The following is a 118,452-nucleotide window of genomic DNA, read 5'->3' as shown; positions in this document are numbered from 1 at the left end:
AGATCACAGTGAATATTTAATCTTGGGTAACACAACATTTAACGATTCTTGAACTATTACTATGTCAAGGCCGTCGCCGGCTTCCAAAAAGTGGTCCGGCTACGGGACACCGAAGGCAAGGGAGGGGGAAAGCACGAGGGAGAAGGGGATCTGCCCCTCTCTTAAGGGGATTTGGAGGTTTCCCCCGAGAAAATTTTCAGATTTTGAATGCCAGTAAGTGTGTTTTCCTTGCATCTTGAAAGCATTTTCGGTTAAGATTTTCGGTCAATTTTCATTACATTTTTCAAGGATAACTATCTGGAAAGATTGCCCATTTTTAGCAGATTAATTGCTATAAATGTTGATGTATTTTAGTATATATATTTACTCCATTTCAGATAGTATATCTCTGCAACAAGACCTGATTAGCTTAGAAACCTGGGAGAAGACATGGTCCATGGAGTTCAACCCGGACAAGTGTGAAGTCCTTAGAATTCTTAGAAAGAAAAATCCTGTAGTCTACCCCTACAAACTTCACAACATAGAGTTAAAAACTTGTGAGGCAGCTAAATACTTAGGCATAACCATTTCCAAAGATCTAAACTGGTCCAAACACATTGACAGTATCACTTCCAAAGCAACTTCCACTCTTCGCTTCATACAACGAAATGTCAAAACTGATAATAAAAAGGTCAAAATTGCTGCCTATAACACCTATGTCCGCCCTCAACTTGAGTACTGTTCAAGCGTCTGGCATCCTTGGCAAAAAACCCTCACTAGCAAAGTCGAAAATGTCCAAAGGTCAGCTGCTAGGTACGTCATGTATGACTACAGTTACACCAGTAGTGTTACACAAATGCTGAAAACCTTAGAATGGAATACACTCCAATATAGAAGGTTACACAATTCATTAGTAATGTTTTATAAAATAAGGACCCAGACAGTTGCAGTCGACCAATCTCATCTTATTCCAACTAGAAACCTAAATTACTTAATCCCCATGTCTCACACTCAGTACTTTTCTAACTCCTACTTCCCTAGGACCATCCGACTCTGGAACTCCCTACCAACTCATGTTAAATCTAGCCCCAGTCTCAGTATCTTTAGAGAGAGGCTGGCGGTGGTCAGTATGTAATTCTGTTGCCTCTGTCCCATTTTAACTGTAGCATACTGTCTTTTTTAGCTTTTATTCTTTTAACATTGTAACATATCAGTTCTTTAACAACTGTTTCTCTGACAGCGCCGCCCAGTGATAGTCGGAAATCGACGGTTGGGTGAAAGATGTAGATGTAGATGAAAGATGTAGATGTATCTGAGTGTCAACCAAGACATAGAAAAACAACTATTTTGACCCCTCTGTGAGTCTCCACAGACGGTGACATCAAACGTATTGCAACAATTAAGTCTGATTCAGATATCATTTTTTTTTCATTTCATCTTTTCATCATCTGAGCTACGTTACTATATATCTCATACTTACAACTAGTTATGATGTATGATGATGTCGGGTTTATGTATGATGCATTAAACACTATGTCTTTATTTGTATTTTTTATTTAAAAAAAAGAAGAAAAAAAACGAAGAAAGGAAAGAAGGGAAATAAAAGAAAGAAACAAAAAATGAAATAAGAAACAACAACAACAAAAGATTAACAACTAAAGCAAGGATATCGAGATCTGTACTAGTTGTAAGTATGAGATATATAGCGACGTAGCTCAGAGCTGCTGAATCTTACATTGCCGGAGGTCGTAGTCACTATTTAAAACTTGAAGCAATAAGTTAAGATTAAAAATTCATCAGATAATAATAATAATTACGATTAATCCAATCAAGCTTGACACGGAATGTGCTGGTTGTTTTCACACCCGCGGAAATAATTACATTAACAAAGCAATATTTCGGCACATTTTATCAAAAGATGAGATTTCATGTGAAAACACTGGTATGGCTGATTATGGCCGATATTATACTAGGCCAAAAAAGTAGTCCGGCCATAACCGGACCGGCCGGACCGTCCGCGACGGCCTTGTATGTTAAGTTTTATAATGGGTCATTAATTGGCGTTCGTGCTAGATCATATTAGTATGTTAATACCATTGTTCGTACTAGGTAAGATAAGATAAGATAAATTGTATTTTGAGTAGGCAAGACAAGTAACAATAGGTCTTTAAACTGTGGGGCATTCATATTAGATCTTGAATCCGTGGAGCATTCGTACTAGATCTTGAATCTGTGGGCATATAACGGTTAATTAATACCAACGCCTAACAATCTTAATATTTCATAATGTAATCCTTGGACCTCGTCTTTCTTACTGAGTCTTAGTTCTTTGCATTCCTCAGACCGAATATCGGCTTCAAGCTTCTAGCACGTGACTTATAGGCCTACCGGCCACTATAGCTGCTCATAGTTGACCTTTGTTGAGACTTTTTTTTCTGAAGATAAATGTATAATGATTACAATTGTAAAACATTCTCTCCTGCTCATATATTATATATTCATCATTAGAGATCTTAATATCTCTCTGAACTATACCGCGCCTAAAGTGAGTTTGAATAGCTGTATACTATTTTAAAATAACAAAAGGTGGCAAATCAAATCCCAGATATTCTTTACTTTCCAAAAATCTAACCATTATATTCGGTTTATATCAATTTAATTATTCTTATACGTTCATTTACAGAAAAGCACAACGGACGGTCAGTTTTCCACAAATCGTTATTATTCTGCAAAATCTTTTTTTTTTAAATACGGAATGGCTATTTCAAAACAAAAATACGTTAGATGCATAACTAACTAACCACTTTTCATGTGGAATGATGATCTATGTTAAGTAAATTCCACGTTTGTCAGCCTTTCTTGGTGGAGGAAGGCTCAGGTGTCCCTCCTGGCATTATTTTAAGCAAAGAAGGGCACCTAGCTGGATAGAACCACCAACTTTCCGTATGCCAACTGGATGGCCTCTTTTCGAACTCACAGAATTCAGGGACAAGTGATTTATTATCTAGCAGCTTTAACCACCCGGGGACGCACTAGTATTGAAAACAGGGAGAAAAGACAGGAAACAAAGCTAACAGTAATGATGGCAAAATGGCAAATTCAACTAGCAAAGGAAATATGATAACATAAACACATAAATACGTTTGTTATGATAATTCATATGTGAATTCAAGTAGTTATCAGTAAACGATCATAGCTTCATAGTTGGATAATACATACATTTGTATCTTAATATCACACTTGGATTAAATTACTGATTTTGTTCTACATTTTATAACTATTGATATATACTTTCCATTCACGCACTTGTAATTTCCTAATTGATTTCATGAACACGTCAATATATATTTCTCTGCTCGTATACCGATGTTTAGATCGATTATATTCTTGCTGACGTTCCATTTTGCGCACATACATAAAATGTAAGTAATTTAAGCTGCGTTGTGGAAGAGGACTTTCAGAAATAGAAAGCCACAAAAGCATGTCTGTTCTAGGTTGCATCAACTTAAATGGAAATATAATCATTCTTCATGACTAACAAAGGATTGACCTTTTATTGACATTTCTAGTAAATTACGTGTTTTTGTTGTCGGTCCCAGTTGATTCAAGCGTAGTTGTATGATAGGCTATGTTTGACGCAGTTATATTTCAGTAAAACTGAAGTAATAAATGAAAGTGCTATCTTGATAGAAATAATGTTTCGCTACCAAACACTGCCTCTCCAAACATACATTGATATGCACTTTTATCCATTAATACCAGGCTATACGTAATATCAAAAGTTGTCCGAATATGATCTCGTAATTCATTACTTAATGAACTAAGATACGGCCAACGACCTGACACAGGCTGTCGGAATAAGCTACAATTTTCTATCTATTATATTTATTAAGATACTGATTTAGGCATGTGGAAATATAGACAAATAATGACATTCATACAATGACTGGCCAAGCTACATCATCTTTAAGGGAAGAGTATGTGTATAAGAATAAAAGTATATAATCGGATATACATCCGCAGACTTTTAAAGATGCAGGACCAATCCATTTAAATGTATTCATTCAAACATTACCGTAATCACCTATCAAATAAATATATCAGTTTTTACAATACATTCTAAGTAAATAAGAAACTGGTAAATGTTGCATACGGATATTGAAAGATATGCCACACGCACCCGGAAAAATAGAGAAAAAAAAGGTAAAGGGATAATGAAAGCTATATGGCTATAAATTAAATTTATTCCTTAACGCCTCTTGAACTCTTACTACGTAAAGTTTTATAATGGGTCCTTGGCGTTCCTGCGAGATCTTGAGTCTGTGGGGTGTATAAAATTAATACCGATGTTCATACAAGATCTTGAAACTGTGGGGCATTCGTACTAGATCTTGAGTCTGTGGGCATATAATTACCATATAAATACCAATGCCTAACGATCTTAATGTTTTATAGTGTAGTCCTTGCACTCCGTCTTTCTTATTGAGTCTTGAGTTTTGCATTTCTCAGACCGTATATCGGCTTCAAGCTCCCAGCACGTAGGCCTTACCACCAGCTGCTCATAATTGACCTTTGACGAGACTCCACAGCTTTTCCTGAAAATAAACGTATAAGAATAACAATTGTTAAACATTATCTACTGCCTATATTCGTCACTAAAGATCTTAACCTCTCTCTGAAATATATCGCGCCTCAAGTGAGATTTACACTGAATAACTGTAAAATAACTTAGTAAAAGGTGGCAAACTACTGAAGTCTCAGATATTCTTTTCTTACCCTAAATCCAACCATTCTATTCAGTTTATACCAATTTAACACATATTCAGTAACGTTAAATATTCTTGTACGTTTATTTTCAGAGAAACAACGCGTAGTTTATAGTTTTTTCAACGTTACACAAAAAACTTCGTTGAACTTCCCTAGTGAAGTTCCGGTCTAGATTACAAACACTTTCTGATCGGCTGATGTGAAAATTTTTTTCAGTCGTGGTTTAACTACAAGTGTTCGCTAATATGTGTACATGCATCATAAATGTGCAATATGAATTAAATAAACAGTACAGATGTGTACCAATGTATGACTTCAAATTCAAAATCATATATAAGATGAATTTCATTCATCATTTCAAGTTTTATTGTTTAACTGTGAATATTTTGCATAATGTTTTTGTTTGTTTACATTTCGCCTAACATGTGCACACTGATGTGACCTCTAGACCGGATGTTCATTAGGGGAGTTCACGCAAGTTTTTTCTGTAACGTTAACGAAAGCATAAAATATGTGGAGTACCTCTGCAATATGAAATATTGATACAATGTGACTGGTGCACGATGGAAGATAAATTACCGCTTGTTCAATATGCTGGGTACCCATTCACCGAACTTAGCGTTTTAGGTGAGAAATTTACGATTGAAATGGGTTAGTGCACTTTCCCGTTCATGACCATGTTCTTATAGAATACCTAAGAGTAGGGTATGACATGTACAGAGGCATTTTCTTTCTGGTCTGGTGCCAGTGCAGGGGGGCATCTGGATAAAACCACCAACTTTCCCAAGCCATTTGGACGGCTTCTTTACATGAAAGAATTCTACACCTGAGGTTTCGAACAAACAGTGTTGAGGCAAGTGATTCATAGCGAGCGGCAATAATCGCTCGGCCACGGACTATTACTGGAAATGTTAAGATGGCAAAATGGAAAATTCAACTATCAAAAGAAATATGACAGCATAAACATGACAGAATTATATTTATTCATATGTGATTTCAAGTAATTATCAGGTCCATTTAGTATAAGGTTTTACTTAAAAGTTTGTTTCAGATCCTTTACATTATTTGGATTGTAAAATTTTGTGGTATGTATGTGATTTATGTACAAGTCCGTTAGCGATCATTGCTTCCTTTTTTTGTTCATACATTTGCATCTTAAGGACGTATGCTAGAATTTGGGGCGAAATTTTTCCCAATAATAGAATTTCTTCAAACTTTGGATATTGAAGGACAATCATTTAAGAAACAAAAATATGCAATAAAAATCATAGGTCACCGGCATTGAAAAAAAGTTATCTGCCCTTGAAAACGGCATTTCCCCTAAAAATGGTGTTTTCAAGTGCAGATAACTCTTTTTCAATACCGGTGACCTATGATTTTTATTGCGTATTTTTGTTTCTTAGATGATTGTCCTTCAATATCCAAAGTTTGAAGAAATTCTGTTATTGGGAAAAATTTCGCCCATCTCATATACAGGGAATTCTAGCGTACGCCTTTAATAATCACACTTGGATTGAATTACTGATTTTGTTCTACATTTTATAAATATTGATATATACTTTCCATTCACGCACTTGTAATTATGTCTCCCCCGGGAGACATATTGTTTTTGCCCTGTCCGTCCGTCCGTCCTTCCGTCCGTCCGTCCGTACGTCACACTTTATTTCCGAGCAATAACTGGAGAACCATTTGACCTAGAACCTTCAAACTTCATAGGGTTGTAGGGCTGCTGGAGTAGACGACCCCTATTGTTTTTGGGGTCGCTCTGTCAAAGGTCAAGGTCACAGGGACCTAATCATTGAAAACCATTTCCGAACCAGAGAACCACTTGACCCAGAATGTTGAAACTTCATAGGATGATTGGCCATGAAGAGTAAATGACTCCTATTTATTTTGGGGTTACTCCGTCAAAGGTCAAGGTCACAGGGGCCTGAACATTGAAAACCATTTGCAATCAATAGCTAGAGAACCACTTGACCCAGTATGTTGAAACTTCATAGGATGATTGGTCATAAAGAGTAAATGACTCCTATTTATTTTGGGGTCACTCCATCAAAGGTCAAGGTCACAGGGGCCTGAACATGGAAAACCATTTCTGATCAATAACTAGAGAACCACTTGACTCAGAATGTTGAAACTTCATAGGATGTTTGTACATGCAAAGTAGATGACCCCTATCGATTTTGGGGTCACTCCATTAAAGGTCAAGGTCACAGGGGCCTGACCATTGAAAACCATTTCCGGTCAGTAACTTGAGAACCACTTGACCCAGAATGTTGAAACTTAATAGGATGATTGGTCATGCAGAGTAGATGATCCCTAACGATTTTGGGGTCACTCTGTGAAAGGTCAAGGTCACAGGGGCCTGAACATTGAAAACCAGTTCCTATCAATAACTTGAGAACCACTTGACCCAGAATGTTGAAACTTCATAGGATGATTGAACATGCAGAGTAGATGACTCCTATTGATTTTGGGGTCGCTCTGTTAAAGGTCAAGGCCACAGAGGCCTGAACATGGAAAACCATTTTCAATCAGTAACTTGAAAACCTCTCGACCCAGAATGTTGAAACTTCATAGGATGATTGTTCATGCAGAGTAAATGACCCCTGTTGTTTTTGGGGTCACTCCGTTAAAGGTCAAGGTCACAGGGGCCTGAACATTGACAACCAGTTCCGATCAATAACTTGAGAACCACTTGACCCAGAATGTTGAAACTTCATAGGATGATTGAACATGCAGAGTAGATGACCCCTTTTGATTTTGGGGTCAGTCTATTAAAGGTCAAGGTCACAGTGGCCTGTTCATGTAAAATCATTTTTTGGAAATAACTTGAGAACCACTTGACCTACAATCTTGAAACTTGATAGGATGATTGGACATGCAGAGTAGATGACCCCTATATATTTTGAGGTCACTTGATCAAAGGTCAAGGTCACAGGAGCCTGAACAGTGACTTGAGAACCACTAGGCCAAGAGTATTGAAATTTAGCGGGATGACTGGACATGCCAAGTAGATAATCCCTATTGCAGTCAACCATCAGTGTCTCTTTGACTTTCGCTCCTGACCCCTATTGACTTCTTGCCTATAGGACTTTGCATTGGGGGAGGCATGCGCTTTTTTACAAAAGCATTTTCTAGTTTCCTAATTGATTTCATGAACACGTCAATATATATTTCTCTGCTCGTATACCGATGTTTAGATCGATTATATTCTTGCTGACGTTCCATTTTGCGCACACATAAAATGTAAATAATTAAAACTGCGTTGTGGAAGAGTACTTTCAGGCTGCAAAAACATGTACTAGGTTTTGTCGTGACATTATATGCATCAAGTTAAATGGAAATATAATCATTCTTAATGACTAAGGATTTACATTTTATTGACATTTCTAGTACATTACGTGTTTTGTTGCCGATCCCAATTGATACAAGCGTAAGTGCATGTCAGAATGGTTGTGCTTGACGCAGATACATTTCAATACAACTGAAGTAATTAATGAATGAAAGTGCTATCTTGATAGAAATAATGTTTCGCTATAAAACACTGCCTCTCCAAACATACATTGATATGCACTTTTGTCCATTAATACCAGGTTATACGTAATATCGAAAGTTATCCGAATATGATTTCATAATTCATTACTTAATGAACTAAGATATGGCCAACGACCTGACACAGACTATCGGAATAAGCTACAATTTTCTATCTATCATGTTTATTAAAAGACTGATTAAAGCATACGGCAATATAGACAGATAATGACATTCATACAATGTCTGGCCAAGCTACATCACGTAGAAGAGTATGTGTATATAGGAATAAAAGTACACAACCACAGGCTTTTAACGATGTAGCAGCAATTTATTTCCATTTCGAGTGGGGGGAGAGGGGTGGGGGTGGATGCAGAACAAGACAACAGAAAAAGAAATGTCGATCAATTGTCCCCGCCAAAACGACATTCTGTGTAGTTCTTACGTTCGTTCGCCCCCTGCTCCCCCCCCCCCCCCCACACACACCACCACCACCACCACCGCTGGACGATAATTACCAAATTAACAAAATATAAATTATTGTCCTTTCGTCGGTATAAGACACACTCCTGGAAAATATGATCTAAAATAATGCTATGGTAATATTCAACATGGACGTGTGTGGCAACGTTAAATGTCGCAACGCCGCTAAATGTCGCAACCACCGTTAAATGTCGCAAGGTTGACGTTAATTGTCTCAACCACCGCTAAATGTCGCAAAATCGTCTGCCGCTAAATGTCGCACCTTTAACGTTAAATGTCGCAAAAATTGGCCCACCGTTATATGTCGCAACACCAACGCTAAATGTCGCACTTCCTATTTGACCCTATGACTAACAATTCCATGTGTATATTTACTTTTTAGAGGGAAAAAATGACAGGTTTATGTAATACAAATAATTATATTAATGATAAGTGCTGTTGAGTATGGCAACAAGAGGGCCTTGTTGGCCCTAGATCGCTCACCTAAGTGCCACACCTTGCTTGAACAGTCACGCAAAAAAAAATATTTGTGAAATTATTTTGTAATAGGGCTAGTGTTTTAGGACAGAAATATTCTGAAGTTTCTTCTAACTTGATACGATTTGGTAATGGTGTTGTATATTTGTGTGGGTTGGGTATGGGTGGAGAACGAGGTGAATAACGACACAGAAATCTAAGACACAAACACACAGCACCAAGACAATTAATAGAAAATATAACTATTTACACTTTTGAAAGGGGAGAGAGGGTGGGGTTATGTGTAGTTAGGCGGAAAAGGAGTACAATGAGGACAGGGGGAATGAGACTAAACCAAACAATTTTAAGAGACTAAAAGTAAAATAATATCAAAATTCCCGCTTTACCTGAAAGAATGTACAGAGGGCCACATAGGATCTTTCTCCGCCGTTGAAGCCGGATAGTCGCCTTATGACTTTAAACGTCCCCAACAAAGAAATGAACCCATGGCTGATTAATAGAAAATCTTCGTTTTCTACAGCTGGTACAAAACACAGTTACACTGTTTAGGTTAACTGGGTACGGGTATATAATAAGTTACACGGACAGGTTCAAGTCTTATAAGACCGGTGCGGTTCGCATGTGTATCAAATTGCGATTGAATGTGTTTTAACATATCGGGGTTCGATCCTTTGGTGGCAAGTCATTTTAATGTCGTATATATCTTAAATTTTTCCATTACAAAACTATATTTTTAGCAGCTTTTACTGAAATGAAACAGAATGGGCTGGGCTGGGCTGGGCTGGGCTGGTTTAGCCTATATATTTGATAGAAGCTATTCGCTTTATATACGCCCGAAGGGACTTATGTTGTTATGAACCCGAAGTACGTCTGTCTTTCCGTCCGTCCGCAAGCAATTTCGTATCCGCTCTTTAACTCTTGAACCCCTTGAAGGATTTCAATGAAACTTGGCATAAATGTTCACCGCACCGAGACGACGCACAGAACGCATGTGTTTAGTTTAAACATATTTATTCCCAAGAGTATATTACAGATTTGTACAATTACAACAACAATTTAACATTATATAAGGAAAGGATATGAATGAATATATAGAATTCTTCATTCGCATGTGTTTGGACGACTTGCTTAAAGGCCAAGTTCACAGTTAGGGGTTTAAGGTCATATGACCGTTTGTCTTGTATCCGCTCTGTAACTCTGAACTGCTCGAAATGTTTTTAGAAACTTGGTACAAATGTTCAATATATCAAGAATGCGTGTAGAGCGCCTGTTTAGGATGGCTCGCTTCAAGGTTAATGTCACACTTAGGAGTCAAAGGTCATGCCTTCGTGCGTATATCGTTCCGCATTGCGGTGCTCTTGTTATATTTGGTATCGTGAAGGTAAGTTGTTGGCAACTATCTAATAACAAATGTTATATTTTAGTAAAGTAGTAAAATGGTGGTATGTATAGGACGCACGCTCACGTTGTTTATTCACTTATGACGAGCAATCGGAATAAGATAACGTGCGATCGAGATAAGAAGTCGTGAACTCAAGACAAGAAGTCGTGCTATCGAAAATAGTCGCGTGCAAGCAAGATTTGATGTCGTGAACTCGTGATGTCATGCTCTCGAAACAAAATGTCGCGTGTTCGAAATAAGATATCGTGTGCTCGAGATAAGATACAGAGCGCCAGAGATAATAATACTATGGAGGTAAGATGCCGTGTGCTCTAGGAAATATGTCAAGCGCTCATGATAGTTTTTTTTTTGAACACGCGAGTTATGATGGCACGTCAATGTATCCCGTGTACTCAATATCTTATCTCGAGCGCATGACATTTATGTCGAGCATTCGAGATGATTCAATCTAAAACAAAAACAAATATGTGTCCTAAACATACCGCCATATAGAAGACATGTAACTGATTTTTGTCTTGTAGAATTGTTCAGGAGCAAAGTTTATCTACATGTGAAATTCAAAACTTAAGAATTAAACTAAATATTGTTAAAAGTCGTATTTGTTGATTTTAGCAATACTTCAGATTTTAATGAAATTTAATTGAACACATGATTCGCTACGTCAGGCAACCGTGACATTTTTTTTGGAAAGGATGTTTATATTAAAGTATATTTCATTATTCATGACTACAGACACTTGCTCAAAGAAATGGCTTTCCTAACATAAATGGTTAAGGTTGTTGGTTCCAAGGACTAGAAGGGAGACAAATATAAGTTTCTTGATGATTAAATTACGTCATAATTTTGGGCCGTTATATTCATCTTTATATGGGCAGGTTGGCAGGTATATCTATAGGAACAGTACATACAGTACGCTTTGATCAAAACGCACGACACGCGACATGGCCACTCACGGTATTTCCACACGACACGCGACATAACGTTCGTGTCGTAATGTAACTTGCGAGTCGTGTTGCATGTCGACCGTCTACTCTCCTAGGTCGACGCACGAAATGCGATATGACGCACGACAATAAGAAACAAAGCACCCCATTACAAGCGCACCAGATCTGTTTTAGTCACAGTATTTTCGTGTCGCGTAGTTGAACATCCTGTTGTGTAACAGGCCCGGATCGTGGCCCGAGTCGATCCCTCCACCTCAACCCTACCCTTGTTGGCTTAGTAGTGACTTAGACTCATCAAAGTTGCACCCAAGTATTTTGGAAATAATATTTTCTAACAAGAGCTGTCTCCATAGGATGACACATGCCCCCGATGGCACTTTGAATGAATAGTTATGGTCGATGTTAGAGTTTAGGACCTTTGACCTACGGACCTGGGTCTTGCGCGCGACACGTTGTCTTACTGTGCCACACATTCATGCGTAGTTATTTTAAAATCCATGCATGAATGACAAAGTTATGGACCGGACACGCCAATCATTGCACTATCATGAAATATGACATTTAACGTCTAAGTGTGACCTTGACTTTTTAGCTACGGACCTGGGTCTTGCGCGCGACACTTCGCCTTACTGTGGTACACATTCATGCCCAATAATTTTAAAATTCATGCATGAATGACAAAGATATGGACCGGACACGCCCATCAATGCACTATCATGAAATATGACCTTTAACGTCTAAGTGTGACCTTGACCTTTGAGCTACAGACCTAGGTCTTGCGCGCGACACGTCGTCTTACTGTGCCACACATTTATGCGTAGTTACTTGAAAATCCATCCATGGATGACAAAGATATGGACCGGACACGCCCATCAATGCACTATCATGAAAAAATGACCTTTAACGTCTAAGTGTGACCTTGACCTTTGAGCTACGGACCTGGATCTTGCGCGCGACACGTCGTCTTACTGTGGTACACATTCATGCCAAGTTATTTGAAAATCCATCCACGGATGACAAAGATATGGACCGGACACGAAAATTGCGGACAGACCGACAGACGGTTCAAAAACTATATGCCTCCCTTCGGGGACATAAAAAATAACACCCAAAACGCCCCAGATGTGACCATTTTATACCTATATTTCAATATTCTCCAGGGGGAAGAATCCATGACCCCTTAAAATAAGGGGAGTACCTCTCCAGTACCTTGAGATTAAGACAAAAAAATGCACAAGAGGCAACCATTTTATACCTGTTTTTCAAACTTTCCCGGGGAGAGGAGCCCCTGAGCCCTCGAAAATGACAGGAGTAACCCTTCCCATACACCGAAATTTAGAACAAAAAAAAAAAACAATAAAAGTCCAGCATTCCATACCTGTATTTCAAAATTGTCAAGAGGAAAAGCCCTCTAACCACCTAAATTAAGGGGAGTACGTACCTAAATATTAGATAAATTATGCATCACAGGCCAACATTTCATACCTGTACATAAAAAGCTTTCCAACAAATACGGATAGAGGCACCCCGTACCTACCGCACGTCGCCGGTGACGCTTTTGTTTTAAACTGGTGTCCTCCCTCCCCCACTCCATCAACAATTTCTGGCTCCCGGCCTGTTGTGTAACGAAATTAAAGTCGACTCAAGACATGCGATACAACGCACGACAATACGAAGCGCAAGCTTAATGTCTCATGAGCTAAACAGGACTCCACAGAATTACATAGTTCAGACCTAAAATAAATTTAGTACTGTGGCGAGTGCCACGTTAGTGCTCAAACCTTTAGATATAAAATATATAACGTATGAATGTTGCGAGACCACTGAAAAGCAAACGTGCAGATTAGAGTGGAAGGTCATTTCAGCCTTTCCCAAATCAACACATTGCATACTCATGCATGCAAGCATGCATTACCCAATCTTATCTCTAAGTTGTAAAGAATGTTTAACTAACCTTATTTTGCTGTGCGACATTTAGCGTTGGTGTTGCGACATATAACGGTGGGCAAATTTTTGCGACATTTAACGTTAAAGATGCGACATTTAGCGGCAGACGATTTTGCGACATTTACCGGTGGTTGCGACATTTAACGTCAACCTTGCGACATCTAAAGGTGGTTGCGACATTTAGCGGCGTTGCGACATTTAACGTTGCCACAACGTGAAACATTGCATGTGCTTATCAATTTATTTCAGCAACTGACAATTAAGTGCTTAAATGACAAAATGCCAAAATTCAACTAGCAAAGGAAATTTGTCGTTGAGATTTAGCTGTTTTTACGAAAATTCTTGGCATTTATGTCATGGCTAAACGATGTGCTTTGGAAATATGGTACTATAACAAAACGGTGTTCATTCGTGATGAGTACTTTGTGTCGTTAGTACATAAGCGAGACACATATCATAACCTAAGATAGGACATAAACCAACAGTCTGGGGCATACTAATCCCAATAGACTGAAGGTAAGATAATTTTAGTCAGGATGTTTATGTATTATGTTGTCTTTTTGGAAATGACGGACTCATTGTATTGTGTAAATGTTTCGTTGGATTTCTGTTCATTTTCTTTGTAAATGTTTTGTCAACAACCTATGTGCATTTTTTTCCTACCGCACTTTATATAATCAAATTATGATGAAATGGGTCCCTTCATAGCAGTTCGACTTAATTCGCAAATATCTATTTGCTGTACATAAAAAGTACTTTCGTAATGACTCACATGCACATTTTCTTATTTTATAACTGTCGACCAGCGTGAAGATAGCAGCGGAGCCTTAACAACAGTAACTATACTGCTATTACTGCTGGACATTATAGCAGTAACAGCACCATTACTGCTGTTGCTGTTGACAGTTAAAGCAGTAACAACACTATTACTGCGGTTACTGTTGGAAAGTTATAGCAGTAACAACGGCAGTCGGGGATTTTATGAAATATATTATGAAATAATTGAATAACAGAAGATCGAAATTCGTAACTGAATTTCGGCACACTCAAAGATCAAAATTCCAATTAGAAGAAAAAAAAAAACACCCGAAGTTTTCTTTTAATTTGTTTAATCATCCTGCCTTCTATTTTGTCTTTTGACAATGTTTATGATATGCAGGCTCCTTAACCTCGGAACACTCTAGTTCTGCCCATTGTGTAGTTCATTATTTTAGATGCCAACCATATTCCGCTTTTCACAGCATTGCACTTTAGTACATAACTGTTGGTTCTATGCACCTCGCCGGATGAACATATCTGCTGATGTCTCTAAATAGTATTTTTGTACGACTAACATAATGCTAATATTGAATCTGCTCAACCCGAGGCCAGAGGGCGTGAACTGCAGCATGCACTTTCACTTCCATCCACAAACTGGCTCAAGTATACCGAATCCGTAATATTTCATTTTCTTTTTTTTTCTGTTTAGGATATCTAAATTTTGAGTTAATAAATCAAATGTACCTGCCACTAATGCTTTTCCATAATAAGGAGAGTATTAGTTATGTAAAATTTTGAGGCCAGGTTAGTCATTTACTTTTATATGGGCAAGAATGGGTCAGAGTATTTGGTTTCTTTGTCTCCCAGTTTCCTGGGACTTTAAAGGTTGTCAGTCACGTTTGCGCCACATTTTATGACATTTTTCCGTTTTCATATAATATTATTTTGTAAGAGATTTATCTAAGGAACAAAACGACCTATTATATAATTATATAGAGTTAGATACTTGTTGGAAATGTATGTTTTATTAGTTTTTATAAAATTTCGTGATTATTTGCCCTTAATATGAAATAATTTAAAAGTGGTCTATTTCTTTTGATTTCAATATTTCTAGTTTTATATTTGCATTTGATAAATATTATGTAAGGATATTTCAACTACCTGAAAAGATCGAAAGGCAAGTTGTAAATCAGCGTGTAGTTTTGGAATTCATCTGTTTTCGCGCAACCGAGATAGACCAAGGGAGTTGATAAAAATTTAATAAGCTTGCATTTCCAGTTAATTTGGGCAAAACATGTACTTATCAATGCAAACTTTAATACAGCAGTGCTTATATTCACATTATTCCTTTAACAAAATATGTTTATTTAATTTATATTTAAGCTAAAATAACGTTCGGCAACCAGGATAGGAAAATCAATTCTAAAAGTATTTCCAGTGATAATCGGACGTGTATGAACACAAATAAGTGTAAATTTATTTTCAGCAGATATTGTAAACTAAATAAACATAAAAATGACAGTATATCAGTATACTCTGATTAATATTGGAAGAGTGGTACACTCTCAAACTGGGTAAAAGTGGGTGGGGTAAATAAATATACGAAGCAACACTATAAAAATTGTGCAGTTGTTACGAAATGGCCTCAGATTGTCTATTTCTATCTTAATTGTGCCCCCCCCCCCCACACCCCATGAGTGGTGGGGGCATATAGATTTGCTCTTGTCCGTGCGTCCGTCCGTCCGTGCATCCGTCCGAAGTTCGTGACGCGCCTTGCTCAAAAAGTATTTGATATAAATTGATGAAACCTTGCAAGAGTCTTTATCATGATATGGACTTGCGCACCTTCTATTTTTCGTCTGACTCCGCCCCCTAATTTTAGAGTTACTGCCCCTGAAATAGTAAAAATGCACATTTTCACCTTGTGACACGTCTAGCTCAAAAAGTATTTGATATAAATTGATGAAATCTTGCATGAATCTTTATAATGATATAAACATGCGCATCTCCTATTTTTAATCTGGGTCCGCGCCCTATTTCTAGAGTTATGGCCTCTGAAATAGTCAAAAATGCACATTTCCACCTTGTGACACGCCTAGCTCAAGACGTATTTGATATAAATTGATGAGTGTTTATCATGATATGAACTTGCGCACCTACGATTTTTTTTCTTGGTCTGCCCCCTATTTTCAGAGTTATGGCCCCTGAAATAGTATAAAATGCACTTTTTTACCTAATTATGTGCCTTACTCAGAAGTATTTGAATGTAAATTCATGAAACCGTGCTTGAGTCTTTATCATAATGTGACCTTTGCACACATGGAATTCTTCTTGTGAATTTTAGCATTCTTTACAGAGTTATGGCCCTTGAAATAGCCAAAATAGTAGATTTTTTGTTTGTGATGCTCATAGCTCAAAAAGTATATGGTATAGAATAATGAATCCTTTTCATACTTTTTTGAGGCTATACCCCATTAACACTGCAAACATTTGAATTATTTCCCCTTATTTGTGACAAATGAACCAGTCGAGGGGGCGGGGGGGGGGGGGGGGGGGCGGGCCACACCCTGTGTCCTACAGACACATTCTAGTTTTATTAAATACAGACTTGATTGATAAATTTTAACAAAAAAAATCTCTTTAATAAGACTTTATGCATGTGTGCCATGGAAAAATCAATGCAGAAAATTTAATGTTCATTTGAACAATAGCTTTCCTCAAAATACACTGCATCAGGCAAAACCTTTTGTTAAATACTTTTAGCTTTCAGGGTGAATTTGGTTTGTCTACATGTCATGTTCAAGGTCCATGCTTTTTCCATGACACACATGTATAAAGTTGGAAAGTTTTTGTTAAAATTTATCAATCAGTGCTGTATTTACATGCCGAGTTTGCCATATTACCTCTTGTTGGAAATGACATTGTGCCTACTTTTAATGTATACAAATTGTATTACAAATATTTAATAAAACTATTACATCTGCATATTTCTCTGGAAAAGATTCCAAATCAGAATGAATACGAAAGGCTGCATCATCAAAGATCAGTTCTTTCCACAGAAATCTTTAATCTTAAGTGCCATGTGTTCAGACATTGACCGTGTTTGTGGTGATTACACTCTGGCCAATGTGACGTTCACTAAATAAAAAGAAGTCCATTTTTCAAGTTTGAATTTAATAATTTCGTATATGACACTTAACATAAAAATTAACCCTATTTTATAAGTCAAAGGCAGAGCATCAAAATTCATACTGCGTCTTTAATTTTGGGCGACATGATGCATGATGTTCTAACAAGTTGTAGATATAGCACTAGAGATCAATCACTGACAAAAATAATAATCTTACTTTGCATTTATTTGACATAAGCTAAAAGGAACAATGAAGTAACTGTATGCTCAAAAACTTATTGATAAGTCATTTCATTGTAATGTCAATATCCATGGTAAATACTGGAGTTTTTTTCTCGTATTATATATTTGTGTAATATGGTACAAACAATAGTATATCTAAATGTCAGCTTAAAAAGTGGATTTGAATTTATGTTATAAGATTAAAAAAAATAATCTTATGTCATACAGTATGCATGTATTAACTTTTTCTCGCAATAACCCAGTTACTATTGGGAATTAAATATTCATCAGCGACTTCAAAGGCAGGACTATCTGCAAGAGCGGCTACATTAAAATGAAATAAGAAGTTCCAGAAAATCTTAAACAACATGAAATAAAAACTGAAATATAATACTAGGGCTTATGTGTTAAATTTTGAATTGTTTTTCATAATTTAGAATTTAAGGTACTATCTCTGTAACTATGCCTTGAACTTGTGGACAAAGTTAACAAAACTTTAAGTTGTCTACGATTTTATATTAGAACCTCAAAAAAAAAAAAAACACGAAACGTTGGAAGTTAATAATTATCTATGAACAAACGCTACACGTGTTGTTGTTGATTTTTCTTGTTTAATATTAGAACCTCGACATTCTTACTGGCTTTGGATGCTGTACATACATAGGTCTGTTGTTGCCTTCGAGCTTCCAGCACGAGCACACCCGCAAGAGGTGCTCTCAATGAACATTTGGTCAGCATCCGTAGTTAACGTATAAAAATACATTAATATATTCAATCACAAAACATTAAACGAATAACAAATTTTAAATTAAAAACAAATCTTAGCGTACCAAAACTTCTAGACACTTGAGTTGTAAATTGAAGTGTAAAATAACAATAGGAAACAGTATAACAATATAAAGTTGTGAACTTTTCGTTCTTTATATACTTTCCATAATTCAATACTTTCAATAATTCTATGATCCTCTATATACATAGAATAGAATATAGTTTATTAAAGTGACATTGTGTTTAGCATAATCAAAATACATTAATATCATAATACATATTCTAACACCCGGCCCAATGGGCCTATAAAACACCTATTGTGAGCAATTGTGATCATCACGTGATTTAATATGCTGGTGATATCCGATAAGACTAAATCGTTGAGGTTGATTGATTCGCATGGCCTAGGTACAGATCAAAACACGAATGGAGGAGATACAATTGTGTGTGCTCACTGATCGAAGAGTGTCCACAGAGAACCCCAAATGACCAAGACCAAAGAACACTGCCTGGGCGTCATCCTTTTGGTACCCAACAATGTCATACATGTATATTACAATAGTGGTGTTGTTTCAAGTTCAAGTATGGGCACACTTAACGGGAAAATGCGTGCATAAATATATACTGTCATGAAGCGCGGGAAGTTCGACATAATAAGATAAATGTATACTGTTTTATAGTTGGAAATCGAACATGTACGCACACGTAATGAGCACAACAAAGAAACAACAACAAACTGTTAAATTATATTACCAAGGGAATTAGAACACCTTTAGCTACTACATTATTAACCTAGGCGATCACATGATGTACTTTACATCAAATCCGCTCGAATATGAATGTGCAATACGAGACAGATCACCTCGATGGTGGTATAAAAAAATTAAAGTGACAAACAGCAATAAGCAAAGAACAACATTGACGATTCCTTCCTTCACAAACATAATTCCATTGCAATAATTAGAAACAGTTCTTCTGTTGGAACGTTATACCTACATCGTTCGTCGATATATTTGTTAGTAAACAATTTTGGATTAAATTAAACGTTTCTACTCTAAGCACATGACTTTGAAATTTTCTAATGGGTATCTTGAACTTTCCAACATTTATTTCTATGTATTGGTTCCTTCCTGTATATTGTTTAATTGATTATATTCCTGCTGGAATATATTTTACGCACATACAGTTTATTGTTAATGATTAAACCATAAGTGCCATCAGAACATTACTTCAAGCGCAGGTGGGTACTGGGTAAAATCAACGACCTCCCGTAAGCCAGTTGGCTTCCTCATAGGAAAGAATCCTACACTAACAGAGGTTTCGAACCAACAGAGGCGAGGAGAACCAAGTGATTCGAAAGATGTTCTATAACCTAGTATGCATCTGTTTATTGTTAATTACCTGTTTTGTGATGATTTTCTTTTTCAGACTTGGTTGTATAAAATGTTTGAAGCAGTTTTTTTCCCCGCACTTGTATTGTCATAATCATTTAACTTGATTAATTATATGAAATTGGTGTGATAGAAATAATCTTTCGCTTTCAAACGCTGTCTGTCCAATAGTACATTTATATGCAATGTTTTCAACAACGCCGGGCAATCTGTCACCTTGAAATGTATTTGAAAATGATTTGTATACACTGTACTGTAAGGCCAATGAACCGAAATAGCCTATTTAAATAAACAAAGATTATCTATTTAGCTACAGACTGATTAAGCATAGGACAAATTGACGGGTAATGACAGTCATACAAAAGAATATTGCCAAGTCTTGTCAAATTTGCAACAGCTTTCATGGAACAGAAGGTATACAGGAATATAGGCAGAATTCAAGATTGCAACACAATAGCAGGTTTTGAAAGATTTAGCATTTTGCACTGAACAGTAGGTGTGTAGGGATATAAAAGTACAGTTATCCAAAAGTCCCTCAGAGCTTATTATAATGCACACAAATTTACGTAGCAGGAGTATCAATAGACAAAATTGCAAAATTGAATGAAATAACACCATTGTTTCAAAGCTATCTTGCATAGGAAAGCAGGTGCATTGAAAAATAGGCAGATAATTCGACAATAAATTCATTCAATCTGGCACTGAACATTCGTATGTTTCAAAACTACCGGACATCTTTGAGCTATATACTGTTTCTAGATCTGTACATATAACGTCCCTTTGAATATATTGATGAATGGAAAAGAGATATTGCTACTAACAATACATTATAACTGGAATACTGGTATTGTATTATTTAACGTTTTATTTGTCAAAAGATAAATACCTAAATAGTTTAGGCAAGTTGTATTATTTATAGATAGGTGATGGATAGTGAGCTATTACTATTAATGTTGTATGATAGCTGTTATATTGTATTGTCAAGAGACTGGTATCTAACTACTTCAGACAAGTTGTATTCGTTTATAGACAATTTGGACGGTACACACTATCAAAAAGTAGTTAGTAACTAAAGGTAAGCATTTGTATGCGCTCTGAATTTGAAAATGATGTTGAAAATGTAGTTAAGCTGGCATAGTGTTATTAATACCTAAGCATCAGCACGACGTTAGTGTGTTTTTGAGTATCAAAACAAATGCACATATCACCAAAGATAAATATAACATATGAAATTACAAAAGCTGTAAATGCAAATTTAATGATATACATAATGAAAATCCGACTTGTGCTTAAGATATGTAAATATTTACAAATACATAAAAAGTGGAATTGAAATGCCTTCCAGTATTTAAAAGAATAACGAAATGTTTACAATATATAATATAATATGCATTGTCTAAACAGAATGACAAGACTGTGAAAAAAAAGCTACAAATCTGATTATTTAACAATTTCATGCAGATTTTTCCTTTATTTTTGCTAATATCTTAATCCCTCCAGCGGCGTTTCCACTCTGTATAGGATGCAATATTGTAATTGAACACAACAAATCGATTTTCGTGAGAGAAACGCTGTATAGAACATAATCGTACAGCTGAAGTCAGTAACAGAGCGAAAGCGAGGTTGTTCGTGTTTCTGGATCAGACATAGATTCTTTGTGAGATTTTTCTTCAAAAAATCTAAATGGTACATAGCATACATGTATATAATCGTTATTATTTCCAACCCTCCTTATTCTTTGTCCGTTTTGTTTTGATTTAACCATGATCCTAAAGGGTAAATGCTGTCCTGTGTTGCAAACTCTATACATTAAGTTTTTTTCAAAATGGAAAATAAAAGGTATGGGTAGACTTCCCGGAAGCACAGAGCTCCTCAAACACAGCCATAGAGCCATGCATCGCAAAGTAAGCTAAGAACAAAACGTTACTGCAAAACATAGACGGGTTGCTTCAAAACTCCAAGAAGTACATTTTAATTATATTCAAAATGGATAGAGCACCTGCCCCGCAATCGTGAGGTCGCAGAGGCGGGTCTTGTTACTGAAGAGATACCGGTTGTTGATCCGCCAGCTAGTTAAATAATGGTTACCGATTGCCTACTTGCCTGGTGCCTGGCATTAAAAGATAGGTTTTAATGTATGTAGGTGTCTCATAGTCCAATATGGCCGGCCCTTTCAGTAGGAGTGACACTATAATAAACATACACCTTAACTTACCTCACCTCACCTCACCTCACTTCACTTCACTTCACTTTACGACTTTACTTTTATATTCAAAATATAAAAATGGGTAAGGGGTAGATAAACGGGTTTGACTATTGGGGAAAGTGGGAAAAAACGCAAGGATGAATACTCAACAGAGAAAAAACTATAATGGTTTGCTTCAGTCTAGACAGTTTTAGATGACAGTTTTAAAACTACATGTGGTGCGTAACATACACGAGTTAAATTACAGACTTAAGATTTTAAGGTATGACTCGTTAGCGTAAACGTGCTTCACAACACCAAACTTTGTATAAATATTATTGATAGTAACTACAAATTATTGTGCTCTTCATAGGGCACTTCTGTTTGTGAATTGTTTTTGTTTACATCTTTGTTCTCTTTGCCGCCAGTGTTTTTCTGTTCTGTTCTGTGCAATGGCACCTAAAGAAAAAATCTGCCTAAACGTAGTAATAAGTCATCGGATTTGTTTGTTTGTTGTAGCTGGTCTCAACATCTACTCAACAGATTTTTTATTTTAAAGGTATTTCTCGGATGCTTGGTCATTAGTTGTATTGTCATCGTCAAGTTCTTCTCGATCTTTAAGGGACGGAATATGAACTGGTAAATCAGACCAGTTATGAAAACACATGTACCTACTCAAGAAATTTTGTTAGTAGATCATTAATTCTTACATCAATTTTAAAGGGACGGAATATGAGCTGGTCAGTCGCACCGGGTATGAAAATACCTTCTCATAAAGTTTTGTCAGTAGATCACAAGACGTCGTAACATACTAGAAACACGTGTACATACACCTTCCTAACACAGCCTATTGCCAAGCGTGGTACCTCTGAGAACGTAACCATGTATCCGACGGGGTCAAGATTAAGTACAACAAAACGAACCCTGTTTCCATGACCGTTACTGCCACACTTGCCGTTGAAGTCAGACTGGATTTGACAGTTTCCCCACAACCCCTGTTTAAGGACCATTGGCATTGGATATTATCATGGAAATTATGATATAGACTAAGCTTTGCGAATATTTAAATCAGACATATTAGACGGGAAGCATAGTATTTCCTTCGGAAATAATATTATATCTAAACTTATTGCCATATTCCTTTGGAAAGTCGTGATGACCTTGGCATTTCTTTATCACGATATATAATCATTAACTGTAGGGAACCGTCGTCACTAGACACATTCGTGAGTAATGAGATAAATAAAAGGCTTTGGACGGACAGGAGATAAAACATGTATTTATCAATTATAGCTTTACCTGGAAAGTCATAATGGATTTGGCATTTATATTATGGATGACTTTCGGTAAATTAATCAGGGGTAAAATGACATACTTTAGTAATATGGTACTGTAATAAAATAGTCTTCATTCGTGATCAGATGCAAGCCATGCTGTTACCTGATCAGTACATAAACAAGACACATCATTGAGCGTATTCAATAGGCTGGGGCGTATTTATCTAGCAATAGCAAACTGCATTAATAGACAGCATTCTAAACAAAAAACATCTGCAGTCTTGCATGGACATAGGGTAAGATCATTTTAACCAGAATGATTATGTGCTGTGCTGTCACCTATAAAGTTATTACTATACGTTTGAAAATACCCACTAGAAGTGGCCCATGTTCTGGTTATTGGCGTTTCGCATGATTGATTCAGCCTTTAATTACCAAACTATTAATTTTGGTATTGTTACGATCAAAAAGAACAATATGAGCAATTATAGCATTGATCCTGACACTATTCTTTTACCAGTAAAGTACAATCGCGTAATTTATGACTACATTCATTGAGAATCAAGCGTATTCCGCTAATTGGGATTTTATATGATTTTGTTAATTGAAACACTTGACAATGTGTTGTAAATATCGTTATTAGAACTATGGCTAAACTTTTATGGAAAAAAATAATTCTAAATTCCAAGTTTAATTCATTATTAGCAAAAAGCATGGCATTGAAAACGCATCAAGTGAAATAGACTGACAGTAAAGCATCCGTATGAACCATAAGGTGCCGCGGCTTAAATATGGGTATGGTGGGCTGGGGGAGGTGGATTAATAACGACAAGTCACGTGCAATATACATTTTTTCTCCTGAAAAGAATAAATAAATGCACCAATAAAGTAAAGATTTATTTCAAATAAATTTTCAATTTGTATTTGAAAAACAGTGTAATAAAAATAACAGTGCAATGTTTTAGAGTGTAGGACATAGTAACGGGGATTCAAAGGAAAGACAGTGTTTTTATTTGATTTATACAATTATATGATAATTATGCTCTTTTTACATCGTGCGAATAAATTACTTTTCATATTAAGCGGACATGATAATGCAAAATGTTAATATGTGATTATGATGCCTCTCAAGGCGAAATGAAATTGAATGTCAAGGAATAATGATTTGCGAAACAATTTGAGCCATGCCATGGGAAAACCAACATAGTGGGTATGCGACCAGCATGGATCCGCGCAGTCTGGTCAGGATCCATGCTGTTCGCTAATAGTTTCTCCAATTCCAATAGGCTTTAAAAGCGAACAGCATGGAGCCTGACCAGACTGCGCGGATGCGCAGGCTGGTCTGGATCCATGCTGGTCGCATACCCACTATGTTGGTTTTCTCATGGCATGGCTCATTTATTGTGTAATAAGGCAAAGTATACATCAAACGACTTACACTAATCTGTTGCTCGGAGTGTTACCGTAAAAACTTAATGAAAACTAATGAAATATTAATGTAAGTTAATTGTTGTTCGTTTGACAAACATATATTCAAAACGTAGTCTATTTTATATATTCAAAGCATATCCAAGTATATTATGTCATATTTGAATAGACACTTTATAGACATGTTTTCTTTTTATGGAAGTTTACGTCCGGGTGTCTAGATTTTATACATTATTTTATTGAAACCTCAAGAAGTGTTTGGTCAAATAGCGACCAGTTATACGTTTCCTTTGAAACCATTTCAAGCCATGACAACTATCTACCATTACGTCAAATTACACTTCTTATGATATGAAATCGCAGGAAATACGGCCAATGAAGAAAGAAAACTGAACAACTGCTATAATTATTATCAAAAAGTGTAGTGTAAAACACAGGTAAAAAACTATCATGTGAAAAAAGAAACCTCGTGTTCTGAGTTTAGTTTATCTGTTCAAATGACACCAAATGGCTCTTATTCTACATATTATCACATTTTGATTCTATAAAACGGATAAACCAGTTATATATATTATAAGTAGCCGGAAGGACTACAGCAAATGGAAATTAATAGTGATTAATACATTTGAACACAAATACAGTCTCACTCATGACATAAAACAAAACAATATTTGCTTGTGAATTTTAAGGTATTAGTTGTGCTACATAGTAGGATAAAGTTAATTCTTTAAACATACAGACATGATTCGCATTATCAAAAATTTACAAAATAAGTATTTTCTCAACTTATATGCCCTTCTAACACTTCCATACAAATTGTCCAAAATGAACAAATCAATTTCTAGAGTTTAACTTTAGTTTTTACTTGATTTGAAAACAAAAAGAAACATGTTAATCATTTTGACAGCTTACAAAATTACAGAATTCCTACGTATTATAAATGCCTTGATAAAATATTAACATCTGTTACAGGAAACGTAATTATCGAATAGAATAGATGTCATATATCTGGTAAAATGATATTTCACTGTTTTTGTATTTGTAAATACAACTGAGCATACTTTCAGAACACTAGAAATTGATTTGAAATCAATAAAATTATAACAAGAGGCCCCAATGGTCCAACGTCGCTTATCTGAGGATGAATGAGACATATAGACCTTCCTCTTGACTAAGTTTGGTGAACATTCATGAAGCAGTTCACTAAAAGTTATCTAAATATTTTGGTCTATTTTGGTCTGCGACAGTCTCTTAAAGATGCCAAGAGGAACCATTTGAAGAAAAAGTAAGACAGGTCGGTTCATAGACGAATGCTACAGACCGAGTTTGGTGAAGATCCATAAAAAAATCATTTAAATATTTTTCTACTTTCCAATCTGGTGGCCCCGAGAATGGGTCAAACACAACCGTTTAAACAAATGTGTTAAAAGCTTATACAAGGCTGCTACAGACCAAGTTTGGTAAAGATCTATCAAGTTGAGAAGAATTTGTTTCAAAGCTTTTTTTAGCTATTGCCGACCTTGAAAGAGGGCTAGACAAACCATTTGAATAAATCTAAGTGAGGACTATGACTATACAATGATGCTACAGACCAAGTCTGGTGAAGAGCCATCAACTGGTTCTTGTGAAGAAATAATTTAAATTGTTTTCTTCTTTTAGATTTGGGACCCTTAAAGGGACCATGCGGAAGCATTTGAACGAATGTGACTATATCTGGTAAAGTGGTTCATGAGAGGAAGTTGACTACAAGCTAAACCATTTGAAACTTCAGAGAAGACCATTATAGGATATGACAGACCAAGTTTAATGAAGATCCACAAACGAGTAGAAGATCCACAAATGAGTAGAAGTTGTCTGTTTATAATGTTTTTAGCTCATGCGAGTCTTACAATGGGTCAAGCGGAAAAATTTGAACAAAGTGGAGAGGATCTTACAAGAATATTAAACATCGTCCAAGTTAAATAAATGATCGTCCAATATGTGGATAATTGAGTATATGTCGTTCAAATGTTTTTTCTTCTGTTTTTAGCTCTGGTGGCTATTTAAGGGGGCCAAGAGGGACAATTTAAACAAATTTGAATGAGGTCTATATCAGGATGCTTCAGAAATGCTTTGTTTCATTCTGACCAGTAGTTTCTGAAATGAAATTATTTTAGTAAAATGTTGATGCAGAAAGATGGACGAAGGACGCCGGACTAAGCACCTACACCAATAGCAAAACCCTGAACAAAGTTCCGGCACGCTAAAAAGTGCGTCAATTAGATGTGTCAATAGTAGAAGTATTAAAAGGAAAAACACACAAATACAAATATAAACATATCAAATCACAGGTTGCTAACCTTATAAGGTGTTTATAATAGATTCGAGATACTAGAAGATAACTCTTGTCACATAGGTTTTACTTAGAAACACACATACAGTGAGAAATACCCCTCAAATGCCACTGCTTAGCATACAACCATTACAAAAAAACTTAAGGCTTTAGCTCGTTTGAAATTGTGAGTGACAGAGTATTTTGCTGTTCACAAAAAAAAATCAAAGTATTTCGCATACAATGCTTAAACTAAAAGAAACAGCGAAATATTCAGTATGTATACTATTACATGTATAACAATAAGTACTACTGTAATATGTAGAAAAAGCATGTGGCTTGAAAAAGGATTCAGGCCAAAGAAAACTTTATGCTGGGTGAAAACAAAATGTTTATAAGCAAGAATTACCATTACTGGATATTGTGCACACGTACATGTAGTTGTATTTACTTTGCACAAAATAAAAAATAGAATATGACGTATATACAAACAAGGTCTCAACAAAAAATATAAAATCCACTGCCCACAGATGTATATAATATTTGCTGTTTTTGATTTAACATTATTACTTTATCATATAAAATATTTATACTGGTCAACAAAAGATACTAATTGAACAGTACAAATTTGCAGCAAAAGTATTGTAAAAATCTTGATAAAAATGTAACAAGTCATTAAATATATGATTTATTAAACACATGCTGTTGTTTGAAAAAAAAAACAAGGATGAATATCTAATTGGGAAAGCAACGATGCGTTGGATCATTACCTTAATAAAAACAAACATTTGTAACTAGGAACATTATCATTGTGGCTAAATAGTACTGTTCTCAACATCTCATTTGCTACATACGTTGTAATGAGAATAAGAAAATCAGCGTATTTTAAAGGTATCTTATAATCATGACGACAGGAATACCACATGTTATACGAAACCTCTACTATTTCTCCCCTAGATTTTGTGGACGTACTACAACATAACGCTACATACTGTAACGCCGTATGTCATGGTTGAAATATTGTGTTAAAACTTTTCTATGCACCAATTTGAAGACTGTGCTACCTGATACAACCAATCAAACGCTTACAATTTAAGACTAAGTTTCTAAGCTCATACTGACAAAACCGAGGCAAGCACTCCCTGGATGTTGAACTCATGAAATCTTATATCTCATAATGTCAAGCTGGAGTCCTGAACGTGTTAAAAAACAATTTGAAATCCTGCACATCATGTATTTTGTGTTGGAATGCAAGTTGCAAATGTTGCTTGGATTTCTGTACGTTGTACAGACAAGTCAAATATCATGTATATTGAGTAACGAGTAAAAGCAAATCTCTTCTTTTAACTCAAATCCATCAAAGAACACAATTCTATCTTTTTGTTTTTGTACATACTATTTTGATGTTTTCAATTTATTAACAAATCTACATTATCCAATCGCCGTCATACATTTTGCGAATTGTCTCTATCGTTTGACCTTGACCTCCAACATAAATATCTACAGCACTTATTTTGTGCGGACTCACGCACGAGTTCATCAAGGCTCATACAAAAGGATGCGGCGAAGAAAAAGGCGGTGCCACCCCATCCTAAACCATAACCACTGCCGTAGGTGTGAGAATGAATACTTTCGTCCGTAGATATTGCTACTGCGTATATGATTAAGGCAACAGTTGTAGACAATGCTGAAACAGAAAATTATAACTTGTTTTAACAAAAGTATACGTTTGATATTGAATTAAAATCCCACTTATTACTTTGCATTTGAGCAACTATTTGGTGTTACAATATATGAAGTTATGACCAAGAGATTCTGACTTGGTAAGATTTCAACTAAATGCATTTTTGAATATCTAGTTATTTCTGTTTATAGATGGGCTTAATTACCGAACTGACTATGTTAGCGTCTCCATAAAAATGACAAGGCTGCTGTTTAAAGGGGGGCTCATTTCTGTACAAACTGTCCTTGATTCTGTATCAATACCAACTTGTCCTCTGTAGGTAAGGACAAATTCTCTACTTTGATTGAATACGAGATGGTGGAGACATGATTTCAGACTTGTTGTAAGCCGCTAAAATGTTACAAAGAATATACGCCTCGCTCACATTGCATTGAGTTGCAATACCCACACTTCTTAGTTGGGCGGACAGATCGAAATAAAAGCAACGGAGTTTTATACATAATACATAAAAGGAACTTTCGTAATGTCTCTGGGAGTATTGAAATGCGCCGCTGATATTGTTTAAAATAAAAGACGTAGTGAAAAACAAATAAACTATCCTGAACATGACAAACGCCCACATAAATTATTTGCACAGTGATGTGAGATACTGGCAGGTCATTATGCAAAGTATAATTCCTGGGAGCGCTTGTATCTAAACGATGGTAATTGTTTATGTAAATGTTCAAGTTGTATCTTCGCAATTTTTATACCAGCCAATAGTAACTAAACGTAGTTTCTTAAATGTTGACTGTTTAATGTACAAATATACAAATAAGGTAAGCAAAAAATCTAAATTCCAACTGAAAAGTAGAAAATCGGAGATCAGGAGTGGCAGTTTTAGCTCAGGCTCAATTATATTTTCGCTTATTAGACGCACTCGCTTATAAGACGTCGGACAGGTAATCTGGGGTTTCTTTTTCTTTTAAATTCCTTGTAGTAAACGCTTATAAGATGCTCCCCTCTCTGAATTGGAAATATGACTCCTAATAATGCGTCTTATAAGCGATAATATACGGTAACCGAGTCTGATTATTTACTTAGTACCTGTGGCCAGAATAAAATTTTACTAGTAGGTATGTGGGCCGGTGGTCTAGTGGTAACACGCTTGGCTGTCAATCCAGAGGTCCGGGGTTCGAATCCCGGTCCAGGCAATGAAAATTTCTGAGATGCTCTTGAGTGTCTCCCACCTAACTAGAGGCCTGTACTGGTACTTCCCAGAAAAGACGGCTTCGCGTGTATCGGTGCCATACACCGGGCACGTTAAAGAACCAGACTGTCTATTCGAAAAGAGCTAGGCTAAATTAGCCGGACATGTCTGTATCTGAAAATTTCTCTCTGTCTGTTCTGGGGGCTTTATCTCACTCTGTCCCTCTGGTCAGATCGCTCTGTGTCTGTACTATTAGAGGATGATTTCGCGCCCTGTGTGGCTGCAGTTGCTGTAAAGCGCCTTTGAACGTGTTTATCATGAAAATGGCGCTATATAAATCTAGTATAATAATAATAATAATAATAACAATAATTATAATACTGGTGGATATCATTTTTCAGTCTTAACTTTGTTGAACAGTATATGTATACAAATAAAATATACAAGAAATAAAGGGTAAGAGTGGTCTACCCTGGAATTATTGAACGAAACTCGCATAGCCAGGACCACAAATCGCAGAGTATGTCAAAACAGACTGAGGTATGCGTATGTGAAACATAACTATGCACATCACCTTTAAGTACGGAAAATATCCTAAAATTGGTACTATATACTTGTAGACTGCTTGACAAACATTTAGAAATATAACCTAGTATTCTAAAGACAAAAAGCGTCAGCTTGTTTAAATGACCCAGAATTTATAGCATATTAAAAGACAAGGAAAATATATTTTTAAAGTATATCTTTGATTGAAAGGAAGCCACATTATAACAGAAATGTCTTTGAAATAGAAACTGATTAGGGGTGTGTAAGCTAAATAAAATAAAACGAATTTCTTTGAACGTTCCTGGATATACCTGCTGGAATTTGGACAAGATCATGTAATAACTTTGAATCTGAGTCCCATAATATAGGCCAAAATAAGCCGCACCGTGAGAAAACCAACATAGTGCATTTGCGACGAGCATGGATCCAGACCAGCATCCATGCTGTACGCTTTCAAACCCTATTGCAATGAGAGAAACCGTTAGCGAACAGCATGGATCCTGACCAGATTGCGTGGATGCGCAGGCTGGTCTGGATCCATGGTTGTCGCAAATGCACTATGTTGGTTTTCTCATTATGCGGCTCAAATATTGATTCACTTTAGTCTGCCGTTGAATATCTAATGGTCGTCCCCTAACTGAATGTAACGGGAGGTTTATAAATATATAAAGGAAATCAGATGAAATCAGATATTTTGCGGTCTTTTATGCATAACTGGCTTTGCACCGACTTTATCAGACGTGTTATTTATTTTACCAATACTTCTCTGTAATATATTCCGCCCACATACAAATAACAGGGCGCAAGTTTTGCAACAACAATATCGTGTTTTATTTCCTAGAAAACCATGCATAATTCATGAAAATATTCTAAAAACACTCATTCGAAAGGTCTATAAAACTAATATATTTCTAAACTGACATATACTGCCGTCTTATCGATGCTCATATATATTTTCATCGTATTGTTCAGTTTTAAGTTTCTTAGTGTTTTTTTTTTTTTTTTTTTTTTTTTTTTTGAAATTCGACTTAAATTTAAAGTACATTTGTCGTATATAAAGCCGTTACTACCAAGTTCAGTTGTGAATACCAGCTTCTTGGAGTCAGGTAAATTTCAAATTTACCCCAGTGTACTATACCTGACACTCGTGCCCTGAAATCAACAGCAATTTGTGGGAAATTTTCCAGCTAATAATCACAATTTTCAATGATTGGGTTTTAAAAACAATTTGCACAATCTTATCCAATGTATGCAGCCTCAGAATGATAAATTATCTTACCACAAACGAAAAATATCTCCCCAGCAGAGTGAAAATAGTATATCTTCTTTGGTAATGGTGACGTGCATACACCACAGATAGCTAGAATGGCTGCCACAAATCCGAAGGCTGCAGAAAATATCATAAGCCCTATAACTGCATTTTGCCAATCTGAAAGACAATGATATACACCAATGTTTATAAAGAGAAGCAGAGTTTAACACTCAAATTGTCTTTGATTTGAAAGTGTTCTTGCCTTGAATATATTCAAAGTTGATAAGATAACCACATTTACACACGTCCCAGAAAATGAGAGCCAAGAAACAGCAGATCTCTCCACAGATAGTATTTATCTGAGGTATTATGTGTTAAGTAACTGAGTGTGTATTAATCCTTTTTTGTCATTTTATCAGCAATAACAGCAATATCTTTGTCGCTTTTCTTTCATGCAAGCATGACTTAACCAATATTAAACTTTTGACTTAAAATATAGATATAAAAGACACTTATTCAAATATCAAGTGAATTTTACAGTATAATGAAAAAATAAATAAATTGATAATAAGAATGATGACACTGATTACGACTGATGATGTGAAAACAATGACACAAATGATAATAATGACACGTATAATGATGATGGTGATAAAAAGAATGGTATTAATAAATTGGAAATAACAGATATAATGATACTGATGACAATGATGCTGTCATTGTTTATGATGATGATGATGCTGAAAATGATGACATTCAGGACAATCCAAGAGATAATGAGAGCTTTTATGATCATGTTCTAAACGGCTGAACAATTTTCCTCAAAAACATTATGTATTCATTACACTTGATAAAATATTCATAGGTTTTTGCTATGGAGGATGATGGCATTTGTTCATTTACGTGCGTTTATCATTACAGCGTAATGCTAAATTCGATTTGTATACACATGAGATGCAATATCTTTACAAACCGATAATATCAAACGTCGGGAAAATTTCGAATTCGGGATGCGAAAGTGCATAGTTACCAAAACCAAATCAATTTATGGATTGCAAAATATACGAATCCGTCTTCGAGTGGTTTGCATACCAAATGCACGACACTGTTTGCTAATCCATTTCAAATTAATATGTTTATTTTTTGGATAATAGAGGATCTGGTTTTCAGTTTTAACAGCATACGTAAAGTTACAGATGCTTCACCCTCTTGTATATCATTTTAGTACATAATGTTAATGGGTACATCCACATCAGGTCTTACTAAACTAAAGTCAGTTTACATCGATCAAAGTAAAAATGGATAATCTGACCACCAAAACTTAGAAAGGTTTTATTTTATTTTGCAGCTGTATACTGGGACCTCGGCGTTCTTACTGGGTCTAGATTCTTTACATAAATCCGACCGCATGGTGGCTGGAAGCTTGAAGCACGCACTCTCCCACAAGCTGCTCTCTATGGACCTTTGGTGACCGTCCGTAGTTTTCCCTGAAAATAAGCGTAAACATACAAAAGGATTATGATAAAGGAAAGAAAATAATATTAACATGTAGCATGAACCTAAATGTCCCAGTTCCATACTATAAAAAGGAGGAGTTTGACATACAACCCTTAATCGTATGGATTATTCATAAAACTGCTGAAGGGATGGTCGTTTGCAAAAGTTATTTGCCTCAAATACTCAATATACCTAATATAACCCAATCCTGGTTTCTACTCTGCAAAGTTAAAAATCTTCTAAACACTCAATGGTTAATTCAAAACACACAGACGGGAGGTACACAACATACGAACCGAACAGCCATAGACTTTATAAGTCAGTATTGCATTCATTAGCTTTGAAAATATCTTTAACTCGAAATCTGTGACAAGTTGAGCCAATTCGCAAAGTAATAAATGTGGAGACCGAGGTACAATTTCTCACTACAAATGTACACTAATGTACACTATACTAAAATAATAAACTGCAACAGAAAAACGTCAGTATAAACAAGTCCTTTGTTCACAAACATTAACATGACCATTATATACTGTACAAGTATTGAAGGGCTTGGTGGTTAATAGTCAATACCATTTGCCCTGAGTTCCAAAGAACGGAGGGCTAACAGTTTTGATAATTGACCGACAAGTCATTGAATACGTGTTTTAAGACATCAGAAATAAATTCCCAAGTACATTTTTTTAAAGAAATTTATCTAGCTCTGCAAACCAGTGTTGAACTGTAGACCTGTCAACAGAACAAATTATACACCAACGATTTATACAAAGAGTCAGATAAAAGTCATGATAGAGTCTGCAGTCAGTCTGCCTACTCAACACTACAATGTGGGATTATATTTTCTGTTTTGTTATTTCACATTAAGTAATGATTAATCTACGTTCTGTAAATTCACATGTTATTTGCTACTTTTATACTAATATTAAAATTGATTATATTCCAGCTGAGGTTTTGCTTTGCCCAAATATAGACAGTATGCATGATTCCATTGTTTGGTAGAAGAGCGCTTCTAGAAAAATACATTTCAATAACATGTCACAATGGGCTATACTCGTTGCATATATACCCCAAGGTAAATGAAATTATAACCAGTCTTCATAAATGTCAAAGTAAAATTCAAACACGAATCAATACCATGTAACAAACCATTGTCAGACAGTATACCACGTTTACCTCTATACTAGACGTTGGCCATGTTTAAGGCAGTTGTAAGCTTTCATTCTATGACGATATTATCATATGAATTCAACTCGTCCAACTTTACAAATAAAATAGAAACTACAATAATAAATAAAAGGCCTATGTTGGAGATAATCATGCCATTTCAAGCACATTCCTCTTCTAATATATTTTCTGCCATCATTGCATAAATAACTTTATGATACAGTAATTGAGATATCAGTGACGTGTAAGTATTAATGAAGTAAGTCCTAATTAGCTTACTGTATGTGATAATTTAGCTACAGACTGGTCAAGTATGTGGAAATATAGAATAATATGCCATTCGTGTATTTGAATAATGCCAAATCCTGTCCAAACTGTACAATCTGTCGCGAAATAGTGCATGCGTAGGTGTGTAGGACAACTGCACATGGGAATGTAAGCACTTGCTTTCAAAACTGTAGCATCTTATACCGAATAGCTGATGTGCCGAGGATCAGACAAAACAACAATGCCAAAGTCTAGCAATGTTCGAGCGTCTTGCACTCCAAATTTACTTCGTAGCAATGCAAACTAATAAATGGATCGTGGTAATGAAAACAGATATCTGGATAATGAAATGAAACAACATGTTTGAAAGCTATGCAGCACCGAACATTAGATACAGATAAAGGTATCATACTTCCTGGTTCGAAGACAACTTTGAAAATTTTACTATTTCAAAAGCATACTTTGAAAGTATTTAGTTATCATTATGAATATTGTATGGGAACTGATAAGTAAATTTGAATTGTTTTGCACGTTATTCGTTAACAGTAAAATACCAAAATTGTTTTAGTTTTAAGACATGTTCGAAAATGAAAATGAAACTTAATTATAATCAAAAAGTAACTTTAGCCATTGCTATCTAGTAATAAGTCAGCACACATCAACCATGTGAAATTGGAAAAAAAAAAACAACATGTTCGCGTATTGTTGAAATACATAGTAAAGCTTGCATATAGAGTCAGAAATAAATGCTCACATGATGTTGAAGACAAAGAAAAGCTTGCAATTGAAATTTGAAATAAATATTAATATGTACTAGGTCTTTGAAATTAGAAATAAAAGTTGTTGAGCATAAAAGTATCGTTGCAGGTAAAGTTGGAACAAGCAAATTCGATGAATTGGTATCCCTGCCGAAAGGGTTTGTGGTGAGGAACGGCAAAACAGTATATCCAGCAAAAAGTTAAGGATGTTAATAAGAGGCAAATAATTTCATTAGTCAAAATCAATTAAACAGAAAATGAATGCTATATTTTGGTGGTGGTGGTGGGGGGGGGGGGGGGCAAGGGTGACTGGGTGAGGGTACAAAACATCATATGTTGATTATAAATATTGATGGAAAATTAAAAATAAAAAAAGAAATAGGGGGGGGGGGGCGGGAGAATGCATGCCTGGGGGGGGGCATGACTGGGTGGATATGTGAGACGGAGGAATGGTACAACTTTGCATGTTGTTAAATATTCATGGAAGGTTTGAAAAAAAAGGAATGAAAAATAATCTTTTTTTTTTTTGGGGGGGGGGGGGGGAGATGGGGAGGGGGTGTGACCAAGGCAAGGTGGTGACCAAGTGTGGGTACACAACTTCACATGTTTATAATAAATGTTCATGGAAAAGAATGAAAGACGTTTAATAAAATTCTACCAATTGGTTGGTTTGTTATGTACAAATCTGTACATTTTTAAACAATTAAAGGGCAATAACTCTAAGGAAAATTGACCAATTAAAAAAAATGACAGGCATCATCGAAGTATGTTGGTTCATATTTATTTCAAGTTTCATGAAATTCTACCAGCTTGTTACTAAGAAATTGCTGGAGACGTGGATTTTTCATTAAATCAAGGGCAATAACTCTAAGGGAAATTGACCAATCAAAAACAAACAAAAAAAAAACTTGACGGGCATCATCGCAGTATGTTGGTGCATGTTGATTTCAAGTTTTATGAAATTCTACATGATAGTTACTGAGAAATGGCTGCGGACGGACATTTTTGGGCATTTTTCATTAAATCAAGGGCAATAACTCTAAGGAAAATTGACCAATAAAAAAAAAACTTGACGGGCATCATCGCAGTAAGTTTCATAAAATTCTACCAGCTAGTTACTCAGATATGGCTGCGGACGGACGCACGCACGGACGTGACGGGCGGACAACGCCATTTCAATACCCCGCTCCCGATTTCATCGGATTAAAATATGCTGATATGTTGTTCAAAATGAAATAAAAACTTGCATATGAAATTGGAAAAAAATGTGCTGATATGTTGTTCAAAATGAAATAAAAACTTGCATATGAAATTGAAACTACCCAAACGAAACAATGATACCAGTTCTAAGTTTACAAAAGTTAATGAGAAACCCGGAGAAAACTGGAAAAATAGACATTGGGAATAATGAAAAAGAAATTAAAAACATTCTAAAACAGAGAACTGTTATGGGATATCGAAAGCTACTGTAAAATCATTTAATTTCGTGGACATGAATTTTCGAAGTTTCAACCAAACCGACCGTTTTGCGGGGATATAAATTCGTGCATTCAAACTTTTGAACGAACAGAAAATGAATGAGAATTTTACTTGTTAATTGAGATTTAATTAGGTGGTTTGACTTAGAGCAACGAAATCCATGACAAATAGTACCCCCAAAATATTAAAGATTTCAAAGAGTATGGCTATAAACATTATCATTTATCACTGTCATTCTCTGTGACAACTTTCTATATTACGATAAATGAAATCATGGATGTTGTTACGGTATCATATTATCTAGGGAGTCCGTTAAATTTAAATGATTTTCGTGATACATGTAGAATTTCGCCGAAGCTGGTGTTAAGGGCGTGCCATCGTTGCATATTTCAAAACCTTTCAGGATCAGACTCAGTTGAACTCTGTCTATCATTATTTCGCATCGTTGCGTTCTAGGCTTTCAGTGAACTTTCTACAAACTGTTTTAACTAACACAACGACGGTCTTCAAGTGTCGTGTGGGGGCTATAAAGTTGTCTCCCTGTACTTGAACGCTGTGTTATATTTTCTGGCCCGTTTTGATCATGGTTTCTGTGCAACGTTTCTCGTACAGTTGGTGCTATGGGGCGTGAGTGTTTTTGAATGTAGCATTAACACCCATGAACATACTATGAAACCTAGACGGCTATCACTTAATCTTTAGCCTGCTGGCGGCAAGTGATACAGTCTTTGCAACCCGTGCAGACCAAGATCAGCCTGCACGTCCATGCAGGCTTATCATGATCTGCACTGTTTGGTATTCAGTCAATAAATTTTCATTGAACATGCCTTCGAATAATAAGTGGTACTGCCCAAACTGAATGACGGATAAGTTCATTTTAGAAGTTTAGCAGGGTAAGGGTTAAACTGGTTGCGTTTTATGCTTCAAATGGATCATCTTACACATTTATTAGTATCAATAAAATTTAATTCTTTTTTTTTTTTGTATTTTGGAATAAATATTCTAAATATTAATCGAGCCAAGATGAAATACAACAAAACAGTTTCCAAGGTACTTACTGAAAACATTTCAAATTCAAAAGCCACGATGAATTCGATATTTGTTTAAAGTGGAATTTTGCACATATGTCAAGTAAAAATCCACCTGAAATAGATGTGTGTGTAAAAAGGGTGAAGGAAATTATAGCTTTTAACCCAATAAACCAAAATCTTCCTGTTACTAGTAAGAAATTATAACTTTCCAAATATGACTTTTCTTATTTTGACTGGGGCAGTCTTTTTAAGAAAAGTCAAACTGCACGCAGGAGTTGCTTCCCTTCAACTTCAGAAACCGCTACCTGTAGGCAAGGGAGATCACTGCGTAGAAGCCTGAAGAAAAAGACCATTAATTTACCAGTCCAATTTCTTTATTTCTAAAGCATCAACTTCAAATACTTATGCGGCATTATCGTTAATTTAACACATTTAAATGCACAGCCACGGAAAATTGTTTTTATAAAACATTCACCAAAAACACACTATGTGCAGTAAGATGCGCATAATGCCACTTTAAAATGACCTACTGCCATTATTTCTGCTGAAAACTCGCCGTTATGAAAATGCACATATAAATATCCTATTGTGGGAAAACTGAATTCAGACAAAATTGACTAGACGGGAGAGAGCGTCAAATGTAATCAAATTTGTTACACTTATGCCTAGAAAGTCATGCTGAATTTGGTATTTGTTTTTCATGACACATTGTCATTACTTCTGTAAGGAACCGCCAACATTGGGCGCATTTGTCGGTAATATGATGAATTTGGTATTTGTTTATCATGGCACATTGTCATTACTTCTGTAAGGAACCGCCAACATTGGGCGCATTTGTAGGTAATGTGATGAGGTAATACACTTTGGGAATATTGTGTTCAGACAAAAAGGATATGAGATATTGTCTGTTAATTGAATAAAGCTAAAAGAAGACATTTATTTTTATTCCATGTTAGCCTCGAAAGTCATGATGCATTTGTCATTTGTTTATCATGATCTTATGCATTTACATACATATGGAGCCATCAATTTTACGTACATTTATAAGCAAAACGATATAAGATTCTCTTAGTGAATATTGTACACGAACAAAATGGCGTTAACGTATTATCAAATTGTGAGTATGTTGTGTTCTTATCGGGACAAAAATGATGACAAAATAATATTGTAAAATGAATTAAGATAATGGACCCGTAAAAGTGTACCTCCTTTTGAAGAGTATTCAATTCCTACAATAAACCTACTTTGTCTATTTTTTTTTCAGGAGGGCGTAGGTTCAAGCCGCACCAAATTAAGTTAAACAGTTTTTCAAGACTTATTATTGATTTATTGTACAAAAGCGGAAATTTTTCATTTGATAAGCTGTTACCTCTGATACAGAAGGGTGCAGGGTTAGATATATTTGTAAATTTTGAGCTACATGGGGTAAAAGTTCTTTATTTTGCCCTTACTCTTTAGTGTAAATATTGTGGAAGAAATGTAGGTAAGTTTTACTTCTGCCCCATAGTTATTTTAAAATGTAGAGAGCAATATTTAAAACAGTCTCACAGTGGTAGAGCTAAATTTCTTTCCGATTTTACTCGAGGCTCCCTAAAAATTGTTATCAACAATTTTATTTTGTGTTTTATAATTGTTTACTAATGCTTTGGGGTTTCTTGTATCAAAATTATTGCTATAATGAATTCTCCAAGAACGTTTTGTACACTGGTTATTACTTTGAAATTTGTCTCTATTTCAGCTTGAAGAAATATCATGAATTATACAAAATTAAAAAAAAAAACGGCTCGGTAAAAGTTGTTTAAAAATTGAAACACCGTGCGAAACAATGTTAACTTTAAGACTGTATCAAGTTAATGCAATTTTTAAACACATAACTATTACGTGTACATTACCTTAATGTTTAGTTATTAAATTTTCAAAATGCAATGCGTTCTTAAAGTCCTTGTGTGTATTCATGTAAATCACGGGCGATTAATAAATAATTACATATGATACTATCACTTTTCATTAGCATTCAGGCGGCGTTCCTGCTTTAAGAAGACAACAGGTTATCCTCGAGGTATTGTTTCAGGCATGAGTGGGCACCTGGGTAGAACCACCGATCACCTTTTGTAAACCAACAGGATGGCTTTCCAATACAAGTCTCTTGCAATAAGATTGAAGAACGTTTTACTTCACTTTGTTACAAAATGCATTCATATCAACAGCAGCATAATTAATAATATTATGACGAACACACGTGTGAATATTACAGATGTTTCAAATGCGTCACTAGCGGCAGTATATCTAACTTATTTTACGGTAAACGAATGGTGAATCTAGCGTTCATGTACTCTCCCAGAGCACATGTATGTTCTGAAAGAATTTTTGCGATACAAGCAATTTCTTATTGTGTGATCATCGTTATCGAGCACCTAAATTTCACCCTGTATCGTCTCCTGTTATAATGCGTTATTGTAAGTGAGGCACAGAAAACAACAAATCGATCTTCATCAAAGAAACTATTTATAGAAAACCTAGTCTGCAATTTCCGGCGCAAACATTGCGTACGTGAGGCTGTTCTTGCTAATACGACTAGCAAGCACGCATTTACATATGGAAACGCATAAAAGGATAAAGTATAATTATACCGGTATGTTAAAATCCGCCTTACTTACCTCTATCATTAGATTAGAAACTGAAATATGTTGTTTCTAACTGTAGATTTTTTAATTCATAAATACTGTGATGCATACGGTGCTGGATTTCTAAAACCAAAAGCGCCTGTAAGTATTTTCTTGAATACTGAAGCTAAATATTTCTCTTTCCGGCTCCATGTCAATACTGAAACGCCTACCATTGACAAACAATCCTTAAAAAGATCCTCGCGACTCAGTTTGTTAGCACAGAATTATTTCATAAGCACAGGTTGCATTTAAACCCTTTTAGCAGTTCAACTGAATGACGACGTTTGAAAACACGACAAGGTTTAGATAACCACCTCTTCTCATATATCTATATCGTTCAACCCAGTAATATACAATGTGTATGACCAGCCTATTTGTCTGTTCAGCAGGATCTTTGCACCTAAAATAATGTTTGGTATAATCTTATAATGTAATTTGAACGAGTCTGTCTAGTTTTGAGTGTCAAAGTTTTGGTATTTAACGCTTAGGTGGTATACGGTTTTGTAAGTTATGTTGTTTAGATTGACACACTTTAGGTAATAAAGCGATTTTTACAGCTTTTAATAGCATAGGCTGCACTTTGATAGAACCATCCACATTCCGAAAGTCCCATGGATGGATTCCTCACATGAAGATTTTGAACACCCATCGGTGAGGAGCAAGTAGTTAAAAGTCAGCGGTTTTTACTATTCAGTCACGGAGGCCCCTATAACTAATAGTGCCATCTGAAACATTTTATCACACTTACATTCATGGAAAACATTGGACAATGACTAAATATACCTCAGAGTACAGAAATGTTGAGAAATCTATACTGAATATTAACGTTCAGAATACGTATGACTTGAACCTTGGCCAGGAGTATAGAAGTGGAATTATTGACAGGTAAAGTATATATTGATTTCAAATAAACAAGAATGAAATATGAACTGGTTAGCAGTAGTTACGTCGTAATCAAACGCTTTTCATAATTACCAACAATTCTAAGCAGCTTTGTTGTGTGAATAACGAGGTATACTGCATTTTACATTGCAAGCATTAGGCACAAGATTATGGATTATTATAAGAGAACATACAATTCAATAACGTGCACATGTACATGGTTAGACTGTAGATTATAACGATATTGCTCTACGTAAGTAGAGCTCCAATTAGAAACCATAAGGTAAGCAGTTTGAAACGGCATTTCATTATCAGACACTACCGTATGAATAATTAACATCACAGCCTAAACATATTTTGAAAAGCTTGAACAAGAGCCCAGAAGAAATTGTAATGATTTTGTTTCTAATGACCGGAAATTATAATACCGAACAACTGAGTTAATAACTGAATATTTTGCGTTCTGCTGGGACTCATATAACCTATTATTACATGCTCATTTAAAAAATCCGTTAAGTTTTTCATATTGACGTTCAAATTTCATATCGGGTTTGTGACGTCATTTGTAACGTCAGTTTCATGTATGTCGTCGCGTTTAAAAATTCTTTAACGACAAAATTTCCATTTTCACTCAGGCTTAGTAGCAATTTTGCATTATTTATATGATAATTTTAAGTGTAGACGCGTATGTAATAAAAAGATTATTAGATTTGCATCAAGAAATATGCACTCGTTCTTTCACGGAATAATATTGCGCTCCTAAAGTCGCGCAATATTACCCCTGCAGAACTTTTCGATACAAATCTAATAACCTATAATTATTTGCTAACCCTTTATTTCAAATAGCAAATTATCAAACTGTAACAGACAGAAAGGAAGATGGAAAACAAGACAAAAACTGATTAATAACTTGAAACTCATCAGCATAATTATACGATTCAAATAGTGAAACATACTGTATATGTAGCGTTCAGCCCACTACAGCTTCCGCATTCGTTGCGCGATGTGGGACAGTTCAAGGAATTCATTACAATTAAGTCAACACGCCCACAAGGGACGGAATGCTTTTTTAACTGTCCCATGACCTGTTTCGTTATAGCCTTAACATTATTGATCTTGGTGCTCTGGCTTCTGCAAAGCCGTTGACTATATAAGTTGACGGTTCCGAAGGTTTCGACTGATATATATTTTTACATGAGCATGTCTGCTTTTTACAATATTATCCTATAGTATAGGCTATGAAAGCATTCTTCCAGGCAGTCAATAATTTTACTTTCATCGTCTTCTTATATATAAGAAACATATGTATGGGTTTAAGCGCCGGTAAACCAATTTAAACTACCATGTTATGGCTTTCCCACTAACCGCCCCATGGCAGTGCCTACTGTTTTCTGTCTTCATTACATGCTTGTATCTGTTTTCTTTATTTTTTAATTCATCTTTTATTTATGTATATTTATGTACAGTCCGTGTGAACGTACGTCCTGTGGCTATTGCTTTTCCTGTTGAACTTTCTTTATTTTCAGTTTGTAAGGATATAGACAACTTATCGAGTATCCATAAAATATTCGATAAAAGTTTCAAAGTCCGCCTTGTGTTCCGTTGTTACGCCGGTCTCCTGTAAATGCTTACATTTATGCAAACTGTGTTTTATGTTAACACTCTTTATTTAAATTTTCAAGCCTGCATTTTTTTAAAGAAACATTTGGGATTAATATAACCATAAGTTACACAACTGATTGAATCACGTCCTGCAAAAGTATCGTGGTTTATTCCTATCCTGTATCAGTCATGCCTGGATGTTTTAGTGTGATATTTATCTGGAAAAATAGACACCGAGTCCGTAGACTAAAATGAAAAATGTTTTATTCATAAACACTTATGATATATATGTACTTCACTCCTGAAATCTGGATTTAAATAATTATGTTCTTTCCTACTATATCTAGTTATTATTTATTATTCCGTGTACAGGGCATTCAAACCCATTTTGATTTGCATGTTCTCTTGTGATCAAGGGGAAATCTTTATCCTGTTCTGATAGTTAACCGTCTAATAAAATAAATAAAATAATTGGAATCAGAACGCTGCCAAGCAATATTACTGCAGACTCGAACTGATTTAATATGTTCCTACGAGGTAATGAAGAAATAAAACACACCAAAAAACAAAACAAACAAACAAATCCTCTCACGTTTCCTAGTTCCGGCTAAAGTGGACCTCTATATAAAATTGAATGGAGTCAAAACAATTCTTCAACAATATTACATGTGCTGGTCTTATGAACAGCGTCACAAATAGGCAAAAAGTTGTTCATAGTCGCTTAAAATCATTAAAATGTGTGCCTATTCTGAAGAAAACGATATTGAAAGAAAGATAAAATCTTTGTTTGAAAGTTCATTGCCATAAAAGCAAACTGTTCGCGCATTGTATGCCAAGAGGACTTTGACTTTACGTTTTCCCAAGCGATATTTCTGTGATAATTAATTATTTATAAACATCAATGGCAGTAGATTCATTTAATGAATAATTAATTATTAGAGGTTCGTATTACTGTTTCCAGTCTGGTCTCTTATTAAAACGGAAAATTCCGAAAATGTTTAAAAGGACGTTGTTGTGTGCTACATTACATTTTGTCAAAAATGTCACGAACAGCGGGAAATAATTACTTTCTAAGAGCGAATTCCATTAAAACGAAATCCTACAGCAGTTTATTGATTTCTGCAAAAAACACCCCAAACTTTATCAAAGTTATAAACAAGGACAGCGAGGACGAAACAAACCAGAGGAGGACAGCAACGCTCGACTATTCAACAGCCTTGTCAACTGAATAAATACAAAATGTATGAATAAAAAAGGGGCATAGTAAACATGCAAAACAGATTTATGGATCCTGACGATAACAGTGGGCTAGTGTAAGAAATTTCAATCCATTCCCATTAGTGGATACTGAGGTACCAGGTTACATACGAAGACTTACCCTAACCAAAAAGGTCCAAAAGGGGCATAACTTTGTAAAAAAGTAAAACGGAGAAATGGATTTTTGACCTCGACAGTAGAAACCGTAACACAAGTAACGGTAACAGAAACACATCAAGGCTGATAAAAACCTTTAATGACATGTGTCCTTTAAAATTAAAGACATGCATGTACCAAATCTTACTTTGGAATAACCTTGTCTGGTTTATTTGAGGGGAAATGCAATCGAGTAATATTGCGAACGATGAAAAATATTTATAACGAGTTAAAAAATTTAAAGATCATATATGATGCTGATTTGTCTTTAAGATGTTTATACCATGTGAAACCAACACTATATAGCTTTTTGGAACAAATTTATGTAGTTGCAATCTTGTAATTGAAGCAATGTAAACAACAAATCGATTTTCATTACGGAACTATTTACGGAAACCCCTTGATGAAAATCTAACAGCGATTCTAGTCACGAACACAGTGGACGTGATTAATCTCTTGTTTCAGAATTAAAACGAACGGATCTTTTAAATGTTTGTGAAGTTTTACTTTCAATATATTCACGAAGTACAGTACATGGACGTTTTGCGATATATCTTTGTACTTGTATCATAAACAATTAATTCTATCACCTCTCCTTATATATGTGCTTAGAAGGTAGTACCTTTTAAGCTCATTCAATGTTTTGTACTACCTTCTAAGCACATACATCATACGTTGCTGCTGTCCGTACGTCCGTCCGTACGTCCCAAATGTTGTGTGTCCAAATCCTCCCACACTATTAGCCAGATTTGCTTTACAGATGAACAAGCTTGACGTGCAGATGACCATAAAGAAAGGAACTTTTGCTGAGACTATTTTTTACAGCTGTTATGCCCCTTTGATAGTTTTGCTATATAGAATATAGAGAAAAATCTTGTGTGTCCAACTTCTCAAACACTATTGAAAGGATATGCTTCAAAGATTGACACATGAAGGACCTAGATGTGACGATGACAAAAAATGATGGACTTTTTTTCTGTGGCTATCTATTCTAGAATCATGGCTCTTAATTAATTTCACAAAATAGGCAATAGTGAAGAACTTTGGTGTGTTCAGATCCTCGTACACTTTTTGACGGAATGGATTTAAAGTTTCTCACAATCTTATCTAAATACAATTTGCTGCAAACTTTTAGTATGAAGATGGTCTGTACTAAACTCTTTGCTATTTAGAGGATGGCGCGGTATGTTGAGGCATACGTCTCCTATCATGGTCACAATTCTAGTTTTTATTCTACATTAGATTAGGAACGGTCCCTGTAAAAGTACAAATGATTTCCTTTGTAGAGGTATCTTATTACAACCTAATGAATGATAATCATGTTTATTTTGTGTTTGTTTTAAATATGCCAATAAACAAGCACACACCATCAATAAAAATTTGAATGTGGATCTTATTACCCTTTAAGTAGGAATGCACTTAATAACATAAAATGATGAAATATGAAATATTAAATGTCCATTAGCTAGTAGTTCCATATACCTTTCTTTCCTCACAGCATTTTCTAATGGAAGAGTTTGTCCCACTTTAATAACACCACCGATTGTGCTGTTTCAGTTTTCAATCTCCTTATCTTTTATTATAACATTACTGTGAAATGTTTTCTCAATCAACATTCTGTGTCAAAACAATTAATTATAAGAAAACATATTACAACAGTGTGGCTACAAGTAAATTCTCATACTCACACAAGCAGTTGATGATGATAATTAAAGTTATATAATGTTCTGAGACCATTTGAAGCCTATCGTGTGAAATGCGTGAAGTAAAATGAGTGCAATAAATCTATTATGAATGTGAACGGATCAATATAGAGCAAGACTTTGTTACGATTTAATTATTTTACTTATAGATTATTTAATCCACAAATGTCTTCGTTATTGGCAGAAAGGTATTGATCAATCAATAACGAATGCTGTTGTTGCATGGTCATATATAGGTACAGCCGTATATTTATCTTAAATTCAGGGTAAGTAGACAGAACGTTTTATTATCATATGAATCATATAAAGGGCTTCTGCGATTGCAGAAAATATAGCTTTGTGACTGCAAAAATTGCAGCTTCTACGATTGCAAAAAACACAGCTTTGTGACTGCAAAAAATGCTGCTTCTGCGATTGCAAAAAATACAGCTTTGTGACTGCAAAAATTGCAGCTCCTGCGATTGCAAAAAATACAGCTTTGTGACTCAAAAATAATTTATTGCAGCTTCTGTGACTGCAAAAAATACAGCTTTGTACAAAAAATGCAGCTTCTGCGATTGCAAAAATATACAGCTTTGTGACTGCAAAAACTGCAGCTTCTGCGATTGCAAAAAATACAGCTTTGTGACTGCAAAAATTGCAGCTTCTGCGATTGCAAAACATGCAGAAGACAACGTAGCTCTGATTAATGCTACACAAACAAGAGATAAAAATAAATTTAAAGGGACAGGTGATTACAAAATATCACACAAGAGAAATTCGTATTTCATAGCAAGACGTTCCAAATGACAAAAGAGTCAAAGGCACAACACGAGTCAGAGCTAGAAATAAATACGACAAAGTTGAATGCACAACACGAGTCAGAGCTAGAAATAAATACGAAAAAGTTGAATAGACTCCAAAGACCAATGTGAATATTTGTGTCGTCTGCTGCACGAACTCTTATCTAAACACTTCTGGGAATCACTGACATTTAGTCAACTGAAGGCTAACGCGCAATAGGATATTTCCGTAGTATTGTTTGGTACAATAAGATATCATCCACAGGCTGTCTGTACGTGACTAACACTAAGTCGTTGTTTGTTGCTTTTTTGTTTTTGTTGGGTTTAACATCGCACCGACACAATAACAGGTCATATATGGCGACTTTCCATCTTGGATGCTAGAGGAAGATCTCAGGTGCCCCTCCGTGCGTTACATCTGTATTTTATCATGGGCGGGCACCTAGGTAGAACCACCGGCTTTCCGTACGTCAGCTGGATGACTTCCTCACATAAAGAATTCAACGCCCCGAGTACGGCTCGAACCTACATCGTTGAGGAGCAAGCGATTCCAAGTAGTTAACCACCCGGCCACGGAGGCCCCTACTAAGTCATTGTAAGTGTATAACGTTATAATGGTGGACAAGGTACTTCAACAAAATGAGCCGACTTCGTAGCCACACAAAATAACCACAAGTAATTTTGATTTTAACTGTTATATGAAGACACTTCTGCGACAAGGTAAAGCACTATCCGACTTTTATTTGAATGTAAGGCACTAACTCCGTAATGTTCTGGGTCATGGTAATTTGTGTTTATATAAAACAAGGTCAAGGTCATCTGCAACGCCATTCATACACTGTTGTAGGGTTTCCCGCTATTTATTTAGGATCTCTGTCGTTGTACTAAGTAAGCATATCATAGAATTTCCTGGCTTAACCACCAAAGGTAGGTCAACGATCGGAGAAATAATTATTTTATATTTTTGCTAGTACACCATTAGTAATTAAACCACAAAAGTTTGTGATGGACATGGTAGTCATGATAGTCACTACTGAATTGTCAGGAAACCTTGCCTAGTAATATGGAATGTAGTCATGGCGTAAATTCTGATTCTAGCCTTTTGACTAGAATATCTACAATAAATGAAAAAGTCATGGCGTTATTTCTGATTCTAGCCTTTAGACTAGAATATCTACAACAAAAGAAGAAGTCGTGGCGTTAATTCTTACGCTAGCTTTTAGACTAGAACATCTACTAGAAATGAAGTAGTCATGAAGTGTTTGCAAAACAAAGTCTAGGATAAGACTTTGTCTGGTAATGTAATCGAAGTGAAGAATGTTGTAAGTTCGGGTCAGTTAATTAGGTACATGGGGACAATCAAGCAACGTACCAAAGTACTCACTGCAAATAATTGATCGAACATGGAATAGCTCAAGATAATACGTACATGGAAGGAGAGTATATGAAGTACATGTATATGACATTGATAACGTATTGCATATGGTCCAAATGTATTTGGTTTGATTCTTACATATCACTGCTGAAATATCATCAAGTTAAAATTCCAAATGAACTCTAAGGAAGATATGAGAGGCGTCATGGCGTTTTTATTTTACGATCAACACATACCAGACAATAATAAATACATAAATGACGTGAGACAGAACTTAAGACAAAAAAATGTCAGACAGGGTCAGCGAACGACAGAACATTGGAGACTTTGTAATATTTTATGGATATGTAAGCAAACTCAAAACAAATTTATGCGACTATATTACAACAGGGGAATAATAAATCTAGAATAAAATTAGTCCCAACATTCTACTAGCCAGAGTATAAGAAAAAATGCTTGTAAATTTCTTATAAATCGATACTAGTTGAAATTCAGTTTAGACCGACGGAGCGGCATTTCAATTGGCATTTAAATGCTGCCTTGGACTATGGGCAGCAGAAAGTCATTGGTAACATTCATGTACGCAATACTTACGCAGACTTATCTTTCGAACAAGCAAGTCCTGGTTAAAACTACTGATGATTAATAATATCTGTATCGGATAAAAATATCCGTCCTGAGGGCACCTGCGCATTGGGCGGTAACGAGGCTTGCCGAGTTACCGCCCATGCGCATGTGGCCGAGGGATGGATATTTCTATCCGATTCGTAAACACATGACTGTAATTTTTTTATTGCATATCGTATACATAAAACTTTTCATTCTGACAGATTATTTTTCTTGCATACCATATTTTAAATAAAGCAAATAGAAGTACTTTCTTTGTAGCACTCTTTCTTATAATAGAGTATGTATAAAAAGCGCAGGAAATTAACGTCCGTAAATAGAAGTGATGTCATGACGTTTTAGTGACTCACAATAACAAAGTTCTACTTTAATTTTACCGTTTGTAACGGTATGTTCTTACCGTAAAATAACGTAATTTAAATCGAGAAATATACTGTACTATAAGGAATGGAGAGAAACTATCAAGGTACACCTTGTTTTTTCTTTTTTTACATAAACAATATATGATCAACGCATGAATCACTAGTTGTCATTAACAGCACGAGAGTCATCTGGCATGGGGCGGAGGGGGGGGGGGGGGGGGGCAGATGGGTTTTGCCGGTATGGGTAAAATCACCGGAAACGCCAGTCCGGTGTGTAAAAAAAAGAGTGGTTTAAAATCAACAACTTTCTTTAGGTATACTTAACAGTGATTATAAGAAAATAGAAAATAGAAATCTAGATAAAACGAATTTGCGTTACATACGTCAAGTCAAGTCAAGTCAAGATAAACTTTTTGAAAAGTCTTTTTTACGTAAAAACACAACCGTCGTATACTATACCAGTGCATGTAATGAGGGTTGTACTATTTTCTGGACGCTGGGACTTGGTCATCAAATCAAAATCAAATATTTGTTACCTAATCTCACTCACGTGTCTTCTATCTGTAGTTGGACAGTTTAGAGTAATTATTACTATACTGAATATAATGTTAATTTGAAAAATTAAAAATAAAAAGATCGAAAATCTATACATCTATCATATACGATAGAATGTCTTTAAAGTTACACAAAGTGTGTAGTTTTAAAGTAATATTACTGAAATAATACTCACATGTTATATGGAGCCAGTACTGGTTAAAGATGGAAGCCGCAGTAAGCACCAGGGCGAGTATTGTAGACAGCATACCTGCCCACCGGAAGGGTCGCCATATTCTTGCCTCGCGCAGATAGAATTCCTCTCCAAACTTCCGTGCATCATGCTGTGTCTCCCCAGTTTTGAACTTGAGGAAGTTCTTCATTTTTGTCACCATTTATCTGGTGATTTTCTGTACGGTTTTATAAGCTACGTTACGTAATCCTCACACAACCTGTTTGTTCACAATTCACGCATACTCTATTATCACAAATGATCACCAAGTTTCCCACTTGCTTGTGTTATCAGTTTTGTAATGGAACTTTGACATTCACTGTTCCAGAAAGACAAAGTCGGACGGAATCACTTGTCACGCTGTATCAAATCTAACAAGTAATGCATATTTATTCAGAATATTTTATTTCACATGTTTGTTATACCGTTGCTGAAACAGACACTATTCTATATCTATAAAATACACTTGTAACCTTGATTTATTTTATATCTATAAAATACACTTGTAACCTTGATTTATTTTATAATCTATAGAATACACTTGTAACCTTGATTTATTTTATATCTATAAAATACACTTGTAACCTTGATTTATTTTATATCCAGTCGTAATATTTCCTCCAAGACAAGAAAAAAAAATCAAATTCCGTCGATTTCAGGTTTATTCAGCTGGGAATGACTTGTTTATACGGAAGGAATTCTGTTAATATTGAACAATGTCTATCCAATACAACACAAACATACTACTCTTAATTTCCTCCCTAACGCTATTGTGAATGAATAAGATCGCAAACTAATAACCAGCGCCAGCCATTGTTGAAATTATATCCTCAATACAAACTTTACTACTTTTTCAACTAAAAAGCTTTCCGTTTAAAAATGTATAAACTAGCGAATGTATAGAGTGTACTATCATACGAGATCTAACACTAAATTCAATGTCATCAAGCCTAGCGTATTTTCTATCCATTTCCGATATCTATATTGTCACTACTCATTCCATATCGATCCTATGATAAAAGGTTGTATTTTAAAACCAGATGTAATATTAACTTTTTTTTCGAGTTTTAATTCACACCAAGTGAAACAATAAATAGAGGTGAAGATTAGAACTTACAGATAAAATTATTGTTATTCTTTAGAGCCTTTCATAAATGTACTATTAGATGATAAAAGGAGACTTATAGTGTCTTCGCTTCACCGATCATTTAAAACGCGAAATTTATAAACATATCGCGTAAATTAAAAAATCTAAATGATTTAAAACGGCCGGCAAAAATAATATTTCGTGCTAAAACCTGATTTATATCACGAAAGGCGTATAATACGAAAATCAATCATCACATTTTCGCCTCTTAAGTCATTTAGATTTTAAAACACAAAAAGTTAATGGCGAAAACGCTGTTCCATACGACACTGCTGTTACTATAAACCATCTGCAATTTTACTTTACCCCGTCGATTCTTATTTCCATTAACATGTAACCATATATGTCGTCGGCGATAGTACGACAATTCAATCAGTATAAAGTATCCAAAGCAGATTTTATTGACAACCAAATTGGTCACGTGAGTACATTCATTATTCCTGGAAACGACAATAGTACATTAACATGATACTATAGCGACTGAAATGCAATCACATGATTACTCAATGATTACTTATTTTTTTGCCTTGCCTACTACTTCCAAAACGCCTTCGCCAATTATAATTGCATGTAAAGTTAGTGTGTCCCGAAGGCGTTAATCTCGTACGATGATGGAAATATATTGAATCACACGACAATCAGGCAATCTTAATGTCTAGAATTTCATGTTATAAATATGTGATTCTTTGGAAGATCTGGCACCATTTGAAATTTCCTTGTCTTTCAAACAGCGTTTATGTCTAGTACGTGTATTTCCAATTTTGTACACCTCTGGTATCACTACAAACAAATCTTACACAGCATTGTTTATTCATATATATTCCTTTTCACAAATGCATTAGTTTTCGAGGTGTAGTTTTCCGTTAAACCTTTTCCATTTAAGCGCCCCTTGTCTCGATTTGTCTCAATTCATGTACTTTCTGCAATATGTTATATGTCAACTGTCTAGATTCTACGACACCATTGACTTCGTGTTTGTCAATAACTCAATGTTATTTTCAGTAACGCAGTGCTCTTGCAAGACATTTGTTTGTTTTCTCCCAAGAGTGACGTTCTTAACGATAATTTGTAATTAACGTTTTGCAAAACTGTTAATTGACGGGCGTAAAATCCATATAAAGCACATATTTCAATGCACAATAATATGCTCCGTTTGTGTCGTCAACGCCTTCATGTACCACATTATCATTCTACGTTGCTAAACTTCCGTCTTCAGATGTTAATATTAATAAGTCGTCGGTTAAATTCACAATAACAATAAAATGGCTTAATACTGAAAATGAAAACATCAGTGGAGTAAAATAACGCCATAACCTTCCACCGTAAAACGTTAGTTTTATCAGGTTTGGGCTGATGATTATCTTTGTTTTGAACTCATTTTACGGTATGAGCCGTAGATTTGTCTACATGCTAGTTCTTCAATATCAACAAATGCCTTTTGGTACATTACAATCATGAGTTAGAAGTTTACACCGTAGCAATCCTTTTATTCAAGATAGTAATTCTGTCAATTATATAGTGCATTTTCATCTAACTGAATCCGTTCTCTTGTGGTATATTATTGTTCAATATAGACAGTCCAGTCTCGTTCGATTCCAACGTGATTTAGAAGATATTAACTTTAGCACGCAAACAAAACAATTTACCATTTTTGTTGCATGTATGTTTCTAGCTTTTTTTCTCTACACCGTTGCGAATACTTGATTGTCACAAAACAATTCTGCAGTTTCTCATTTACTGTAACGTTAGAAATCAATTAGCAGATTTAGTTCTATCGGACAGTTATGGCGGTTTTTCGTCATCAATCCTGCCCTCCGTTTCTTGTAAGAGACGCCAATGTGATATCTCAGCCAATAATTCGACACAGAGAAAGCTAAACTTCTAGACCCAGTCTATAATGTATCACATATGTTCCAGTCATTATACAGTCTTCTGAAGGATCCTGATTCTGACACCATTGAATGCATTATGCCGAACTCTGTCACTTGTTGCTAAGCAACGTATCAATGCTTAGCAGCCACATTAAATGAAATCACCGCGCGACAAGACACAGCCGTATTTGTAAGCTAGATCTGTTGCGACGTTGACACTGTGATCGCTAGCCGATTTTATCAATACTAATATAAGTTATAAGACATGAATAACGGCGCAAACTTCAAAGCAAATATATTCTTCTAGTAACGAGCCAGCCAACAGTTACAATTAACGCCTGAGTTTACGATACGATCAGTGTTAAACTTTTACTTTTTCAAACCTGATACAAAACTCAATCATTATTTAATTAAGAGTAATTTCTTCACTGGCTGCCATTCACTTGATCCGAGAATTCTAGTAATCACTCATGTTTTGTCTCAGTTAAATTGTTTCTGCTCACATAATATATTCACATAAAATCCATTTTGAAAAAGCATCCTCCGCAACTTTGGATATCTGTTTTTCTCAGTCAAATGTTTTGCAATAAGGTTCCGTATCACTTTAATAAGCTAGATTCAATTGTGTTCGGAAAGGTTTCTGCCGTCTCAGACAGCAGTTAAATCACCAATAATCAATGGCTCTCAACACTATATAAACAAGTGAATGAAGTATTGCCATGCAATACAAAGTCCCCTACTGGAAGGTACCTAATTTTCTCTACTGCAGTATAACATAATGAACTGATATCTGTCAATGATGTATAAACAATATTGTACTACATATACAATATGTTATAACAACACACTTGGATTAAAATGTGCATATATAAAAACCCACAGTTGTTTTATTATTGAATTTTTTTGGCTGATTATAAAAATGTTATCATGTAAGTTATTTATAGTAACAACAAAGGGAAATTAATCTTTAAAAAAAATCTATATAATATAAGTCCACAAGAAACTCTTTACCAGGTAGAGATAGGTCAAAATACACCTAAAAATTGGATGTAACATGCATGCTATACCACAGAAAAGTGGTCTCGATTTTTCTCTTCCGCCAGTAATAAAAAAGTTACAATAAAATCTATTTATAGTAACAACAAAGGGACGTAATTCTAAAAACAAGGGTGCCTCATGGTGGTGAACATTTGGTCCAAGTTACATCAAATCCCTCCATGCATGAAGAAGAAATGTTCCGTACAAAGTCATTCTTGAATTTGACCTTTGACCTCTAAATATGACCTTGACCTTAGACCTAGGGACCTGGTTCTTGCGCATGACATGTTGTCTCATCCAGGGGAATATTTGTGCCAACTGATATCTAAAACCTGCTTTGCATGACAAAGTTACAGACCGGACAGGAAAAAAATCCTCTTGACCTTTGATCTCAAAGTGTGACCTTGACCTTTAAGCCAGGGTACTGGGTGTTGCGCATGACATGTCGTCTCATCATGGGAAACATTTATGCCAAGTAATATTGTAATCCCTTGATGGATGACAGAGTTCTGGATCGGACAGGGATAAAACCTTATTGACATTTAACCTCCAATTGTGACCTTGAACTTTGAGCTAAGGGTCTGGGCTTTGCACACGACATGTTGTCTCATCATGGGAAACATTTGTGCCAAGTAAAATTAAAATCCCTTCATGGATGGCAGAGTTATGGACGGGACAGGAAAAAAACTCTGTTGACATTTGACCCCCAATTGTGACCTTGACCTTTGAGCTAGGGGTCCGGGATTTGCGCATGACACATCATGGGGAACACTTGTGCTAAGTGATATTAAAATCCCTTAATGAATGTCAGAGTTATGGACCGGGCATGAAACAGACCCTGTTCATGCTATGTTAACATCTGACTGCTATGTGTGACCTTGACCTTTGAGCTAGGGGTCTAAAAGTTGTGCATGACACATCGTCTTATTATGAGGTACATTTGTGCCAAGTAATATTAAAATCCCTTCATAGATGGGAGAGTTATGGACCGGACAGGAAAAAAGCCCTGTTGACATTTGACCTCCAATTGTGACCTTGACCTTTGAGCTAGGGGTCCGGGTTTTGCGCATGACACGTCGTCTCATCATGGGGAACATTTGTGCCAAATAATATTAAAATCCCTTCATGGATGACAGAGTTATGGACCGGGCACGAAATTGCGGACGGACGGACGGACAGACGGACGGAATGACGGAAAAGTGCATTCCTATAGTCCCCGAAACTGGTTTTCAACCAGTAGGGGACTAATAATTCAATAGACAGGTTTACAATTCATGCTAAAAAGCAAAGCCCGAATTTGGAACGCTCTAGTATTTTGATTGTAATTAGAAGAATGCACTTTTCTTCGATTAATCACAAAATTTTATGAACTGATTTTTTTATTTTCATATATTTAATATGCAAATTCAATAGTGTATTACAGACATTCCGATCTGAATAAAAAAAGATTTTGCTACAATATGAGGTTCACGGCGTCCATATGGACATTTTTATGTAATTTTTGCCGTTTGCTTGATAACTTGTACACTATATGACCTCATAAATATGGAGAAGGATGTCATGTATTTCAACCAGTTCTTGTTATATTTGTTGCAAGAATCAAATTTCTATAACGGTAAGTTTGATAGTTTTATACGTGTATATAGGACATTATTTTGAACAACTCAGTCCGGGTTGAAAAGAAAGTAAAACATTAAAAACCAACACAGGCAGGAACCATCGATTTCACACAAAAGACCGATTAAAAGCTTGCTTTATTTTTCTTTCATTATAACAGATGTGATTAGCGTGCGAAATAAAATGATGTGCAGAAGTATTGAGCTTCTCTTGACTTAGTGACTGCTGCGGCATATATTTCATTGATAATTTCTGCAGTTGTATTTGCTATGTAATAACTGAATTTATTGTCAATACATTCTCGAAAAGAAAAGTCTGTGCAAACACGACATGGAAATTGCATCAATATCAGAATCGATTTAGGGTCGGTTGCTATGCAAATCTGATATGTACGCTGATAAGAAATGGTTGGAAAGGTAGGATGGAAAGCTCAAATAACATGATCCTAGGAACGGTTTTATAAATCTAACATCAAGTTCTAAATATGGAGTATAGCATAAATAAATTTTGAGAATCCATGAGAAAAACCCTTATTTCATAAAACAATCCAGAAGAAAATGTTTTGATAAAATGCTGATAAAATGCATTTTACGTTGAAAAGTCGCATTTAGTGTAGTGTGTATCACGCGATAAATTTAGACAAACAGTATTATTGCCCTCATTGGAAATTTCTTTTTTATTTTAAGACTTACAACACATGAAAGGAACTTTGGCATAAAAGCTCATGTCCAAATCCATCATGTTAATCTGGAAAATCACGGAATCAACTTATCCGCATTTCTACGATGAAACGGATTTCTTCTGGAAAGGCAAGTCGTCAGACGACAGAAGTATCTGCATATACAGGGTGACCAACCCACGTGACTTTTGAATACCGTACACACGCAGAAAACGTCTCGATTCAGGTAACACTGTCCATATACTTTCCTTAATATTTGAAATGTTTTCGTAAAATGAAGTACGTCGAAGACAGCAGAGTGAGTACTTTTCTCTGTACAAAGCGTATGCCGTCAGTGCGCAGTACTTTTCTCAAACATTTCGCCCGTTGACTAACTGTGTAGACAACGTATACACTTTCTAAGTTGGGCGGAGTGTTTGGGAAAAATACTGAGAACTGATTGGAGAAGTGTTGTGCGGGGGAAAACACTCATTTTGCCGTCTTCGACGCACTTTATCCTACGAAAATCCGTCAAGTAATAAAGAAAATATAGGCAAAAATGTCACCTGAAGCGAGATATTTTCTCCTTGTGTGCGGTATCAAAAAGTCACGTGGGGTGGCCACCCTGATATATGCTTGCAAAGAAGCGCAAGAAGCGAGTCACAACACTTGTTCCGAAAAGTCGACAAGAAAATGGTGTAAAGAAAGTTCGTTCCGGTTAACCAAATGGTCATATCATTTTACTGAGATGTAAAAGAAAACAATAGCAGTTCTCACCATTCCCTGGCCATGTTTTGGATTTTACTAATGGGTTAGTTGGGATGAATGTATGATATCCGGTGAAAGTTTTCTCTCACTTATAACAGGTTTTGTAGAAAATGGCTTTTTTTTCACTAAAATGTATGGGGTAGACCACTTTCTCACTTAACAGTACATATATGTTGCAATATGTTTAGATATTTTTTTTGTTTTACATTATAGTAATTGATTTTGCACTGTACACATAATAATTCAGACCTTGACATAAAATGTATGTGTTAGAATCAATGAAAGAAGAAATGCAATGTTTATTTTCAAAAGTTGAAAAATTCTGAATTTAGCACATACTATTAGTACAAAACGTTTTTTTCTTCCAATAAGAAATTAACCAAATTGTATGTCAACATATTAGCATTTAATATGACGGAAAACTATATATGTCTTACTTTCCGTGTTTAGATACGCTGATTTACTTTTCCATTTGGAACGAACTTAAAAAAGGTAAAGTTTCTTGTTTAACGTGGGTAGTCGACGAAAGTCCCCACCTGGAATGGACGGAACAACTTATTTTCAGCCGAGCCCACGGCAGGCGTCATATTTACCTCCCCAGAATCCAGTCTAGGCCGATACTGCTGGAAACAGTACCAATTTCAGTAAATCACCCAGCACTGAACACTAGACGGAATATCAGCTTACACCCTTTATTTACAGAAACAAGATATAATTGCATTCCATTTCACTTGAAAGTCAAGTCACAAACCGAATAAGATACACATCAAGGCACATTTATCAATAAGCATCTACTTAATTGTTCTAACAGCAAGCCGCTCGGTGTATAAAGACATACCTGTTTCACTGTTCCAAAGGCAAGTCACTTTGTGTATGAAGACACATTTACATGCCTGTTTTTCAAGGTCACATGATGGTTAAACGGCACATCGGCATGCCTGTTTCCAAGGAATGTTATGTTGTATTTTAAGACACATCAACTTGCTTGCAAGTAACGTGGTGAATGGAGACTTTTTAGCTTCTTCTTCTTGTGACAGTCAGTCGTCCCCTAAGCAAGTCCTGTCGTTTTTACACATTTTTCTGTCATATACCACTTAAGTGGTGTGGTACACATTTACATGCATGCTTCCAATGAATACTAAAACACATCTGCGTTCGTTTTTTTCCAAGGCAAGCCGCATATGTATGAAGATACAAACATCTCTATGCCTGTTCTCTTGGTAAGTCATGTGATGTGATACGTCAAATATGCATGCCTGTTTTCAAGGCAAATCACGTTGTGTATGAAGACACAAAAGCATGCCTGTTTTCAAAGCAAATCACGTTGTGTATGAAGACACAACAGCATGCCTGTTTTCAAGGCAAATCACGTTGTGTATGAAGACACAAAAGCATGCCTGTTTTCAAGGCAAATCACGTTGTGTATGAAGACACAACAGCATGCCTCTTTCCAAGGCAATCTATGAAGACACAAAAGCATGCCTGTTTTCAAGGCAAATCACGTTGTGTATGAAGACACAAAAGCATGCCTGTTTTCAAGGCAAATCACGTTGTGTATGAAGACACATCAGCATGCCTCTTTCTAAGGCAATCTATCCAAGACAAGTCACGTTGTGTATGAAGACACAACAGCATGCCTCTTTCCAAGGCAAGTCACGTTGTCCATGAAAACACAACAACATGCCTCTTTCCAAGGCAAATCACGTTGTGTATGAAGCCACAACAGCATGCTTCTTTCCAAGGCAAGTCACGTGGTCTATAAAGACACATCTGCATGTCTGTTTTCAGGGTAATTAATATGATGTTTGAAGACACATCTATATGCATTTCTACGTAGCAAATCACGTGTATATGTCTGTATGCATGTTCCCAAAGCAAGGTAGGTGGTTTATTACACATCTGCACACCTGTGTCCAAAGCAAGTCAAATAATGAACGTAGACACAGTTACGTGCCTGTTCCGAGGGCAGGTCACAATTTATATAAAACAAACACTTAGTCTAAGGTAATGCATACTTCTTCATAGGTAAGTCCAATGATTTAAACATTTTGATATTTCGACATTTAAGTAAACACGTTAACTAAATTCTTCGTCGACGAAACTTGAAACGCCGTTTTACTTGATGTAAGAAGAACCGCTTCTGTCGGATAATAATCATCATTATACATATCGTATGTGGTAAATAGACCTTTCATTAACAAGGAGATAAAAGCTGTCACATACCTCTTATCAAGTGACCAGTTAATCAGAGGTTAGATCTAAGTCCGTAGCGACGGTCAAATACATTTTATTAAAGCATTGCTTTCCATAACTAACTGCTGTCGTGATTTTAACAAAACTGAATGTTTGTATTTGAAGTTGCAATTAACTAATTAACTGTTCAGTCGCTGAAAACAAAATCGAATATTTCGCCTGTCCTTGCAACTCGTATTTTGAATGTATAATATAACAATGACTTACTATTTCACTGTACGTCCGATCAACACTCAGAACAAATAGAGTAGTACAAAAACGATAGTAAATTCCAACTGATTTGACTTGAAAAAAGTGAAAACATTATGAATGTTAAATGGATAAAAACACAAACTTGCAGTTTCCGTAACAAAAGTTAATGAATGAATGAATGAGTTGAATGAATGAATGAATGAATGAAGTGTGTGAGCAAATGTGAAAGAATTGATAGAAAACAAATGAACAGAAAAATGAATGAATGAATGATGCATGAAAGTTACTGAATGAATGAATGAATGAATGAATGAACGAATGACTGAATATACCATTGACTCTCTAGAATATGAACACGAGAATAAATTTGTAGGTATTGTAGTACTCACTCCTCCCGGTCGGATCCTCACATGACTCTGTGTAACGATTGTTTCTCTGAATAGGATGGCACTTGAACCATAGACCTTCATGAGCGTAGTGGTCCATAACTGAAAACACGAGAAAACCGTTCTTACATGTAATTTAGCTTTAACAATTCATTTTTTATACTTGAATTGAACGTCTAAAATAGACTGGTCCATCCTTCAATTTGGGCAGTGTCACTTATTTTTCAAAGGGGTGTTCACTGAAAGGTTACGTACTGAATAGCGAACAGTGCAAACCATGATCAGTCTGCACGGACTTGCCTGCATTGGTCGCAAAGGCAAAATCACTTGCCACCAGCAGGTTAAAACGTTTAAAGAGACAGCGGTACAACGATAGCTAAATTCTGTCAGAAGCTATGTGTATTTCAAAACAAATGAACTAGTTTTTGAACTTTTCATATTGTTTATATTCACGGAAGAAAGACACAGGAGACGTTTTGCACATGAGTACGACACGCTTTACTGCCCATAGTAAAAAGATTTTCGTTGACATGTTATGTTTCTCAAAAAAGCATTTGTATTGCTTTCCGGATCAATAAGTTCTTAATTGTTTTGCTTGCTACATTCTGAAAGGTGATTATATAAAAATATTACAAAGATATATACAGTGTACAAATATATTAACGCAGAGGGTGTCTATAAAATGGCCGGCGAAACTAATGGATAAAGAATGGAGGGGACAAGTAAGGACTAGTAAGTAAATTACAGAAAATCCAAGGCCATGGATTTACCTTGAAGACTGTTAAAAGGAAGCAAACGACAAATAAAAAGTAAATTTACATTATCACATGGGATGTACTACGTGACATCAGTAATTGCTGGGCTTGATGTCGATAAATGTCTCGGTTTTGTTTTTTAACGGTTGCGACGGCTTTGGATCAATCTGACTAAAGTACATATCCTATTACGCTACGCTTAGGATCTTAACACTAGCTATTGCTAGCCTCGTTCTGACGACCCTTCCGCTAGCCAATCAAAAGCTAACTTACAACATTCTGCAAGCTTAAAAAAGCCTTGGTTTTTGATATCGACAATTCTTATGTCGTAAGAGGTCAGATAGCCGGTTAGCTCAGTCGGTAGGGCACTTGCTCTGTTAGCGACGGGTTCCGGGTTCGAACCTTGGACTGTCTGCAAATTTGTCTTACTCTTTGACATTCGAACAAGTCGTCTGATTGGTTCAAATAAAAAAAGATTTGCGAAAATAAAAATAGTAATATTGGAAATCCAAAATATACAGAAGACGAATGTGAATGGGTCGTTCTCAGTTTTTCGTTTAGAAGATCAAGTACTTTAGTCAGATTGGATTAATTTATCATTTCGGCTGATTGTATGTATTATTTAGAAGAGACAAAAAATACGATGATCAACATCAGATCATATCTTGATGTAATTCCCATAAACAGTTCTGTATAACTGTCTTTGAATAAGAAAACTGATTTTATTTAATTAACTTATACGTGTTTAGATACATACAAGTATATTCGTAAATAATTCAAAATAACTTCGGCACGAGAACTTTGAAGTCTTAGATACAGCATTTATGGACGAGTTTGTAGACACAACGAATAAATACAGCGTTCAATGGCTCATTCACTCACAATATAGATCGAAACAAGAATACGTTTTATCTTAATGATTCAAGTGAATTAGTCTTTGGCAAGCAGTAACTAGTAAACAGGGAGAATAAGTAAGGTGTTTGCCATACTTCAGTAGGATTACGTCTTGCAGCCTTGTTTGTGCCGTAAATTCTGTGAGATTTGTTTCATTGATTGAATCGTTGAAATGGTCCATAGTTGCTTACCAGATATTCAAGCGATATAATGGCATTTGAGGATTTAGAACATGCTGTCATGCTTTTCCATTCCACAAGTTTTCCTGATGACATAGAACCGAGTCATATTAAAGAAAAAAACTCGTCATCAAACTGTGTTACTGCAACATTAGACATTGACCGGCATCAGACTAGTACTTTAAGCGACACCCAACCTTCAATATCCCTAGTGAAAATACCCCTACTGAAAATGTAGATAATTTGAAAACTACCCCATCCCATCCTAGAGTAAACCGGTATTTGCTTTGTATCTGCGTAGCTACGCCAGTACATAATTAAAGCTGGTTAATCAGAGTTTAGTCAAGTAATAAATTTGTTAAAAGAGTTCGCATTTGATAACATACACTTATTTACTTTATATACATGTTAGATTTTCACTGGAGGTATCAAGAGTATTATGACTCGAACCACTGCACGCTATCCAAATACCAGTTTTTGGAAATTTAGTTGGCGTTTCAAGTTAAACCCTTAATTGGGCATAAAAACAGCAGCTGGGTGGCGTCGGCCTGTTGGCTCATCCCCAGATATCCTCCTTCGTAAAAACAAAATCCCAGCGGCAACATTTTGATAGGTAAAAAACAAGGGATATAAAGCCGTTAACGATTCATAAATACTATAGCCTCAGTTATCTACCGTTCCACTTCAGCTATGTTGATACGAAATATTTATCTGTTTATATTTACATATCAAACAACTTCTATTTTTAAGTATATTTCGACATTTAAGAGATCCGTATGTATGCGAAACCTGATTTTATTACTCTTGTCTGTATATCTAACACTTTTAAATGTTCTCATTTTTGTTTCAATGACTGCGTCTATTAATAATACCCGAACGGGGAGTTAAACGGTATTCCAAGGCAGAGAGTGTAAAGCTTCTATTCTTCAGTGTAGTTGGACATTATATATAGATTCTTATGTATGCGTATAAATACACGGAAACCTAGCAGACAGGCGAAAAAAGGATGACGAGAAAGTTGGTTACCTATTCCTTATTCCTTTTTCGAATAAGGAATAAGTAACTAAGTACTTTTTGTTACTTATTCCTTATTCAAATGCGAATAAGTAACAGACACATTAACACCAGATAAAGTCTCATCTCCTACAAAAACGTGTTCTGAACACATCTCATATCTATTTCGCCAAGCAATGATAAAAGTCGAATAAGAAATAGTAACTGGATTCATTTTTGTTACTTATTCCTTATTCAAACGCGAATAAGAAACACACAAATTAATAACATATAAAGTCTCATCTCGTTCACCAATTCTTCAATATGATTTAATCATTCACTATAAGACCTACAAAACGTGTTGTGAACACATACCATATCGTTTTCGCCGAGAACTAAAATACGTCGAATAAGGAATAAGTAACTGGATTCATTTTGTTACTTATTCCTTATTCAAACGCGAATAAGTAACAGACAAATTAACAACAAAAAAAGTCTCATCGCGTTCACTATTTCTTTGACATGATTTAATTACTCACTATAAGACCTACAAAATGTGTTGTGAACATATGCCATGTCTTTTTTCACTTAGAAGTATTATAACTCGAATAAGGAATAAGTAACTAGTTTCATTTTGTTATTTATTCCTTATTCCTTATTCAAACGCGAATAAGTAACAGAGAAATAAACACCAGATTAAGTCTCATCACGTTCACCATTTTTTTCAATATGTTTTAGTAACACACTTTTCAACCTACCAAACGTGTTCTGAACACATGAGAAAATTTCAGAAGTCGAATAATTAGAACTGGAAAAAGTAAAAAATGAATGAACCTAAGATAACACCTCATCTCGTTCATCATTTCTTCCTCTTGATTTTATTACTCACTATAACACCTACAAAACGTGTTCTGACCACATGTCATATCGTTTTCGCCGAGAACTGATATACTTCGATAAGGAATAAGTAACTGGATTCATTTGATACGGTATGTGTTCACAACACGTTTTGTAGTTCTTATAGTGAATAATTAAATCATATTGAAGAATTGGTGAATGAGATGATACTTTATATGGTATTAATTTTTGTGTTACTTATTCGCGTTTGAATAAGGAATAAGTAACAAAAATGAATCCAGATGAGACTTTATCTGGTATTAATGTGTCTGTTACTTAAAAGGGCTATCGTACCTAAATTGGAATTAACATTTAAAGACGCAACGATTTGTGCAATATGTTCAGACATGAACATTTTCCTTCAAAAACTAAAAAAACAAATTCATGAAATTTTGCCAGAGCCATTAAGTATTATATACAGTGCAACTTTTGCTATGAATTCAAATGAGGATTTGATAAATATAATCTTTATTCCTCTAAAAAGTTAAAATGACAAATATGAATATTAAATCGTTCTTTTTTCTCTAAAAAATGAGATGTTCGAATTTACTTTCAAACTTGAAAGGCGAGTAAACAGGCCAGGTTACGAAAAAAAAAATACAGTAAATAAAGTCAATAGTACATATACAAAGTATCCAGTGAAGCCCGTCAGGGCTAATTATTTCTTTTGGAAATTAATCGGATTATTCAGGGTTTTTTTTTCTGTCTCAAACATATGGCCCAATGTTCACAAAACAATTTCAGTCTCAGCCGAGCTTGAAAATGGAACTTTATTTGTCATTTATATCTAAATTGCATATTTAGATTTAAATATAATGTTAACGACTTTTAGTGGCTGTTCATAGCTGATGGTCAGTCTCAGTTGGAATTTCGTCTTAAAAGAAGTTCTAGTAAAATTTGCTTTCCACATTTCTATCTCAAACGCATGTTTTGTGAACATGGGGACATGGGCAATTTAAGTGTGTGAGACTAATGAACTTTCGTATACGTCCCTGTAAAAATTCTCCACTATATATAATTGTATATAGTAAAATGCATTCGGTATTTTTTTACATTACGTGGACGTATTTTAGACGAGATGAACATTAATGTCTACATTAAATAGAAGGCTGTCAATCAATATGTTTTATGAAAGACTAAAATATAAAACATTCAAAAAACACAAATTAATCGTGTGGAAAAAAACGTCAATTGTGCCGGAGTCTGTGTTACGCCAGTATACTGATATGCAGATTCTGTTCCGGATGATATTTGAAATATCTTAGTTTTTTTATTTATATTCGTAACCAGGTTCCTCCGGAGGTTTAGGAGGTTGGCGACACTCCTACGTGCAGGGTGTAAAACCTCAGTTATAAGTCACACTAGAAAGATTATGAGTATTTTGTAATGAAAGATCCAGTTTCCCGAGGGGTAAGAGCACATATACTTTCTCTTGCGAAGTCAGTACATTAGCAACTGAGCTACAGAGGGCTATTGACTTTATTATATGTGTAATAGGCTTTTTTTCTTGTTTTACAGTTGTACGGCTCCAAGGTATAGATATGTCGAAATACACCTAAAAATTGGAGGTACCATCCATGTTGTACCACAGAAAAGTGGTCTTGGTTTTTCCCTACGGCCAATAATAAAAAAGTTACTAAAAACAAGCTATTTATAGTAACATAAAAGAGAAGTAATTAAAAAAAATGACTGTAAGTTAACAACAGAAGGATCTGCCAAATAAATCTGTTGACATAAATGAAATTTCAGATCAGTATCTTCATTAGTTACGGAGATATACCCATTTTAATTTGAAATAAAGGGAGGTAATTTGACATAAAATCAGTCCATAGTTATCTACCCTCATTGGCTCAGTCCAACTAATGACAATAATGAAATTTCAAATAAGTCCTATAAGTACTTACTGATATAAATCCATTTTGATTACAATCAGGGGAGGTAATCAGATATAAAATAACTCTGGAACCTACGAATGGATCTGATTTGTCATGGAATCCAAGATTTATTGTTGTTGAAGATATTTGGAAGTTTGTATCAAATAAAACCATAAATGAAGTCTCTATATGGCTGCAAAAGCCAAAATAGCCAATTTTGTACCTTTAAGGGGCCATAACTCTGGAACCTATGAAGGAATCTGGCCAGTTCAAGAAAGGAACCAAGATCTTGTGGTGATACAAGTTTTATGCCAGTTTGGTTAAAATCAAATCATAAATGAAGCTGCTATTGTGCAGACAAGGTCAAAATAGCTAATTCTGGCCCTTTCAGGGGCCATAACTCTGGAATCCATTAAGGGATCTGGCCGGTTCAAGAAAGGAACCGAGATCTTATGGTGACACAAGTTTTGTGCAAGTTTGATTAAATTCAAATTATAAATGAAGCTGCTACTGTGCAGACAAAGTCAAAATAGCTAATTCTGGCCCTTTCAGGGGCCATCACTCTGGAACCCATAATGAAATCTGGCCAGTTCTAGAAAGGAACCAAGATCATATTGTGATACAAGTTGTGTGCAAGTTTGGTTAAAATAAAGTCATAAATGAAGCTGCTATTGTGCAGACAAGTTCAAAATAGCTAATTCTGGCCCTTTCAGGGGACATAACTCTGGAACCCATGAAGGAATCTGGCCAGTTCAAGAAAGGAACCAAGATCTTATGGTGATACAAGTTGTGTGCAAGTTTGGTTAAAATCAAATTATAAATAAAGCTGCTATTGTGCAGACAATGTCAAAATAGCTAATTTTAGCCCTTTCAGGGGCCATAACTCTGGAACCTGTAATGGGATCTGGCCAGTTCAAGAAAGGAATCGAGATCTTATGGTGATACAAGTTGTGTGCAAGTTTGGTTAAAATAAAATCATAAATGAAACCACTATCGTGCAGACAAGAAATTGTTGACGCACGGACGCACGAGACGGACGGACGGACGGACGGACTGACGACGGACGACGGACGAAGGGTGATCATAAAAGCCCACCTTGTCACTATGTGACAGGTGAGCTAAAAATACAGTGTTTTGTCGTGTTCTAACATCTGCAGAATCCCGAGGGTTTGACCGAGCAAGGGTTCCAACGTTTCCCGAGAGATTCTGAAGACGTTACAACACAAAATGAACATGCTTTAATGCTATTCTAGCATAAAACGCGTAAAAACGCGTAAAAACTAATAAACAAATAAATTATCCCTTAACTCATTAAATTTTCATGAAACGCGCAGGAACGTCTTCTGTTTTTTTCACGTTGACGTCATTTTCTTTTGAATTATCCGTTTTGGGGCCGTATTGCGTTTACGCTTTGTCACGGGACGCGCATAATATAAAAAGGTGTTTTAACAGCTCGTGAGCGCGAGAATCTCTCTGTTAACACACGTTTTTCCTCCTGTTTAAATACCCCGGAAAAGTGACAAGAACTCCAATTTCATGCTAGAAAATATGTAGAAAACTCCCAAAAAGCGCTAATCAAGTTATAAAAATTTGATGCAAAATAGAAAAAAATAACGGTATTATACATTATATAATGATGTGTCATTACGTCCGCGATCAAATGTATCTTCATAACCTAGCACATTTCAATAATTTTAGCGCGAATTTGTATATCATACATTTTGTTTAGTAACGTTTAAACTGAAAAAAAAAAATAACAACAAACAACAAAGACACATAAATAAAGATAAAACGAATGAAAAAAGTGCAACAACTAGGCTTGTACATTAATTTGCATGTATATACCTGCGGTTTTGTATAAATTATTTTTCTTATACAAAAGTAACTGCCATACTAAAATGATTTGAAAATACAACAAAGAAAACACGACCGCTGTTAGTCACAAATGTCATTCAATGACAAGTAAATGTATATTAAAACCATACTGACGGAAACAAAATTTAGCTGTATTACAAATGCTTGTTTATTGTTTATATGAATTTATCGAGAACAAGAAATACATAATCCAGGATTTTGAAATCAAATTAAGAATTAAATGCTAGCGTGATTCATTGATTTGTAAGATGCCCCATTGTGGTTCATACCCGTATAAACGCACAAAAACAGGATCCGAAGATCAAAAATATGTAAGAAAATCGATCTTTTAACATCTACTTAGAACAAAACGACACGCTCACGTTCAACTGTAATTTGCCGTCCGATGAAAATATATAGTTCCTGGTTTTTATAAAAAAATATCGTTAAATCCAGTGAAAAATCATACAATCGTGTCCATTCAATTTTGATCTTTACCATCAGAAAAAATAAATTTAAGCTATCTGTTGAAATTTTGGCGTCAAATTTGAAAGAAATTTTCGAACAACTGTTTTTTGTGTGTAAATGACGTCAGGTTGCGCGTGCAGCCGTCTTTGATAATATTACACCAATGTTGTTAATACGAAAATGAACGTTTTTTTTTCCAGTTCATAAAAATGCATGATGAATGTAAATATTATGCTGTGATCTTCAATTTTCACGCCAACATAAGAATTCTGATAGAGAACAAAGGATTGAAGGGTCGAGTACGCGCTACGCGAAAAAAAAAAAAAAAAAAGAAAAGAAAAAAAAAAAACAGAAATAAACCCAACTCTGATAAAGAGTATATAAGAAGGGCAATGTGTACTTTTTAAAGGTGTGGCTCTAAAACTTCAAAAAACATGTATGCAGAAGAAGAATGAAAAGGCACGTGTGGGGTTGCGTCATTAATATGATCGTTTGATTGGCTGAAACAAATACATTAACCGCAGTCCCTGCACAAACAAGTGCAATTGTCTAGACTCAAACACTGTTCTTTTCATTTCGATCGTTTATTTATTAAAGCAGTTTCAATAAAAAATCGGGTAAAAGTTAAATTCACATATGAAACGCATTAAAAGAACTGGATTTCGTTAATAAAGACCGGAGAATAAAGACCGGAGTATAAAATTAATTATACGACTATACAAATTCTGATGCACGTTTATCTGTTATTTAACATAGTTCAAATTTGTAAAACGCCAGAAATGTAGCAACGCGTTTGAAATATCATCAAAGCAAATTTTAAAGCGTTTATATGGACTCTTTAAATATTACATAATTTTATTCAATACCTGATAAAATTGCCCATTTTATATTTAAATGTCTAATATGTTTGTCTCTGTTAAAACACGCTTACGCTAGAATGACGTCACGTTAACGTACGTTGACGTCAAAGTTTTTGTTGCGACCAAGAAAGAGCGCTTCTATATTTTATCTACTGTTTTAGATTAAGGGCATATTAGAATCGAAATAATTTATAGCAAAACCGAGTTTTAACACTATTTATACACTCGGGCGGTAATACGTCGCACAAATAAATTCACTCGGGCTGCGCCCTCGTGAAATTATTACGCCCGACGTATAACCGCCCATCGTGCATAAATAGTGTTAAAGCACTCTTTTGCTATGAATTATTTCTTAAGAAATTACTGATGAGAGCCAAAGTAAATAACTGTATTTTACTTAATCTGTGAACGGGCTGCTTTAGCATGTTTTTTTTCCTTTATAATTACATAATGTCAACAAACAAACAAAACACCTTTTTTCAAAACAAACAAGCAACATAAACGATTACATCTTGTTATCTTACTCAGTTTGATTAATTAATATGCGATCCAGTTCACCGTTACACTATCTTCTGTAGCAAAAATGAAATGTAATTAAAATAGTATAAAACGCCAGAAGATGAAGTAGTATAAAAGAAACGCTGAACTGACGTGGTGCAAAATAGTGTAGACGGAAAATAGCGCGGAGTTAGATAGGCTTGTAAAGCTGAATTAAGCAACATAGATGAAGACTGCAGCTTTACTTGTTTCAATATGTGCTGCCGTTTTGGCATATACAGTAACGCAGGCACGAACTTATCGTGCAGCTGTCTACGAACATAAGGTGATATTTCCGTGGCCCTGGGCCACTAACAGACCGATGGCGCTATCCCAAATGATGGTGAATATGAAGGCGTTCCAAGAAAAGGCGCATATAGCTGGCAAACAGGTAAGGGCTTATTTCTCTCTACAATGTAAGACAGTTTTCGGAATTTTATTTTAGATTTTCAGGAAACCTCTAAGACGCGTAAACTTGAACTCTTTCAGCTAAGTGTGTCAGAAAGATTTTGCGACATCTCAGTGCCCAATTCGAGTACTGATATGAGCGGAACGAGACAACGGTCTCCACCATCCCTGGCTTAGTATTTGTCTAGGAAGCAATCACTTAACACAATTAAGTTGTGTTTAAGCTGCACTGTAATGATGTAATTTCAGTTAATACGGTAGTTAAGTTAAAGGTGTTTTCAAAATTATTTCTAACGGGTAGATTACGCTGTAACTTTTTACAGGTGTACGAAGGTTGGTGTACCAAAATTTACTTCATATATTAGAATCGTTTGCTCTAAATAATCATAGTTGAGTAACATCGTCGAAGTCTCGCGGTATTGCAGACAATGTCAAAGATAAAATGCAATATTTACATTCGCCCTATTCTTTTCCATTGAAAATTATGACGTTCATTTCGTATGAACAGCAAAAGGAAAGGCGCGAAAGTTACGTCACCGCTGCTTAGTGATAACCGACCACTGTTTTGACGACGTCCGCGTATAGTCAGGGAGAACGTTCCTTAGATGACGTCGCAGTTGTTCCGTCTGGTGAACAGAATGGCCGAGAAACTGATTTTAATGTTAAATGCCAAAAAATATGTGCAATTTATAATATTATCTTGTTTAAAGATGGAAAGGAAATATAATGTAAATATAAGAAATGAAACCATTTTTTTCGGTGTTCATACGAAATGAACGACGGTATAGGATCGGCAAATTAAACATGAATCGATAGCGCGATTCATGGATTTGCCGATCCTTTTCCGTCGTTCGTTTCGCATGAACACCTAAAAAAAACATAAACAATACGTAGAGGTTATACAACTGTGGAATAATTTCACGAGGGCGTGGCCCAGGTGAATTATATACACCTCATTTAACTGATTCGTATTGCTGAGATATGATGAAATATGGTCCTGCTAAATTAATTTTGATTCTAATATGTCTTTCATGTAAACAAGAATATGAAACAGAACTAATTCATGGCGCATGCATAGCTTCGAATATTGTAGGCCGACGTGGTAACGCCAATTCTAATATGTTTGTTTCTTACGCTAAAATGACGTCACGTTAACCTGCGATGACGTCAATGTTTTTGTTGCGACCAAGAAAGGGCGCTACTATATCTTATCTACTGTTTTAGATTAAGGGCATATTAGAATGGAAATAATATATAGCAAAATCGTGCTTTACCTAAATTAATACACTCAATATCGGTTATACGTTGCCAGAATAATTCACTCGGGCTTCGCCCTCGTAAAATTATTCCGTGGACGTATAACCTCTTTCCGCGCATTGATAACGTTAAAACACGTTTTTTCTATACACTATTTCTTAAATAATGTGTCGGCGTTACGTCAACATTGTCGTGTTTTAACGGAAATGTGCAAGGATTTTTTTCATATCAGTGTTTTGTGTATCGCGGTAAACCGAACTTGTGACGTTGGCTGTAAAACTGTTTTTTGCATTGACATTGAGTTTTTCCTTGTATTAAGCCTCATGAAAATGTCAAAATGAAATGGACCTTTACAAATATTTGAATTACGTATGCTAGAACTATGCAACTAGATAACAAACAAATAAATAAATAAATAAATAAATAAAATATCATGATTGATTTAGAAACAAAATAATTCCCTTTCTATTCCCAATGCAGAAAAATGTGATAATTCCTTTGTGTTTTCTCGCAAAAAATGTTCTAACAGAGGCATCCGCTAAACTATTTTACCTTTGTCGCTCCTTCACGAATACATGCATTTATATTTAGTCTTTATAGTCTCACATGTGTAATACAATACAGGTACATAAAATAATCAACAAAAAAACCCACTAAAAACATCAGTACACAGTCATTCAATACATTAGAATTATAAGAGACTTTTGTTATTGATACTACACTATGTGTATCACTCACATGTACATGATGTTGTTGCTAATCGTTAATTAAACAAGAGCTGTCACTATTGGTGACAAATGCCCCCGAAGTAGGCCCAAGAAGGCCATAGTTGTATGCGAAAAAAATCACATATCATTTTGTGACCTTGACCTTGACTCAAGAGGCCTCGGTCATAAGCGTGACACATCTTCTCAATATGGTTAACATTTGTGTCAAATTATTTTCAAATCCCTTGATAAATTGCAAAGCTATGGACCAGACAAGAAACACCTTTGACTTGTAAGTGTGAAATTGACCTTGGAGCTTGGGTCTTGCACATGACACCTCCTCTCATTATAGGGAATATTTATGCCAAGTAATTTCAAAATCCCTGCATCAATGGCCGAGTTATGGACCGGACAAGAAACAGACCATGTTAATCTTTGACCTCTAAGTGTGACCTTGACCTTGGAGCTAGGGGTGTGGGTCTTGCTCGTGACACGTCGTCTCATTATGAGGAACATGTATGTCAAGTAATTTCAAAATCCCGTAATGATTGGCAGAGTTATGGACCGGACACGAAACATACCTTGTTAACCTTTGACTTATAAGTGTGACCTTGACCTTGGAGCTAGGGGTCTGGGTCTTGCGCATGACACGTCGTCTCATTATGGTGAACATTTATGCCAAGTTGTTTCAAAATCCCTCTATGGATGACAGAGTTATGGACTGGACACACAACAGACCATGTTAACCTTTGACCTCTAAGTGTGACCTTGACCTTGGAGCTAGGGGTCTGGGTCTTGCGCTTGACACGTCGTCTCATTATGTTAAACATTTATGCCAAGTTATTTCAAAATCCCTTTATGGATGGAAGAGTTACAGCCCGGACAAGAATTTACCGGACGGACGGACGCCGGGACGGACGGACAGTGTGATTTTAATATGCCCACCTTCAGGGGCATAAAAATAATAAAAGTACGACCTAAAATTACATTGAAGCACAATAAAAGTGTCCATAAGACAGCACACTCGACCTTTCTCAGTGCTTGGCTCTGATTGAGCTTCAATTAAGTGCTTATGGCATTTACTGCAAGTGTGTTTGTGATGTTTATAAAAATTTCGTGGCTGTGCATTTAAGTGTAAATTAACGATAATGCGATAAGTATTGAAGTGTGTAGAAATAAAGAATTGGATGATAAAATAATGTCTTTCTTAGGCTTTACGCATCATTCAAACATACAATCAGAGCTATAGGGATTGTATCTCCTGGTGAAGACCTTGTTAGTAAACAACTATTATAAGTCTCAAGTCAAAAGTTTAACCAATACATTAAAAGTTAAAAAGGGGCATACCTCTGTCAAAATTCAAATCAGAGTTATAGAATTTGTTTCTCCTGTATGTTTTCTTATAAAATTAAGGACCTTATTGTGTGAGCATATGTGTTAAATGCAGTTTGTAAACTATTCTAGACTAACGAGCTGCACATATTGCGGTATTAAGTTCATGACGCATAAAGTTGAGTACATTAACTCTCATTAGTTTTTACAAAACAGGATTTCACAAACACGATCTTGAAATATGTAGTTTTGATTATTACAAAGTAGGAAATGCATACAGGATCGTGACTTATATTTTTATGTTCCTATTAAACTTTTAAAAGGTTTTCAAAATTAAAATTCATAATGTAAATTATCTGTTGTTAAGATTATTTATCGCCGAAACTTACATGTCAATGTTGAATTTCTGTTGGCGAATTACTCATAAAATGATATATACCTTAACGTATTTCTGAGAAAAACAAATCCACGAAACGAATTCATCTTTTTAAAGTGGCATTATGCGCATCTTACTGCACATAGTGTGTTTTTGATGAATGTTTTATAAACGCAATTTGCGGTTGCTATGTATTTAAACGTGTTAAATTAATGATGATGCCGCATAAGTATTTGAAGTTGACGCTTTAGAAATTAAGAAATTGGACTATTAAATTAATAGTTCTATCTTCAATCTTTTCACGAGTGGCACACCAAAGAATTAGGGAAGATGATCTGTATTTGTAAACACTTTTAACGTTTTATCATAGAATAGCATTAATGCACATTTGAAAGTTGAAAACTGAATACAAAGTTTGGAAACAAGGAAATGCCAAAGATTATATTTCATAAGAATCGGCGAAAAATTATACGCATGTGCGTATTGTTCGTAACGGTAGTCAATGCCCTTGTCTGCAAAGGGGGGCAACTACATACTGCATCCCTCACGCTACGCGTTTGTACGCGTTTGTGAAAATATTGGTTGTCACCTTTTGCAGTGCCAGTTCGTCGTATTTGTGAAAATTAATGAATTTTCTTTTATTACAAGTTTACAACAGATGATATTTCTTGAGGAAATACTGAGCTAGTTTGTGCGCAAGGTAACATTCTGCGCAGTGATTCGGGATATAGGTATTAATATCCCAAAGAAGTCTATTATCTCAGGTATAAGTAACCTAGTCAGCTTTATTTTTTTCCCTGGCATGCATGGTATTGTGTAATATATGTTTGTTTCAGTGTAAGATCGAACTTTCTTACACCTAGTGGATATAAGACGCAATATTTTCACGAACGGTGTAGCCCTGGGGGCAAGTATGAGCATTTGTTCACAAGTGAACGATATTTTGACCTTACATGCAAAACAAACAGATTATCCTTTTATTTAATGTCAACAGACAGAACAGAAAGCATTGAATCAATTTTACATTTCCGCACCAGTAAAATGTACATGATATTTCTTACTATGAAGTTACCAAATATATGTTACTCTAATCATTGAATAATTCACTAAAAACCTGTAATAAGATTAAAATAAATTTTACATATCTATTATGCAGGGTGTGGATATAATGGTTTTCGGGGAAGACAGTTTGTACGGATATTACATGAGATACCGCCACGTGATCAAACACTACCTGGAACCCATCCCTGATCCGAAACTTATCATGTGGAACCCGTGCAATGAACCAATGCGTTTTCCTCAAGCCGAAATTCAGGTTGAACTGAGTTGTATGGCCAAAAGAAACAGAATGTACATTGTTGCCAACATGGGAGATATACAGTTATGTGAGCTTGGCGATCCGCATTGTCCGTCAGAGGGTTGGTACCAATACAACACAAACGTCGCTTATGACAAAGAAGGAAACTTCATCGCAAGATACCATAAACAAAATCGATACATTGAGCCGCAGTTCAACGCCCCGGTCCATCCAGAGTATGTGTACTTTGATACAAAATTTGGACGGTTTGGCTTGGTAGTTTGCAATGATATTATGTTCTACGACCCCATGGTAGAGTTAGTCCGAGAATACAATGTTACAGATATAGTTTTACCGACAGCATGGCCGGAATCATTGCCCCTTTATTCGTCCATTGGCTTCATATCTTCGTTTGCTGTGGGACACAATGTCAACCTGCTACACGCAAATATACGTGAGCCTCATAACCCGGACACTTACGTATACGGCAGCGGATTGTATACTCCAGCGGGACCTGTGAAATACGTCTATGACGCAGTTTCAACAATGGGGATTCTTATCATAGGGGACGTTCCGGTAAACGAGAGACTGCCAAAAAAATTACCCTGCGATGTCAATCCGCTTCTCTTTGGACAACCGAACATGAAATCGCTTGCACTTCCGGAATTCAAAGCGGATATGTTTAAAGACTGGTTTAACTTCGTTCATGTTAAGGGAACAGAGGGGACCGTCACGGTATGCCAGGAAAGATTCTGCTGCTACCTGAACTACAAAAAGTCTGCAAGTTTGGAGATGTACGCGTTTGGGGTATTCAACGGACTGCATAAAGCGTATGGACCAATCTACCAGCAAATATGTGTCCTAATGAAATGTCAAACCAATAACCCTTTAAGCTGTGGAAAACACGTACTTTCTGCGAACACACATTTTTCCCACTTTCATATTAAAGGAAGCTTCTCGTCCCCTTTTATCCAGCCTCAGATTATACAATCAGGACCAGGGTACCAGCTAGAACTGCCCCCTATTGGTAGTTTTAACTACGACGCAGCCGGACTTACCGGACTGGCCGTTAAAAAGCCCCTGATACATGCGGCATTGATTGGACGTGTGTACAGAAAGGACTGCATTACGTGTTACGGCGGTTAAACACACTAGTAATACGAATATATTATCATGGGTTTTTTAGGGTCTGAATTTACATGAATTAAATTATCAGGTCCCATATTCACAAACATTTTTCGACTGAAATTTTGGTAGCAAACTTAACAAGAACTTCATGATCAAATTTCAAATGAGACTGATCAACAAAAGAGGGCTGATTCTGAAAGGTTGTGTAAACTTGTGACAAAGTAAGTTCAGTGCAGTTTTCTATATTTAAAGGTTGAACTTTAAAGTACTTTCCAACATTGTAGTTTGTAGTGCAGTTAAGTAGACAAAAAATAAAAATAACTGTAATCTTGTACATCCTATCAGACTGATGCCAGATGATCCTTATTTTCGGTGATTGTCACTAACCAAACCATTTTAGATTATTTTGCAAGATGTAAGTCCATGCTAAGAAAATAAACTACTATAATACACGTGCTTATTTTTCTTCGACACTTTAGATAATTGGTCACATACTAGTATACCAACCCTTAAAGTATCAGATTTAGACATTTGCAACGTAGATAAAACAACTTGTTCAGATCTAGGAACTTTTTCAAAATGATTGTTTCTTGTAGCGCAGCCGCTCATTAAAGCCGCTTGATAAATAACTGAACACACTGTTTTGTTTCTATCTATTTTTTCCCCGTCACCAATGTTAAAACTTCTTACTGACAGAGCTAACAAAATGGCATCTAGCTCAAAACTAGCCTTTAAATATTTGCCTTACCCTGGCCGACTTCCAAGCCACCACGCGGTTGCTGCCTTTCAGTCTAGTCTGTTTCAGTTTAGTCCGGCGATACACAATTCTCCATATTTATATGGTAGCAAGCATCATTTGCATACGCAAAATTAATGAGCTCTGGTACAAACCACATGTAATAAAAAAATAAACATATTTCCCTTAAAATACAGATAAATTGTCACTCAAGTGACATCCTAAGTGTATCAGTTTACCGCAACACTACATCTATTGGAAATGACTAATTGTTTTATGAGCCTTTTATGTGCCTTAGTCAGAAAAACATGTTCTCTATAGTTTCTTGCTTATTAATTAACCCTTAGCCTGCCGGCGGCAATGATTCTGCCTTTGCGGCCAGTGCAGACCAAGATCAGCCTGCACATTAGTGTTTAAATCCTTTCGTGAAGAAATATTTAACTTCTAAATGTCGCTTAAATTATAGTATCGATTTAGAGGGCCTGCAAGAAAAAATACTATCCATTTGACAAAACTTTAAATATCGTAACAAAAAAAAAAAAAAAAAAAAAAAAATAGAAAAAGATTTTTTTTGAAGAAACAAAACGGTACATCGTACTATCGTATTGCTTTTTTTTAAATCAAACACTACCAAGGGGAACAAAGCGATGTTTTAATTTACAGGAATATTTGTGTCAGTTGTGTCGCTTTATTCGCACACAAGAGGGATGTCAGACATATTTACAACATAATCGCGACTCCGGTAACTTAATACGACTTGACGATATCCAAGACAACACCAGGACGAGATAATGGTGAATGGGAGATAATATGTCTTGAGGTAGATGTGCACGTTCGGGTGAAAAAGAAATTCTTCAATGTAGAACTTGATTAAAGCCTGATATTTCAAAACACTTGGATTTAGAGCCATAGATTTAGAGACCAGTCAGAAATTAAAGAAAATTGCGAAAATTTGATACTTGAACTTGAATGTGTAACTGAGCTTATTTATAGCCGCAATCGGTAAACAATATGGTCCACCCCTCCGGATGACTACCAGTAACTTTGGTCTGAGGACAGAGCAACACACAGATGACGCTCCGATTCCAGTTTCCATGGTTCTTTAGCGTGCCAAGTGTAAAGCACCAATGGGACTCTTATCCAAATGCTAGTGTTTAAGTAAGATGAGCGGGAGATAGGGGAGGGGGTTGTGGGAGGAGTGGTGACATTCACAACCTCTTGTTTCGTAGGCAGTGTTACACCACTGTACCGAAAACGTCGCTCTTGGTTACTCAGCTACCCAACACTAGGCTACACAGTCCTCGTGGAATTAACGATCGACTTGTTCCATATATCTATAGATGTTTTAGTTATCACAGAATCAAAAAATTATCCAAACAGACATTATTATCTTTTCCAGTTAATTAATCATTTACTGAAAAAATAATACCCATGAACTATTCGTTAGAGAATGAAATATTTACCGGTCCCTAGTGTTATATAGACGGCAGATCAAAATTATACGCCAAAGGAATGTTACGTGCTAGCGTTCCGATTTCCAATTGAAAAGACTGCAAATGGAATATTTAATTCGTCCTCGTCATTACAAGGTCATGTACTTGCAGAAAAAACTTTATCTTTTAGATATTGATATTAATTGACGGATAAAACATAAAATATAAGGTAGCAAATCATCCCTATCCGAACTGGTATAAGAGCTTTTTTGTTATACAAAATTGATTTCAAAGGTCTACACAGTAAATATGAACTGTATTGTAAATCTAAATCCTCAGAGAAATTCAGTTTCCATAATTATATGAGTTTATAAAATAGTTGCATACTTTGACAGCTGGTTCAAACCCATTTTTCATCGCAACTATTTAAAAGGGCCTAAAATATCTAAAATAAATGCAACCAATTTAATTGCTTTTTCTTATTGTTACTTGTTTTACATATTGATCAACCGAAGTATTCAATGTAAATTTCAAGGAATTTTGAGGAGTGTGTGTTTTGAATCAAATATCAAAAGAAAATCACTAGTTTGAATTCTAAATACTGACGTGGACCACATTGTATTTAAAGTTATCATTTGAGCAGCACCATGAGAAAACCAACATAGTGCGTTTGCGACCAGCATGGATCCAGACCAGCCTGCTAACGGTTTCTCTGATTGCAATAGGCTTTGAAAGCGAACAGCATGGATCCTGACCAGACTGCGCGGATGCGTAGGCTGGTCTGGATCCATGCTGGTCGCAAACGCACTATGTTGGTTTTCTCATGGCGCGGCTCATTTATCATTTGAAAAATGCGTTATGATTATTTTATTTTGCTGAATGGATAAATCATTCCCAGGAAATGTGTTCTCATTTCTTCATGTATCATCAAAAATAATTGAACATACATAATATAGATAAGGGAATACTTAGCTGATATGACGCTCAAAATCGTATCTTATTTGAACAAATAGGAAGTAAATGCTAGTCCCTATGGCAAAGTCATGTGACGTCATCCGGCCCAACTTTGTCTCTTTTTTCTTTTATGAATTTGCTTAAACATTTCTTGCCACTTACCTATCTTTCAAGCAACCTATTCTTAAATCGGCAGAATAATAACGTGAAACGAAAGCGATATGCCAATAACGTGACGTCATTAAAATGTTTGGCAGGCATTTTGTGTGGATCATCGCTTGAAATGCAGTGTCGAACGGAGACTTGAGATAATTTTTTGTTGTTTTTTTTTAAATAAAAAAACCCAAAGAAAGAGACAAATGCCATGCTACATCAGGTTGAAGGGACAATGCACTGAAGAAAACAATTTTTATTATTGGTACGGGATGTTTAAAAGTGGTAAGGAGATTATTGCTGACGACCCGCTATCTTTACGTCAGACGGCAGTAACGTTCAGTCACGTTTTAAAAACTAAAGCCCCCTTGATACGGATCGGTGCATCACAGATTTGTGTCCCATTTTATCAATAAACGACAGGAACATCATACTAGTATGCCTTTGATCAGTGTTTATTTGTTCTTAGGAAGGTGTAGAAAATGCATTTAGTGGCGAGAAACATTGAACCACTGATAATCACGAGTTGTATTAATTAATCATATGTGATGTGTTGCCATAGAGACGATGAATAGATAATAGGCATGTTCTGAAATCTTTTATTAAATATTCATATTATCGATCATATTTTCAAATTTTAGCAAAATCGGACCAAATAAAGATATCAGAGCACTTTTCATGGTATTTTTGAACATCCCTCGTACCTGACGTCAAACCAGGTGGAACTAAGCAACATTTCTTGTAACTGTTACAATGGTATCACGATAACTATAGTAACGCGAGAAGTACTGACGTTTTTGCGTTTATTAATTTGATTATTTGTGCATAGCTCTGATTTATTTTTTTAAGTTTACATTATTTCAGAAGTTCTTCTTTATGGTTTGATTTCTACCAATCAAAATCACAATTTCTATTAAAAAAAATTAATGCGCACTGCTTTTTTCTGAACTGTGTAAATTATGAGACGACCCGGGCCCTGTGTTTGTCATGTTGTTATTAATACAAATTATGTCTGGGCAATCGTTGCTTTAAAGTTACATTTATTCGTCCAGAAACTCATAAAATTGTTATGAAACCAAGACTAATCTCAGCACACACTCATGCATATTTTATAGAAATTTATTCTGCACAAATTATGGTTTATTTGACAGTTTGATCTGAAAAATAATTAATGAATAACGTATGATATACTTTCCTTGAATTTTAGAAATATTCTGGACAATAACAAAATACTGAAAAGAGCATGAATTCTGTCTAAAACAAGATAATGTTCCGCCTTATCGCTCTGTTTGTGATATTTCGGGGTAAAAGAAATACACGGAAGAGCACCTCTATGCCAGCATAACACATGAAATTAATTTAAACTTCAAGCAGCGCTTTTATACAACAATCACTTACAATAGTGACTTTCTGAAGTGTGCGACCGCCTACAATTACGAAAACAGCCTACGGAGAGACAAAATTACCCCACAGGGCGAGAGACGGTATGATGGAAACCTAGACTTACGAGATGACTGGGCAGGTGCCTACACTTTAAAGCGTTTGTGTGAATCTGATGGAAACGAGCCAGTCAGATAGAGGTTACTATACATGCAGGAAGGAGTTTCCTCTCAGGGTCATGATTTTCCATACGCTGAGTTAATAACTCTGTTTGATTGACTTTGTACGTCCTACTCACTGTGTAGAGTAAGTTTCCAATTACAATAATTTATTGTCCGAGAAAGGATGAATTCCGCAATGCCTCTCCAAACACCCATATGGTAACATCTGTCTGACTGCTTCGTAACTTCATCTCCTCCCCATAGAAACAAAAAAAAATTTAAGTAGCGAAGATTCCCATTCCATTTCCTAGCAAGTCATCGCCAGCCACTCCTATGGTGTACCCCATAGGTGCCTTCCTGTATACATGCGCTTCAAGCGTTACCCTAGTTCTCTAAAGTGAATACAAATCTATTTCGAGGGAATGAGAAAATCTAGCAGCTTTGTCGCGGGAAATATAGAAAAAATAAATATATACTCGTTACGCTATGTCGTAAGAATGAGATAAAAAAACTACGATGTCCACCCTATTCTTCTGTACCTATTTTCTTTCAGTTGTCATTACAATTTTTTTAGTGTTAAATTAATGGATGAGTTTTGATATAAAAATAATATTTCAATCGCTGACTATTTCATAAATTTAACTCCCTGGTTCGACATTATTTACGATGGTAAAATAGAGTGTATAAAGTTTGAGAATTCCAATTAGATAATAAGCTTTTCCACGAATTGAATCATTTTACTACAGACATTCAATAAAATATAAGCAGTCCATTGTGTTCTGCTACACGGCGAGAGAAAAAAATACACGTCACAGGAGGTCTCGTCACAGGAATGTTTCGTGTTTGCGTTACAATTTCCAATGAAAAAGACTGCAAATGGAATATTTAATTTGATCTAGACTTCATAACAATGACAATTGAAAGCCATCTACATCTTTTAACATGATTATAGAAAAACTATTAGGCAAAGTAAAAATGGAAACCATCCCTTTATGTAATAGTCATTATTTTTAAGATTTTCTTTTATATAAACAAAGAAAGATTTTACCGTGTATTGTCTTGTCGATTAAAACACGTTACGCAAAATGACCCACTTTTGGCTATTCCGCCTAAAAAAGGATGCCATATTTGTGTCTTTTCCTGGTGTAATTCGAACGAGTTAGAATGGAAATAAGATTTTAATTTTGCGTGCTTTGTTGTCAAATAAAACACGTTTTTTTTTCGTTAAGATGCGTTGTAATTAATTGCTCAGGCCTGGTGAAAAGATTACTACGCATCTGAACTCAAAACAATGTTTTATTTGCAAACAAAGCACGCAAAACTAAAATCTATTTCCCAAATAAAACAACGACTAAAACAGTGAATATATGTGTTTAAAACTTAAAAAGTATACGTACATAAAAAAGAACTTTCTTTAAGTCTTACAGTCTGGGCGATAACATTCACTTATGACAAACGCCTTCAACGGTTTATGTGATTAAGAAAAATAATTTTACTATTTACACGGTAATATTAGCAATGTTTCTAATTTCGCAAATATTCGCGAACAAACTAAAATGGACTGGTCTAACATTCAATTTGGGCAGTACCATTAATTATTCGAAGGGCTGTTCACTGAAAATTTACTGAGTGCAGACCATGATGTGCAGGCTGACCTTGGTCTGCACTGGTCGCAAAGGCATAATAACTTGCTGCCAGCAGGCCAAAGGTTAAAATATTTATGAATATTAATTTGCATATGTCCTTAAACAACAAGAGCTGTCGGAGGACAGCAACGCTCGACTATTCAACAGCCTTGTCGACTGAATGAATACGAAAGGCGAAAAAGGGGCATAATTAAAAAAAAGCAAAATAGGGTTATGGAACCTGCATAGTGTTTATCAGCTCATGACAGTGGACAAGTGTGTGAAGTTTCAATCCATTCCCATTAGTGGGTACTGAGATACCAGCTTACATATAAGAATTTAACCCAAAACTCCTAAGTTTAAAAAGGGGCATAATTTTGTAAAATACAAAGTTGAGTTATTGACCCTTTGTACTGCATGTCATATCATGACAGTGAACAAGTGTGTGAAGTTTCAATCCTTTCCCATTAGTGGATACTGAGATACCAGCTTACATACAAAACCTTAACCAAAAAATTCTAAGTCGAAAAAGGGGCATAATTTTGTAAAAAAGCAAAATAGAGTTATGGAACCTGCTTTGTGTATGTCAGATCATGACAGTGAACAAGTGTGTGAAGTTTCAATCCATTCCAATTAGTGAGTACTGAGATACCAGCTTACATACAAAACCTTAACCAAATATTTCTAAGTCAAAAAAGGGGCATACTTTTGTAAAAAAGCAAAACAGAGTTATGGAACCTGTGCAATGTAAGTCAATTTATCACAGTGAATAAGTGTGTGAAGTTTCAATCCATTCCCAGAGGTGGTTGCTGAGATACCAGCTTACATACAAAAACATAACCAAATCGGGACGCCGACGCGGACGCGGACGCCGACGCATGGGCGAGTCTAATAGCTCTACTATTCTATGAATAGTCGAGCTAAAAACACTCAAGTTGCGGAAATTCTTTAACCTTTAGCTGTCGGCAAGTGATTTTGCCTTAGCGACCAGTGCAGACCAAGATCAGCCTGCACTTCCGTGCAGGCTGATTATGGTCTGCACAGTGTTCGCTATTCAGTCAGTAAATCTTAAGTGAACACTCCTTCGAATAATAAATGGTACTGCCCAAATTGAATGATAGACCAGTCGAAAGTTTTAGAAATTTAGCAGGCAAAAGGTTAAGGATGTTTCTATCCTTGAAATCGCTAAGTAAAACCTTAGCGAAAATAATACAATATGCAGTAAAACATATACATGCACTGTAATAATAAAATGGTTTATTCTAAAACGGGAATTCGGAATGTTATACGAAACTGAACGTTTCAAAATCAGCTTTTATGGTAAGACTTTTGACATCATAGTTCTTAGTGGCTTCCGCGTACTAACATATTATTTTTGTTTGTGTTTTAACGGGATTAACGTCAAACCAACACAATTTTAGGTCATATTACCACTTTCCCGATTTTATGGTGGAGGAAGAACCCAGGTGCTCCTGTAGTTATTATCTTATCAGGTAGAACCACCGTACTTCTGTAAGCCAGCTGGATTACTTCCTCGCATGAAGAATTTGATGCCCCAAGTGAGTTCTCGAACCCACACTGGCGACGGGCACGTGATTTCAAGCCAGCGACCTTAACCAGTCGGCCACGCAGGTCCCAACCAATAAATGATAAAATAGTTCCTTTATTTACTTACTGTGCATGCCGATAAATTATTTTTTTGTATCTATCTTAAAAGAAACAAGAAATATCTTTAAAAATGATGGTCGGCGAATTGTAATAAGGAAAGAAATTTATGAATTTTTCATCTAACATTCATCTTTCATCTAACATTTTTCAAATTGCAAAACTAAATACCGCACTTTAACTATTTAAATGGTTCTCTTTTAATTTTTCGCAAAGGTTTCGTAGGGTTGCAATTTTGTTTCGTTTATCCTTAGACGAATAATTACAGCAGTAGTTTGATGAAGATTCATGAAGCGGTTCATGAGAAGAGGTCATTAAACGTGTTTATATTTTAGCTAAGTTGGTGTCTATCCCGATTTGTAACAAAATAGCAGGAGACTTTACGATATTGTTACACATCGAGTTTGATAAAAATCCATTACATTTTAGTGGTTAATGCGAAAAAAGGCATATCTACATTTAGCTATAGTGGTCCCTAATTGGGTCCAAGTTCCTACATAAATAAATTTGGAAGAGGACCTTATAATGATGCTCCAGACCAAGTATGACAAAGATCCACCAAGCTGTTCATGAGACGCTGTAAAAAGGCATTTCTAGTTTTAGCTCTAGCAGCCCCTAAAAGGGGTTAAATGTCCCAGCTGAACAAAGTTGGCTGCGGGCCTAATAAAGATGCTACAAATCAAGTTTGATTAGAATACATGAGAAAAAATCAATTAAAGGATTTTTTTTATTTATTATTTTTATTTATTTCTAAAATAGGCCAACTGATCCCGCTTTAAGAAATGCATATTCGCTATTCATGAATCTTTGGAGAATGACGTCACACCTATAAAAAAGTGAAGGTCAAGCAAAACATACAATTGTAATTATTTCAATATTTCTGTTTCATAAGGAAAGTTTGACCGCAGTCATATCACATAGATAAACTGTATGCAGCGTACCTTCATTTCAGAGTAATGAGATTCAGTCATTATATAGCATATATATAATAAAACAGATTTCAACTGAGTTCAATATTTGCATACCATACTAAAGAAAAATATTCATATATAATAAATCAGTTAAATAATTTATAACAAATATATCAAAGCAAACAAGTACTCATTTTAATATGCAATCTGAATAAGTCACAAAAGCAAGAAACCTTTTCATATATAGACGACAATTAGCACTTCTCTACATAAAAAACTCTTATCACACCCTTATGCATGTGATACGCAGACCGTATTCAGCTTTCTTTAATTTGATATATGTTGGTATTTGAACAGGTTTTTATCATATTTATTAAACTTACTTATCATTTTGAGCTATCAATATTCTTGCTAAATATACTGAGCCAAAGTTAGCTTTAAAACTGTGAACAGCGTCGTTTAGGATAAACGCTTTGTCTACATTTCACTCAGCGTAGCACAATCAACAGAGTGAAAGAAATTGATACTCTCGTCCAATCAGGCGGAGTGTTGCATAAATCTTCCATTTTGATAAATTATCTATAATGCGTTATCAAGTAGTTTGATTTGCAAACTGAAGTCACGTGGCATAGGTAACGAAAATGAATTTAGACGGAGTCGCCGAAAAAGAAACCCCAGAAAAAGAAACTTCTAATTGGTGTAAATGTGTGCGCATTCAGATTATACAGAGGACTAGAGTGAGAAAACAGGCAAAGAAACAGTTCTCTATATTATTCTACAGCGCGCACACTTAAAACACAATTACGGTTGGACAGTCGTTGTCTTAAAGCTGAATTTATTCGCCAAATAATCTCATAAAATTGTCATGAGAGACAGAACAGGCTAAACACTCGTGCATATTTTATAGACAATGCTAGTTCAGCGCAAAGTATGATTTATTTGACAGTTTTATCGAACGCCTGATTAATGCACAACGAATAAAATATTTTTAGTTATCTTTTCATTATGCCATAAAAACATTTGCATTCTCTCCTAGTCTGCTCTGCCAAGAATAATTCTGAACACAAGCAAAATTTTAGAGCGGGACATGACTTTATGGTTTTGCAGAAAAGAGCTCGAGGTTAAGCTACGGAATGCGTCGACCATCCTGCTTTATTTTGAAATAAGTTTCATTCCGGAAACCACGAAGTTTCTTAATCCTAAACTTAAAATGGGTATAAGGTTAAAGTGCAAAAGCCTTTACAACAGTTAATAGAAACAGTAAAGTTCAAGGAATCACAGCTTCTATAGCATTTTTGAACAATAACATTCTCGAAGTTTCGCATGGTCACATATGAGATAACAGTGGTAACACTTCAAGAAATGCACACGTACATATATGATTATTGGACAAGTATCCCTATGAAGCAAGAAATATCGTGTACACAGGTTAATGGTCTCAAAGATAAGTTTAACAATACATGTGTCATGTACTTTTTTCTGTTTAATGAACAGATCGAAAACTAATTGAATAGCAAAAAAGTTTTCACCGGGTAAAAACCAATTATCTGTGAGATTAATGAAGACTCCTATTAATTATTTATATAAAAAATGTACATTCTCTATAAATCCATAACTACGCTAGTTATCATCTGGAAATTATAATATTTTTACTGACACACTTCAATAGATACTAAAAACATTTTAACGGCGTGTTACGTGAAAGTTTCCAGTAAAAAGGCCTGAGAAAATGTTGTATAAGATAGACGGGAAAATGTAGATAAAAAGATAAATTTAAAAATGAAATATAACACGGCTACGTCCTTATTCGTATTTAAGGCATTTTGGTGGTGTTGTTTTTTCAGACGCTATTCTTTTGTCGAAGTGACTGCGACATGCCGAGTAATAAAACATTAAAAAAAATCGAACTCCAAAATAGTTAAGAGAATTGAATGCACATCAAATTTAGAAGGCTCTCAGACACAAATTCACTTTGAAAACATTAGATGGGTAAATTCAATAAAATATAGATAAACTAAAGTAACCTCTCACCATTTTACGACAGAGAAAAAATAAAATGTACTTACCCCCTGGCGATGGGTATGTTACCCACTGTGTTGAGCAGATACTGAGCACATAGATCACTGTTGTCACCAGACTGAGCAAGATTGACACGTATCTCGTGCGCACGAACACGCGATGTTCCCAGAATCGGGACAAAGTCATAAGTTCGTCTGGAGTCAGACGATTAATGTCATGAGCCTCGTGATGCAGCTTTGTTTTCGATTTTTCGATGAGTTTGCATGTTTTCAATCGTTCCTGTTTATGTCTTTTTATGTAATTAATATCATCCTCCGAAATGTATTTATTCCCTAAATCCGGATGAATAAACATTAGTCCTTCTTGCCGCGCTTTTTTGACAGGCGTTGAAGCACGAGGAATTTCCGGTTCCGGTGGCTTTTCTAATTGTTCCATGCGCCGTCTAAAAGACTGACGTCTCTCCCGTCCCCATTTCATCCATTGCGACTCCGATTGAGCTAAAAATCGTTTTGATCTTCTGGTTGAGCCGGATCGTGATCTAAACGATCCCTGTGACGACCTACTTTTTATGGAAGAGCTGCGTTTATGTTTATTCCATTCGTTGTTGATTTGATCAATTTGAATTCCAACGGCTGCCGGTGGAACTTTAAGATTCTTACTCTGTGTGAACAAAGAATCAAAGTCCGGACCGACATTTGCGCTGAACATCGGCAGGTTATCCGGTTTTTTGACATCATTGCTCCTGAAATCTAGAGGTGGCTTATAGCCACGAACAGTCAAATGATCCGATGGCCTGCTAGTCATATTGCCTTTTACCCCCTTGTTTCCATCTGAACTAACAATTCCACTAGCACCATGGCTTTTTTCTAACTGTTTTCCGTCCGTATCTAGTACTGATATACTTACACCACTCTTGTCGGTAAGATCAACACTATACGTACCTCTATTGCTTTTCTTAGGCTCATTTGTATGATTAATTATATTATCGGAATCAATAATTCGTGTCCCAAATGTACCATTACCTTCGTGGCGTATATTTCTGGTATCTTCTCTTAAATCGATACCTTGATCATGATGAGCAGAAGCTTGTTCTGTATTACCAGTCCTGGCACCACTGTAATAACTCAGAATACTCTCCTGGGAGCTCAAGCCTGATGTAATGGTTTCTCCAAGACCGCTGGTTTCTGTGGAACTTTGGTTAGCTAAGCGCTGTAGGCTCTTTGACTTCTCCAGCATGGGAACACTTTCCGGAGAAAGAAATTGTTTATGCTGGCCTTCTGACGGCTTTAATGCTTTGGCGTCAGTACTCGATATTATAGCTTTGTCGTTACCGTCGTAGCTGCTGTTAGAGGAATGTATGGAACAAAATGCAACCGACTTTTTCCCGTCGGTAAAATCACTTTTAATAGCACTTGTGTTTATTTTTACGTGACCACTATATCTGCTGTCGTCCGTAGAGAAAGACTTGTCCTTAAGTCTAATCCTTTCTTTATATTTTTTCTCATATTCCTTAGTATTCAGAGTACCATGTGATGGGAATTGTTTTCTGTTAAGACTTTGTAAAGGAATGACTCCTGTACGGACTGCGTGTCCGAATTATTTCTCGAAAAGAACTGTCTTCTGTTGAAATCAATCTTAGATCTTATGTTAGCTAATGTATCCGAATCTTGTTTGCTCGACAACCGTTCATCCTTAGAAGTATCTTTACCTTTATCAGCAATTCGAACATTTAACGTCGGTCCAGTGCTTTGTATAGATTCATGAAATGTTTCGGGCTGATCTGTCACTATCTCATCTGCAGGTACTTTTCGACGAAAGACTGAGAATGGTGTACTCGGTAAAGTGCGACGTGTTCTTGTGGTTTCTTTCTGCTCAATACTTTCAGAATTTAAGCTGGCAGTTTGGTCACCATTCAGACTTACTTTACCTTGCTGAATGACATTTTCATTCCCTTTCAATTCAAATTTGCCATGTGTTGGCTGCTTCACCAGAAGTCTTTTCTTTGACTTAACGTCAGTGCCTACAGTATCACTGATGTCACGTTTAATAGGAGGGACATGATCCCTTCTATAATCCTCAGAATATGATTTTTCAGCTTTTGATTTGCGTTTCACGTTTTCATCTAAATGCTGTTCAGTCTTAACAATTACCTGTGCATTCGTTTTTCTATGTTGATCGTCTGATAAGGTGGTGGCATTCGGAGCGTTTTTGTCACCACTCAATTTGGTTTTCCCGAGATGTCTCTCTTGTCTGTCACGCTTTTCACGCTGTTTACCGTCTATACTTTGTTGTCTATGATAATCGTATGTACTTCTACTTTCCACAATTTGGCGTCCGTGTGGTTGCGTAGACATTTCCACGTGAACAAATTACAACTGGGCACTCTCTCCAGTTCGGTCTAGTAGTATAAAGAGCGTTACTGATATCTTTCCTGGTCACCTTGTTTATAGTCCTGAAAGTAGACAAGTCATGTTAAAGACCCACCACAACCTAGTGACCTACTTTTTCTTCCCTCACGATCTTCGTGAAAATCATTCTGATAATACAGGCATAATACAGTTACTCTACAAAATGACAGGTGGACAATTTAGGCCCTGTCTGAATAAACGTATTTTCACAAATTAACCTGCAAACTTATTCAGTCAATCTCTCTTCAGTAAGGTTTAAAAACTTTTAATCTTACACTGTTGAATCAAAGTGTAGTCTACACACAACTAAAGACATCAAACACTGTGCATACTGTTACATTCATTCAAAAAAAAAAATGTTGCATTGTTTTGGTCTTATAAATTTCACTGTCGGTTTGTAACTAGATACTTGTATTTCCAATTGTTTTCATGCAAATCATGTACAATAACCATCATGGAAATACAAAAGAACAGAGTTATTTTATGGCGCGTCTTTAAGTTCATGTTCAGCATTTCGTTAAAGAAGATAGCACCGTACACTTGTACGTAATGTAATTATTTACAAATAACCATGAAATGATAAATTCGCAACTAATTCAAATTTCTTGCAAAGTCCCTTCTAAATCAGTTGTGTTTTTCCCCCTTAACTGATCTTATAGGTATTATGCCAAAGTGATTAATATCCATGTTCTATTTGCATTTAAAGTGGAATTTTGCACATATTTCAAGTAAAAACCCACCTGAAATAGATGTATGTGTAAAAAGGGTGAAGGAAATTATAGCTTTTAACCCAATAAACCAAAATCTTCCTGCTACTAGTAAGAAATTATAACTTTCCAAATATGACTTTTCTTATTTTGACTGGGGAAGTCTTTTTAAGAAAAGTCAAACTGCACGCAGGAGTTGCTTCCCTTCAACTTCAGAAATCGCTACCTGTAGGCAAGGGAGATCACTGCGTAGAAGCCTGAAGAAAAAGACCATTATTTTATCAGTCCAATTTCTTTATTTCTAAAGCATCAACTTCAAATACTTATGCGGCATTATCGTTAATTTAACACATTTAAATGCAGAGCCACGGAAAATTGTTTTTATAAAACATTCACCAAAAACACACTATGTGCAGTAAGATGCGCATAATGTCACTTTAATATTGTAATGTCTGTATTAGGTTTCATTACAATCTATCTGTTTTATGTCATTTAGTATAATGATAATGTATTAGTAAGTAAAATGAATGACTGTAGCTAAAGTTCGGAAGTATAAAACAAAACAAATGGACATTTACAATTTAAATTTATAACCTCCGATCTGTCCCTGATATGGTGATTGAATTTTATTTTTGATTTGAAAGACGACACGTGTAAGAGGTCAAACGCATAACTATATGCGTCAAGATATAACATGCATTTCCCCGAGCACGTTCATTTAGTGGCCCATCGCTGGAACTTTCGTTGCTCTGGAAGCCATTGATGAACTGCATCTTTCGGCAGGAAAAGGATAACGTGCATGTAAAGAAGGTTTTGAAGCAACCTCAATCTTCGTTAAGATACTACTGTACGTATTTTACACTGACGCCATGCAGATAACCTATCGTCCTGCAGGCGAAAACATGCGCATAGGTAAAGCGACAACTCTTGTACCAACATATGAAAAACTTATCTATTTCTTCTTAAGATGAATGATGAAAATTTAAAATAGTTGCACCTGAAATGATTCCAAATACTGTCATATAATCATCTTAAATTTTTGCTTTGGTATCTTAAAATTATGCACACAGATCTATATATATATATTTAAAAAAAAACTGTGAGAAATTCATATTTTTTTTCTCTATACATGAAAGTTGTGACATCAATGTAAATAAATGCTCATAATATAATACCAACATGGTAGAGGTAAATTTATTTTTTAAATAAATCCCGCAAAAAAAAAAAAAAAAAAATAAATAAATAAATAAAAACGGAAAAATAAAAGACGAAATTGACCCTTCTTTATTCGCCGAATTTTCTTATGATGCTTCGGAGAAATAATCAGTAAAATCTAATTGATCATTGCAGAAGGCAATCCGATCCAACCATGTAGAACTACCTTAATTTGACAGAATACCAGGCGTATTATCACAAGGTATTCTTCATTAATTATGCAAGGCGTTGAGACCAAATGTTCCAATATAGAAAATTATATGATTATGTATAACGTCTGTTATCAACAAGGGAATGAAAGAAAAGCTCGAATGCCAAGTCGAAATATTCATGATAATTTAGGAGGTATATTAACCCTTAGCCTGCTGGCGGCAAGTGATTCAGCCTTTGCGACCAGTGCAGACCAAGATCAGCCTGCACATTCGTGCAGTCTGATCATGGTCTGCACTGTTCGCTATTCAGTTAGTAAATTTTCAGTGAACACCCCTTTAAATAATAAATGGTATTGCCCAAATTGAATAATGGACCAGTCCATTTTAGAAATTTAGCAGGCTAAGGGTTAATCTTCCGAGAATTATCTGCCGTGCAGTTCGTTATATTTGTCTGTGTTTCACCCTTGAGTGGGCGAACCATCAATGTAAACAGCTATACAATTATGGGGCCAGTTTTCTCTTTATACTCTTAATTTTTACCCTTACCCTGCTAAATTTCTATAATGAACTTGTCCGTCTTTCAATTTGGAGAGTACCATTTACTGTTTAAAGGGGTGCTTACCAAAAAGATACTGACTGAATGGCGAACAGTGCAGATCATGATCAGACTGCACGGATGTGCAGGCTGATCATGATCTACAGTGGTCGCAAAGGCAGACTAATTCGTGTCCAGCATGGTAAGGGTTAATAACAATACTAAGTAATCAGTTTATTGAAAGTTTTATCAAATGTTGATAGAGGCTACCAACGAATTACTGGTAGAATATAAACTGAAAATTGTCATTCCGAGAATAGTAATTTAGGAACGTGTTGTTTTTGTAGCACCGCGAATGACGAAACAGTCTGGTTTAGGTAAACAAACCAAGTAAACTAATCTAGCGCTATATTAGCGGCAATTATCAGAGTAATTTCATTGTTATTGAATCGCAGTTTTCAGTTAGTTCAGTTACCTCAACTAGAATCAACATATAGTTTTTGTTCAATACAGTAAACAGACTTATGATCTAATTTCAAGTTCAAAGTGTCTTATTGACCCTAAACCTTTTAGAGCAGACAATTTAAAGAACAGCATGTAGTTCTGAAGTCACTGTCGTTTCTCATTCAGAAAGAATATACGAAAAGAAAAAGATTTGATTTTTCCCTAATTTATCAAGCTTTAAATGAATTGGAATTATTTGAACAAGTTTGATAGTCATCCAAGACACACATGTGTAAACTTATTTTAGAAGTGGACAAAAATGTTTCAGTTACCACATACATGTTTTTACTAATTGTATTATTTTAGTTTAACCAAAAATCAAATGTAAAAAATATTTTGAAATCAGGCCAGCAGTTTCAAAAGTCCACTGTCCAAATATATGGCGTTTGAGGAATCAGATAAGTTCATACATATGATGCACAATCTTGGTTAATGGTCACCCTGGGAACAATTGTGTGAAATCATTTTGAAACTCGGTCAACAAGTTTTGTTTCGACAAACTGTAGCAATATTAACAATATTGGGTTCTTATTAAAGAAATGTGGCCGATGGTTTCCTTTCTCACAAATAAGGTTTTAAATCCTTTTGGTTGCTATGACAACAAGTTTTCTGCATAAATAGATATTGTAATATTTGTATTATGAAAGCCCAATTTAGAGCAGACAGTTGAAGAAACCACATGACGTCGTTTAAAACAGAATTTACGCAAATTCATAAGTGTTATTGTATCAGCGTAAGCATGTTGGCTCCCACGGGAAATAAATATAATCTAAATAGAAATTGCTGTCTTTAATCATTCTGAAAATGATAGGAAAGTGGAGAGGGATAACATCATTTTGTATACAATTACTTTTATTTATAAGCGGAATACGTCTTCGATGTGCAAAAATGGAATTCTAGAACACTGTATTTAACGACATAGATAGGCATGCTTAACAAAGGAAAGTATGTCCTCTGACTTATGTTACATTACTAAATCTGACAATTGTGTTATAAAATAGATACTTTTGTCGTCTGGTGTTCAATTGAATTAATATTATATAGGCTGATCATTGCCAAATAAATTGTAAGCCTACGCAGGTCAAGGTCACAAGTATCTAAATTCTTCCTTCCTTTACCCATGCTCTTTCTAAATAGTTACTCTAATGCTTTTCATTATGTACATGTACCTATAGCATTCTATCAAAACCTGCATGCTCTTAATACAAATGGCGGCAATACCAAAAGAGACAAAGAAAGAAGCGAAAAAAGTAAATTCAGATGGTTGTATTTAATGAAGCATAACTTACTTATTTGAAAGTTAACAGCCATTTTTCTTTTTCTATGGTAGCCATATAGTTCTTTCTGGGAAAGGTAAGTTTCTGAAAATTTAAGATTCTAGAATGTGTCGAAATAACGTTATTAAGTAAGTGGGGATTATATGAAATAAAGGTCAGTCGGTTTTAGTTTTGTTCAACCTAATCATATTGGATTAAATCCAAATAAGCCCTGCTCCTAATGTTCGCAATTATCAGGACGTATTCATAAATAAATCCATAATATAACATAACATTTTGCTTCATTTTTCGGCGCCGCCGTCTAAATTCGTTTTCGTTTACCTATGCCACGTCACTTCAGTGAGAGGGATAACGACAACAGGCCGCGCATGGTTGCAAAGTGCGCATGTGCAATTATCGTGTAAAAATAGCCCATCTAAAATAGCCCCTTAACATGTAGGATTCCCAATAGAAATATTTATTAGATAAATTGTCCGTTCCGTTTCCGATCATCATGGAATGGGCATAAGGAATAATATATAAATTTTCATATCATTCATTTACTGCATGCAAACAGACACTCTGACATATTACATTTTAAATGTTGCTTTTTAATTTAATTTTTCATGTGTCCAACAAAAGAAAATTGAAGCTATCCTCTACTGACTTAAATCAGTGAGTCTAAACAACATCATTGATTGAAAAGTATTTGATATTAAATTTAAAAGCTAATGTTTTTGAAAAGGAAATACATTATTATTCTATTTATAGTTAAAAAAATATTGAAGTTTGTTTAGGAAGTGGATTTTAAACTATAAGGAGAAATGACCAAACTATCCCTGTAGCACCCAAATCGGCCATAAAGTAAACAATGGCTTGGTAGAGAAAAACCACTTGAATCTCTGTTTAAAAAGCTGAATGACTGAAAGAATAGCAGTTTTACTGTCTGATTTACAGAAAAAAACTACTAAAATTTCCATTCTTTGAATGGGAGAAATGGAAAAATAATTTAGCTATCCTGCTATAACCCTAAAGCACTATAGAAAGTAAAGAAATTATAGTAAGATTGCACTGTTCACTAGTGTCAGACTCGAAAGCCGCACACGTAATGAAGTAGTTGAAAGTGGTTTTAAACTGAATATGAATTGAAATGAAACTGCTAATATAACATTAATATAACAATAGTAGAGTAATAAACATTCACGCGACTGTTTTCAGAAGTATTCAAAACAGTAAAGCCCTCAACAGACGGTAAGGTTTTTGTTAATTTAACAATTAATTAATTCTTTAAATCTTAACATAAAATTTAAACATGTACACCAAATATAACCTTATGAGATCTAAATCTTTAAGTCTTGACTTACAAATAGGAAGAATGGACAAGTTTCATTTCGTAAGTATTAGCCTTACGTACCACCCACTTTGACAAGCAACAAATTGGTAAATAATTAGTTTGATAAGAGGCAGGTGAATTAAATTCCAAATATTTCCCAAAAAAAACACAAATCTAATATAAAATGGCTTCCAATGCATAATGGGAAAAAGGTTACAACTAAAAAGTTAAATGAATTTTGTGCCCGCCATGAAAAAACAAACTCAGTGCGTTTCCGACCAGCATCCGTCAGTCTGGTCCATGGTGTTCACTAACGTCGTTTCTCTAATTGCAATTGACTTTGAAAGGAATATTCATTGTTCACTATGTTAACTAGTTAAATCTCAGTGTTTTATATGGAAGTGGAATACTGTTCTGTATTTGAACAAATGTACACATTTAAAATTGTACATCCTTTGAGATGATTAGTTTTTGTACAACAAGAACCTACCGTCTTTTGAGGCCTTAAGTTTAGTGCAGACAGCATGTTTTGATCAGTAGGGTGGGGGGGGGGCTGTAAACAATGCCCTAATTGTTCTCTAGTTCATAGCTAATGCCTGGAGCATGGTACTGTGAGTACCATAGATATCTCCGCATATTTTCGTACTTCAAAAGCATCACTGGATCACATGGTATAACATGATATTTTTAGATAACAATGCTCTGACTGTTTCCTGGTTAATTAACAGCTTTGCATGTATCTATCAAGAAGTGACTAGGGGTCCAGTAACCGGACCTCTATATACCCGTAGAGGTAGGCTATAGTCCGTAAACAATAAGAATACGAAACGGTATAAAATTTTGATAAAAAAGATGTCGGATACTATATTTATATCTTAAAAACGAACGATGATTTCAAAAATTGTTTAAAAACACATGTTTAGTCCACAGGAAATAGTATTTATTATTTTTTTACTCTGGGAAAAATACGATCGCAAATTTCGACAATTAATATACATGTACTACATGTACTTAATACCAGTGTAAGCTCTATTAAGGCATTTGCTGGTAAACGTTATGATTAGTTGTCAAAAAGTTTTTATTACGTTTGTTTTGGTAAATTTTATATAATACTCACGTCACTGAAAAGTTACCACTCTATGCCCTATATTTAAAAATCGCACTGGACTGGTGTTAAAAGTAAACAGGACTACATTTTTTGACGCACTGATTCGTCACTGTTAAAGATTCGTCAAATTTCGATTAACTCCAGTTGAGAACAATAGCCTCACGGCAAAATGGACTATTCCAGCAAGTCGACATGTACGAATTTTCTATCGCAAGCAATCACGCACTTGAATAGTTAGTCGACAGATTCAAAGATACGTTAAAAAACAGAATATCCTTGCTAATATAGCCCCCGTTTAAGGCATGATCAACGCCATCAGCGCGCGAGTTCCAAAACATATTTTGGACTCAGCTGAAATGATTGGAAATTTGTAATATCAATTTATTAAAACCTCAAGTTATATTTCAACTGCGAGTGACCATCAATACTGAAGAGCCACTGAAAAAAGAGTTATTAGCTTAAAATTAGTTTTAAAAATGCTATTTAGATATAAATGACAAATAAAGGTTTTTCATTATCAAACTCAGCTGAACTGAAAATGTTTTGTGAACACGGGCCAGGCCATTGGCATTGTTGACGCCGAACTTTCATTTGCGAAAGTGCAACGTCGTATAATGCTGTTCACACCTGACGGTCATGAAAGGTTAGGAGAACGTGATCAACAGGTCCTATGAGTAATAGGACCGCCACTAGGCCATGAAAAGTGTCGTCGATATTGTATAAAATATAAAGAAAAAGGAATAATATAACCGTGGTAACTTTTCAGGGACGCTGATATATTAATAACACTCACTCAGTCCGACGCATATGATGAATATGACATTTAACAGCGATTTTCGGTAGTCACGGTTATTCATTTACTCAAACAGTAAAACGAATTCAACAACTACTGAACAAAACTTTTTGCAATTCTGAAAAAACGGGTATGGAGTTTATCATTTTATATCATCAGTCCCGAGAAGAAAAAAAAAAAACAAAAAGAAACAATACCAAAGCTTCCGATCTCCGGCGTACATTGTTACTACTAATTATTACCGAAATCAGCAATCGTATTATTCTCGGGGATTAAAGAAATTATAAATGCTTCTGTTTCCTGTGATTTACCATACATCTAAACATTAAAGCAATGAAGAATAATTACAGAACAAACTTTTAAAATCGTCAACCAATTTATATAGATAAAATATATGTAGCTCTTTGTAATTCTCAAGTTTTTCATATTGATTACCAGACCTCTAGCATGTCCCTGTGTATTTCTAGTGGTCCGGTAACAGGACCTCTAGACTCCGGGTCGAGTTGTCGGGTAACCGGGCCCAAGCTTACATCCAGATATTCATTACTATAAGCTCACATCTCCAACCTGTTGTCGTGTTTTCTGTTGCATCACTGGGCTTGTTAAAATTTCAGAACTATGTTATCCATGCCAAAAAACTTAAGTGATGGTTCTGTAGCACAGCTTGTGCACGGCCATATAGTTCTATATATAACTCATGCCGATTCTGTTAACAATGGTTAGTTAGTAAACAGCAGGTAGAACATAGATTTATAAGCACTATCCGTTAATATACCAACTGTAAGTTATGGTTCGTAGCAACAGATAAGGTACGGTTATATATGACACTATACCCTAACTTTCTCTTGGGTTTTGACAACGAAGCATGTATATATCATACTATAGTTTTCTATACCCAACTAATTTGCACCATCTTAAGCCAGGTATATATGCTTACTAAAAAATAACCAAGCCCAACTATTGTCACGTCTGGTAACAAACAGCTGGCGCATGATATATATCAGTACTCTAGTTAAACCTTATTTGACCTTGTCGTATTAGGTAGGAACTGCAGAGCACGGTATAATATGCGTACTATAGTAACCATGACCCATCTGTTGTCCCAGGTTTGTTAAACAACAGAAGAGCATGGTATATATCAGTATTACAGATGAGAGACCCATGTTCTGGCTGTTGTTGTGGTTCATACAACAGTGTGAAGCATGGTAAAATATAAAATACTATAGATACCATGTCCACACTGACGTCATATTTGTAACAACAGTGGGGGCATGGAAAATATCTGTTTTACAGATACCATGTTCTGGCTGTTTGTGAGGTTCGTACAAACTGCTGGATGACTGTAAATATGAGTATTATCATACCATGCCCTATCAGTTGTCCTGTCCGCTCGTTATTGGTAACCAACTTGAGAGCATAGAGTTTATATCATATTACAGATGAAGAAGTCCGGCTGTTTGGCCTTTCGAGATACATGTAATATGAGTAGCAAAAGATACCCATGCCCTAACTGTGTCATAGTTTGGTAACAACCGGAAGAGCATGGGTATATATCGGAATACAATGACCATGTTCTGGCTTGTGGTTTCAGTAACAACAGTGAGCATGGTAAAATGATACTTAGATAACCATGCGCCCCAACAGTTGTCATGGTTTTGGTAACACCGTAAGGAGCATGGTATAGTATCAGTATTACAGATGACCATGTTCCGACTGTTGTTGTTGTTCAGTAACAACAGTGGAGCAATGGAAATATGAGTACTATATATAACCATGTCCCAACTGTTGACATGGTTTGGTACACAAAAGGAAGAGCACATGTAAATATCAGTATTATTAGATGACCATGTTCCTGGCTGTTATTATATCAGTAACAACATGGGAGCAAGGTAAATATGAGTACTATAATAACCATGCCCAACTGTTGTCATGGTTTGGTAACATCAGAAGAGCATGGTATATATCAGTTAATTATAGTAGATTACCTGTCTTGGCTGTTATTATGGTTCGTAACAATAGTGGGAGCATGGTAAATAGAGTACATAGATAACCATGCCCCTACGTTTTCCATTGCTTGTTAACATCAGTAAGAGCATGGTATATATCAGTATTACAGAAGACCATGTTCTGGCTGTTGTCGTGGTTTTTATAACAACTGCAGGTTCACTGTAAATATAGTACAATAGATAACCAGCCCCAACGTTGTCATGGTTTGGTAACAAACGGACGAGCCCGGTAAATATCAGTATTACAGATGACCAGGTTCAGTGCTGTTGTTATGGTACATAACAACAGTGGGAGCATGGTATATATAGAACTTAATAACCATGCCCCACTGTTGCCATGCTTTTGTTAACATCAGGAAGCATGTTATATCAGTATTACAGCTGACCATGTTCTGGGCTGTTTTTTGTCGTGGTTCTTAAAACAACTCTCGATCACGGTAAATATGAGTACTAAAGATAAGCATGCCCACGAGTTTGTCATGGTTTTGATACCAACAGAAGAGCATGGTATATATCAGTAATACAGATACCGAAGTCTGGCTGTTTGTTGTGTTCAGTAACAACAGTTGGAGCATGGTAACTATGAGTACTTATACGTTAACCAAGTCCCAACTGTTTTTCAAGGTTTGGTAACAAAGGAAGATCTATGTGTAAATATCAGTATTATAGATTCCAATTCTGGCTGTTATTATGGTTCAGTAACAACAGTGGAGCATGGTAAATTGAGTAAACTATAGATAACCCTGCCCAACTGTTGTCAAGGTTTTGGTAACAACATCAGAAGAGCAATGATATATCCAGTATACATTACAGATGGACCATGTTTCTGGCAGTTGTCGTGGTTCTATAACAACTCTGCTGGATCACGGTAATATGAGTCCTAGAGATAAGCATCCCTAACTGTTTGTCATGGTATGGTACCAACAGAAGAGCAGTTATATACAGTATACAGATGGCCATGTTCTGGCTGTTTTATGTGTTCAGTAACAACAGTGGGAGCATGAGTAAATATGAGTAATATAATAAACATGCCCCAACTGTTGTCATGGGTTTGTAACACATGAAAGAGCATGGTATATATCAGTATTACAGATGACCATGTTTCTGTGTTGTTATGGTTCAGTCACAACAGTGGGAGCATGGTAAAATATGAGTACGATAGATTACCATGCCCGGACTGTTTCATGGTTGGTAATAACATGAAGACATGGTATAAATCATTATTACAGATGACTCATGTTCTGGCTTGTTGTGTGGTTCAGTAACAACAGTGGGAGCATGGTAAATATGAGTACTATAGAAACCATCACCAATGTGTTGCATGTTGGTAACAACAGGAAGAGCATGTAATATCAAAGTATATACAGTTAACCATGTTCTGTCTTTGTTTGGTCAGTAACAACAGTGGAGCATGGTTAAAATACGTTCTATATATAACCATGCCCTAACTGGTTGTCATGAGTGGTAACAACAGGAAGAGCAATGGTAAATAATCATTATAAGAGATGACCATGTTTCGCAGTTGTGTGGTTCCATAAGCCAAACTGCTGGATGAACTGTCAAATATGAGTAACTATACATAACCAGGCCCTAACTGTTGTCATGTTTTGGTACAACAGAAGAGCATGGTAAATATCAGTATTACAGATGACCATGTTCTGGCTGTTGTTTATGGTTCAGTAACATCAGTGGGAGCATGGTAAAATATGAGTACTATAGCATAACCATGGCACCCTCTGTTGTCATGGTTTGGTAACACAGAAGGGCATGGTATTAATCAGAGTATTACAGATGACTATGTTTCTGGTTGTTGTGTGGTTCAAATAACAACAGTGGAGCATAGTTAAAATAAGTATTTTTTTCTAAAGATAACTATAACGCCCTACACTGTTGTCATGGTTTGGTAACAACAGGAAAGCATGTAAATATCATTAAATTAGAGATGACCATGTTTTCGGCTGTTGTTGTTGTTCCATAACAACTGCGGGATACGAAATATGAGTACTATCCTAACCATGCCCTATAACAGTTGTCATGTTTGGTACACGGAAGGGCATGGGTATAATATCCTAATACAGATGACTATGTTTCTGGGTTGTTTGGTTGTGTGCATAACAACAGTGGGAGCATGGTAAATATGGAATTATAGATAGCCATGTCCCAACTGTTGTCGGGTTTGGTAACAACAGGAAGACATGGATTATTACATATACAGATGACCATTTCTAGGCTGTTTTTGTGGTACTATAACTACTGCTGGGTCACGGTAAATATGAGAACTATAGATAGGCATGCCCTAACTGTTGCCATGGTTTTTTGGTAACAACAGGAAGAGCATGGTATATATCAGTATTAAGTTAACCATTTCTGGCTGTTTTGGGTTCAGTAACAACATGGATCATGGTCAAATACAAGTACTATAGAGATAAACCATGCCCCAACGGTTTGGTAAACAAACAAGAAGAGCATTAAACCTCAGTATTACAGATGACCATGTTCCGGCTGTTGTTGTCGTTCGATAACAACTGTCTGAAAAAAAATAAAAAAATAAAAAAAGATGACTGGAAATATGATTACTATAACATAACCATGGCCCTAACTGTTGCCATGTTTGGAACAATAGAAGAGCATGGATTATATCATATTACAGTTAACCATGTTCTGGCTGTTGTTTGTGGTTCAGTAAAAACAGTGGGAGCATGTAATAATGAGTACTATAGATTAACCATCCCCAACTGTTGTCATGGTTTTTGGTAACAACCGGAGAGCATGTAAAAATCAGTATTATTGATGACCAGTGTCTGTCTGTTGTTATGGTCGTACAATAGTGGAGCATGGTAGAATATGAGGTACTATAATTAACCATGCCCCAACTGTTGTCCATGGTTTGGAACAACCGGAAGTGCATGGTATAATATCAGTATACAGATGACATGTTCTGGCTGTGTCGTGGTTCGATAACAACATGAAACATGTTTTATATATCCATAGTACAGATGATATGTTTTGGCTGTTGTTGTGGTTCGATATATATGTGTACTATTGAAACATGCTCTAACTATTGTCAAAATTTGATGACAACAGCTGAGCATTGTATATATCAGTACTAAAGTTTATCATGACCACAAGTAGCAACAGCTGGAAACAAGGACACAAGAGTAATATAAATAACCATGCACTTGACTCTTTTCGTGTTTAGATAAACAACAGCCGTGCGTATTATGTTCGGCGGTCTAGCAGCAACTGTAACATGATAATGAGTACATAGGAAGAGAGTAGTATTTATCGTACTATCATACTATATTTAAACAGGACCACACTGTAGGGGTGGTCGGTAGCCAAAAGATTACAAATAACCTTGTTTCTGGACTGTTGTTGTAGCACATTACCCAGTGAGAGTTTTTTCTTGGGACATTTTTTAGGGCAACGTATGAAATTCCAAAAATGCTAAGAAAAAAGGGACTGAAAATGGAAAAAAACTAAAGGTTAAAATTTACAGAAGGGAAACCCTGGAAATGAATATGTTCTATGACCTACATTTCCACTGTATAAAACTGAATCATCAATGAAAGAGCTTCTATAAAATCTGCTTTACTGCCGATCTAGCTTTTTTCTGATGAACAATATCTTCAGAATTCCATCAGTACTTCAAGAATATTCATTCTGAAAAAGCAGCCAGAGACTGCCTATCAAACCAGACATGTTTGGAAATAAGTATAAATCTGATATTTGAATAGTTGTTAAAACTACAAAAGAGTTGTTATGTTTACGAGGTACTATATACTAAAACATGGGAAAACATTCTTTTACTAATACTAGAATGGATAGTTGAAGCTTTGTGTGGTGTAAAATTGTTATACAAGATTAAACATAATCCGTAATTTTATACACCTTTACTCAACACATTTCTATTGTACAAAGTGCACATATTTCCTTAGTCCTTGTAAAATCCCATGTCATAGGGAGCTGTGTGAATTGGCTAAACAAAACGACAACCACCATTCGAAAATTTTTGAATTCGTCCATTGCGGCGACATACGACATATGACATTCCGAAAATTTTGAAAGTCGTTTCAGTGCGCGACATTACGACATACGACATTCGATCTTTGACAAAAAAATTGAATGTCGATCAGTGCATGAACATACGACAAACGACAATTCGAGAAAAGAATGAATGTCGTGCAAAAAAACAGTCAATTTCTTGTCCAAAGTTCGAATGTCGTATGTTCCAATGTTTTTTGCACGACATTCAACTTTTTTTCAAAATGTCGTGTGTTATTTCCAAATGACGTATGTACGCGCACTGAACAACATTTAATTTTTTGTCAAAGTTCGAATGTCGTATTCGCGCTATGGTGACATTCAAAATTTACGAATTCGTCTGTTGTATGTTGCACAACTGCACGAACATTCAATTTTATTTTTGTCAAAGATCGAATGTCGTAATTTCGCGCAATGGACGACATTCAAAATTTTCAAATGTCGTCTGATGTATGGGCGCACACTGAACACATTCAATTTTTTTTTTTCAAAGTTCGATGTCGTATGTCCATGCTTTTGTTCCACGACCATTCATCTTTTTTCGAATGTCGTATGTCGTATTCCGCCACAGAACGACAAATTTAAATTTTTTTGTCAAAGTTCGAAATGTCGTAAATGTCGCACAAGATGACATTCAATTTTTTTTGTCAAAGTTCGAATGCCCGTATGTCCATTGTCATATTTTGCACGACATTCAACTGTTCCGAATGTCGATGACGATTCATGCACTGAACGACATTCAATATTTTGTTTACAAAGATCGAATGCCGTAAGTCCGCAATGGATACATTCATAATTTTCGTATGTCGTAAGCCGCTCATGGATGACATTCAAAATTTTTCGAATGTCGTATGTCGCGCACTGAACGACATCACTTTTTTTCAAAGTTCAATGTTCGTCTGTCCCATTCCGATTTTTCATGACATTCACTTTTTTCGAATGTCGTATGTCGTATGTCGTGCACTGAACGACTTTCAAATTTTTTGTCAAAGTTCGAATTTCGTAATTTTCGTATGTCGCGCAAGGATGACATTCAAAATTTTCGAACTGTAGAATGTCTAAGTCTCCAATGGACGACATTCAAAATTTTCGAATTCTTATGTCGTTGTTAGCCAACTCACACAGTTGTCATAGGGTTGATAGTTTTGGTTATAAGTGTACTTGTGACTGTATTGCATCCATAAAAACATCATTATTGCAGTTTTTCAGAGTACTAAGTGCACTTAACACATTTGAAGCCTTCGATTATTTTGCATTTTGTTGTATGCCTATTGTTGACTATAATCCAACTATAAAACGAAATCATACCTAAATAATCCCATTCAATAAAAGTTTTTAATTGTCAAAAAACTTCTTTTGCTTTCCTCGCCACTGTTTAAAAATGGACTAAACCGTTCTTGGCTTTAACACCCTTGATATCAGTAATTACAGATAACAGTTCTGGCTGTTGCTGTGTTCGTAACTACACTGAGCATGGTATTATATGAGTACGATAGATATACCATGCTCCACTTTACAATGGTTCGGAAATCACATCTACAGCATGATATATATAGTACTAAGATAACCATACTCCGTCTTTTTGTAAATGGTTCGGTAATACATCTGGCAGCATGGTATGATTCTGATACAGACAATGCTCCAGCTTTTGTAACACAACCATACAACAGTTGTGCCTAATTATCTTCCCGTACTGAAAACAGATGCTCCGGCTGTTGGTATCCGACCATACAACAGCAGAGTCATGTTATCTATAACTACTGATACAACCAATGATCTAATTGTTGTTACACAACCATGAGAATAGTGGGTCCTGAGTATCTATAGTACTGATACAGACCGTACTCTAGCTGTTGTAACACAAACATGACACAATTCGGGCCTAGTTGCTATAGTTCTTGGTACAAAATACCATGCTCGTAGCTGGTGTTACACACCCACCGACAACAATTTGGGTCCTGGTTACTTTTAGTACGGAATGTAAACATGCTCTATCTGTTGTAACTGGGTCAATGACAACAGGCGGAGACATGGTTTTATCTATTGTACGATACAGAACATGCTCTAGACTGATCGCTACCAGGCTCTCCTGAACAAGCAGCCGAGCAGGGTATTGTACTGATACAAACCATACTCTAGCTGTTGTTACACAACCACGACAATAGTTGGGACCTGGTTATCTACAATACTGATACAGTTCAAGCTGTAGCTGTTGTTACAGACCAGACAACTAGCCGGAGAATGTTTTTAATATATAGTACTGATACATACCATGCCTCCAGCTGTTGTAACCAACCTTAACAATTGTTGGGGCTGTTTATCTATAGTACTAATACAGACCATGCTCTATTACCCGATCTTACACAACCATGAGAACAATTGGGCCAGGTTAAAATTAAGCAATGACACAGACCAATCCCTCAATTTGTTCCGACCATGACAACGTCCGAGCATGTAGACCATATTACGGATTACCGATCATACTCGAACCCACCACGATCATGCTCTGTACTTTTGTTACACAACCATGACAACCCGTTGGGGCCATGTTAATCTAAAGTAGTGATGACAGAATAGCTCCACCTGTTTGTAGCACAACCAATGACAACCGTTTGGGGCCTTGTTATCTATAGTGCGGTATAAGAATAGCTCCTGTTGTACCAGAACTATGAAAACAGTTTGGCCTGGTTACATTAGTGCTCATACAACCCATGCTCTTGCTGTTGTTACACAGCCATGAAAACAGTTAGGGCCTGGTTATCTATAGTACTGAAACAAACAAGGCTCTGACTGTTTTTAACCAGTCCCTGACAACAGCGCGCATCTTTATCTAATGTACTGATATAGACCTTGCCAATCTTTGCTTCGACCATACAACATCCGTAAACTAGTTAATGTACTGATACGAACCATCCTCTGGCTGTGTTACACCACCATGAGGGAAGTTGTGGTCCTAGTACTATCTACAGTACTAATACAGACCATGCTATAGCTGTTGACAGCGGGACCATGACTACAGCCGGAGCTGTTCATCTATAGTGCGGATACAGACAATGCACCAGATGGGGTTTCCCGGATCATGACAACAGCCGGAGCATGTTTAATCTATAGTACTGATACATATCATGCTCCGAGCTGTTGTAACGCAACTGACAACACCGTAGAGGTTATTGTACTGATATGACCATCCTCTGGCTGTTGTAACACAACCAAGAGGTAAGTTGGTCCTAGGTACTTAACAGTACTAATCACAGACCATGCTGAAGCTGTTGTAACCGAACCATGACAAACAGCCTGGAGCATGATCATCTATATGTACTGATACAGACCATGCTCCAGTGTGTTTTTACACGGGGTGGCGCGGGTGCGGCGGGAGGGGGGGGGGGGGGGGGGGGGGGGGGGGGGTGGTGGGGGGGGGGGTGGTGGGGGCGTCGCGCGGCGGAGGGGGGCGTGGGGGATGGCTCAGCCCCCGCAGGCCATGACCACAGTTTGACATGTTTAGCTAATAGTATTGGATACATATCATGCGCCAGCTGTTGTAACGCAACCTTGACACTTGGTGGGGCCTGTTTTTATCTATAGTACTAATAAACAGCACATGCTCTAACCTATTTTTACTCAACCAAGACATCAGTTAGGGCAATTTTTTCATTAGTACTGATACAGATTATGCTCCGCCTTGGTACCCAGACCATGACCACAGTTAGAGCATGTTTACCTATAGTAATTAGACAGAACATGCTCTACGTTGTTTACCCAACCATGACAATAGTTGGGTCTGATTATCTATGAACTGAGACAAACAATGGCTCAGCGGTTGTAACACAACCAGACAACATTTGGGTCTGTTTAACTAAAGTAATGATCAGACCATAATGAGCTGTTGCAACACAACCACGACAACAGTTGGTCCTGGTATCTAGAGTTGACTGTATACAGACCATACTATAGCGATGTCACACACATGACAAATAGATGGGCCATTTGTTATCAAAGTATATGATACAGAACATGCGCCACTGTTGTAAAAACCAACCATGACAACAGCTGGCCAGGTATCTAAAGTACTGATACAGACCATGAGTAGCTGTTGTAAAACACCAAAAACATAAACTTTTGGCATGTTTTATCTAAAGTTTCTGATACGACAATGATCCTGCAGTTGTAACACAACATGAAAGCATTGGCTGGTTAAATTTAGTACAGATACAGAATCATGCTCTAGCCGTTGTTACACAACCATGATAATAGTTTGGTCTTTGTTATCTCCATTCCTGAAACAGACCATGCGTAGCAGTTTGTAACCGGACCATGACAACAGCTGGAGCATGTTCCTCTATAGTATATTGATACAGACCATGCTCTAGCTATTTGTTACACAACCATGTCAACGTTGGGCCTGTTATCCAGTATTACTAATACAGACCATGCTCCATCTGTGTTTACCGATCCATAACAACAGCCGTAGCAATTTTATCTTATGCACTGATATAGACATGCTCTAGCTGATGTTTCCGGATCATGCCAACAGCGTTACATGTTCATCTATAGTAACTGATACAGACCATGCTCCAGCTTATTGTTACACAACCATTGAAAACATTGGAGCCTGTTTATCGATGAGTACTACTACAGACCATGCTTCCCTCCTGTTGTTTACCGATCCAGAACAACAGCCGGGACATTTTATCTTATGCACTGCTTAAAGACCATGCTATAGCTGATGTTTCCGATCATAACAACAGCCGGAGCAGTTTATGTAAGCACGATACATATATATACTCCAGCTTTGTAACGCAACATTTGACCATTGTTGGGGCCTGGTATCATGGGGGGGGGGGGGGTGGTGGTGGGGGGTGTATTATTTAATTGAGAGTATGGGGTTATATTAAAGTAGATGGGTGGATGGTGAGTTAGTATGAGAATGATTATGAGAGCTGAGTTGACCTAGAACATTACAAAAAGGAAGCACATGTTAACCTATTGCTACTTATAACAGAACATGCTCCTAACTGTTGTTACCCCAACCAGCAACAGTTGGGGCCTGGTTATCTTATAGTTATTGATGCAACAATGCTGCACTGTTGTAACTCAACCATGACAACATTTGGGATCAGGTTATCAAAAATAATAATGCAGACCATGATGTAGCCTGATTATATTTAGTACTGATACAGATCCATGCTCCAAACTGTTGTTACCGGTCATGACAACAACCGCGCATATTTATAATTGCATGATATAGACTATGTTCCTAGCTATTGCTACCGGACAGTATGACAACTGACTGAGCAGGTTTATCTATTGTACTGATACAGACCATGCTCTAGCTGTTGTAACACAACCATGAGAAATAAATGGGACGTTGGTAATCTTAAGTACGATTCAGACTATCTCTAGCTGTTGTTACATAACCATGAGAATAGTTTGGCCTTGTTACATTACCGAAACAGACCATGCTGTAGCTGTTGTAGCTGGACCATGACAACAGCCGGAGCATGTTCACAATAGTACTAATACAGACAATGCTGCCCATTGTTGTACTCACAACCATGACACCATTGGGGCCTGTTTATTTATAGTACTAATTACAGACCATGCATCATCTGTTGTTACCGGTCTCATGACATCATCGAGCATGTTTTATCTATTGTAATGATAACGACTATGCTCCAGCTGTTCCGTACCGGTCAATGACAACAGCCGAGCAAGTTATCTGTTTTACTGATTTATACCATACCCGGCTGTTGCAACACAACAATACAACAGTCGGGGTCTGGATATCTATAATACTGATATAGACATGCTCTAGCAGTTGTTACCGGTCAGTTGACAACATTCGCAGCATGTGTATCATATAGTAATGAACAGCCTATGCACTAGCTGATGCTACCGGACAATGACAGCAGCCGGAGGAGTTTTAATCTATTGTGATGATACCGACCATGCTCTAGCTTTGAAACACAACCATGACAACAGTAGGGGCAGTTTATTGTTAGTACTATACAGATTATTCTCCGGCTGATGTTACCGGACCATGGCCAGCAGATCAGAGCCTGTTTCATGTAGTACTGCTACAGACCAAGCCCTAACAGCTGTACACAACATGACACAGTTGGGTCTGATTATCTATAGTACTGATATCAGACCATGCTTGTAGCTTTTGTAACTCAACCAGACAACAGTTTGGTCTGTTACTAAGTAATGTGCAACTATGCGTACCTTTGTAACACAACCCAAGACAATAATTTTGGGGTTCTGGGTATCTAAGTACTGATACAGACCCATGATGTAGCTGCCGTAACCCAACCATGACAAAAGTATGGGCCATGTTAACTAAAGATTACAGTTACAGATAATTTCCAGCTGTTTGTAACACAATCCATGAAAGCAGTGGACCTGGTTATATTTAGTACAGATACAGAACCATGCTCTATCTATAGTGTTACACAACCCATGACAACAGTTGGGCCTTGTTATCTAATAGTACTGATACAAACCATGCTCTTTCTGTTGTACACCGAACCCATGACACAGCAGGAGCATTTCTATCTATTGTAACGATTTTACTATACTACCAGCTGTTTGTTCACAACCATAAAACAGTTTGGGCCTGTTATCATATAGTACTTGATACAGGCCAGCTCTAGTCTGTTGATACCGTCAATGACAACACCGCAGCATGTTATCTATTGTAAAGATATAGACTATGCTCTAGCTGTTGCTACCGGTCAATGAACAACAGCCGCAGCAGTACTATCCTTTTGTACTGATACAGACCATGCTCTAAGCGATGTAACACAACCATAAGAAAAGTTTGATCGTTCGTAACTAGAGTAACTAATCAGACCATGCTCTAGCCTTGGTTACAACAACCCATGACATCAGTTGAGGCCTTGTTTATCTATAGTACTTATACACACCATGCTCTAACTGTAGTTACATCATCCATGACAACAGTTGGGGCCTGGTTTATCTATAGTAACATGTACAACCTACTAGCTGTGTACCGATCAAGACATCAGTTGGAGACTAATTTTATCTGTATTATGATACAATCTTGCTCTGACCACGGCAACAGTGGTGCATGGCTAAAGTAAATTCAGAACAGTACAAAAACGTTGTAGAAACAAAATGATGCAAATATGATCAAAATCCTGCCAATAAACTTTTGTGTATACCATTCGAAATAGCACTAATATTTCAAATGGTGTGTGTCGTAAGAAAGGAATTGTAGAGCTTATCTTCAAGTATCTGTCCAAATAATGAAGCAGCCATTTCAATGTATGTTGCCACAAAAAGTGAACTTAAGATACCGTGTTTTTTGCCTCGTAAGTGCTTATAGGCTGCTCCATGAGGGAATGTCCACTGGTTGAGAAAAAATGTACACGTGACCAGGACCGAACACGGGCTTTCGCTTTACAGGACGAACATCTTTTGACAGAGCGACCCGATCCCTACACATTTTATCCACTTCAAACAAAGTTTTGAATTTTAAGAACGGCAATCATTTTTCTCGTAGTTTATCACAAGGCATGACAGTGAAAGGCTGCAATAACTCTAAAAGGGATATGTAAGATTAGAATTTTAATCAAATAAACATCACAATAAGGTTTAGAAAGGAGCGTGGTCTAGTGGATAAGGTGTCGTCCGCTCAATCCAGGGTCGTGGTCGAACCCCACTGGGTCACGACCAAGACTACTCATATGACACCATACTGGTTTTCCAGGAAGCGACTCGAAGTGTTCCAATAAGCTTGAAGCTTCATGCACCATCGAGCCTAAAATTTAATTAGTTTAGGAAATACATGCTGTTTTTGCTTCCTCTGAAGTGCATGTCTAACTAACAATTTTAACTGAAAGCAATGATTTCTACAAAAGGAAACACTAAGTTACAGGAGTTTTGTTGCAAATGTTTTAAATAAACATATTTTAAATGTTCTGCCTGCCGATTTTTGTTTATTGGTATATCTGTCTACTTGCTTTACATAATTATAATTATTTGAACCATACCTCAAAACTACAATTCAAGGTAATTAGTTATTTAGAACAAAATTGCATTAAACGTGGCAGTTTTCGTGGTGTACCGTAACCTATTTTATATAAGAATAAAATATACTAAAATCAAATTGCACTAACCACTCCAGTTAAATGAAACTACTACATCGTTATTTCATCCGCCGACCGCGTCCACTTGATAGTTTTTTCAAGCCACATAAGGGAAATAAAAGAGACATATCCACAGCTAATAAACATATTGTTGTTACGTTATGATTCCATAAACGTTGACACCTTCTAAGACAGACTGTACGGTAGATACGTCACAATATGGAACGTAAATGATATGTAAATATTGAAATTTCCCGCTTCTATAAAAAGTACTAATTGACGCAAGCGCATTTTGCAACCATGCGCGACCTTTGTCGTTATCCCACTCCCGACTTGAGTTTGCCAAATCAAACTACTTGATAACGCATATAGAAGATTTATCAAAATGGAAGATTTATCAACACACTGCCTGATTGGACGAGAGGCTTCAATTTCTTTCACTCAGTTGAATGTGCTACGCTGAGTTAAATGTAGACAAAACGTTTATCCTAACGACGCTGTTCAAGTTTTTTAAGCTAACTTTTGCCAGTAATTAGCAAGAATAAAAAATTTTTTTTTTTGGGATATATCTCAAAATGATAAGTAAGTTTAATAAATATGATGAAAACCTGTTCAAATACCAATGTATATCAAATTAAAGAAAGAGCTGAATAAGGTCTGCGTATCACATGAATAAGGGTGTGATAAGAGTCTTTTATGTAGAGAAGTGCTTTTTAAAAGATTTTCCTTGTTACAATTGTCGTCTGCGTATGAAAAGGTTTCTTGCTTTTGTGACTTATTCAGATTGCATATTAAAATGAGTACTTGTTTGCTTTGATATATTTATTATAAATTATTTAACTGATTTATTATATATGAATATTTTTCTTTAGTATGGTATGCAAATATTGAACTCAGTTGAAATCTGTTTTATTATATATATGCATTTGTTAAAGCGGGATCAGTTGGCCTATTTTAGAAATAAATAAAAATGATAAATAAAAAAATCCTTTAATTGATTTTTTCTCATGTATTCTAATCAAACTTGATTTGCAGCATCTTTATTAAGCCCGCAGTCAACTTTGTTCAGCTGGGACATTTAACCCCTTTTAGGGGCTGCAAGAGCTAAAACTAGAAATGCCTTTATACAGCGTCTCATGAACAGCTTGGTGGATCTTTGTCATACTTGGTCTGAAGCATCATTATAAGGTCCTCTTCCAAATTTATTTATGTAGGAACTTGGGCCCTATTAGGGACCACTATAGCTAAAGGTAGATATGCCTTTCTTCGCATTAACCACTAAAATGTAATGGATTTTTATCAAACTCGATGTGTAACAATATCGTAAGGTCTCCTGCTATTTTATCACAAATGGGGATAGGGACCAATTTAGCTAAAAATATAAACCCGTTTAATGACCTCTTCTCATGAACCGCTTCATGAATCTTCATCAAACTACTGCTGTAATTATTCGTCTAAGGATAAACGAAACAAAATTGCAACCCTACGAAACCTTTGCGAAAAATTAAAAGAGAACCATTTAAATTGTTAAAGTGCGGTGTTTAGTTTTGCAATTTGAAAAATGTTAGATGAAAGATGAATGTTAGATGAAAAATTCATAAACTTCTTTCCTTATTACAATTCGCCGACCATCATTTTTAAAGATATTTCTTGTTTGTCTTTCTTCTTTAAGACTTTCTTTGTTACCCTAGTACCAAGCTTCTTGAATTTAGATACCAAAAGAACCTACAGTTGCCTGAAAATATGTCATTTTTACCTAATTAAGACGTATATCTAATCTAAAATGGATATCCACACAATATATTTTCATTTGATTTGCATTTCCGGGTAAACATGAATATGCATGAAAACGTCTTTCCAATCAGACGACCGACTTCAATGCAATACAACATAGTGGTTATTTAATAAAAACAAATGTGGTGTGTTTACACTTGTATACTATAACTTATATGTTATTTCATGTGTTAACCTTTATATGTAGACAGTCTGTCATAAATTAGGGCTGGGTGGCAAAAATTATATTACGGTAAATTTACCTGCCAAAAACAGTATGAATGAATTCAATATTATCGTAGTGTGAAGAATTCAACATGGTATAGGATGAATTCCTCTAAATTTATGAGAAGAAGTGCAAAAATAGTCTTTGTAAATATTAAAAAGAATATGTCTTCCCAGATAGTCGACGATGATTAATCAAAAGTAATTAATACTGGTTAAGCGCTTTATTTGCAGCTATTATTGGGAAATGTCTTTGAGGCAATTCCAGAGGCGTATTCTTATATAAACTGTCTTGTAACTTCGGACCATGTTGGTGGTGTGTGCACAATTTCCCGGTTTGATATGTTTTATTAAAAATCATACTGAATTGAAAAAAAAAAACAAACTGCTCGGTATATGTAGTAATAATCTATCCTGAAATTTTCATTAAACTATCTTAAAAAATAAAAATATGGTGTTTTTAAAATATGTTCATGAAAATGCTTAACACGCCATTCTACGAAAAATGCTATCATGATTTCACACCACGATTTTAAATAAGAAATCGTCAAGTATGAAATCATGAACTACACGATTTATTCTAAAGGACAATTAAGTGTTTTTACTCAATGATATAACAGAAGGAAGATCAACACGAGGAACACTATAAAGGGACTCACGATACAGGCAGGAAAGGCGAAAGCGTTCGGTCCAACCTAAGAAGCACTGGGCACCAAACAAGATAAAGCAGACACTTAGGGATTCAGTTTGCTCATGACAAAATAATGAAATGTGCAACGCCGCCCATAACGCGTTACAGTGCTGGCTTAAGGAGAACTCAACTAAGCAGTAGCAGTAGATAGATATTTCTAACCAAAACGACCAGGAATAAAACAAGTAAGTCGCATATATTGCATAACAACTATAAATGATATAAACAGAAACTAACTAACAGAAAACAACAACAACAATTACAAAAACAACAACAACAAAAAACATCAAGAAGCGCATTTTCACATACTAAACCTAATTTATTTACATAATGTACAAAACCCACACAAACGACTTTCTGAGAGAAAAATAATTGACATATTAAAATCCTGGCAATTATTATCCCTTTATGACGTAAATTGATAATAATACACATTTTATGGTTTGAGAAACAATAAGTAGAAAATTGGCTACAAATGGCACTGCCAAGCTAGTGGCAAGATATCTTTTGAGCAGACATTTCCCCATAGACCGTGTTAATGTTATATCATGACTTTTGTTATTTCCTGATATTTTCATTTCATCAGTCGAATAAATACCAGCAGACATGGCGTTGTATTAATTGTGTGTGTGCGTGTGCGTGTGCGTGTGCGTGTGCGTGCGTGCATGTGTGTTCGGGTTTAACGTCTTTCTCAACAATTTTTCAGTCATATGAACGACGGGTATTAATTGTAACCCGTACATTACATCATAGTCGCGTATTTAGGCACGAGAAATTAAGGGGTGTGTTTGACAAGACTACAGCACTGACACGAGAGTAGAAAGAAAATGTCATTGTACATGTTCTATCTTACCCCTATGTCCAGTATGATAAGCACGGTTCAAATGCAAATTTCTCACCTAAAATGCGTAGTTCGATAATGGGTACCTAAGCGTATTCAACAACTCTAATAATTTATCTTCCGCTGTGCACAAGTCACTTTTTAGATTATACTATCTGAATCAGTTTATAATCACATGTTTCACGTAAGTACAATCTGCCTGTACTTCTTTTATAATTCACAGGCGTATTTACCTTAACCATTTACCTTAAGCAGACAGCCATCTAATTTCCCAAATCAACATTTTACACTAAATTCATTCATGCAGTTTTAAGCAAGGAGCCACATTGTATCGCTCCCTTGGCTGGTTGCTTAAAACAGATTTGATCGCTTTGCAATGTTTCGTAGAAACTGAAACTTGTCACTTAACATCCTTCAATAACTATCATCATTTCTTTTAACACACATGCCTTAGATATTTGTATAAAGTAAAGTTATATATGTGCAAGTATGTAAATATTCTTATCGCTTTTCTCGGCTAAAATACATTATTTACAACGTGTTAAAATAATCATAAAAAATAAGCAACTAGTGAGAGCATCAGTTTTAATTTTAGTATACATATAAAGCTTTATAAATAGTCGAAAATTACACAAGCGAAGAACGTGTAGGGTATTGTTTGTCTCAAAGTTGTATGAACTCACGCTGAGTTTTGTTACTTAACAAATTCTTAAACTAATATTTTTTTTTCTCATAAAATCGACATTCTTTTTCCAGATATTCATTATCAGTTGCAAACCATATGTAGCTGTAACATATGTGCTAGACAGAATTCCAAGTATATCTACCAAAACATCACTCGTCTTAAATCTGGGCTTTTGTCAACATTATTTGCTTCACCGATTAAAATAAACTATTACAACACGTTAACCTTAACCTTGATAAATTTCGAAAATGGACTAATCTATCATTCAGTTTGGCAGTTCCATTTATCATTCGAAGAAGTATTCACTGAAATTTTACTGACTGAATAGCGAACAGTCTGCACTGGTCGCAAAGGCAGAATCACTTGCCGCCAGCAGGCGTAAGGTATTGCCAGTTTCCTATGTTTAATATCGATTGGTGCATATCCAAAGTTATACGTTCAACATTTTAAGGTGGCGTTTTCTTAACCACGAAAGAAATTATAATGATTTGTTGAGCATACCCTTAAATGCAAAATCCTTAAAATGCATAAAGGGAAACAAAAAAAAGCCAAATGCAGATGAAACATTACCTAATGGTACTTTTTGTATTTTCCTTTGCTGAAAATTCACAGATTCTGAAATTTTGCGAGTTGGACTTATTGCCATTCATTTTCGTCACGAGACGGGCTTTTATCTAAAGAAAGCTATCTCTGACGTTTCGTTTACTATCAATATGTTCTGATTTTGTGAGACAAACTGAGTATTTACGGAAAACTATAGAAGTATTATTGGTTTCAAAACTTGAGATTCTTGACATATATTTTTTCGAAAAAGTAGTTCCTTCCATTGCAAACTGGTAGTTTGAATGAAGTCCCGTGTGTACCACGTTAGTAGTACATTGGCAGTTAGTTTAATTAAAGAAAAATACTTACTATGCCGAACAGATTATCACAAGAATGAAGCTTGATATAGTGAATACATTCCAAAATGATCAATCATATATCAGCCGATTTTACTGCAAATGTCACAGTTCTACAACGGTTTGTAGGACAATATTTCAAAAAGTTTTTTTTCCACCAAAAATGAATATCAAATGTAGACGCATGGAACTGTATGCTTTAAATGAGAATACACTTTGTATATTTTTTTTGTATAGAAATATGATATATAAAAATATAAACGTAAAAGGTTTATTTACGGTTAATGTAAATTCTCTTACCTGTAGACAGTCTAATGGCAACACCATAATATGTCCAGCGTTGCTAATGACAACACAATGACACGTAATAATTCTAATCAAGACTAATTTTTCCAGCACTTTACTTTTAATTTCAAGTTACATAATTTTATTGAAATGAATATAACATGTTTCTTATTCCTTGGCTTGATAATATTTGGTATCACAACAAGACGTCGCTTTCATTCCAATATTCAAGCGAAAAATTGAAAACAAAAATACGCATTCCAATCACATACCAACGGCGATCATTGTGTGATACACTGCTAGCCTTTTATAAATCCTAGCAACAATAATTATCTCAGCAATATGCAAATAGAACGTACATAAATAGTCAGCTCCAGACATGTAAACAATAAGTTGAAATTGCATGAAAATGACGCTAGTCAGAAATCGGAGCAATAAAACTAACTGTTAGAAAACATTCCCAAATGACTGATAATGTTCTTTGGTAGAGAGCATTATAATGCCAGATTGATACTTTATGATATTCTCATTGTCTTAGTCGAACAGCATATCAACACTTAAAAGTTAATAGGAATAAATTATATTTACTGGTGTTCCCTGTCGAATAATGCATACATTGAATAAAGCCAAGGGGCTTTATGTTCAAAAGTGCGTTAAAGGGTCTACATATGCATGAACACGAAAGAAAATCCTTATATTTCCAGGTGAACATATTTCCGCGCCAGTATTTCATTTTTAATGATTTTGCACTTCGCATCGAATATTTCAAAAATATTTTTTCGTCATTTTTTTTTTCATCGAAAACATGATCATAGGATGGGAAATTACCTAACTAATAGTTCGGCAAGTAAGGATGAAATAGGCGCATGAATACAAAAATGATGAAAAAGGTTTATCAATGTATGAACGACTCGGCAAAATCAAATCAATGCTTGAATTTATAGACATTGGAAATTTATCGTTACAAACATTTATATTGCAAAGAAGCTTTGTTCAAAGTTGCAGTTTTATGCAAAATATTTCATGTTAAAGTTTATATAACTTTTAAATATGTTATATTTTGTTACCGTTATTTCCTGAATTGAGTAGTTGTTCTAACGGAGATTTAACCATGAAAAATGTCATGCCATTCCAAATATCATGCACTGTAACCGATAATGAAATACTGTATACTGTCTAAATCGAGTAGTTGTTCTAACGGAGATTTAACCATGAAAAAGTCCATGTCATGCCATTCCAAATATCATGCACTGTAACCGATAATGAAATACTGTATACTGTCTGGATCGAGTAGTTGTTCTAACGGAGATTTAACCATGAAAAAGTCCATGTCATGCCATTCCAAATATCATGCACTGTAACCGATAATGAAATACTGTATACTGTCTGAATCGAGTTGTTGTTCTAACGGAGATTTAACCATGAAAAAGTCCATGTCATGCCATTCCAAATATCAAGCACTGTAGTGATTTGTGTAGAACACAATGAAATTGGAGTTTAAAGAGCTATTTTTATGGAATATTTACTACACAATGGTATATTTTCAACGGCATTTTCATAATGTAAATTCAAATATTGCAAGGAAGAAGTACAAAGTACGAACAGGTTAAGTTTCCCCTATTACTCAAAGGTATATAAATAGTTCTCAATTGACCACATATAGAACCATTTTTTGCCCTATTACGTTTGCAATATCAAACGGTGGATTAACTTAGCAAATCTGTTATTAAGCCTTTATTTCCAAATGGCATGCACTGTTACCGACAAGGAAGTACTGTTCATTTCTGAAACGATGATCGACCTGTAACGAAGATTTACTTGATGAACAATCGTATCCGTAAGTACCCGACTACTACTATTTGGTCTACGAAAGGGGATTACATGTTTATTCTGGTATACAGTTTCCAAGGTCATGTAATAGTGATTTGTGTAGAACACAATGAAATTGGAGTTTTAAAGAGCTATTTTTATGGAATATCTACTACACAATGGTATATTTTGAACGGCATTTTCACAATGTAAATCCAAATATTGCAAGGAAAATGTACAAAG

At 35.8% G+C, this 118,452-nt stretch overlaps 2 protein-coding genes across 2 annotated transcripts; one reads left to right on the top strand and one right to left on the bottom strand.

Annotated features, from left to right (window-relative positions):
* Window positions 1-24,148: 24,148 nt before the first annotated feature.
* LOC128548156 (uncharacterized) lies at window positions 24,149-89,186 on the bottom strand. The gene is made up of 5 exons (XM_053522577.1): window positions 88,755-89,186; window positions 86,880-88,428; window positions 59,983-60,081; window positions 31,703-31,852; window positions 24,149-28,691 (listed from the first exon to the last, which is right to left on the bottom strand). Exons 1-5 carry the CDS (start codon window positions 89,184-89,186, stop codon window positions 28,450-28,452), a joined length of 2,472 nt encoding a protein of 823 aa, XP_053378552.1. The 3' UTR covers window positions 24,149-28,449.
* LOC128548438 (pantetheinase-like) lies at window positions 69,343-76,247 on the top strand. Its single transcript, XM_053523234.1, has 2 exons — window positions 69,343-69,681; window positions 74,527-76,247. Exons 1-2 carry the CDS (start codon window positions 69,478-69,480, stop codon window positions 75,811-75,813), a joined length of 1,491 nt encoding a protein of 496 aa, XP_053379209.1. The 5' UTR covers window positions 69,343-69,477; the 3' UTR covers window positions 75,814-76,247.
* Window positions 89,187-118,452: the final 29,266 nt, after the last annotated feature.

This window comes from Mercenaria mercenaria, chromosome 14, assembly GCF_021730395.1.
Source record: "Mercenaria mercenaria strain notata chromosome 14, MADL_Memer_1, whole genome shotgun sequence".
NCBI lineage: Eukaryota > Metazoa > Mollusca > Bivalvia > Venerida > Veneridae > Mercenaria > Mercenaria mercenaria.
The sequence above is the reverse complement of the archived record's forward strand: the minus strand, read 5'-3'. Positions and strand labels throughout refer to the sequence as shown.

Bases quoted from the DNA above. Each gene is read 5' to 3' on its own strand.
- LOC128548438 (XM_053523234.1), top strand. From the start codon at position 69,478: ATGAAGACTGCAGCTTTACTTGTTTCAATATGTGCTGCCGTTTTGGCA. The intron at 69,682-74,526 runs GTAAGGGCTTAT...TCTATTATGCAG, and splicing joins CGCATATAGCTGGCAAACAG to GGTGTGGATATAATGGTTTT.
- LOC128548156 (XM_053522577.1), bottom strand. From the start codon at position 89,186: ATGTCTACGCAACCACACGGACGCCAAATTGTGGAAAGTAGAAGTACA. The intron at 88,429-88,754 runs GTAAGTCTGAAT...TTCGAGAAATAA, and splicing joins ATGTCATTCAGCAAGGTAAA to TTCGGACACGCAGTCCGTAC. The intron at 31,853-59,982 runs GTGAGTACTACA...ATTGTCTTTCAG, and splicing joins TGAGGATCCGACCGGGAGGA to ATTGGCAAAATGCAGTTATA.